Here is a 144179-nt window from a genome sequence, read left to right as displayed (position 1 = left end):
TTAACATTTATTCATTTTTGAGAGACAGAGTGCAAGTGGGGAAGGGGAAAAGAGAGAGAATGAGACAGAATCTGAAGCAGGCTCCAGGCTATGAGCTGTCAGCGGAGAGCCCGACGTGGGGCTTAAACTCACTGACCGTGAGATCATGACCTGAGCTGAAGTCGGCGCTTAATCGACTGAGCCACCCAGGTGCCCCCTGAGTAGACCTTTTGGAAGAGGACAAGACATGAACTTGTTAGGAGGCCCCAGGCTGAGTTTGCATCATTTGCCAATGACTGAATTTTCTTCTAACAGTTCAGTTAAGCCAATGACTTCAGTTTTTTAGTGGATATAAAATAAATTTTAAAAGATCAGTGTGTTCCCATAGATTGAGTCAAATATTGGTTCTAAAAGACACAGGCAATTGAAGAGCACTAGACATGGTAGAGTGATCTAAGCTAAGGTTGATCTTAGGACCAGAGGCAGCGATGGGTAAAAATAAGAACCTGCTGGGGTGCTTGGCTGGCTTAGTTGGTGGAGCATGTGACTCTTGATCTTGGGGTTAATGTTTTGAGCCCCACGTTTGGTGTAGAAATTACTTAAAAACGAAATCTTAAAAAAGAAGAACAAATGAAAAGAAGCCGTTTTTATGTGCACAACTGTGTGGGGCATAGGAAATCCCATCCATGGGCAGATCACAGAAGTTTAGATCCAGAGGGAACCTTGAAAATGATCTGGTCCAACCTCTTAATTTTCTTTCTTTTTTATTTTATTTTCTTAAGTTATCTCTACACCCAGTATGGGGCTTGAACTCACGACCCCCAAGATCAAGAGTTGCGTGCTATATCAATTGAGCCAGCCAGTTCATCTTAACTTTATAGGAATGAACCACACATGTGTGTGACAAAATTGGAGCTAGAAAACAAGTCTCCTGGTTCCCCATTCTGTATTATTTCCATTACAATATTGTCTTCCGATTTCCTTAACTTTTTATCTTTTTAAAATAACATTTAAGGGGCGCCTGAGTGGCTTAGTCGGTTAAGCGTCAGACTTTCGCTTAGGTCATGATCTCGCAGTTCGTGGGTTCGAGCCCCGCGTCGGGCTCTGTGCTGACTGCCAGCTCGGAGCCTGGAGCCTGTTTCAGAGTCTGTGACTCCCTCTCTCTCTGACCCTCCCCTGCTCACGCTGTCTCTCTCTCTCTCTCCTAGAAATAAAAAAAAAACATTTAAAAAAAAAATAACATTTAATTTTTTTAATGTTTATTTTTACTTTCGAGAGAGAGAGAAAGCAAGTAGGGGAAGGGCAGAGAGAGAGGGAGACAGAGGATCTGAAGCAGTCTCCAGCCTCTGTGCTGACAGCAGAGAGGCTGAAACTCATGAACTCCGAGATCATGACCTGAGCTGAAGTCGATCGCTTAATCGACTGAGCCACCCAGGCGCCCCAGAATAACATTTCATTTTTTCTTAAGGGGCACCTGGCTGGTTCAGTCAGTAGAACATACAACTCTTTTTTTTTTTTTTTAATGTTTTTATTTATTTTTGAGAGAGTCAGAGGCAGAGTGTGAGTGGGGGAGGGGGAGGGGTAGAGAGGACAGAAGAAACAGAATCCGAAGCAGGCTTCAGGCTCTGTACTGTCTTCACAGAGCCCAATGCAGGGCTCAAACCCATGAAACATGAGACATGACCTGAGCTGAAGTTGGATGCTCAATTGACTGAGCCACTCAGATGCCTCAAGATCAATTCTTGATCTCGGAGTTGGAGCCACATTTGGGCATAGAGATTATTTTTAAACTTAATTTTTCTTAGTGCATAGAATTTCCTATCCTGGTCCTCGAACTTCTTTGTCTTCTAAGATCTTGAACTGATGCTACCCAGTCAGTGCTCGTTGGAAATCAAGAGAAATTTCTCCTGCTTATAAGATGGAAGCTCTGAGCGTATCTCCTCCTTTTTGATCAAAAAGTACGACTCAGTGTAAATAGTGAGACAGACATAAGATAAAAAAAACATGAACAACAACAACAGCTTATACAGAGCACACATATCTTTTACGTACTGTATCCAGCCAGGCCAGCTCCATTTTACAAACTGGGACACCAGGGTGGAGAAGCAGCTGTAGTACTAAATATGACCGCAGGGTGTCGGGCTTTTCCAATCAGCTAATGGCTACACAGGGATTACTCCAGTCAACTCGGATGGAGTACAACGGTGAGGCACGGATTAGTACAGAGTAAAACATTTTTAAGTCCAGTTATATTGGTGGCCTCCATCTTCCCCTCATTTAATTTTCCACTTTCCTTAGCCAAACACATTGGAATCCTGAAGTCATGGAAACAGAAAGAAGTGGCTCAAAAAAGATAAGGAATTTGAAAGTGGAGCACTGTAGCTTTTCCAAACCATATGTAGGGAAGGAAAAATTCATCCTCTACCCTTCAAAGTCTTCCAGCTGGACTAAGAATTAATTTAACAGATTAAAAGAAGAAAGAACCAAAGTTTTACTATGTGTGCCCAGAAGCCCAGGAATGATATTGAGACCTAAAGAAATGACCAAAACAGGCAGTTTTTTATTTTATACTTTTTTGACAAAGAGACAATCTGTGAGGAATCAATTAACTTTGGGAGCTTCAGTTAGTAAGAAATTCTAAACAGAATTTGGGCTCGGGCAGTAAATTAGTAAAAAGAAACAATTAGGTTATTCAAACAGCCTTCTTGGATCTAAATTTCCCATTTCTGGGAATAAAGATGTCTCTTTATCTCCTGGGACAGGGAGGTACCTTACACATGGGAGGTTTAGTTCCTGCTGTCAGAGGGACAGAGGAGGGTCTGAGTATCCTTTTTGCAAGGGCTATCTCTTAAGTAACTTTTATTTAAAATAATCAGGATGCTAAAGTGGCACATTTTGGGGTGGGCTGTCCTTGGCTCCTACACATATGTCCACTGGGGAAGAGGTAGAGGGATTTTCAAATGCAAAACTGACCTATAAGAAGCCTTGTCTCTTCTTGGTTCCGAGTCTCTGGAATTTTGAAAGTTTTGAAAGTGAGTGGTGCTCTTGAGTTAAAAAAAAAAAAAAAAGCTGTACTTCAGTTTTTTCTTTATTTTTCTTTCTTACAACCACTGGTTGGTTGTAAGCAACAAAACCCTCAACCAGAAACAAAATCTATCAAATGCCATTAATTACACGAAAGCTGACTTCCAAGTTAGGATTGAAAAAGTTAATCCCCTTCAGTCTTCTTTCACTTTTTTTGAAGGAGAAAGAGACAAAGCATGAGCAGGGGAGGGGCAGAGAGACAGAGAAAGAGACTCAGAATCCAAAGTAGGCTCCAGGCTCTGAGCTGTCAGTACAGAGCCCCACACAGGGCTCAAACTCATGAACCATGAGAACATGACCTGAGCTGAAGTCAGACACTTAATTGAATGAGCCACCCAAGTGACCCCTACTTCAAACCATGAACCTACCTATTTGATTCTGCAAGGAAGAACAAAAAAAAAGATAATCTTTAACAAAGAGAATGTCAAACTTCAGCTCTTGCATAATAAGTTTATGTTTCATTCTCTGTACTTTTCACTACTTTCAGTAGCGCCATTTTTGACAAGGTAAAGGAAGTCTCTCAATTCAACTTTTAAGGAGATGAATTTAAATTTTTTTAATGTTTTATTTATTTCTGAGAGAGAGAGAGAGAGAGAGAGCATGAGCAGGGGAGGGTCAGAAAGAGAGGGAGACATAGAATCCGAAACAGGCTCTAGGCTCTGAGCTAGCTGTCAGCACAGAGGCCGACGTGGGGCTCGAACCCACGAACTGTGAGATCATGACCTGAGCCGAAGTCAGATGCTCAACCAACTGAGCTACCCAGGCGTCCCAGGAGATGAATTTATAAATCTAGTAAACTACCAATAATTTAAGCTTTTAATCCAAAGAAAACAAAAACACTAATTTGAAAAGATACATGCACCCCTGTGTTTATTGCAGCATTATTCAAAATAGCCAAGTTATGGAAGCAACCCAAGCATCCATTGATAGATGAATGGCTAAAAAAAATGGTAGGCGTGGTAGGCGTGGTGGGCGCATGTGCGCACACCCACACAAATATTACTCAGAATACTAAAAAGGAATGAGATCTTGTCATTTGCAATAACATGGATGGACCTTGAGGGTATATGCTAAGTGAAATAAGTCAGACAAAGAAAGATACCATATGATTTCACTTATATGTGGAACCTCAAAAAACAAAATGAACAAGCCACAGAAAAGTAGAAAGAGACCCACAAATAGAGAACAAATTAGGCGTTGTCAGAGGGATGGGGGTGGAGGGATAGGCAAAATGGGTGAAGGAGAGTGGGAGGTACAGGCTTCCATTTATGGAATGAATAAGTCATAGGGATGAGGGTACAGCATAGGAAATATAGTCCCAAGCAATGCAATCGCGATGTATGGTAGCTGGTTGCAGCCACTCTTGTGAGCACAGCATAACTTATCAAATCAGTAGGTTGTACGCCTGAAGCTAATGTAACATTAAATGTCAACTATCCTTCAAAAAAATTGAAAATGAAATATTTTTAAATAAATAAAATCATTTCAGTTTTAGTTTAAGTTCCCATCTTGAAACAGTGTGATTGCCAAAGTTTTCAAATAGCCATACTTACCAGTTTTTACCACATTTCAGTGACTGGAGTTCAAGGGTCATGGGAAAATGGCCTTATTCTGGGAACTGGAGCATGGGTCACAGAGACACTGTTCCTCACATTGTAAAATGGTCAGCTCTCCTGGTTTCATGCTTCTTTTTATAATTACCGCCATCCTACACACAAAATCTCTCTTTTGGTGTCTCGTCTATGCGAAGACTATAGAATTGTGCCAGGTCTACATCCTATCCGGACCCTTCTAAAGTTGGAAAAGGCTAGCAATGTAAATAATTATCATTTTACCATTGAAGCAAAGGCAATCTAGAGAGGTGATCTGATTGATCTGTACTTGAGCCAGGATGACTCAGGAACTCAAAATCTGAGCCCTGGACAGGACTTTAAAGACCCTTAAACACTGTCATGATTTATTTGTATGTGTAGAGATCTCCAGGGTAGAAGTTCCTGTCTCTACATTGTACACTTCCTGGTTCTTCCTTTTCTGCCTCATTTTGCAGCTTCAGTTTTCCACCTACTTTTATAGTATGTAAGTTATAGCCCAATTTTTTAAATTTTTTAATGTTTATTAATTTTTGAGAGAGAGCATGCATAAAGGGGGAGGAAGGGCAGAGAGAAGAAGACACAGAATCAAAAGCAGACTCTGCGCTGAGAGCAGAAAGTCCAATGTGGGCCTTGAACTCAAGAGCTCTAAGATCATGACCTGAGCCAGAGACAGATGTTTAACTGACTGAGCCACCCAGACACCCCTATACCACAATTTTTTAAAAGCTCACCTACTCTTCCATGGAGATAAGTTGTGAATCGAACTATTTTCTATTATACTCTTTCTCAGGCCTCAGACTGTTCATTTTCTTTCTTAGTTTTCCTGGGATGAGAATAGCATGTAACTTGCCACCAAGCCTTCAGTACTGTTGTGCACTAGTTATCTGTACATTTTGAAGAAGTGAAATTTCTCTATATTAATCCTCCTGGATGATAAGAAGACATGGGAATAATTTGTGCTGACAGAAAGAAAAAGACAACCTATAGAGATACCACTATTCTGGTAACATAAAGTACTGAGATCCATGAATTAGTTAATCATTGATAGTTTGTTATTTGGAATGTTGGGATAACTCATTTATCTTTCACAGATAACTAACTATAAAAGAACAGTTTGAAATATGGAATGGGAAAATGAAGTACATGTTCTCCTTATTCAGTTAACTATCAGGTATATCTCACCAGAATTAATGCTCGATGAAAAAAAACGTGCTATTATTTAACCCTTGCTGGCTTCTCTAAGAGTTGTTTGTTTACACTTTCTCCTTACCATGTTGCCAGTGCTGGCCATTTTTAGAGCATTTATCTTCCATCCACAAGCTTTTTCTTCTCCTGACTATCATCCGGGGTCAGGGATTAATTTTGGTGTAGGACGATTATAAAGGGCAAGTGGGCAATAGTTGCTGGAGACAAGGATTTGACACCTGTGTTCAATTCCAGAAGCCATGTTCTAGGCTGTGGATTATCCCACTACCAGACTTGTTCATCTCTTGACACAGCTCAGCCGCTCTCCTCACTGACCACTGCAGGTCTTCCTCTGAAATAAAGGACCCCATCTATTCTAATTTACCCCGTCCTGGGTTTTTTCTCACACCTCTTTCCCTGGACCTTCTTAGATCTTCACCCGGATTTAGTCCAAATTTCACATTTCCCTGAATTCCTTGTATGCGTTCTCATTCTGTCTCTAGCTACCTTGTTAGGGTGCTTTAAAACATTCTCTAACTTGATTTCATGAATGTATTCTTACTCACAGTCAAAGAGAGCCGGCAGGCAAATAACCATGGAGAGACTGGATGGATCTCATAGGCAGATGGAAAAAGGAAGGACGCCTGGTGTGGCATTGAATGCATTCATTTATTGAAGTAATTTGGGGGAAGTGCCTATCATCATTCCCAGGCAGAAAATTTGCCTCTTCAATACTACATGTATGAATGCTAAAGTTAGGTTTGAAATTACTTTTACTGTCAATAAAATATTTAGCGGCCAGCCCGCGACTCTTTGGCATGCTCCTAAAGAGACATTCCCAGTGTGTTTAGGGGAAAGTGTGTTTCATTTGCTCCTAGGTTGACCAACACTCAGTTATTCTCTCTTTATCAGCCCTGGTTACTACAGCCTGCCCTGCCCAGACCACAGGGTCCCCTCCTGCTCTCCATCACCACCTGGAGCTCCTGGGCACCGCCTCTGGTTAGATAGCTGCTTCTGCAAACAGCTGTCACTCAAGATGTGCATATAGGCATTTCCTGTCCTCCTCTGTCCCTTCTCTCCCAGCACCTTTGTAAGTATACTCAGTGTGTAAGCCGCTTCCTCAGCCTGAGTTATAGATGTGCTTTCCTTATAAACCCAGGTGCCCAGCAGGTGTATACACATTCACACACCCACACGTATGCTACAGACGAATGTTCTGTCGAAGACTCACAACCTAACCCCATAAGGAAACAAGGAAATAGACCCAATAATGAATGACAGATCTCTTCATCGCTGGGCCCTTAGCTACCCACACACCCTGCAAGGGTTTGTTTTTCTAGTGACGATAATTTAATACCTTTGGAGTCCACCAGTCCTGAATTTGGATCAGAGCTTTGCTCCATATTATCAGTGTGACTACTGGCCTCGTTTTCTTACCTACAAAATGGGAACAGGGACAACTACCTCTTAGAGTGGTTATGGCAATTGAAAGAGTTGATATATGTGATGCCATTTAGTTGAAACATTTAATTCTGTTTCAAAATAGAACTAAACCCCTTTAGAAATGAGAAAGAAGGTGGTGGTAGGAATAACTTACCTTTTCCTTCTGGCCATCCATTCATTTAGCCTGGGTCTTTTGAGCATGTAATAAGTTTTCAGTACAGACCTGACTGCTAAAATTGCTCTAGTGAACAAGACACATTTTTTATCTGAAAAAAAAAAAAGGCTTACAGTTAGCACAGTAATAAAATCTTTGATTCAGTAGTTAATGTGTTCCATTCACTGGAACTTAGGAAATCATATACATTATCTCATTTAATTTACATAGAAGCAATAAGAGGTAACTACTACTGTATTTCCCATTTTTATAGATGAAGAAACTGAGTCTAAAAGGGTAACTTACCCGGGGCTCAGATGGCTCTGTCAGTTAAGTATCCAGCTCTTGATTTGGGCTCAGGTCATGATCTCACAGTTCATGGGATGGAACCCCGTGTTGGGCTCTGTGCTCAGAGCATAGAGCTTACTTGGGGCTCTCTCTCCCTCTTTCTCTGTTCCTCCTCCCTCAAAATAAATAAATAAACACTAAAAAAAAGAGACACAAGCCAACTGACTCTGTCTCTCTCTCTCTCTTTTTAATATTTATTTGTTTTTGAGAGAGAGAGAGCAGCTCACAGAAGCAGGGGAGGAGCAGAGAAGAGAGGGGACAGAGGATCCAAAGTGGAATCTGCGCTGACATTGGAGAGCTGGATGTGAGACTCGAACTCACCAACTACAAGATCATGAGTCGGGCTAAAATTGGAAGCTTAACCGACTCAGCCACACAAGCATCCCACCCCCCGCCGCCCAGCTCTGTCTCTTTTTAATCAGGAAACGTATTTCCCAGAAGCTCCACTCCATACATCTCCACTTGGCTAAAGCCAGATCACGTAACCACCCTAAGCACAAGAGTCACATGGGCGAGTGTATCTAACCCTGAACTGCTCTGGGCTCTCTGAGCAAGAGAGGAGAGACCAGACCTTGGATAAGCAGCCTGCAGCATCTGCCTAGGCACTTGTGCAATACATATTCATTGTCCCAGTGCCTGCTATAGGAATGCAGTCCATCCTGCTAGAGGTATTTTTGATACACAAGTCAGAAGCTGAGGACATAACTCAGCTCTAGACCAAGTTAGACCATTAGCTCTCTAGGATCGCATCCTTGTTCTTGCCTGTATTTGCAGTTGTCTCAAGCCCATCAAACTTTTTTGAGAAATGCTGTATATTATAGTTCACCTCCTGGAAATGCCTAATGCACATTAGGCATATTAGTCATATTAAAGGCTCTGTGAAACTTTTAAGAAAAACTTGTTTGACTCTATTCAACCCAACATTTCTCCAACATTCTCCAGACCAGGCTTTGGAAATACTGATCTAGGCCAGTACCTTGAGGTCATCCAGTTTAGTTCCTCTTGGCCATGTGGTTCACTGAGAAGGAAGCTGTTGGCAGGGTATAAGTGTGGGATTTCCACCCCACAGGGTGGTAAGTCCCATGCGAGTTTCCTGAGCACACACCTGGGCAGCCTCGTGGGGTCTCAAGCCCCACGTTCGGGCTAACGCTCTGCCAACTGCCTTCTTGAACTTTATTTTTGAATGGGAGCTTCATGTTTTCATGTGGTACTGAGCCCGGGAAACTATGTAGGCAACTCAGGCAAATAGGATATAGAACAGGTATACATGGTTTGCATTTTTAGCATCTTCCTATTTCAGAAGAAGCAGTTGCCTGCTAGTTTAAATACGTTTGCCCTTCTCACTGACATACATAAGCATATACAAAAATGCTAAAACATTAGAAGTGTTCTCTCATCCCTGTTAATAGCCTCCTCTGACTCATATCAAGGGGCATATGTCATGTTTGTATCAAACGTAGTGAGAAAACAAATTAGACTCATTCTGTTATCATAAATGGATATGAAGAGAAATTTAAAGCAAACTCTTTTTAAAAAATGTTTATTTTGAGAGAGAGAAAATGAGTAGGCGGGGCAGAGAGATAGGGAGAGAGAGAAATGGCCCTACATAGGGCTCGATCTCACAACCACAATATCATGACTCTAGCCAAAATCAAGAGGCAGACACTCAACCCACTGAGCCATCTAGGCACCCCTAAAGCAAACTCATCTTAATAGTAAGACAGCTGGGGTGCCTGACTGGCACAGTCAGTAGAGCATGTGACTCTTTATCTCAAGGTCATGAGTTTAAGCCCCACATTGGGCACAGAACTTACTTTAAAAATAATAAAAATAACAAAAAATAAACCCAGGGAAAAAAAGTAAGACAATTAAAGTGCCTTTAATTCCCCTTTAAGTGCCTTGGGGAAGGGAATCGTGTTTTATTAATTTATGTATGTTCAACATATAACACATTACATGGACTATACTAGATGCCCAGGTGGCCGATGGGCTAAAATAGCGATTGATGAGTGAAACAACTCGACAAGGTCCCACCAGAGATTAGAGAAACTCTCTAGACAGCCAGAGTTGAGACCCAGGCTTCCGGTGCAGACTCTGGTGAAGCCCAAAATCTAATTTTTTTCCTGCCAATCAACCCTTTTGTCAAGTTAATTTGAGTTCTAGAACTTAAATTTTATGCCAAAGTAGGAACCACCCATGTGACCCCAAAGGAGACCCCTCCACCAACACACATGCATATCAAAAGCAACCACCAATCTAACTGATCCTTCACATTGAAGGAAATACCTAAAAACAGGAACAACACTCCAATAATCAGAGCTAGGCTGGAGACCTTCGCCATTAGAAATTTCTCTTGGGGAGCGCTTGTCTGGGTCAGTCGGGAGAGCATGCGACCCTTGATCTCAGGGTCCTTACGTCGTGAAAAAAAAATTTTCTTTTGTGTTATGCCCAGATCGCGATCTCCCCAAAATCCCAAGACCACCAAGGAGTCCGAGTCACGTATGCAAAGGCAAAGGGCTTTATTACGGGCTTAGGCTCGGGCATCCAGACCTTACCACGGCAATGGATCCATGCTGAGAGCCCCGAACAAGGGCAGAGTAGGGTTTTTATGGGGTTTGAGATGGGGGAGTCACAGAAGTTGTGACATGGGAACAGTGATCCAATCATAATTATACAACATCATTGACAGCGGGTTTGACCATACACATTGTCTAGAGTATTCGTTACTTTTGGCGGGATCCAATTACAACATTTAGAGTACCTTTAAATTTGACCAATCACAGAGCGAGCCTAGGGTCTTATTCGGCGACTAACGGGTTAACTTTAACATTAGGTAACAGGGTCCTATCTATAGTTTCTATCTCCAGGCGTCTCCCTTAACAATGCGGAGGGTGGTCGATGGCCTTTCTTGATTGGGTGTTGCAAGGGTGATTACTCCTGCCTTGGGCAATGTGTAACTACCTGGTAGTTTCTCGGGAAAGCGGAAACTCAGGCCTTCTAGTTTAGAGGGGAAATTTAAAGCCTGTCACGGAGTCAGTTTGGTTTAGACGTTTAGACTTGTGGCCTTACATTTTGAAATGATGTGATGATATAAACAAACTTACCTGCAAGGCTAGACAGGAAACAAAAATAATAAAGAAGCTGATTTCTTTAGCCTTAGCTCCAGGCAAATCTGCAGAGTTTTTCATTTCTTTTTGTCCTGTTCTTCCACTTCCGGCCCCAAATGTCCTCATACCAACAATCCCTATTTCCACAACCCCCATGAATGAAATGAGACAAACAGGAAATGCATTATAAGGAGGGAAAATGGTATCTTCCACAAAGGAGAGTTTATGAGTCAGTCTGCCTCTCTGTATAGGTTAACTAACATCTATATTTAACTTTGAGAAGCCTAAACAGAGTCTAGGGAACGGTGTTGAAGAAATAAAATTGCCCGTAGGAAGCAAAAGCCACACTTTCATTTCTTTGAAACACGAAACTTAAGCCCGAAGGAAAAACCAAAAAAGCAACAAGGCTTATCTATTAGCAGAAAGAGGAAAGGAGATTCTTTGTCATTATTTGTCATGTAAAATAGCAAGATAATGACCCAACAGGGATTGACCTTTTCACTAGAAGGAAGGGGGTGGCATTTAGATTTCTTCTGAGTCAGAAACTGGGTCTTATATCTTTTTACTCCTCCCTGCAGCAATCACCACAGCGAATCGTCTTTGGTAGCGGGTATTCATAATACCTGTTGGCTATTTCACGGGTGAGCGGGTGGGGGAGCGCATGAGTTGGTTGATGGATTTTAATTCAGCAAATTCCTCTCTTTTCTTCTCCACTGCCATAGCAGTTTCTTTCTCGTGGTCTCTGTCCCCTGATGCTTTGTCACAGCCCTGTCCTCAATACTGCTTGAACCAGTATGCACACACTCGTACCAGGGCCAGTCTCCTCCAGAAAGTGAACTGGAGTCTAAACTTCTCATGTTGTCACTGGACCATGGGCTCCCATGTCCTATTTATCTCAGCGCTGGTCCCCCAAGACTGGCTGACCTGCCTGCTCCTCAGCCTGCCCCTCTCTGGTCACATGCAGTAGCTATTTATGTTGTTGGATCAGTGAATGTAAACAAATTAACCATTTCAATTCTGCTTTTGCAAACAAACTCTTCTTTAAGTCACTGGGTTTTTTTTTTTTTAAGTTTATTTATTTATTTTGAGAGAGACAGAGAGAATGCAAGCAGGAGTAGGGAGTGGGTGGGGGTAGAGGGGCAGAGAGAGAGGGAGACTCTTAAGCAGACTCTGCTGAGGTCAGCGCAGGAGTCCAATGTGGGATTCTAACTCACCAACCATGAGATCGATCGTGACCAGAGCCGAAATCAAGAGTTGGACGCTTAACCGACTGAAGCACCCAGGCACCTCTTGTCATTTTTTTAAAGGAAGATCAATGTTTGCCAAAAATAATAAATGTCTTAAGATACTTGTATTTACCTAACCATTTAAGGAGTATTTTTTTTGTTCTTAAAAATTTTTTTTAATCAATGTTTATTTATTTTTGAGAGAGAGGAGAGCGCGCGCGCGCGCAGGCACTCAAGTGGGGAAGGGGAAGAGAGAGAGGGAGATACAGAATCTGAAGTGGGCTCCAGGCTCCGAGCTGTCAGTACAGAGCCCGACATGGGGCTTGAACTCACAAACCCTGAGATCATGACCTGAGTCAAAATCGGATGCTTAACCAGCTGAGCCACCTAGGCGCCCCTTGGAATCTTTTTTGTTCTTAAAGTTGAAGCATGGTGTGCATTTGGTTTCAGTCCAATGAAATAGTCTGTCATACCTCTAAAGGAGTATAGGACACCCGATGTTTTAAGTGTTTTGTTTTGTTTTGTTTTTTGAGTAATCTCTACACATGGGGCTCGAACTCATGACCCTGAGATCAAGAGTTGCATGCAGTACCGACTGAACCACCCAAGGGCCCCAGAGTTCCCAATTTCCCTAGCTTTTTCCTTTATCTTTATCTTTTCTCATTGAAAATGCTAAAAAACATAAATATAAACCTGCAACTTAATGAATATATAATTATTTATTAAGTAAATAATGTGATTTACTTTTTATGGTTTGAAACATTTGCCTCTATTAGGTTTCCCTCTTCCCCTCTGTGAACACCCAGATGCACTGTGCCAGATTTGTCAGTAGCCATTGGAAGCATCTTGATCTCACAAAGGGCATTTCAGAGAAACATCTTTTCTAGTTCCTCCTTTCAAAAGTTTTAAGAGAGCGGAAGTCTAAAAATAAAAAAAAAAATACACAGTATAGCATTCTGAGATTTGGAGAAGACAGACAAAGGTTAACAAAAATAGAAAGAAAGAAATTTAACTCACTCCATTTTATTGAAAGCAATTTCCAAGTAGCTTATCTGTTATGAAGATAACTTCATCCAAGCGTTTATTTAATAGTTAATTAGCAGCATCTCTTAAAAGATCTCTGCAGCCTAGAAAACACAAGGCCATAATCCCAGCTAATAATATCAAAGTGATGAGCAAAGACATAGCACCTACGTTTTCAGCTGATGATGTGGCAAAGATCATGAAATTCTGCAAAACTCAATCTAAAGTGAGTTATAAATCGCACAAATACCAGCTAATGGATAATGAGATCCTATTCTAATGTTGATAATGTGCAATGTAAGTGTTTCCTGTTTCTTAAATAGGGTATCTTTGACCATTTAAACAAGTCTTTAACACCAAGCATCCACAGGCATGAGTATATTAGAAAAGCCATTTTGTGTATGCCGCTTGGAGGTAATGAGAAAGTGCTTCTCGATGGGACACGCATAAGAGGAGACATCAATGTCTTATTAATAGGTAAGAGCACGCTGAGTTAATAGTGCATTGATAACTTATTTTTATTGTCCCCTCCTCACCACGCTTGTGTGACTCGGTGATGTAATATTAGCAGGAAAACAAAAAGCCAAACTAACACAACTATGGTGTCATCATTTTCTTGTATAAAAATGTGCTTGCCTTTTACTAGAAACATTTTTTATCCTTGAGAGTATCATTTGACCTTTGTAACAAATACCTTGTGTCCCATACATCAATCACCTTCCCCCAATTCCCCGCTTCTCACCTTACCCCTCCCCATTTTATCCAGCCCTCCATTGATCTAGTCAAAAATCCAACCAACACCCTTGAAGAGTGGACTATTGTTTCAATCTCTTCCTCGCCCCAGCGTTTGCCCATCTTTCCATTTTCCCTTTGAGCAAAGACACAAAGGCCAAGTGGGGCTTAAGAAAGGACTTTGAGTGCTTTCATCTATGAATCCGCCATTGGTAGATACTGACCTACCACTAGCAACATGGCCTCTGGATACTGGGCACTCATAGGGGTACAAAAATACATGTGATTCAAGGTCTGCCTTTCTGTGGATGCTGTGGAGATGAGACAAATATATTCACTGCATATGACTTAACTACTTACCCCATGCCAGGAGTTGCCAGCCACAGATAAAAAGTGGAAGACACAAAGATTGTCCTCAGGCTTACAGGGAAAGCAAGAGGATACACATATGCAAATCAGTGATTCAAAGGTCTCTAGGCTTTGTGACAGATGTCTAAGCAGAATGTTGAGAGGGCAGCCCAGAAAGTACCAGGCAGGAGATTCAGAGAAGATATCACACAGGTGAGAACAATGGCCAGGTTTTCAAGAGCAGGACTTCAGATTTCAACCCTTCCCTAAAATGGTCATTTCAAGGATTCTTTCAAAAATATTCCTAAAGAATACCTGCTTCTAAGTATTCCTTAGTATCTCCTACATTCGGTCTTCTGACATGTTCAGATTTCCACTTACTTGTCACCTTCAGGAGACTTGACTAGACATCCTAAATAGAGTAGCCACCTGGTCAGTCACTCTCTTTTATATCAACTTTGCTAACATTTGTCAAAACCTACTGTTTTTCTTGTGGTTTTAAGTATTGCCTGTAAGCTCAAAGAAAGCCAGGACTTTGTTTTGTTGCTTGCTGTATCCCCAGTGCCTAAAATAGTATGCTTTAAAAGATGGGAGGTGCCGGGGCCCCTGGGTGACTCAGTCGGTTAAGCATCCAACTTCGGCTCAGGTCATGATCTCGCGGTTCGTGGGTTCAAGCCCCACATCGGGTTCTGTGCTGGCAGCTCAGAACCTGGAGCCTGTTTCGGATTCTGTCTCCCTCTCTCTCTGCCCCCTCCCCAGCTCATGTTCTGTCTCTCTCTGTCTCAAAAATAAACTATAAAAATTTAAAAAAAAAAAAAAAAAGAGAGGTGCCTAGACAGCTCACTTGGTTGAGCATCCAACTCTTGATTGCAGCTCGGGTCATGATCTCATGGTTCGTGAGATCGAGTCTTGTGTGGGGCCCTGTGCCATGTGCTGGTGGCGTGGAACCTGCTTAGGATTCTCTCTCTCTCTCTCTCTCTCTCTCTCTCTCTGTCCTTCTCCCGCTTCTGCACATGCAGGCTCTCTCTCTCCCTCTCTCCTTCTCTCTCTCTCTCAAAATAAATAGATAAACATTAAAAGAAAAAGTGTGCTTAAAAATAGTTTTGAATAGGGGTGCTGGGTGGCTCAGTCAGTTGAGCAACTGACTCTTGATTTCAACTCAGGTCATGATCCCACAATGTGGAATGGAGCCCCCAGTCAAGCTCTGGGCTCAGCATGGAGCCTGCTTAAGATTCTCTCTCTCTCCCTCTGTCCTCTCTCCTGCTCATACTCTCTCTTCTCACTAAACAAACAAACTATATATATATATGTATATATATATATATACACACACACATATATACATATATACATATATGTATACATATAGATACATGTAGATACTATCTATCTCTATATAGGTATGTATATATAGTATTTATACATATATATAGATACAATGTATATACACACACATGTATAGATACTACCTATATTTAGAGACACAGATTTAGATGTAGATGTAGGTCATACAGATGATATAGATATATATAACAGAATTTTCTCAAATCAGCCCTTAGGCCAGTCCCCTTTGGCTTTCTTGAAACTTCATATCCCACCCACTTTTCCTCCACCCATAGTAGCCCTCGATCAATATCCAGTATTGTTCCACAAGGAAATAAATTTTACAGAATGCTCATTGGACCCCTGCTAACACCCTCCCAGCATGCCGATGCCCGATGAGGGTCATTGCCAGAACCAAGGCCTATGGCAGCCATGACATTCGAGCCAAATCTGCACAAATACCAAACCCGAAGAATGTAATTGTTAAACAATAAATAGTATAAACAATATAAGCAAATAAAATGCATTCTGGATTATAGACAATTGTTGTCTTTTCACTATAAGGTTATGGTTTTTTTAGTTCAAACGTCATGAAAAATTAAATTTTGGGATAGCGTTTTGCTTATCCCCTAACACTTTTTGTCAAACAGAAGGACTGCTGTCCTGAGAAGAGGGAAAATGGCACCGTTATATTCCATAGGCAAGTGGAAACAATACCCTAAATATTATTTAGGCCTAACAATGGTCCAAATGAGCTCTGTACTTGAAAGCTTCTTTCTAGAAAATAATCCTTTGAAATGTGTTGATATCTTTTACCTTGCTAATCTATTCAATTGTGATAATCTATTCAACTCAATTCCACAAATATTTACTGAGTGGTTCCAAGCACCTGGAATGGGGTGGGGGAAGGGGAGATGACGGAGGCTAGGAATCCATGTGCAGGTGAGCAGGAACCTCAAGCATCCTAAAGCCCAGTACACTACCATGTGTTCCAGGGCATTTTTGTGCAAACATCCCATATTTTAAAAGACCATGCATCTCTGGGCTTGTGTTTTCAGCACTCAGAATCAAAATGAGGTCAGAGAGAGCTTCCCTGCTGTCACAGAAGCACGCTCTCCGGGAGCAGGCTCACCCAGCCCCCCAAAACCGCCATGCTTCTAGTTTTGCTGGGTGCTGGGAAAATCAACAGAGCATCTGTTGCTCTGAGCTTCAAAACAAAAACGTCCTCCGCTGTGCTAGGAGATAACATCCGCAGAAGGCTGAAAATGAAAATAAAATAGAGGGCTGCCAATTGTTCAAATTAGCCTACATTAAAGCCAGAGGAACAGCCTGTCATCTCGCTGTTAACTAAGACTGTGGCTGCTGCTGATTTGAAGGGACAGATGACTGACTGACAAGTGTGAATAAACCCTGGAAAAGGTGCAAAGTGGGCTATAGGGAAGCAAGGAATGCAGAGCAGATGGACAATCGGATTTGAACAGAAGGAGAAAAATAGAATTTTTAGGGTGAGTTTTTTCAAAAGATACCAATAACCCATATTTCTATAGATGTATGCCTTTTCTCTCTCGTTTCTAAATCCCTCTCAGTTTGCCGTCAAAACAAGACAGATGGGGCAGCTGGTAAAAATGATACAGATTAGAATTCCATGGGTAAGAATACTGGATGGTTTCCATAAATCTCAGTAAGCATTGTGTCACTTCATATGTTGAGTTACATAGGCATTTTGTAAGACTCTAAACTCAGAGGTACCTGGGTGGCTCAGTGGGTTGAGCATCCAACTCTTGATTTTGGCTCAAGCCATGTCCTCGAGGTTTGTGAGTTCTAGCCCTGTGTCAGGCTCTGTGCTGATAGTGCAGAGCTTGCTTAAGATTCTCTCTCTCTCCCTCTCTCCTCCCTTCCCCTATGCTCTCTCTCTTTCTCTCTCTCAAAAATAAGTAAAATTAAAAAAGACTCTAAATTCAAATACAAGCCAATGAAATTAATTAACACAGCCTATTTCTGGTATGCTGAGGTCCCAAAGTACTTACTGTACACACATTCGCTGCCAATTGAAAATGAACTATCTAGGTGACAAAGCTTGCCATTTTAAGAGCCAAAACCTTTCAATTTGAAAGTATTTGCTGAATGAATGGATGGATGATGGATGAATTAGGTTGTGCAGTTAATTGCATTCAGTAGTAGATATTGAAAACAGGTTCTTGGTGAACTCACAGACTTAAGTTACACTGTAGTACCATCACACAAGGACACACTTGGGAGCTGAAATGTGAGGTGGGACCACGGCTTCACTGAGACAGTCCTCACTGGGAGAATCAGATATGATACAGCAAGTGTGGAGGGCAGGTGGGATGGGCCAACCAAGAGACTGTCACTGATGGACATCAAGGCGTCTGCTGAGAGAGCACCCTGAGGGGTCAGCGACCAGGCTCCATGACTGGTTTAAAAAGAAACAGTACCAGGATTCTTAGAGGCAAAGCAGGATTTTGAGTTCTGCACATGATGAGTAAGTCCAATATTTTTTTCCCCCTGGGACGCTCGGATGGATTCATATCAAGGCCTTAGGAAAAACAAAACAATGATCCTTAGGGGCACCTGGGTGGCTCAGTCTGTTAAGCATCCGACTTCGTCTCAGGTCATGATCTTGTGGTTTGTGAGTTCAAGCCTCGCATCAGGCTCCTGTGCTGACAGCTCAGAGCCTGGAGCCTGCTTCAGATTCTGTGCCTCCCTCTCTCTCTGCCCCTCCCTTGCTCATGTTCTGTCTCTCTCTCTCTCTCTCTCAAAAATAAATTAACATTAAAATTTTTTTTTAAAAAGCCAATGATCCTTATATATGATCCCTACACAAGGCTGGTAACACTGCCACATCATTTAGCATCGTCTCTGAGAACACGGGGCAGCTCTAGCATAGCAGCAGTGACAGCAAGCCTGCAATAAAGGACAGCCTCACTACAGCCATGTCCCAGCTCCGCACAGCGTCACAGCTTGGCCACCATGACACAGCTGCCCCGCCCCACCAGAGTCTGTGGGCAGGAGCAGCACTAGCAGGGATTTAGGCTTTCACTCAATATTAAGAGTGACTTTGCACAGATCCTGGTAACACAATGACAAACAAGGCACATTGGGTGTCTGCCTTCATAGTGCTTACATTCCAGAAAAGACTTGTCAAGTGTATTTGTTTCCTAGAACTGACGTAATAAGGCACCTCAAACGGGGTGGCTTAAATAACAGAAACATAGCGTCTCACAGGTCCGGAGGCTAGAATTCTGGACCACAGTGCAGGCAGTGTTGCTTCCTTCGGAGGGTCACGAGAGAGAATCTGTTCTATGCCTCTCCCTCCCTAGGTGGTTTCCTGTGGTCTTTGGTGTTCCTTGGCGTGTAGAACCATCACTATCATCTGTGGCTTCATCTTTATATGATATTCTCCCTGTGTGCATGTCTGTGTCCAAATTTCCTCTTTTTAAATATTTTTTAAATCTATTTATTTACTTTGAGAAAGAGAGAGAATGAGCAGGAAAGGGAAAGAGGGAGAGAGAGAGAGAGAGAGAGAGAGAATCCCAAGCAGGATCCGCAGTTCAGCACAGAACCTGACTTGGGGCTCAAGCTCATAAACCATGAGATCATGACCTAAGCCAAAATCAAGAGTCAGATGTTTAACCAACTGAACCATGCAGGCATCCCTAAATTTCCTCTTTTTTTAAAAAATATTTATTTTTGAGAGAGAGAGAGAGAGAATGAATGAGCAGGGGAGACACAGAGAGAGAGGGAGACACAGAATCTGAAGCAGGCTACAGGGTCTGAGCTGTCCATACAGAGCCTGATGTGGGGCTTGTACTCACAAACTGTGAGATCCTGACCTGAGCTGAAGTCAGTCACTTAACCAACTGAGCCACCCAGGCACCCCCCTAAATTTCCTCTTTTTATAAGGACACCAGTCATACTGGATTAGGGAGTAGGACCTCATCCTAACTAGATGTAACTAATTATTTCTACAAACACTCTGTTTCCAAATAAGGTCACATTCTGGGGTCTGGATGGTAGGACATCAACATATGAATGCTGAGAGCCATCATGCAATCTGTAATAGCAGCGGCAGCAGTGGTGGGTCTGGAGCAGGAATGATGGGTGCCATATGGAATTGCGCTCTTGTGAGAAAACCCCTGGAAATTCTCAAAATTATTGTGGATGCTGAGAGGTCTCACAGAAGCAGATGGAGGCAAAGGACTGAAAAATACAATTTATTGCTTTTATCCTTTTGCTTTCCTTCCAGTTTTATTGAGATAAAATGGACAGATCACATTGTGTAAGTTTAAGGTATACACCGGGATGATTTGATGCATGTATATGTTGCAAAATGTTTACCACAAGAAAGGTAGTTAACCCCTTCACATTATTACCATTTTTCAGTGTATGATGAGAAAACTTAAGATCTACTCTCTTAGCACCCTTAAAGTATTATAATACAATATTGTCGACCATGTCACCATGTTGTACATTATATTCCCAGGACTTGCTCATCTTATAAGTAGAGGTTTGCATCCTTTGACTGACATCTCCCGTTTTCCCCCGACCTCCCCGTCTCTGTTAACACTATTCTACTCCTTGTTTCTATGAGTTCAGCCTTCTTATTTTTATTTAAAGATTTTATTTTTGAGTAATCTCTACACCCAATGTGGGGCTCGAACTCACAACCCTGAGATCAAGAGTCACATGCTCTACTAAGTGAGCCAGCCAGACCCCCTAAGTTTGCAATTTTTAAATTCCATACATAAGTGAAATCATATAGTGCTTGTCTTTCTCTTAGCATTATGTCCTCAAGATTCATCCATGATGTTGCAAATGGCAGGATGTCTTTCTTTCTTGTTACTAAATAATCCATTGTACATCTATACTGTATCTTCTTTATCCATTCATTTCCATATGTTGGTTGTTTCCATATGTGGATTATTGAGAATAATATGGCAATAAACATGGAAGTGCAGATATATTTTTGAGATCCTTATTTCATCTCCTTTGGATATATATCCAGAAGTAGGATTGTTGGACCACACGGTAGTTCTATTTTTTATTTTTTGAGGAACCTCCTTAGTGTTTTCTATAGTGCCTGCCCCGATTTACATTCCTACCAACAGTGCACAAATGTTCCTTTGTCTCCACATCTTTGCCAACGCTTGTTATTGCTTTTCTTTTTAATAACAACCACTGCAACAGGTCTGAGGTGATATCTCATTATGCTTTTGGTTTGCAGCTCCCTAATGATTACCGATGCTGAACATCTTTCGTCTACCTGTTAGCCGTGTGTATGTCTTCTTTAGAGAAATGTCTGTTTAGATCCTCCGCCCATTTTTTAATCTAATTTTTTTTTACTGTTGGGTTATATGAGTTCCTTATATATTTTGGCTGTTAACCCTTTATCAGATAGATAGTTTGCAAATATTTTCTCCTATTTCATAGGTTGCATTTTCATTGCATTGATAGTTTCATTTACTGTGCAGAAGCTTTTTATTTTTGCCTTTGTTGACTGTGTTTTTGGTGTCATATCCAAAAACTTGTTGCAATCAATGTCAAGAACACTTTTCCCTATGTTTTCTACTAGGAGTTTTACAGTTTTCAGTTTTATGTTTAAGTCTTTAATCCGTTTTGAGTTAATATTTGTGAGTGGTGTAAAATAGGGATTTAATTTCATCATTTTTGCATATGATTACCCAGTTTGCCCAGCACCATTTATTGATAAGACTATTCTTTCCCCACTGACTATTCTTGACTACCATGTCAAATATTAGCTGACCATATATGCCAGGATGCATCTTTGGACTCTCTATCCCATTTGTCTATGTAAGTGTTTATTTGTTTGTTTAAGTTTGCTTATTTATTTTAAGAGAGACAGAGAGAGTGCGAGTAGGGTAGGGTCAGAGAGAGAGAAAGAGAGAGAGAATCCCCAGCAGACTCTGAGCTGTCAGCGCAGAGCCCGACTTGGGGCTTGAACTCAAGAAACTGTGAGATCATGAGCTGATCTGAGATCAAGATTTGGATGCTTAACTGATGGTGCCACCCAGGTGCCATACTGTTTTGATTACTATAACCTTATCCTGTAATTTGAAACAGGAAGCATGATGCTTCCAGCTCTGTTCTTTCTCATGATTGCTTTGGCTATATTTCAGTCTTTTGTGATTCTATGTGAATTTTAGGCTTGTTTTTCTATCTGTACAGTATGCACCTGGAATTTTTACAGGGATTACACTGGACCTATGGATGGCTTTGGATAGTATGTACATCTTAGCAATTTTAGTTCTTCTGATCTGTGAATATTAAATATCTTTCCATTTATCTGTCTTCTTCAGATTTTTAAAATTGTTTTCAGGGTACAAATCTTTTACCTCCTTGATTAAAATTTATTCCCAAGTACTTTATTGTTTTTGATTATATATCAAAATATATTATATATCAAATATATTGTTATTATAAAGAGGATTCTTATTCTTTTGTTTTCATGTTTTCAGATATTTCATTGTTAGAGTATAGAAACTCAACTGATTTCTGTCGAGAAATGTATGGTAGTTCTGTATCGTGCAACTCTACCAAATTCATTCATTAGTTCTAACAGGTTTTTTTGGTGGAGTCTAAGATTTTCTATAAATAGGGCCACATCATCTGCAAACGGAGTCAGTTTTACTTCTTCCTCTCTGATGCGAATGCCTTTTAGTTTTTCCTCTTGCCTGACCGCTCAGGCGAGGACCCCAGCACTACGCTGGCCAGGAGCGGCGAGAACAGGCATCTTCCAGGAAACCCTTTCAGTCTTTCACCAGTGAGTATGATGTTAGCTGTGGGCGTGTCATATATGACCCTTGTTGTGCTGAGGTTACTTGTAATGAGACCTCATTTTTACTGCCCAGGCTAAGGCATCGCACCTGTTTCAATGCTATTCTGTTTTCATGTATTTTTTTTTTTTTTAATATTTGGGCCTCTGAACGGTTTCAAATTCACTGCAGCATAAAGAATAAATAGAAATCTAAATAAATTTTTCTGTATCCTGATATCTAGTCACCACCATAATCTTTATTTTAGCAATGATTTGGGAAGATTTGCAGTTAGTTTATACTGTATCATAAAATAAATAATGCAGATATATACAGAATATATAGAATATACTGTATTGTATTCTCTAACTATAAGAATAGTCAGAGACTATATTCTTAGAGTCAGAGGAACAGGAATTCTCAATCCACCTCTATCAGCCATAACCATCCAAACCTTCCCTTCTACCTCAGGCTCCCAAGGAACTTGTACTTCCTACAAGAACGTAGGAGCTTAGGGACCTGCTACAAGAAACTGCTGGTAAGAAAGTCCTGCTTTGGAGCACCTGAGTGCGTTGGTCAGTCGAGCATCCAACTTTGGTTCAGGTCATGATCTCAGTTCGAGAGTTCGAGCCCCACACCAGGCTTTGCACTGACAGAGCGGAACACCTTTTGGATTCTCTATCTCCCTCTCTTTGCCCTACCCCACTCACACTCTCTCTCAAAAATAAACATTAAAAAAACATTTTTTAAAAGAAAGAAAGTCCTGGGGCACCTGGGTGGCTCAGTCATTCGGGCCTCTAACTTTGGCTCAGGTCATGATCTCATGGTTCAGGAGTTCGAGTCCCTCATCAGGCTCCGTGCTGACAGCTCAGGGCCTGGAGCCTGCTTCAGATTCTGTGTCTCCCTCTCTCTCTGCTCCTCCTCTGCTTGCGTGTGCGCTCTCTCTCTCTCTCTCTCTCAAAAATAAATAAACATTTTTAAATTTTTTAAAGAGAGTCCTGCTTTGATAGAACCGAGTTGGTGTCTGATACTCCCACTGTCTCTATGTGATGAAGCTGGGCTAGAACGAGCAGTTTGGATCTCCCAACTACGGCAGGCAACCCCAGCCCAAGAGAATACCACTTTCTGGTTGGATACCAGATATGGCACCACAGTGATGGTCTGAGTAGAGAAGAGACCCGGCAAGGCCCTGAGACCACTGAGCCAAGTGAACGGCAGGAGCTCAGGGAGGCAGAGAGGCAAGCTGGGAACAGAATTACCAACCACTGCCCCCCTCCCCCCACCCCTTTCTCCAGCTGTCATATTGCTTCTGTTTCATCAGACATTAATTTTGTAACATATGAACAGTGGAATAGAATCCCCTGGGCAATTTATCTTCTTTTAACCCAGTACTCTAATGTTTTGGTTTTTATTACTTTCTAAAATGTTTCAAATATGACACAACAGTTTTATGTAAATATATACATATTTAGAAATTCATTTTGAGTTCTTTGATCCTCCTGGTGACTATCAAATCGTCAAGTTCTATTTTCTATTCCTTTATAACTTCCACTGATAATGCATCAGTGATGCATAAACCTATATATTACATCCAGTTAGAAATTATTGTCTTCTGTAATTTAAAATTCTGATCTGGGGCACCTGGGTGGCTCAGCTGGTTAAGTGTCCAACTCTTGATTTTGGCTCAGGCCATGATCTGATTCATGAGTTCTACAATGACAGTGAGGAGCCTGCTTGGAATTCTCTCTCTCTTCCTCTCTCTCTGGCCCTTCCCACCCTTCAAAATGCATAAATAAACTTAAAAAAAATTTCTCAACTTGGAATCTTATGTATCTGTCCGTTTATTCTTATCCTCATTTATTCATGTTACAATTTTATGATTTTCTCCTTTTTAAAAAATGTTTATTTTTGAGAGAGAGAGAGAGGGAAAGAGTGAGAAGGGGAGGTGCAGAGAGACAGGGGGACAGAGGATCCAAAAGGGGCTCCATGCTGACAGCAATGATCCCAATGTGGGACTCGAACTCACGAACCATGAGATCATGATCTGAGCCAAAGTTAGATGCTCAACTTACTGAGCCACCCAGGTGCCCCACAATTTTATGATTTCCTCAAATGTTGTGTGTCTTGAGTTAATCCTCAATAATTCAATATTTGCACAAACAAAAAAAGAAATCAACGATATTATGATTCATAAGAAATCATCTGAATGACCAAAATTTATTTCTTATTATATTTGGTCTTTGTCTATGGCTCCTGACTCAGAGCACCCAAAACCCTTGGAATTTCTTGAGCCGGTAAGAGCAACAGGAGTGTTTTCTGTCATAGTATTGGTTCTCTTGTCCTCAGTTCTTGAAATTGCTTTAGAGCCATTGCAGTTAAATGCATGTTTTGTTCTATTTATAAGAAGTCCCTTCCCAGCACAACTGAGTTTTGGAAAAACGTAAGGGTGGGGGTTTGTTGCCAGGGAAGCCAACCTTCTGATTAGAGGGTTGGAAACTTCAGTCCCACCTGACCCCTCACTTTCAAGGAAGGGAGAGGGACTGGAATTTGAGTTCAATCATCATTGGCCAGTGATTTAATCAATCATGACTAAATCATGGAGCCTCCATACAAACCCAAAATGGCACGGTGTGGAGAGCTCTGGATTGGTGAACCTGGCACAGAGAGAGTGGTGTGCCCAGAGAGGGCGTGGAAACTCCACACGCCTTCCCACACACCTGGCCCTTTGCATTTCCTTTTTTTTTTTTTTTTTTTTAATTTTTAATGTTTATTTCTTGAGAGACAGAGAGACGGAGGGCGGGGGGGGGGGGCAGAAAGAGACGGAGACACAGAATCCAAAGCAGGCTCCGGGCTCTGAGCTGTCAGCACAGAGCCCAATGAGGGGCTCAAACTTACCTACTGCAAGATCTTGACCTGAGCCAAAGTTGGATGCTTAACCGACTGAGCCACCCAGGCTCTCCCACTTTGCATTTCTTCCATCTGGCTGTTCCTGAGTTATATTCTTTTATAATAAACCAGTAACTTAGGAAGTAAAATATTTCTTTGAGTTCTGTGAACCACTCTAGCAAGTTAATCAAACCCAAGCCAGGATGGGGTATGGTAACATGCAATTTATAGCTCCTTGTGGGAAGCACAAGAATCAACCTGGGCTTTCCACGGGCATCTGAAGTGGAGGGTGAGGAGCAGTGTTACAGTGCTGAGCCCTTCACTTGTGGAATCTGATACTGTCTCTGGGTAGATAGTGTGGAAACTGTGTTGATTCTAGGACACTAGCTCATGTTTTGAAAATTGCTTGTTTGGTGGGGAAATTCCCCCTCTCTATACAGACACACACATACACATGAATCAAAATTGGGTACAGAACCCATTTAGCATTATGGCATTCAAATGTACAATGATCTTGCACACTTCTTTTACATATACAATTTAAAGAACTTATTACCTCTAATAATTTTAATAGGTTCCTTTTCTCTTTTTAAAGATTTTTTAGAAGTAATCTCTATACCCAATGTGGGGCTTGAACTCATAACCCTGAGATCAAGAGATGTGTGCTTTGCCGACTGAGCCAGCCAGGCATCTTTTTTTATTTTTCTTTTTTCTTTTTTTAAGGCATGTCTTCTGGGTTTTTTGAAGTTTAGTATTTCAATAATCTCTACACCCAATGTGGAGCTCAAATTCATGACCCCAAGATCAAGAGATGCATGCTCTTCTGACTAAGCCAGCCAAGTGCCCCTAGCTTTCTGTTTGTTTGTTTTTTTTTTTTAAATCATCCTTTTTATAGTGTTTATTTACTTATTTTGAGAGAGAGAGAGTGCAAGCAGGGGGGTGCAGAGAGAGAGGAAAGGAAGAATTCCAACCAGGCTCCTCACTGCCAGTGCAGAGCCCAATGCATGGCTTGAACTCACTAACTGTGAGATCATGACCTGAGCAGAAATTGAGTAGGACACTTAGGTCATGGAATCAAGCCTGGTGTCTTGCTCTGCGCTGAGCGTGGAGCCTACTTGAGATTCTCTCTCACCCTCCTTCTGCCTCTCTCCCCTGCTCTCTCTCTCTCACAAATTAAAAAATAATAATGAAGTGAAATGAAACGAAATGAAATGAAAAAGTGGGCATCCAATACAAGGTGATTTCCCAGCAGCTATATTTCCACCCCATCCTTGGCCACAGGAGTGTGCACTTGAGCCAAAATGAACCAATCACAACACTCTACCCATGGCTACAAGAAACTGACACCTAACCTCAACCATGGAAAGGAAAATTCTTCCCAGGAATGCTTCAGAATGCAGCCGGAGGGGGAAAGCACCATGCCCTGTTTGTGGCGGAGTTGTTAGGACCTGAGGCTGGCACCGCCAGCATTACATCTCCCGCTATGGAGAGGAAGCTGGTTTGATGGAACAAAGCCAACACACAGAGACAGAGATGAGAGAGCCCAGGAGTAGAGGTAGCCCTGGTAGCCTGCATGTTTCTGATTCCTGTCATTCCTGGGGCCACTTGAGCCCCACCCTTCCCAAGGTCAGGATGTCAAGCCAATCAACTCCCCATCTCTTTAGGCAAACTTGTAACTTCTTTACACATAACCCGGGGAGTCCTGAATTATACAGCCAAAGGTCGTTTCAACTTCACTGTTTCTGGAATGTTCTGTTTCTCACTTCTTGGGAATTCCACTGGAATGTTCATAAGTAATCAGCAGTGATCATACTGTCTTTAAAGACAACTACGATTTCTTTCTCACGTCTCATAGACTCTGCAAGTCACGGTGGTTAAATGGATGGGCTCTTGGTTCAGAATGTATTGATCAAATCTCAGCTGGGGTGTTTTACTAGCTGGAAGATCAAAGCCCAGTAGTGACATCTGGAGACAGTGGCCTGTTTAACTGGGTTCTCTTTAATGGAGGGTCCTTTTTGTAGGCTGACATATCACATGGGTTGAGTCAGTGGGCTCTCCTAGCGTTATCTCCAGAAAATACTCCCATTCTGTCACTCAGAGCCAGCATTCTTTAGCTTTTCTTTTCCCTGTTCCTTCATTGTAAATGCTCTACGAAGCTATACCGAGAGAAAAACAGACACAGAGGCAGCAGCAGTCAAAAGAAGACACAGATTGGAGACAAGATTAAGAATAGAAAATAAAGAAGTTTCTTGGGACTGTCAGAGCATTTAAGGAGAGAACTGTATTCAGCCCTTTTCTGATATTAACTTTATTTTTTATAGAACCTTAAAATAGGCTTGGGAGTTTTCAGAGGAGACTGAAAATTAATTCATGAAACCCTGCCAAACTACGGAAGCCAAGAACTTCCTTGTGAGCGGAGTGTATCTGTGGCTACGCCTGATGGATAAGAAGCGTTCAGTGTACATCGCTGACAGCGCAGGCTGCCTTATGAGCTGATGCCTTATCAGTGCCATCCTGACAATTCCAGCCTTTGTGTTCCTTACGTGAGATAACTTTCCAGGGCTCCATCTAAAAAGAAATGTTTCCTAATCCTAGCTGCTTTGGGGTGTACCAAGTCACTGCATTTAAGGTTTATGGCAACTGAGTCATTTCCCACAGAGGGGACATCTTTGATCTAAAGGTATTTATCCAGAATAGGTAGTTCTTGAGGACGTGGGGATGATTTTTGTTTTAGTGGTTATACAGTTATCAGAAGATACTGACAAAAAATTAAATCTCTCTCTCGTGATCATTAGAGTAAGAATGCAATTAAACCCCAAAAGATCATGTAATATTGAAAATACTTCAGGGCGCCTGGATGGCTCAGTCGGTTAAGCATCCAACTTCAGCTCAAGTCATGATCTCTGAGTTCCTGAGCTCGAGCCCTGCATCAACAGCTCAGAGCCTGGAACCTGCTTTGGATTCTGCATCTCCCTCTCTCTCTGCCTCTCCCCTGCTTGCACTCTGTCTCTCTCTCCATCTCAAAAATAAATAAACATTAAAACAATTTTTTAAAGGAAATACTTAGAAAAGGAAAATGTTAAAAACCCAGATAGCTAACTCAACACTCAACTATACACACTTGAGGTAGTTTTATGAAAGATGCCCAAGATTCCTTTGTAAAATTTCTCCTTACAGTTTAGCTGGATGTCCTAATGTAGTTACCGGAACACGTGTGAAGAATCTAATCACTTAAGAAATTAAAAAGGCGGGGCACCTGGCTGGCCCAGTCAGTAAAACATGCGACTCTGATCTCAGGGTCATGAGCTCAAGCCCCACACTGGGCGTAAAGCTTACTTAAAGAAGAAGTTAGAAAGGAAATATTGCCCCTTCTCCCTGTTTCTCCCACTCCTGCGCATGCATGCCTCTCCCAAGCCTCCGGGAGACCTGTGTGTGCTGTGTCCGCGGGTGCAGCTGCACAGAGAGCAGGGCGAAGATCTCAAGGTGGTCTTTCAGAAACTGCTGCGGCCATCAGCTCTGGGACAAAAGAGCTTACTGAATTTCAGAACCTGGAACCCAAGCCTTAAGTCTTGGGGAGGTCAACAGCAGTTAGAAGCAGCAGCGAGGAGAAAAGGCCTTAGGCCCAAGGCCTTGTCCTTGGATTGGCAGATCAAATCCATTCCTTGGTAAAGCCGACTGCTCAGTCTGAGGAACTCCTTTGTAGTCTCAGTCAAATTTCAAGTCAGATTTTTACCACATTTTCCAAACTAATGATTCTGCTCCCACTTCTGCTATGTAGGGGGTGAGGAGGGTGTCCCCACACCACCAACCAATTATCTGACAGTAGCTGGGTAGTGTCAGAATTGAGTTGAATTGAATTGAATCATACAGTTTAACTCAATTCTGACACTATCTACCTGGAGATAGGAGTGTCCACAGGGACAGGACCCACAGGCAGAAAGAGCTGGGCTGGGGTTGTGCAGAGAGTGACTGGTAATATACTCTGGAGCTGGGGGAGGTAAAGTCAAAGGGGAGGCCTCCAGAAGGACTTTGATACGCTAAAGAGGACTGGTAAGATACCAGAGGCCTGGCAATTGTCAAGCTAAGGTTGTTTTCCCTCTAGTAAGGCATTAATTAGCATGTTGACGGTTGGGAGTTCTGGGGGAAGTGCTCTACTCTATTTGCCTCAAGTATTGCCCAAGGGCTGCAGGTTATGAGGAAGTTTAATTTTACCTGCCTGTTTCCTTCTTGCCTTTGTTTCCCACATCACTTTGGAGGGGAAGGTGATGTCGGGGCTCCAGGAAACTGAGTCCATAGGTTTCTGGAGATGAGGCTACTGATAAGATTGCCTTTTTCTTGTAATTTACTAAGACATTTGTAAACTGATGGAGACTCGTGTCCAGTATGACTGTGATCTCTATCAGTTAACCATTTCTTTTCTTTCCTTTGCTTTGTTCTTGGGCAGCTGGGAGTGTCTGAGNGGGGGGGGGGGGGGGGGGGGGGGGGGGGGGGGGGGGGGGGGGGGGGGGGGGGGGCGGAGTGTGATTGTGCTAGCTTGTGCTTTGCCCTCAGCTTGCCTTATGGGCCCTAATCAATATGACCTATCACAAAGGATTCTTTTGAGAATTAAATATATGAAACACCTTACACAGAGCCTTGAGTAAGGCCCCTCACAAAATGTTAGTTTCCTTCCTCTGACCAAGAGGAAGTTTACTTCTTCTGATCCTGCTGATCTCCAAGGTCTCAAAAGTTTATGCGCTATCCATCTTCAGGAGTCCTGGGTTGGTCTGAAATGAGCATTTAGTAACCAATGATTGATTATATGTAATATATGATATATATATTAATTACATATATATATGTGTGTGAGAAATAAGGGAGATGATTCATTTTCAGAAATACCAAATAAAAGCTGTGCTGTCTAGTTAACAATAGGTTTACAACCTATTGGAAATATGTATGAACCCCACACCCGCTCCCCCCCACACAATGGAATCCCAAACCTTTAGACACTTCACTTCTTGGTCCTTCTCCTCCTCTCCTTTTCGCAGGCTTATTTTCATGGGCTTTGCAATGAGTATGAACCAGAGAACAAAGGGAAGAGGGACTGACAGTCTCTGTGTCACTTCAGGAAATGTACATTTGTTCCAGTCTGACTACTTTTTGCCTTATGTGGGCATAAGCAGCATCCAGGTAGGGCTGTAACCTCTGCAGTACTCCACCAATAGGGACCAGGGGAGGGACTTGCTCGCTGGGAGATCAATTGTCTGCTGTGACTGCCCCGAGTGTGCCTGTCCAGCAGACACCACCTCTTGAAAGAACGTTGATTAAAGTGTCGCTTCATTGTGCTCCGAGTCTCCTTGTCCCTCCTTTGATTGGGTTGATAGGCTTATTTCTAACATATATACATAAGTAAAATTTGGACCCAATATGGCTACACAGTACTGTTGGGGAGGAAGACCTTCCTCTGCCCTATTGACATGCATTGTTGGGGTTTGAGAGTGAACAGTCAAGAAATAAATCTTGAGATGTCTTTGGTGCAAAGTGGTTTTATTAAAGCACAGGGCCAGGGCCCATGGCAGAAAGAGCTGCTGGGGTTTTGAGGAGTAGCTGATGATATACTTTTGTGGTAGAGCCCCTCCCTAAGGACTGTGGTGAAAACCTCAAGACAAGGGAAGGCAACCTGGGTATGTGCACAGGCGCCACCTTCCTCATGACTTTATAACATAGATGCCCATTCAGTCTGTATGTTACCATATATGGGAAGACACAGGAATAAAAATTGTATAAAAGGCAACCCCCTGCTATGCTCGGGGCTCAGCCTTTTGGCATCTTAGCCTACTGAGCCTGTGCTGGCACAAACAAAGCTGCTTCCTGGAAAGAAAAGCCTTTGTATCCCTATTCTCTATGTGTGACTGGCCACTACATTTTCAAGTTGGGAAGGGTTAGGGGCAGCATAAGTCTCTAAGGAATTTGGCAGTAAGGTTTCCAAGACCTTGAGGGGCTAGCTGCTGTTAGGATAAGGTCATTTACTACTGACTGTAAAAGCTTAATCATGATCAGGGTGGATGTTTGGAGGATGATTGTTAACATATATCTTGGGGGGTTAGAGACAAAGGAAGTTTCCAAACGATTTTCATAGGTTAAAGTAGACTTCCAGGATCCTGGAGGTGGGGCTAATGTCAAGCTAAAGTTACCTTTTGTCTCTAGCAGAGTATTAATATTGAGGCAGCTAAGCTCCTTGAGGAAGGTCACTCTGCCTGTCTCACGTACTTGTCAGTGGGCTGTAAGTCATAAGGAAGTTTAATTTTTTTTTGCCTTTGCTCTCCCCATCACTATGGGCCTTCTAGCTAGACTTAATCAAATTGACACGAGATAGATTAACAGGAGAAAATCACATTTAAAAGGTGTATGTATGAGGAATCCATGTACGCATTAAATTCCAAAGACAAGGAGGCAATGAGAAGCTAGTCTGTGTATGTGCCAGTGCTCCTGTGCTGTAAAGAAAACCAGAATATTTATTTGCTGAGCAAATAGTATAGTTTATTTTTTTTTCTTAAATAGTTTATTGTCAAGTTGGTTTTCATACAACACCCAGTGCTCATCCCCACAAGTGCCCTCCTCCATGCCCATCACCCCCTTCCCCTCTCCCCCACCCCCATCAGCCCTCAGTTTGTTCTCAGCATTCAGGTCTCTCATGGTTTGCCTCCCTCCCTCTCCCCAACTATTTTTCCTCTTCTTCTCCCCCATGGTCCTCCAGTAAGTTCCTCCTAATCCACCTATATGTACAAACATATGGTATCTGTCCTGCTCTGCCTGACTTATTTCGCTCAGCATAACACCCTCAAGGTCCATCCATGTTGCTACAAATGGCCAGATTTCATTCTTTCTCATTGCCATGTAGTATTCCAGTGTATAGATAAACCACATCTTCTTGAGCCATTCATCAGTTGATGGACACTTAGGCTCTTTCCATGTTTTGGCTATTGTTGAGAGTGCTGCTATGAACATTGGGGTACATGTGCCCCTATGCATCAGCACTCCTGTATCCCTTCGGTAAATTCCTAGCAGTGCTATTGCTGAGTTATAGGGGAGTTCTACTGTTAATTTTTTGAGGAACCTCCACACTGTTTTCCAGAGGGGCTGTACCAGTTTACATTCCCACCAACCGTGTAGGAGGGTGCCTGTTTCTCCACATCCTCGCCAGCATCTAGAGTCTCCCGATTTGTTCATTTTAGCCACTCTGACCGGCATGAGGTGGTATCTCTGTGTGGTTTTGATTTGTATTTCCCTGATGAGGAGGGCCACTGAACATCGTTTCATGTGTCTGTTGACCATAACGATGAATTTTCTTAACCAGGATTTTTATTGTAAACTGCCACGAACATGTCCTTCGAGGAAAGGCACTTTGGCAACTACTTTTGCTAATTAGACCCTAACAAAAAACTACTTTTAAAAACTCCTCCAGTTTGTTATCACCCTTAACTGACAACATGTGAGCAACCCTGTCTCTTCTGTTGCTAAACTGACTTCCTACTGATGAGGGAGCCAAAGGCAAGCTGAGGGCAAAGTACAAGCTAGCAGCCTCCCCCCAGATGGGATGTGTGTGACATTCCTCAGGCACTCCTGGCCACCCAAGAACAAAGGAAAGGGGGGTAAAATGGTTAACTGATAGAGATCAGTCGTGCAGGACATGAGTCTCCATCAGTTTGCCACTGTCTTAATGACTTACAAGAAAAAGGCAATCTTATCAGTAGCTTATAGACTTCGTTTCCTGGATCCCTAACATCGCCTCCCCTCCATAGTGATGTGGGGAACAAAGACAAGAAGAAAATGTAGGTAAGATTAAATTTCCTTATGGCCTGCAGCCCACTGACGAATACTTGAGACAGGCAGAGTATAACATTTCTAGAAATTCCCTCCTGTCTTAATGTTAATACCTTACTAGAGGGAAAAACCACCTTAGCTTGACAATAGCTAGGCCTCTAGTATCTTACAGAGTCCTTTTTAGCATATGAAAGTCTTTCTAGAAAACTCCTTTTTGCCTTTTCCTCCCCCAACTCCATAGTCTATAATCAGTCATTCTTCACAACCCCAATACAGCTCTTTCTGCCCACGGGTCCTGTCCCAGACCTTAGTAAAATCACACTTTTGCATCAGAGACTTCTTGAGAATTCTTTCTTAGCCATCAGCTCCCTACCACCACCCCCCACCCCACTCCAAAACCACATCATTACAACTTCTTTTTAGTCCCAGCCTGTCTGAGGCAGGGAAAGCCTGCTGTCCATAGCCATTTTTGACAGCTTTCTTCACCTTCAAAATTGTCCCTGCTTACACAACAAATTTTATCACATTAATTAATGTGATTAATTAATACCACCTATTTTTCATGGCTACCATTTGTTGGGTGCCCATTATGCACCAAACAACTTACTCTTATTATCTCATTAAAAAACATAAAAATCCCTCTATGTAGTGATTGTCCCCATTCGATGGCTAAGGAAACTGAGGCTCAGAAATATCAGGAAGCTTTCCTAAAATTACATAACTAGTATTTATGGAGCCAGGATTCAAACTCAGGTCTATCTGATGCAAAAACTCCTATCTTTAAACACCTTCAGCCTTTGTGAAAGGCAAGCAGCCAAGAAAAATAATCTAAAATGTCAGTAACTATGTAAAGAAAAGTCCACCACCACTACCTGCATGTTACTAGTACAGTTATTCTCAAAGGGGTGGCCCATAGACCCTTAACAGCTTCTCAAATCTTTTCACGGGGTCATGGAGATAAAACATATTGTCATATTAATACTAAAATATTATTTGTCCCTTCTATGTTGACATTTGAACTTCTGGTGCAAAAGTATTTGTGAGTCTGTGATGAGACTCTACCTTACACCCACTAGGTGTAATTTTTAAATTTTTAAAAATGAAAAATAGGGGCACTTGGCTGGGTTAGTAGAGCATGCAATTTGATCTCAGGGTCATGAGTTTGAGCCCCACATTAGATGTAGACATTACATTTATTTATTTATTTATTATTTAATACAGTCTATTGTCAAGTTGGCTAACATACAGTCTATACAGTGTGCTCTTGGTCTGGGGGGTAGATTCCTGTGATTCATCGCTTACATACAACACCCAGTGCTCGTCCCAACAAGTGCCTTCCTCAGTGCCCATCACCCACTTTCCCCTCTCTCCCACCTCCCCTCCCCAACAACCCTCAGTTTGTTCACTGTATTTAAGAGTCTTTTAAATAACAAAATGGAAAATAACAAGTCTGGTGAGGATGTGAAGAAACTGGACCCCTCAACACATTACTGGTGAGAAGGTAAAATGCTGTAGCTGCTATGGAAAGCAGTATGAAAGTTCCTCAAAAAGTTAAACCTAGAATTGCCATATGCCTCACCATCACTGCTCCTCAATATATCTCCAAAAGAGCTGACCATACACGTTCGAACAAAAACTTGTACACAAATGTTCGTGGCAGCGTTATTCACAGTCGCTGAAAGTTGTAAACAACCCAGATGTCCATCAACTGATGATTGGATCAAAAGTGTGGTATATTCATACAATAGAATATTATTCGGCCATAAAAAGGATAGTGGTGCCTCGGTGTCTCAGTTGGTTAAGTGTCTGACTCTGGCTCATGTCATGATCTCACAGTTTGTGAATTCAGGCCCCGCATAGGACTTTGTGCTGGCAGCTCAGAGCCTGGAGCCTGCTTCGGATTTTGTGTCTCCCTCTCTCTCTGCCCCTCCCCAGCCTGTGGTCTCTCTCCTCAAAAATAAATAAATAAACATTAAAAAAAAAAAAGGAATGATATACTAATACATGCTAAATAACATAGATAAACCTTGAAAATCTTATGTTAAGTGAAAGAAGCCAGACACAAAAGGACACATATTATATGATTCCATTTATATAAAATGTCCAGTCTAGGCAAATCCATAAAGACAGAAACCAGATTAGTGGTTGTCAGGGGCTGGGTGGAAAGAGGAAGGAGAATAACTGTTTAATGCATATAGGACTTTCTTTGGAGGTAATGAGAATGTTCTGGAACTAAAGAGTGGTGGTGATTGTATAACATTGTGAGAGTACTAACTCTACTTTAAAATGGCTAAATGGTGAAGTGTATAGTTTTTAAAAATTAATTAGTTAATTAATTTTGAAAGTAAACTCTACTCCAACCTGGGCTGGAACTGACAACCCTGAAATCAGTCGTCACACATTCTACCCGGTGAGCCAGCCAGGTGTCCCAGGAATTTTATAGTTTAAAATTTTTACCACAATAAAACAAATGGGGGCAAAAAATGATCCTAGGTAAAACTGCTGGTGTCTTAGCACATATCAAGGCAGGGGTATCTAACTATCGTTGTCATTTTTACAGTTGCACACTCACAGTAAATAAATAAATGATTTTAAAGCCACTTTTACTTAAAAATGTCCTTAATGAAGCAGTAACCATTACTATCTTTATGAAATCTTACCCACTGAGTATACATCTTTTTGATATATAAATATAAATTAAAAATATATAAATTTTTATATAACTTTTACATATATACTTATACATACCTTAAATATAATATATAATATAATTTATATATTATATTTCTGTATAGATATCTATAAATATACATGTTAACCTATAAATAAGTATATATTACATATAACATAAATTATATGCTTATGTTTAATATATAAATATAAGCACATATTTTCTATACTTCTATGTAAATTATTGTATACGAATATTGTAAAACCTAGAGCAACCACTGTAAAAGCTATACAAAGAGATACACTCAAAAACACTATAGATAAATGGATAGATCGATAAATGTTCAATGTCATTAGTCATTAGGCAACTGCAAATTAAAACCACAGTGAGTGACCACTGCACACTTATCAGAGTGGCTAAAGTAAAAAATAGTGACAAGTGAAAGAAATCACTCTGAAAAGGCTGCATCTGGGAAAGACAAAGCTACGGAGACCGTATAAAGGTTAATGGTTGTAAAGGGTTGAGTGGAGGGAGGATGAACAGGCAGAGCACAGACGGGGTTTTTCAGGTGGTAAAACTACCCTGCAGGACATTATGACGAATGGAAACATGTCATTTGGATACGTTTGTCCAAACTCATAGACTCTACGCCACCAACAGTGAACCCTAATGCAAAGCATGGACTTGGGTCCATACTTGGGTCAATGTAGGTTCACTGATCACAATAAACATACCACCATAGTGATGACTGTGGGAAATGCTGGCGGGAGGGGGGTAGGGGGGTGGTATGGGAATTCTGTACTTTTTGCTCAGTTTTGCTCCAAATCTAAAAGTACTTTAAAAGAGTAGTCTATGTAAAAAAAAAAAAAAAAATAGATAGTGACAGCACCAAAAGCTCATGAAGATGCAGAGACGCTGGATTCCTCATAGCCCATTGTTGGGAGTGGAAAATGGCACAGCCGCTCGGCAAATCAGTTTGGCAGTGTCTGAAACAACTAAATGCTCAGCTAGCACAATACCCAACAATTGCTATTGTGGGCATGTATCCCAAAGAAGTGAAGACTTATGTCTATACAGAACCTGTATGGGGCACCTAGATGGTTCAGTCTATGAAGCATGGGATGCTTTTTTTTTTTTTTAATGTTTATTATTATTGAGACAGAGAGAAACACAGCATGGGGGGGAGGGGCAGAAAGAAAGGGGGACATAGAATCCAAAACAGGCTCCAGGCTCTGAGCTGTCAGCACAGAACCCGACGCAGGGCTCGAACCCAGTAACCTGAGATCATGATCTGAGCCAAAGTCGGATGCTCCACCGACTGAGCCACCCAGGTGCCCCCTTTTTTTGTTTTTTAATGTTTATTTATTTTGAGAGAGAGAGAGTGCAAGCCAGGGAGGGGCAGAGAGAGAAGAAGACAGAGGATCTGAAGCAGGCCCTGCGCTGACAGCATAGATGAAAGATCCATTTAATATGTAAGACAGACTGATGGATAATTCTGAACCGAGTACAAAAGTTCATTCATACCATTTCAAGTTCCAGTCACAACTAATCTTTAAGAAATTACCATTGTCAAGTTTTAATAAAATATTCAAAATGAATATCCACAATTACCTGAAAATATAAATATACCTCCCTTTTCCAACTACATATCTGTGTGAGGTTAGATTTACTTTACATACTTCAATGAAAATAATATATCACAATAAACTAAGGCAGACACATATGTAAGAATTCAGCAGTTTTCTATTAATCCAGACATTACAGATTTGCAAAAAAGTGTAAAACACTATCCCTTCCTTTGTAAATTTTCTTGTTTTGAAAAACAGAGTTATTTTTTATAAAAATATTATATGCTAACAGGTAAACATTGGGCTTATTACTTCCTAATGATTAATAAATACCTAGCTGTAAGTTTTCCTGTTTTGAATTTCTCATAGAGTAAGTTCTAATAAATGTGAGGCTCACAAACAGAAGCTCTTTGGGGCTCTCAATAACTTTTAAGAATGTAAAGGCTCCTGGGGCGCCTGGGCGGCTCAGTCCGTTAAGGATCCAACTCTTGATTTTGGCTCTGGTCATGTTTTCGTGGTTCATGACTTGGAGCCCTACATCCGGCTCTGTGCTGACAGCTCAGAGCCTGCTTGGATTCTCTCTCTCCTTCTCTCTCTGCCTTCCCTGCCCCCCACCAAAATAAATAAATAAACATTTAAAAAAGAAGAAGAGGGCACCTGGGTGGCTCAGTCAGCTAAGCATCCAACTCTTGATTTCAGCTCAGGTCATGATCTTGTGATTCGTGAGTTTGAACCCCTAGTCGGGCTCTGTGCTGACAGCTCAGAGGCTGGAGCCTGCTTTGGATTCTGTGTCTCCCTCTCTGCCTCGTCCCCACTTGCACTCTATCTCTTTCTCTCTCAAAAATAAATAAAAACTATTTTTAAATTTTTTTTTAAAAAGAAGAAGAAGAATATAGAAGCCCTTGAGATCCAGAACTTGGAGAGCCACTGTTCTAGGGATTAAAAGTTTCCTTGTTGATCACAGTTGCATATTCAAACAAATTCTAAACCCGGCTCACATACTGAAGGGCCTATGTAAGAAAACAAGAGAGAGGCAAGCTTTGGCGAGAGGGACACGTGTTCTTGGAGACCAAGGGAGCTGGCCTACTGCCCCTATATGGGGACAGGATGACCCAGAAATGGCCAAATCATTCCCATTGGGTGTTTCCAGTGGGTTCCTAGGCAATCACTCTTAAGGCCACTCCACTTGGCCCCCAGAGGGAAGGATCAGGAATTTGGAAAGGTATGTCTGGTTGTTACACTCCTTTTTGTGGACGATATACTTCCAGAGGAACCCGAATTACTTCCCCTCTTTTAAAAACAAAACCACAAATATTTCCCCAGTTAGGCTTTTAACAAAATAATGATTTATAGTATATCCAGCTATTTACAGAGAAGATCCATTTATAGAAGAACAAGGCAGTTGTAATATATTTTAGGTGAAATCCATGATGAAGAATCCTTTGTAATTTCATTTGCTAGCTGTATTGTTGAGTTAATCTTCAAAATGCATGCTGCTAAAAAGGAAAAGAACAATTGACGATTTAATTTTTAAATTTCAAGACTGCCATTTAAGTGAATCACAAGTCTAATTTTTAAATGAAGTGCCATCAACAGGCTCCTGGCATCCCTCCCAGCTGGTGGGCTGCCCTAGCCCAGTCTCCAGGCAGACTCACTGGCCTGGCAGGCTCATGTAATTCAGATGCTCGTATAATTCACAGCGCCGCCTCAGATAGAAGGGCAATCTGTTTGAAGACCTAAACTAGATCTGTAGGTTCTGTTATCAGTGAACTAATGGTAGAAATGCCTAGACTGAGGAAAATATAAGTTGATTTCTTGCTCTCTGGAATACAGTGGTTAGGTGCGTGCGTGCGTGTGTGCGTGTGTGTGTGTGTGTTTACCTAAAGACCTTACCATGTCCCCGGTACTTTGATAATTCTCCCCTTTCTTGATTCTCTCTCTCTCTTCTTTTTATCATTTTCTTTAACTCCTTCTAATGTTTGCTTCATAAATCAGCCCTTATAAGAGCACTAATTTCCAGTTTCTGGAAGAATAACCTGGCAGTCCTATCCACCAGCTAGTACGTCCTCTCTTCTCTAACCATGGCTCCAACCTTCAAGTGTATCCCTACTGGCCCAGGGTACCATGTCTGCAGGTGCAGCGTCCATCACATTGGCCTACCTGGTCATTAGCTGATCTGTCCCTTTTATTTTGAGTCATAAAATAAGCTGTAAATACATGTTTAAAAAGCAAACACAACAAAACACCTGTATACATTTTAAGTACTTTTCTAATAAGCTTGTGAAAAATAATCGGGCCACTGCTTTACGATTAGCTGCAAACAGTTTCTGATGTTGGGGAAATGAGACAGCAGTGTATGAGAATAAAATTATTTGCTTTCTGTTCATTATCACTGTCCATCTTTTGACTAACTTTGCAAACAAATTTAGTGTCTCAAGACCAATTTGTCCACTTCAGAAAGTCATAATCTTAAAACAATATGTTTTGAATAACGATTTTTCTTAAAAAAATATGTACATACATACTCTTGATTTAGCCAATTGCAGAATCTCTACTTTCAGAGATATCCTGTTTGGGCCTGGTTTTTCTCTTTCCTAGTAATTTTCAGAGACTCTACTCTGAATGAAATAGAACTGGAAGAATTTTACAGCTTCACTTTTAAACAATGTGCAGATGTTATGCCATTTTCCGTGTATTCTTTTGTGTGAGAATATGAATCTGGATATGAAACTCTGTGTGTTCTGCTAGTGTATGTGTAGTGGGTGCTGGGGCTCGATCTTGTCCTTCAAAATGAGGGCCTTCATGCAGGACATGCCCTTGCCACGAAGGGCTCTGCCTTTTCCATTCCCAGGGGGTAACCCCCATCCAACAGCTGTTGATGTGGAGGAATACAGTGGCCTGGCACCCTTGCCTAAATCAGGACACTATCCCAGCTCCAGAGCTCCTTTTGTGGGGCTGAGGCTCAACTACAAGGGCACCACAGTGGAATCTCGCCCTCTGCCCTGCCCAGCTTCCCTCACTCCTTTACTCCCTTTCTCTGTGTTGCCGGGAGCACTCTCTCGTGGGGAATCCAATCTGAGACCTTCAAGAGTCTATTGCCATTTTAGAGACCGTCTGAGGCAAGACTTTAAACCCTCTACTTGAAAATCTGGCCTCATGGTTAGTTACTGCCCATGAAGCCAGAATGAATTGGAACCTTTTTTAATGGGAAAGCCTCACACATGCCAGCACTCCCTTCCAACAAACCTGAGCTCAATTACCCCTAAAAGACCCTTAGAACAAAAACACTTATGACCTGTCCTCTCTACCAGGAAGGTTGGATGTTTTGGCTAAATCAGTTTTGCCTTTCAGAAGAGTCACAGACCCTCAGCCCAGAAAAATATACAACCACACACAATTTTACATACAAGTCCAAGAGCATAGAAACTCCTTCCCAAAAGCCTTCAAGGATTCCAACTCCAGAACCATATAGCGAAGGTAACAGAAATGCATAGTTTCAAAGCTGTTATGCAACATAAGGAATAAAGAGAATTTTTTAAAAGTATATAAGTCTTAATTCTACTTCAATGATTTCATCAGTAGGTTTTGAATAAGCAAATATCAGATTCAACTTACATTTTCCAGAGTCATGTCTGGCGTATTTGAACTTGTCCTCCCACGATATCTCTTCCTGGTACAATAGACACTGACGAGGGTGACTATCAGCATCACGGCAAACACGGTAACGGTAGAAGATACAGCAATAACAATGGTGTCCTGGGTGGAGCCTCTCCTCTCACACCTTTCGCCCATGAACCACCAATCTTCCCCTGACAGACACCTGCATGTTGGAACGTGACCCAGAGTTACAAGTTGATATTTCAGTCTGAAAATCTTCACCATTAAAGGTGTGGGTCAACATTCGGGTCATTGGCATGTGGAACTCAACTGGAGGGGAATGGACAGACTAGCTCCAGGACGCCAGGCAAGGCCAGTGGTAAAGACATGGCTCATCTGGTACTTAAAGTAGTGGCACAGAGGTGGGAAAGGAAAGTGGTGTAGGTAACGGAGAAAATTTAGTTCTCACTGTCTCAGTCCCTTACCCCCACCCCCTACCCCTTGGCCAAACTCATCCCAGAACTTCTCAAAACTATCTCCATCTAGAAAATAAGAATAGTCACACTTTACCACACCAGACTGTTGTGAGGACTTAATAAGGTATATAATTCATGAGGACTTTTCCAGGCAGTTACAATATAATGTACTATTTCTTCATAAATAATTTTATTGTTCTTGCGGCTATCGAAAGTCCCAAATGGAAACCAAAAAATAAATATCCCATGAATGGCTTTGAGATGAGAATCAACTGATTTCTCTCACAGGAAATATCAGTATTTATTCCTGCCTTGTGGAAATGAAAACATTTCTAACAAGAGAATGGGAAGATCTTGTCCAAGTGACCCCTTACCTGCACTCAGCCTTGCCATTCTGGACAATGCAGATGCCTTCATTCTCACATTTGAAGTTTGTGCAGAGGTCATTGATGTTAGAGGTTGGGATTGGTGGAATTTGTGTAGAATTAAGGTGTGATATGTCTAAGGAGGGCAGAGGGAGAGCATGGATGGAAATCAGTTTGACTTTAACAAGCATTTGATCTTTAAGTTTCAAAATAGATGCTTAGGTTTCCCAGCCGTTGAAATAATGAATAGTTCTAAATCTAGATGCAGATGGGAACTGAACCAGCCTTTGGGGTCATCTACTGAGCCACATGCTTGCCTGGGCTTGGGCTTGCCTGAGCTAGAAAGAGCCTAAGCCCTTATACCACCCTTAAGGGACAGACATGAAGACCAAAGCACAGAAGTACAAAGTGACTGATGGGCTTGCCCAAGGTCTCAGGATTCTGGCTCAGGGGAGCAAGTTGGTGGCTATCTGACACGAGCTACCAGGTGCCCCTAACAACTGGGGCTCTGGTCCTTGTAGTGTTTTCTGTTGCTTCTCATCCAAACAGTGTTGAACTGAATTGATGAATATGTGACTTTTTTCTCTGCTACATAAAATGGTTTATCCCTCAACAAAGTTATTCCTTTTTTTTCATTTTTAAAGATCTTTTCTTTTAATGTTAATTTATTTTTGAGAAAGACAGCTTGAATAGGGGAGGGGCGGAAAGAGAGGGGGACAGAGGATCTGAAACGGGCTCTGTGCTGACAGCAGTAAGCCCGATGCAGGGCTCAACCTTGTGAGCTGTGAGATCATGACTTGAGCCAAAATCAAGAGTCAGACGCTCAACTGACAGAACCAACAATCAGGGGCCTCTACCATCCAACTCTTGATATCAGATTCAGGTCATGATCTCGCAGTCATGAGATCAAGCCCCACATTGGGCTTCATGCTAAGTGTGGAGCCTGCTTGGAATTCTCTCTTTCTGTGTCTCTCTGACCCTCTCCTTGCTCATGCCCTCTTTCTCTCTCAAATCAATAAATAAACTAAAAAAATAATTCATGGATTTTAACTGCACCACCTTTCATCAGAAATGAGATTCTGATTTACAAACATGTATATTTGTGTGCTCATATATATGTATATATGTGTGGATATATATTTGAAAGACACAATAGAGACAGTTCATTTCCAGTTTCATTTCATGTGATTGTGTGATATTTCTCTTTCTGGAACCCTAGGGTATAATTCTAAGGTATAGTAGTTATACTTTAATTTATTCCTAAACAAGATTTCTGGCCTAGCTTTTCCATTGCTCCATGTAGAGGTAATTAAATTTTTTGTCCTGGAATGGTCACTGTTTTTATTTAAATGGCTTTTCTATTGTTAATGATTCATACCAGAAAGAAAAAAATCCCGCTCATGCCCATTTCCTCCTATACATGAAAATGGAACCCAGAAGAATGCAGTCAATAATCAGTGGCCACGACAACAACAATGAAAATAGCTTACATAAAACTATTTTTACTGACATACCTTCCACTGTCAGTAGGATATAAACATCATCTCCTTTTATAAAATCTCTGCTTTTCAGCCTCTTGTAGGTTATAAAGGCAGTGGTTCCAAAGCCCATACCTCTTCTAAACTCAGTTCCATTAGGGAAATAAGCCACTAATCCCACTTTGGATGGCCTGTCCCAAAAATAGTTTCCATTATCTGAAAAAGCAATTTATAGTAATGGATTGTGTTTAGTATCATCATAGCTTTTGGTGGTAGGAAAGAACGGGCAATGTGAAACATAATTAGGATAGAGCTCCAAATAATTAAATGATGCTATTGACCTGTGATATATTCTCTGGCAAGTCACTGAAGCTTGCTCATATGTACTGTTCTAAAGAAAATGAGATTGCCTGGCAAGGAGGACCACATTCTGGAATCTGAGTGGAGAAATACCAGAAGTTTCCTAGGCACGATATCACCCCATACTTACCAGCAAAGAAACTCCCTCTTCGTTACAATAATTTCTCAGTTGCTTTGAGTCATAGATAGTCCTTTTAACTAAGTTAAATTTAAACCATCAATACATTTCTGAGAGAGATTTTTTTAATTGTATTTTTTAAGTAATCTCAACAATGTGGGGCTCAAACTCATGAGTCCGAGATTAAGAGTCACATGCTCTACCGATTGAGCCAGCCAGGTGTCCTGAGAGAGTTTTTAATATTAACATAGAACAATTCATCTCATTCACTGAATTATTCACCTAACAGAGCAAAGTCCTTCTAGAAGACAGTGAGAAGCACTGCTTCTGGGGAAAGGTGATGACCCACCCAACTCTGAGCCATTTTCAATGTCATTCAGGCAAAAATATTTAGGAAATAAAATATGAAGAAATTCTGAACATCAAGTCCCTACAATCCTCTTTGTGAATATTTTTTTTCCCTAACAGATTAATGACTTTTCTTTTTCCTATGTCACTTAGGTCTATTTTTTTTTTCATATATAGAATTCAGATTTGGCAATAATATTCACCTTGCCATAATTTCATTTTTTATTAGGCTCCCAGAAGGCAAGGGATTATTAAAATTAGAAATGTGATCATTGCCTTCTGGGAGCTGTTCCTTTTTGAAACTGAAAAGATGGGGAATGATGTCACCATTGGCGAGCCCTGTAGAACTCTTTAAGAAGTTAGAATCCATTCTCACAGCCTCCCAACACTCCAGAGCTCTTCCTTCTCATCAGAAACCATCCCCTTCTACAAGAGCTGAATTGTGCCTGACAGCCCCACTGTACTGCTCCAGTTTTACTGCTGAGGAAACTAGGGCTCCAAAAGACTATTTGCTCAATATCACATAGCTAATAAGAAGAACCTTGGATTTGAACAGAGGCATGCCATTCAGCCAAAGCAACACTCCTTGAACAACTGGTAATTCAGGTATGGGCAACTGCCAGGAATAAAGTCAGTATCTTCTGTATTTTTCAGAGACAGTGCCTATTGACATTCCTCACAGTGGCCTGAGTGGAAGACCCTGTCCACAACGGCCAAAGCCATTCCCCTCAATATCTTGTGCTCCTAAAACTTGAGGCTCAAAAACTCCCTAGGTACCTGCCTGTGCAGTCCCTCATTCCCAAATCATCCATCCCTCCTAAAGCAATGATTGTGTATTAGCAATAAAGGAAATAAGTCACGAACCGGTGGTCATAAATGGGTCTGTAGTTATACTCCGCTGGTTGGACATACGCTGTCGAATGTCAGGATTTTGATCCAAGAGTGTCATCGTGGCTTGTTGCCAAGGACATGGCCATTGTAATTGATCATCATTGGCTCCAGAGATCAAGTGGAAATATATTCCTGCATTAGTCGAATGACTCAGATTCAACTGAATCTGGAAGGCATAACCTTTAGAAGAATAAAATGGAGGGCTATATATAGTTTCTCTTGAGCTGCCAATAAACTGTGTGAAATTCTTTATATGCCAGATATGATGAGGGCACTGTGTTTCTGAAAGATTGATGTCATCAATAGACAGGCCACCCACTGATGCACCAGCGCCTCTGACCCCTCCAAACACCACTCTAAATTTGTTGGTCACTTTCAGTGTTACATGGTAAAGTTGCCAGCTTCCGGTGGGTATATCTGCAAAAGAGACATTATTATTTCAAAGAAAACAAAGGACTACAAATCATGTGCAAATCAACACGTAGATTATCACCATAGAGCTATTGATTCCTACAGGTCTGCAATGTGTTTCTCTCACTTCTCCAGCCCGGGTCCACTCACTTCAAGGTATTTCTGTGGTGTCAAACTGCTCCCTGGGATATTTGAATATTTATCTACTTGTTACTCAGATAGGTCACCTGTTCCCAGTGAAGGGTGAGCAAACAGCATCTAACTTATGAGTATTCCATGCCCTAAATATGAGTTGCCTTCCATTCTATGTTAATTAAACCCAATATCTACACTTGTGCCCAGGATTCCTGTGATATAGCGAAAGCCTTATTTAATGTATTTGTAGTTTGATTGAAATAATCCCTTCACATGCAAAATTTTTGGTAGTATTACACAGAAATCCACCAAGCCCTGGAAAGCCCATATCCACAATTTAGTCCTTAGATCATTTACCAGTGACTCAACATTATAAATATTTATCTTATATTTGATACCATCATCTTTCTTCCCAATGCATACTTCCCCTTTCACCATCATCCCCACCCCTTAGCTAGCAGCATAGGCTACGCTATCTTGTCTTATTTTCTTATATCACATACCCAAATAAGAAGTGATTCATTTTAAAAATTTCAGAAGCCCCCACGTAGAGAAAACAGCTCAGGAATTCATGTCGAACTAGTAGTTAACACAATGACTTAAAACTTAAATGTATTGGCACTTAATGTGAAACACAATTATGCGAAAATAAGATAGAAGTATCCAAATTACAGAAAATACTATTATCCATGGATAGACTCTAGATTGAACAAAGATCTTTCATGAGAGCTTCCACTTCATTATTATCAGTACTATTCATTTAAATTCTGTTAAATTCTTACTCCTAAGCAATTTTCTTAAGTACCTTTTGTGCTATGGTTTGTTAGTGATAGCATCCACCCACAGACAGTTAATGGAAAGGATTAAATATATACTATATATATATATGTATATATATATAAAATCTTGCATGTGGAATTGTACAGTACATGTAATTATATGTTATATATGTACAGCATGTGATATACATGTATATGTATATATAAAATGATATTAAAATCTCGTAGGTGTTCATGAAAGAAAATGTCATCTGTGTTGCATATTGTTTCCCTGTTCATACTGTTAAATGGGAGGAAAATGGTATGACATATAGCATAATGTAGATCGATTTTATAATAGTTTTACTCAATTCCTTCAAACCAAGTGGTCAATATGTGGGGCAGAGAGTAATAGAGTTGGCAGCCCACAGCCCCTCCCTTCCTGAAATTTCTTAACCATCTGCTTTTACAGCTGGTCAACATGACCCCTCTTTCTGCCACATGATTGGAACAGAGTGTTACCTTCTCTCCATTCAGGGACTGCTCCAGAAGTTGCACTTAACCCAAATCATAACAATTCGAATTCTTCACTGGGCTTTTTTTTTTTTTTTCAAGCTAGAAATTAGAGGAAGTGTCCCTTTTCCAGGCTAATGGCACATCTGATAAACTGTAAGCTGGGAAATAAATTATCCAAGGCACCAGTTTCGTGGCCCAGGCCCACCTGAGATAACATGAGAGGTCCCCAGCCATGTTCAGGGATGGATCCAGTCCTGCCCGAAGCCAGTTCCTTCCTTGTCCATCCCACTATTTCTTTACATTCAGTAACTCTTCTCATGTTGCCTAGTTTCCATTGTATTTTTAGTACTAGCCAAGAACTGAGCTCCTCAGTGCCAGAGACTTAAAGAACTAAGATGCCTCATCTGGACCCAGACAATAAGAATGTCGATATTGTACCTTTTATTTCTTCCACAAGTGTTAAAGTACCATTCACGTTGTCTGCAGAATACTCCCTGATGTAGATGTTCAGTTGGTCATTTTCACTTCCACTGTTATATAAATAAAACTGCAAGCACTGAAACCCTCTTTTAGGGTATAATGTTCTACTTTCCAGCATGGCCGTGGCCCCCACACTTACAGAGCTACTGTTGAAATGCATGAAGAAACCAGAACCTGTTAAGAAAACAAAGGCAGAATTGAGAGAAAACAGATACTAGTCATAGGAATGCACGTATTGTGGGCACAATAGTTCCCCCTAGTCCCTGCTGTGGGTAGAACACTATATTGGGCATGTAAACACAGTTCCAGGACCAGGCAGTTTATAAAATAGACATTAGGCCACCTTTTCCAAACTGTAGCTTTCAAAATTGGATAAAGGTGTCACCTACCTGGTCTAGTCTCTTTCTTTTTCTCTTTCTCTCTCTCTCTCTTTCTCCCTCCCTCCTTTCCTTTCTCCTTCCTTCTGGCCTATGGAAGACCACTACTTACTATCCAAATCTGCATTTTACTTTTTTTAATGTTTATTTATTTTGAGAGAGAGACAGTGAGAGTGTGAACATGAGTGCTGGAGGGGCAAAGAGAGGAGAGAGAATCCCAAGCAGGCTCTTTGCTGGCAGAGCAGAACCCGACACAGGGCTTAATCCCACAAATCTCGAGATCACAACGTGAGCCTAAATCAAGAGTCAGATGTTTAACCGACTGAGCCACCCAGGTGCCCCCCAATCTTCATTTTAAAAGAAAATTGTATTTTTATTGACATACATTTAACATGAAGCATTGTGTAAATTTAAGGTGTATGACATGTTAATTTGACACATTTGTATATTGTAGTATGACTGCTACTGTAGCAATAATTAGCAACCTCTAACATGTCACATATTTATTATCCCTTTTTGTTGTAGGAATAATTAAGTTCTAGTTGTTAATCAGTTTGATGATTAGCATATAATATTCCTGTCTACAGTTACTACGCTGTGCATTAGATTTCCAGGGCTTATTACTACTGATTGCAAGTTTGTACCCTTAACATCTGTCTTCTCCTCCCTCCTCCCACGCCCTCCCACCACCCTCCAAGAAAGAAAAGGAAAAAGAAAAGCACTTTTGCTGTTAGGGACCTCAACCACTGCCTACTGAGAGCTGAGCTCTCAGGCAATGACCCTGAGTTCTGAAGTCTAGTTTTACATCTTTGTGTCCAGAAGTGAGCAAGTAAGTAAAAATTGAGCACTTGTAGCCAAATAAATGACTATTTAATTTAAAACAAAATTATGATGGAAAAGGATACTCATCTGAATAAAATTAAATCAATTGTACTTTGACTATTCATTTTAAGGATTCTTGTAACAGGAGCATGTAATCATAACCAGCTGGAATTCTGAAACTGATTAATTCACAGCCTTGTTCCATTTACTGGAAAGTCTCTTGTATCTTTCAAGCTTTGAGAAAACCACCCCACTACCCTGTAGATAAGAGTCTTTCCAGAAGGTACAGTCCCCTCCTGCTGTGGGCACATACAGGTAGAGAGGCTTCACAGAGCCCAGTTCTGACTCACAGAAGGACAAGTCAAGTCAGAGAGTAAAAGCAAAGAAATGAACCACATCCTTATAAGGCACAGAACTGTTTCCTTAGTAGCAGCCAAATGGGTTATCATTAATAATTCAGATAGAAATTAGAGACAAAATCCCAGTCTTTCGTAGCAAGGAAAAATGCTGGAGCCACCAAGTGTAAAATCTAGACATATCTCACTCCTGTTACCTTTGCACCGGCCCATGTTGGAGTGATCGTTCTCCGGCCCCCTGGGAACCTGGGAAACCCGCTGCCAGTCAGCATTATCACCTGAACTTTGAATCATACCGCACACATTTTCCAGTTCAAAATTGCACGAGTCCATAAAGCTCAAGGAAGTGGCTACCAAAGCAAAAAAAAAGGAACAAACCCGATAATTATTGACATACCTACAAGATAATCTAAGTAATAAAAACTGTTATGGAAGTACTAGAATGCCAGGATAGCATTATAGGGGACACCTCGCTGATTCAGGGGGATAGTGGCTTGAAGACCTCTTGATATCTGCAAACCCAAGAGCTTGATCAGCCCTGTGTATCTGAATAAGCTGCCTGCCCCATGTTGTTTTTCTTTAATTATCTACCTTGTGGAACCTGAGTCCACACTTTTCTAGTTATCCAGATTATTAAGCTGCAACCCAGATTATAAGATCCCAATTACATAATGGCTCCTCATTTAAAAATCTACATAGGACCCAATTTGTTTGTAGATCTGAAGGCCAGGACTTCTAAGGAGAAAAAAAGTGCTTCCCAGGTGTGGATTGGGATTTGGGTGGGTTTATGTTTGTTATTTTTTTATATCAAACTTTATAAAGCTATACTTATCAAACAACGATGAAACCATAATTCCAGAAGAGCCAGCAATACTCAGCAAAATCACACAGCACATCATTTTCCCCTCCAAGGCAGAGAGACACAGAAAGCATTTCAAAGAACCTGCCACTTACAGCAGTTATACAGCCGATTCAGCTTTAAGAGATCATAGTCGCTGAAATCCATTCTCTGGCCGATCACATCCATGAAGTCTGAGATTCGTGTTATAATTGTTGGTTCCGTTCCATTTTGGAAAGCCGTCTTACTGTAGTGCATTACTGACGTGTAATCATAAGGAACATTCAAGGAGTCGGATACTTGGTCATCGTAGGTGTTAAAATTGTGCTCTCTGCCTAAATGATAAATTTAAAAAGATCTTTAATTACTCGATGTTCACAAAATTTAGCTTCTCTTGCTCTAGGCTTACATTACTGCCCAAGATTGGACACTAGCATTTAGTGTAAGACTCTAAATAGAAAGGTAAATTCTGAAAGGTGTTGTTGACACAGTCAGGGTCACTGGCAGGTGCTGATGGGAGGGTGGGGGCTCCCGAAGCAGATGGCGGTGGAGATCAGAGGACATGGGGAAGTGTGGTGGGAAGGGACTTAGGAATGACAACATAGACAGGAGTCTTTAGAAAGAACTGACATAGTCAAGGATTTCTCAGTCACTGCAACATGTGTGCAAGTATTTAAAATGAATAAATGTAGAGAAGATACCTAGTTGTTTAGCCTCACACTCATGGGCAACTGGGTGCTACTTGAAATGGGATGATTTGGGGGGAAACAGTGAGGTAGATCTGATCTCCAAAGCTTCTAGGTGTGTTATCAAATCTAGGCAGAAGTTTCTATCAGAATAAGACCCAGGGAATCTTAAAGAATGAGATGATGGATTAAAGCTAAACACTTCTCTTGATTCAGAAATCTTGTAGTCCACTGCTGGGCCTCACCCCAGCTGAGATCACCAGACAATCAATATCACTGAGCTATGATGTGCAGGGGTCTCAGTACACAGCAGCCCCCACAATGCCTCAGATGACGCCAATCCCACTCCCTCCGCCATATCCTCTGCAGGCAGGACAGATGGGGAAACTAAGGGTCCCTGTGGAAAAATGAGCTTTAGTTGTCCAATGTGATTAAGACATTTCTGACTTGGAGTAGAAAGTCCCAAAAAGTTCTGGCTGTTCAACTGCTGCAGTGTCTCCCAGGATGAGCTCCACAGAACAACAAAAACCACAAATACTCCAAAAAAAAAAAAAAAAAAAAAAAAGAACGATGATCAAGTCACTTCAGGAAATGCTTCTTATTTGGAGATTTACAGTATGTGTTAATCTAACGGAGACTCTGAACAGTAAAGCAGTATCCATAACTCCAGTTTAATTCATTTTAACCTAGGATTTCCCAAACTAGTTGGACTACAGGTCTCTTCCACACAACATCCGGGAGCATTTGTGGGACAGCAGGACAGCACTCCATAAAATGTGCTTTGGGAAACACCAGTTGCTTAGATCCTATCCAGCTCCAAAGCGCCGGGGGGTCTGGGGTATTAGCACCCTAACAACCTTTGGGAACTTGAAATCATGTACGTGAAGTAAAGCATCACATCAGTTTTCCAATTATTAACAGTTGGCAGGAGATGGCTCATGCTTAGAAATTCAGTTTTTAACCAAAAATGTAAGAAAACAAAGGAAATGTACCTGACAGAATTCTGTTCCACATTATCATGACGTAGTCATCCCGATCGGAACGAGACTGCTCGTGCCAGAACCCCAGTGCGTGGAGGAACTCATGTTGAACTGTCGCTATTCTGTCACAGTTCGCCCCGATGGAGAGTTCTTGCTTCCCAACATGCCTGTTTCCCACTGAAGACCAGCAGCTTACAGGAGAGTTCACAGGACAGGGGGAGAGGGTGTTCTCATGGTGCAGGCTGAGGCCTCCGGGCTCAATCCCCGGTGCCCAGGCCCCTCATGTAACCCACCTACGTGCCTCACCCTTTTATCAGGACACTGCGTCCCTCTCATAACCCCAGTGAGGTCTGAACAACCTGACAGGCCAGGGGACTTTTGGTCCCGGCACCAAATATTACATGGGAGCAAGGCAACCCCCCATCAACCGAGTCCTGATTTTTTTCTAGAAATTTCTAAGTTGTTCACATGGTCCTTGGTATGTTGATGACCACTCATAAAGTTTTATAGGTATAGCAACCACATGGAATTGCTGAGCTCCAAGCAAATAACTCTTGTCAGTGTAACTCAAGCAATAAGTGCAGTTAGGTTACAATAAATTGAAATACGGGAATCTGCCCCGAAACCAAGAGCAAGCACACTATATACAATGTATGTTAGCTAACTCGATAATAAATTATATTAAAAAAATAAAAAGTTCACAGACTCAGGACTTAGCCATTCCTCCAGCTGAACCCGTTTCTTCATCTGTATAATGGGAGATAAAACCAGTACCTATCTTGCAGGTTAGCGCTGAAGATTAAATTAATACTTATAAAGCTCTTAAAATAATGCCTGGAGCAATTGGGTGCTACATGTTTTGAATTACACAGTGAAATAAAAAATATCCAAAGCCTTAAAAAAATAAAATAAATATGTGTGCACACACATATATGTGTGTACATGTGTTTTACTGAAAGAGGGAAATAAAAAGTATGTAAACAACAAATGGTTGAAGTTCACTAAGTTGTGGGATGGAAGGCATGCAATCCTACCCTCCTTGTCTTAAAATGGGTAGTCTGATTGTATGCATGAAAATATTTTTATGGCTAGAGAAACTAGAAGTAATTCGTCTTTTACTGTCCAGCAAACAGCTAAGGAAGCCCCCACCCACCCTCAAGGTCAGGGCTAGGGCAATTGTTGTGACAGGCCATCGCTGCAATGCATTTGAACCCTTAGAAGACAAACTCTCCACCTTACCCACTGCCCTTGAACACTGATATATAGTTAGCTTCTCCAGTCCAAGGCTTGAAGTCAATGCATGTTTTTAGGCGATAGCGTTCAAATGCATTAAGGATAACTCCCTTAGCATTCATTTCTGAAGGAAGAAAACCAACAAAAAATACACTTATTAAAATGATCACCATTGAGCAATTCACCATGGAAATAGGCTATGTAATATATTGTTTATCATGAGTTAGACCCTTCATGAATGTTTAGTGTTTTATTTGTACCAAATTTAGTATTCAGTCCCAATCAAGTATGTATTGTATACAAGTATTTGATTCTTCTTCAGATCCTTGATTTTGCCCCATATTTATTTCTTTGGAACCATTAGAGGTGCATTACTGAACAAAAAAAAAAGACATTTCCTTTACCTCAGAGAACACATACCTTGGGTCACAGGCACCCAGAATGAACCATCACTGTCACATGCTTCATCTGAGAAGTTACAGTATTTATTTAAAGCCTCATAGCAGAGCTTTTAATTTGAGAACCTTGAGATAGGAGTCCATGAATATGCTGGGATGGTAGTTGTAGCATCTATATCTGTATTTATATCATCTGTATCTATTCTGTATCTCTATCATCCATATGTATATCATCTATCTATTTATATCTGATCTGTATCTGTCTATACCTCTATCCGCAAAGTGCATTTCCTGGGGAGACTGTTCATAAGATTCTCAAGTGAGTTCAGGACCCAAATTAGAGTTAAGAACCACTGATTCAGAATTAAGAGTGATGCTAATGGGTTGGATGGATAGAGATCAAAAAAGGTAGAGGCATGAAAGCAACAAAGACATTCAGGAAAAGAAGCTTGGAGGCCAACCTGGAGGAAGAAGCTGTATCAGATGCACGTGTGGGGTTGGGCACTGGCGAAGTGAAGGATGGTGGTTCCTGGGAAGTGGGAGACAGTGTGGCCAAGTGGAAAGCACTTGGACTTCTGAGTCAGAGACACCTAAGTTCTTCCCTATCCTCATCACCTGTGATGTGTAACCTTTGCCAATTCAATTTACCTTTGGAGCTTTGTATAATTATCAGGTATGTAGGGAAATAAAATCACATTTGCAGGGACAAAGTTAAGCATTGGACTCAGTCAGTTAAGCATTGGACTCTTGGTTTTGGCTCAGGTCATGATCTTGAGATTCGTGAGTTCAAGCACTGCATCAGGCTCTGCGCTGACAGGTCTACATGTTTTATAACTATGTGTTTCACTAAATAATATATCATTAAAAGCTGTATCAAGTGTTCTTTTTATCATTTTAATGGCTTTATTATATGGCTGTAACATATATAAGTAACTTCCTATTGTCAGATATTTAAATTCTTCCTGGTTTTTCTGTACTATAAATAGCACATTTGCATTACTATCTAAAATCTAACATTTCCTTAAATTAAGGCACGATGATACCACCACATGCCTGTTTTAAGGACAGAATGTAAAAGAAGCATGCCGGTCTGGGCCTTTTATCAAAGCTTAATGAGGATAGTTAAAAAAAATTTTTTTTAATCTTTGAGAGAGAGACAGAGTGGAGTGGGGGAGGGGCAGAGAGAGGGGGAGACACAGAATCCTAAGCAGGCTCCAGGTTCTGAGCTGTCAGCACAGAGCCCAATGCAGGGCTTGAACTCACAAACCGCAAGATCATGACCTGAGCCAAAGTCAGACTCCTAACCAACTGAGCCATTTGGGTGCCCCACGAAGATAGATTTTACCCTTCATTGAATTGTTTTGAGAGTCAAATAAGGAAACATATGTGAACATTTTGTGAAAGGGATATAGCCCTCTACCAAGATAAGCTCTTTATTTACTATGTGCCTTCATTACCAAAGGCTAATTATCTTTGAATCATGGGTGCAAAGAAGCTCCCCCTGGGACTATGTTATCTAAAGCCCTAGGCTCCGAAGGCTAAGGCGGGTCCTGGACAAGCCTGGGATTTAAGCAAGCAGCTGTTCAGGATTATTTTTCTCTTGTTAGCCCTTTCAGGTTTCCAGCATCGTGAACTTCATTTCCATCCTCCCTTCTTTTGCCCCCCTCTGCTCTCTACTTCCCCTCCACACCTCACGTCTGACACCCAGGCAAAGAATGATCATTTATTCACAGGAAGCTAGCCATGGCTGCCTCACGTGTCACCCCTTCCAGAAAAGCTTCATCTAACAGCCAGGTAATTCCCAGAGTGTAAGCAAAAAGACTGAAGCAGAATTGAGTATGTTGGTAAGAGTGATTTCTGGAGAGCCTGAAGTCCCTTCCAGTAAATCCTTGATAGGTATTTACCAACCCTTCATAGGTATTTACTTTTGCTAACTGTCAGGGTGGCCCTGTTTAGCAATTTCCTTAGTCAGAGTCATTTCAAGATGGTATAAATTTCAGAAATATGAGGAAATCCTCTTCTCACTTTGAGCATAAGAGAATAAGTTCAATGCTACACTATAAACAGGGGTGGGTGCCTGCATGGTTCAGTCGGTTGAGTATCCCAACTTTGGCTTAGGTCATAATCTCACTGCTTATGAGCTCCAGCCCCAAGTCAGGGCTCTGTGCTGACAGCTCAGAGCCTGGAGGGTGCTTCAGATTCTGTGTGTGTCTCTCTCTCTTTGTCCCTCCCCTGCTCACATTCAGTCTCTCTCAAAAATAAAAAGTAAAAAAAAACATTAAACAGGGGTAAAAATGAGAAAGAATCAAAATCATGGAATTAAAAAAATAACAGAAAAATTTGAGGTTGAATCATATTATAAAACTAGCACAAAATAATGTTGTAATATTAATTGAAAAAAGCAGATCAAAAAATTTAAAACAAGGGCTTCTACCTGGCTCAGTTGGTGGAGCATGTGACTTGATCTCTGGGTCATGAGGTCAAGCCCCAAATTGGGCATAGAGTTTACTCATAAATAAATAAATAAATAAATAAAACCAAACAACTTAAAAAAATTTTTAAGTTTATTTATTTTGAGGACAAAAGTGGAGGAGGGAAAGAAAGAGAAAGAGAGAGAATCCCATTTCTGCACTGCGGAACCTGATGCGGAGCTCAAACCCACAAACCATGAGATCATCATGGCCTGAGTCAAAGTCAGATGCTTAACTGACTGAGCTACCCAGGTGCCTCTAAAAAAATTTTAAAACATTATAGTTATACCCATGTAAAAATGTACACAGTTTGGATGGTAAGATCTGGAATGAATCTTTTACCTAACATGTTTGATTCATATATGTTTATCAGTTTATATATATATATATGTGTGTGTGTGTATGTGTGTATGTGTGTGTGTGTGTGTGTGTGTGTGTGTGTATATATATTTAGTAAACTCTATGCCCAAAATGGGGCTCAAACTCACATCCCTGAGATCAAGAGTCACATGCTCAGGGAGCCTGGGTGGCTCAATTAGTTAAGCGACCTACTTTGGGCTAGATCATGATCTCACCATTCCTGAGTTTGAGCCCTGCATCAGGCTCTGTGCTGACAGCTTAGAGCCCGGAGCTGGTTTCAGATTCTGTGTCTCCTTCTCTCTCTGCCCCTCCCTCTCAAAAATGAATAAACGTTAAAAAAATTTTTTTTAAAAGGTAAAAAAAAAAATAAAACAGGTACATAAAGCTCATAATATTAGAATAGCTTTGGTTTAAAATTCAGGGCAAAAATAGCCAAGAGATACAGTGATATTAAAGCTCACTGGTATTTCATAGAACACCTTAGGAGAACAATTTTTTACATTTTTATAAATTGAAAATAAAAGAATTTTTATATTTTTAATCATAATATTAAGACCAAAATATATTGTAAATATTTAAAATCATTCAGGTCCCCCCCAATTCCTAAAGTCAGTGACTATCTTTCCCTTCTCACATTGTAGTTTCTAATCTTACCCTTGGCCTTGGTTTTTTCTACCTCCTTTTGGTTTTTCATCTATGTTTCTGGCCAGTCCTCCCTTCTCAATAACTGCTAACAGATCCTCCATCTATATCAATTCCAGAAAGCTGTTCTCCCAATTGAATTCCAATCTCGGCCATCTTCTTGCTCAATACAACCTTCTTGGGCCACTCAATGCGATCCATCTGTCTACTGAGTGCCTATTATATGCAGGGCACTGTGTGAGGTGCTCATCATACCAGTGACTTCCACCATCTCCACAGCTTAAGAACACCCAAATATCTCTCTATCTTGAATGATCAGGCTAACCACCAACACTTCATAGGATCTCTCTACCACAGTGGGCCTGATGCCTTTCAGACTCGGCATGCCAAAAGCTAATTTCCACCACACTCCTCTATCCTACCCTCTTTAAGACATATTCCCTGTTACAGGCACCACCAGGCACTCAGTTGCCTAAGACTGAATCCATCTGCCTAGAGCACCAGCATCTCTTAACCTCGATCCCTTGTCTTACAGTCAATCACTAAATCTAACAATTGCCTCCTAGAATTGTCCATTCTAGTCTGTCCTCCCTGAGAGAGACTTGATTCAGAAACTCCCAACCCTTCCCTGAATTTCTTCTATAGTCTCCTAATTGATCTCCTTACCCTTTTTTTTTTTTTTTGCCCCAACTAATGACACATCTTCTCTCTAGTCACTAGCATGATCATGATCACAATCTCACATCCACATTAAAACTTTTGGAGGCTCCACATCACCAGCAGTTTGCACACCAAGTTCTTTAATGTAGGAAACACTAGAGCCTTCCCAAACTAGATTCTGCCTACCTGTTCGACTTCATTAACTCCCCACTTCCAATCAAAATTCCGGTGAAGGGTTCACTCCCTTCTCCATACCCTTGCACACAGTGGTCCATCTGCCTAGAGCGCCTTTCTCCTGCCATCAGAAGCCAGGCTGGCCTGCACCATGCATCTCTGTGAATTACAAAGGAGCACCTCATCTGGGCAGATTCTGCAAGTGGTGACATGGCAGGTAGTAAATAGCACTTCATGCAAAGAAACAAATGCCTCTTGATGAACGAAATGCAAACCTGATTTCAGTCCCACTTCCCCCCTCCCAGGCACCTATGTATCATGTCCAACTTGCATAAATGTCATGGTAGCCCTGCTACATAGTGTCACCTGCTTTCTGATGCATATCACTTTTATATCTAGGCTGAGTTAAATGCGCCTCCAATGTGCTCCCACTGCTTTTGAATGTATCATTAAGCAAAATGTTCATCCCATTCTATTATAATGAACTTTTGACCAATCTGAATCTCCACTGAAATATATGAACTTTAAGAAGAAAACTTCCCAGGGGCACCTTGATAGTTCAGCTGGTTGAGCAGCCTGCTCTTGACTTTGGCTCAGGTCATGATCTCACAGTTGTGAGATCAAGCCCCATATTGGGCTCTGAACTGACAGCTGGGAGTCTGTTTGGGATCCTCTCTCTCTCTGTCCCTCCCCTGCTTGTGCCCCCTCCCCAACATAAGTAAATAAACTTTGAATAAAAAAGCGTTTCCCAAACAACAGTTCCTAAAATGATTCTGGCAACTGACACAATAAATAAAATGAGGATCATGTTTAGGGTTTTCTACTGCACTTAAATGTCTTCTACAGAGAAGCTGCCTTTTGTTTTGGATTGGGTTCTTCTGACTTTTTAGTGTTAAAATATTTTTTATGTTATGAAAAGATGATAGTGGGTTCTTATTGTTGGGTAAGTTCCTCACTTGGCAAGATAAAATGTTGGTAAAATAATGCCAGTTCAGTTGTTTTATGTTTTTTTTTTTTTTTAATGTTTGTTCATTTTTGAAAGAGAGAGCGAGAGAGTGGAGGGTGGGTGTAGGGCAGGGGATCCGAAGCGGGCTCTACACTGACAGCAGCAAGCCCGACATGGGGCTGTAACTTAAAAACCAGATCATGACGTGAGCTGAAGTCTTGGACAGTCAGCTGGCAGAGCCCCCGGGGGAGCCCTGGTCATTCTGTTTTTAACTCATATGTAAAATCTGACCATATGGGAAACCGCTGCTTTCAAATAAAGACTAGCTCCCTGATCTTTGCATCCCCAGCACAGAGTAGGCTCTCCATAACGTCCATAATGTTGGTGGCATTAATCCCTTTCTTGGTCAGAATTCAGCAAATATTTCAGACCAAATCACTGTGGTTCTCTTCGTTGTCCATTTTGCTTATTTTTATAAGTGTACATAGCCACATAAAGCAACAAACAAACAAACCCTGAAACAACATAAGAGCCTATTCTTGAAACTACTGTGATTATATTCTGTCAGGAATATACATCAGTTATGGATTCTCCAAGGTGTATACTAACCCAAGCTATCTTCTAGAACATACGGAATGGTGTGAGGCCATCTGTATTGTTCTCCAATGATGGAATTTCTATCTTGTGCCTGTCAAAGATAAATGTGAAGGGTTAATTAAATGAATCAGGCAAAAACTTAGGAAACAAGGAATAGTTTATCTAGAAATAAATGAAATTTAAAATGTAAGAAAATAAGTAGGTTTAATCAGGATAAAGTTAAAGGTAGTGGAGGAAGGCTGCTCTGGTTCTGAGGTGCAAACACACTTGGTATGTAATGAGTCTGTTTTGAGGCCAGTAGCCTAAAGAGTTAGGAGAGAAAAGAGATGCAGTAAGAGAGAAAGAGAGGAGATGGGAGGACAGATGGGCAGGAGTTAAATTATGCAAGGTCTTGAATGCTGGAAGTTGGGTAAATCTGGATATTTTCTACATGTAGCAGGAAGCTGTGGAAGAGTTGTAAGCCCGGAAGTGAAATTATATCATTGCCCGTTTAAAAGACCACTTTGTGGAGTGCCTGGGTAGCTCAGTTTGTTAAGTATCCGACTCTTGGTTTCTGTCCAGGTCATGAGCTCATGGTTCATGAGATCAAGACCCATGTCGGGCTCTGTGCTGACAGTGCCGAGCCTGCTTGGGATCCTCTCTCTTCCTCTCTCTCTGACCCTCTCCTGCTCATGTTCTCTCTCTCCCTCTCAAAACACACAAACTTAAAAAAATAAAAGACTACTTTGCTAAGGGGGGGTGGGGAGAGGAACAGGGAGAAAAATATTATAGGGCAGCAATATTTGAAATAGAAAGACAAATTAAAGTAGGTTATTTGGGGGCACATGTTGCAGATGGAGATGACAGAACTTACTGATGGATTGGATAGAGGGGTGAGAGAAAGAGCAGAAGCAAAGGTGACTCCTGGATTTTTTACTTATTCGGGGGAGTAGGGTGATGACTGCCAACGGGGAAGATCAAGGAGAAGCAGTTTGCATGAACCTGGTGACTAGTTTAGGACACCTTACATGTGAGGCACCTCATAGATGGGGAAATGGAACTGACCAATGGGCACCTGGATAGACAAGCATGGAGTGAAGGGGAAGGAATGGATAAGAGTCACACCTTTGGAGTCATCAGCATAGAGGTGACATTTATAGCCCTTACGCAAGCTGAGATCCAGAAGGAGAGCGTATAGATAGAAGAACAAGCCCATGACTAAATCTGAGACACCACAGCTCTACTCTTTGAGTTGAAGTTCCCAATGGAAGTTTCACTTAAACTACCTGTAAGTTATCTATGCTCATCCACATGCCATGTACTCTTCATGCATAGATTTAGGAAGATCGTTACTTGGCAACACTATCTTTAGCTGTCAGGATAGAAGTCACAAAATCTATCTTTTATGGTAAAAAGTCTGATGCGTTGACATGTTTACAAGCTCAGTTTAATTTGGCTTCAACTAGATTAAATCAGCGAGGTTCTATTTAAAAATGAAAACATCAGGGCACCTGGGTCGCTCAGTTGGTTAACCACCTGACTCTCGGTTTTGGCTCAAGTCATGACTTCACAGTTCATGAGTTCGAGCCCTGTGTCGGGCTCTGCACTGACAATGCAGAGCCTGCTTGTGATTCTCTCTCTTTCTCTCCCTCTGCCCCTCCTCTGTTCCCTTGTGCTCTCTCTCTTCAAAACAAATAAATAAACCTAAACAAATGAAAATAAAAATGAAAACATCATATCGTCCCAATAATGAAAATTCATCAGATCAATAAGACCAAAGCATACATTGTGAGCGATGGTGGCATTAACCACACAGAAGTCTGAGTAATGGATAGTGAAGGCATTATTATTCAAGTTCCTCTGAGTATAATGTATTTATTGAATAAATCTGTCACTATGGTTTTGTATCCCCAGAGACAGTTGGGCTTAAAGCCCACGTTGTCCAATCATTTTCATATACTCTTTAGTTTGCAGTAATTAGTAGAAGATTTTCCTTGCTTTGTTTCAACTCACCCCATCAAGTCTGATGTCTCCCTCAAATAGATCCAGCCCCAAATCTAATAGGGAAGATAAAAATTCATGTTAGCAAATTGGATTCAAACTCTCCACTTACCAAAAAATGCAAAAAAGAAAATCTACAAACCTTCATTAATATCAAATATATCTTGATCAATTCCACCATCTACATCTTGAAAAGGAAAGAGAAAAACACACTGAACATTATGTTTTGAAAGAGGACAATCTTTATCAGTTACCAAATTAAAAGTAAGGAAATTTCTTTGTATCCGGTAAGTGACTACTAGGTTCCGATTCAATATACATTGATTGATTGATTGATTGATTGACTGATTGAGAACCTCCCATGAGCCAAGCTTGGGGCTTGGGGGCTTTTGCATATATGTTTTTGTCCTATCCATGTCCGTTGAATGCCAAATGACTTCAGGAATAAGAAATTGGTCACTCTGTATAATATTAAACTTAATTTGGAGGACTATACTTAATTTGGAAGATTAAATGGGAAGCAAATGTTTAAATTTGGTCAAACTAGCCCAATCTACCCATATATATATATATATATATATATATATATATATATATCCCTTTGCTAGTAACGTATCTTGGAACTCTCAAGCAAAAGTCCTAATTTAAATTTGAATTACTCTTGTAAGTTGCAAAGGAGTAGATAATATGGTCAAATGTCTAAGGGTACTAGGATGGACATTGGGCCCATAAGATTTGATACAAAATAGCAAAAGTAATACTAGCAAGCATTTATGGGATGGCTTGTGTGAGTCACTGTGTTTGGATTTTCCTATATCACCATCTGTTTTCTGCTGGGTGTGTGGAACTCTGGAACAGGAACAATAAAACAGTCCTCAATAAATCAAAAGAAGCCAGTGTTTGACTAAAGTTCAATGCAATTATACAATTATGCATATGTAATCATGCATTGTGCCTAGCATTAAATGTGTCCTAAGTTATTCTGTCCTATTGTTCTATTATCCACACGACTTTCTTTTACTGTAACTTAGAGCAAAACTCAAAATAGACTCACCAAAGTTTTCTGGAGTTGGCTGAGAAACAAACACATAAAAAAAAAAAGGTATTATTGTGATGCCCGTGACATAAAAGATCTTCTTGGTTCCAATTTATATCTAGCAATTTGTGGGGGAAAGGGAGTCATTAATATTATGGATTGCTTTCTGGCTCATATCCAAGACAGCTAATTTGGATTCTAAAATAATTTTTTGATGAAAGGGTCTTGTTTTTTCATGTAAAAAAAATGAAACTGGCTGTTGCATAGATTTGAAGGTGAAAGAAACAAGAAACCAACTTCACAGATTGAAAAGAAGTCAGAACATAAGACTTCAGCCCTCAGATAAATGTTTACTTTAAACGTGATTTTCTAAAGGATTGATGGAGCAATGTTTGAAAAACCTAGTAATTTATCCCATTGTTGAAATATTATTGTAATTTATAACAACCCCTTATAAAGAAATTTTATGGAAGACTTCATTACTCATGGTTTACTTTCACATTTTCCTCAAGTCTTTGTTTGAGAAATGTTTAAGAAAAAAAGCAATTGTTATACTTTCCAGTTTAAAAAAAAAAAACCTTAAGGGACCTTCGGCTCAGGTTATGATCTCAGTTTGTGAGTTCGAGCCCCATGTTAGGCTCTGCACTGACAGGGTGGAGCCTGCTTGGGGCTCTCTGTCTCCCAGTCTCTCTGCCCCTTCCCCACTCATGTGCGTGCGCTCTCTCTCTCTCAAAAATAAATAAAATAAACCTTAGAAAAAACACACTTAAAAAAAAAACACTTCTGAAAATAGGTTCTCTACAAGTGACCAAATGAAAAACCTAGACTACATGCCCAATGGAAAAAATGAAGTAAACCTGACAAATTTCTTTTTCTTTTATTTTTTAATGTTTATTTCTGAGAGAGATTGAGGGCGCGCACAAGGAGGGGAGGGGCAGAGAGAGGGAGACACAGAATCCAAAGCATGGCCCCAGGCTCTGAGCTGTCAGCACGCTGGGCTCAAACCCACAAGCTGTGAGATCAAGACCTGAGCCAAAGTCGGATATTTAACTGACTGAGCCACCCAGGCACCCCTTAAACCTGAGAAATTGCTTAGGGAAGTCAAGTCTAGTGAAAAAGCTCATGGGACTGGCCGACAGTAGGTCTGGGTTTTATGCCTCATTCCACCAATTCACAGCAAGTCAGTTCAGCTTCCTGAAATTCAGACTATCTGTAAAATAGGTTAATACAGTGTACATATCCAATACCAGAATGATACGGACTATTTGGCAAGCAGTAGGAATTGAACTGGCTGGATAGTTCCCCTTCTGCTTGATATTAAGAAGTGCCTGTTTTTCTCACACGCAGCCACACAGAGGCGCACTCACAGAGGAATGCTAATACATCTAATGATAAAGGTTACCATGGGGCACCTGGGTGGCTCAGGTGGTTAAGCGTCCGACTTCAGCTCAGGTCATGATCTTGTGATTTGTGAGTTTGAGCCCTATGTCAGGCGCTATGCTGACACCTCTGAGCCTGAAGACTGTTTCAGATTCCGTGTCTCTCTCACCCTGTGCCTCTCATACTCTGTTTCCCCTCTCTCCATCCCCGCTCTCTCTAAAGAGTTATTCTAAAGAATAAACATTTAAAAATTTTTTAAATTATCAAGTATTTGTTCGCAACTCCAGTTATAATGTCTTAAATGGTATCTCTTGTTCTCAATGTTGTAGATCTTGTTCAAAGACTATCAGCTCTATATAATAAACTTATTATCACAACTAAATCACAACTAACTAACTAAATCACAACTAAAGCTTTCTCTCCTAGGCATTTGAAACTTCATTTAAAACCTTGGGTTGGTCTGCGGCACAAACTACCTCTCACTGTAGAAAGATTGGTCTAAGCTGGCAAAGACGCAGTTGAGAAATCCCAGACTACAAAACCGTAAGCGTCTGCTTTGCTTGTGACATCCACCATTCATGTCTCATGGCACTGCCACAGCAATATGCATTTCACTCAGCAGTAAAACATGGAATGCTTTTCAAATTGCACATTTCCCATCTTATCAAAAGAAAACTTGTTACACAAACATGAAACTGAAAGAAATATATAACTTTTATGTCAATGTCCCTGACTGTGTTGGACGGGGCTCCTTCTCACCCCTTACTACCCTGCCTGCCCTCGCGCCTCGCTCATTTCATTAACATCTCGAAATTCCTCAAAAGCAAAAAGTGAACAAACAGGCATTAGGCCCCCGGTTTTTCTCATCATTTCCCCAACACTGTTTCCTTACCAAGCCAGGAACCAGGAGGAGAATGGCCAAGAACAGAAAGCAAGGCAGATACCATGAATCCATGTTGTGGCTTCCAGTTGAAATTTGCAAACTAAGAAAGCCAGAGTAGCGTTTACTTCGTAAAAGGCCAACATCATAATTTATAGCCTTTGATCTCAAAGATCCATCTTGCGGGTCAGCTCGCTGTAGTAGTATTATCTGCAATCAGAGTTAAAGTCCAGTATCCTGAACACAGCTCAGCAACGTTGTTGGTTGGCTTTTTTTTTTTCCCCTGTGTCAACATTTAGTAGTCAAGTGCCTGGCTGACACCTGTTAATGAAATAAGTTCTCTAATTTATACATATTTGTCCTTAGAATTATTTTATTTTTTATTTTTATTATTTTTAAAAATATTTATTTATCTTTGAGACAGAGAGAGAGAGAGACAGAGCATGATCGGGGGAGGGTCAGAGACTGGGAGATACAGAGTCTGAAGCAGGCTCCAGGCTCCGAGCTATCAGCACAGAGCCCGATGTGGGGCTCAAACTCACAAACTGTGAGATCATAACATGATCCGAAGTCGGTCGCTTAACCGACTGAGCCACCCAGGCGCCCCTGTCTTCAGAATCATTGACGGCCACTCGGGCAAAAAAAAAAATCACATTACTTTTTAAACTTTTTTTATTCTTACTTTTATGATTTTCCTTTCGTGAATTCTGGAAATTAATTTTTAATCTTACTCTTTCAAATAGTAATGTTTGTGAAGCTCCTTCTGCTCATTTAACCCTGTGCTGCTTTAATATATCTTGTTATGTCCATGGCTTTTTTTTTTTATCATTCATTCATTTGTTAGAAAATGTATTGAGTTACAAAATCCATTTATGTGTTACAAATCTGGCATATTTTGATCATTAGATATAAAGTAGCAAAATAGCAACATATCTCACTCCAGAAAATTCCCATCAAACAAACCTGAGGGAGAGGGTAAAAGGTTAGGAATGGTCACTGGTTTTCTGATAAACTAGTGTTCCAATCCATCTCACAACTCTTTTTTTCCCTTGTTTTCTTGGGATAACTTCTCTTTAGAGACAACCTACTCTCTGTGTTCCCACAATTCTGCTCTTAACTGTGCTGCGGGGTCATATTTTTGCAACACCACTTTTTCCTTCAGCACTTCCTCCCCACTCAGGATTGGGTTTTGCCCCTCTCTGTCCTAATAGGAAGGATATAGAAAGACGGCGCGGTAGTAGAGCCAAAGGACTTGGGAGGATGCTCTTTGTGAGTTCCAGCAAGTCATTCCCACCCTCCGAGGGGAGGGGAAGTGTTCAAAGGGAAAGTTACAAACCCAATTCCTCACTTGTTCCCAGGGACCCTGCAGATGGTTTGTGGGATCCCAAATCAAACGGGCCTGCTCCCTGGCTAGGGCTGTAAGGAGCCAAAAACACTCTAGAAGAGAAAGCAGGTGGTGGGAGGAAGGGCGTAACTCTTACGAGACCAGAGGGCCACGCGAGCATCAGGGAAAGCCACCGCACCCGAGGGGCCGCGTGGATAGGAATCCGAGCGGCTCCATAGCGGGCTGCGTAGGACACCCAAGGTCAAGGCAGACGGACGGAGGTTTCAGAGCCCGCCTGTGAGGGCGGAAGCCACGGGGATCAGGTGGGGGCTTGGGCCGTCACGCTGCGGCGCAAGCCTCAGGGTAAACGATGGGAATCCTTAATCGGCAGCAATTAAATTTCTCCCGTTACTGGGATGGGGACCCAACAGAATAATTACAGTTGCGGAAAAATAAAGGTATGTGTTCTGCGCACCTGCTCTTGAGAGCTGCGTGCAACCGAGACCCCTGACTGCAGGCCAGGCCTTAGGGCAGGCGGCTCCCACTCCAAGCTAAGACCCTGCAATCAGGGAGGTTGAGGCAACAGTTGCGAGGACCGTCGTAGAGGGCCTGAGCCTGCCTGCCACAGCGTAGGGACAGCCTCCCTAGGGACCTCACGGACAGCCGTGGGGGCATGGCTGAAATCCAGCTCCAGGAATGTGTCTGACCGCAATGAATGGGTAGATTTTACGTTTCCTGCTTCCCGGGACGGTCAGTGAAGCTCTAAGGCAGAAGCTACCCTTGGCCGGTCTAACCTGGCTCCCGCCCCGCCCGCTTGCCTCCCGGAAAGCTCTTCATTTCTCCTGGGGACTAACTATCGCCACCCAAGCTCGAGATTCCAGCCACACGGATTGTTCTGGGAGCTCCTGGAACTATCAGGAAAGCACATTGCTTGCAGGAATGTGATTCTCAAAATCCGCCCTGGAATACGAGAACCGTCTAGACCGGAGGACGGCAGATCCCAAGTATGAAAAGCTTTCTAATAGGAAATAGTACGGGGGCACCTGGGTGGCTCAGTCGGTTGAGCGTCCGACTTCAGCTCAGGTCACGATCTCACGGTTCATGGGTTCGAGCCCCGCATCGGGCTGTGTGCTGACAGCTCAGGGCCTGGAGCCTGCTTCGGATTCCGTGTTTCCCTCTCTCTCTGACCCTCCCCTGCTCACACTCTCTCTCTCTCTCTCTCTCTCTCTCTCTCTCTCTCAGAAATAAATAAAACATTAAGAAAAAAAAAGGAAATAGTACAGAGGTTGCAACACAAGATCCACTTCATATCTTTCCCCTTAGAACGCCCACTTCCTTCACCCAGTTCTTCTTCCAAAAATTCCTTCACCCAGTTCTTCTTCCAAAAACAACAGCAAAAAGTTTTTGTAAGTTATGTTATGTGTTCTCCAGTGGTGGCCCTTTATGAAATCTTATCAACACTTCTATAACATATTAGGGAGGTGCATATATTTGAATTTAAATTAAATTTAATGGATCTAGGAAAAAGGAAGAAAATGGAGGTTGTGGCGGCTAACGAAGTCCCCAGGCAGCCAGGAGAACACAAATCTATTAGGCACCCAGCCAGTTAAAGGGCAGAAGAGCTCATAAGACATCTGCACTCCCAGGGATTGAGCAGAATAAACCACATTGTTCTAGGTCCCTCCCCAAACTACCTTCTCTTACTCCATTTTTCAAAATTGTGGATGTTACTGTATTAGTCAAGGTTCTCCAGAGAAGCGGAACCAATAGAATCCGTACATAGATAGAGACATTTATTTAAGGAATTGGCTCACATCACCGTGGAAGCTGGCAAATCCAAAATCAGCAGGGTGGGCAGGTAGCCTGGAGACCCAGAGAAAAGGCAATGTTGCAGCTTGAGTCCAAAAGCGGTCTGCTTGCAGAATTCTCTCTTCTGGCAATCTTGGCCTTTTGTCTCTTAAGTCCTTCGACTGATTAGATGAGGCCCACCCACATAAAGAAAGGAAATCGGCTTTACTCAAAGTCTACTGATTTAAATGTTAGTATCATCTAGAAAATATCTTCGCAGTGACATATAAACTAGTATTCAACCAGATATCTGGATGCTATGGCCTAGCCAGGTTGATACATAACATGAACCATCAGTTACCTTTTTCATTCTCTTCTTTTATTTGCCAGACTCTTTGCAGTCACCTGTTTATGGGATAGCTATTGGTTACACTAAAGGCGGCTATTATTGCCAGCTCAGTACAATTGGCTGGCCTCCCAGCCACACCCCTGGCTGAAGACAAAGATGCCATCTATCATATTTCATGGTGAGTATGAATGACAACATAGTCACATCTGTAATACCGGGAAAATATCAAAGGACCGAGAGTTACCCTTCAGATTTCACAAAGCCAGTTGGCTGAGGCAGTGAGGAGCAATTCTCTTCTTACACAGCATGATCTTACTTCAAATTCCTGTACTGTTTTGTGTTTTGTTTTGTTTTGTTTTTTCAGTAATTGTTATACTGAACATGGGGCTTGAACTCATAGCACTGAGATCAAGAGTTACATGCTCTACTGACTGAGTCAACCAGGCACCCCTCTGGACTGGCTTTATAGGGGGAGCTTTTACGCTGGGAGCTGGCCCACGAAGAAACAGTGGGGGGATAATTGTATCAGGGCGATGAGATAGCAGCTCCCTCCCTCGGTCACAAGAAGATCACCAGGTGGCCCGAAAAGTTTGGCAACCCTACGGTAGCTCAGCAAGCATGGGGCCGTTAAAATCTCACCCCTGGCCAGAACAGGTCTAAAATGGGTGTCCACTGGGGTGTCTGAGTGGTTCAATTGGTTGAGCATCTGACTTCGGCTCAGGACATGATCTCATGGTTTGTGAGTTTGAGCCCCGCATCAGGCTCTGTGCTGACAGCTCAGAGCCTGGAGCATGCTTGGGATTGTGTGTCTCCCTCTCTCTTTGTCCCTCACCTGTTCGTGCTCTGTCTGTCTCTCAAAAAAAAAAAAAAAAAGAAACATTAAAAAAATTTTAATGGGTGTTAAGCATTTGCTGCATGTGGTGGGAGCAGATTTGCTGGACAGAAGCAAAAAAAAAACAAAAACTTGAAAGATAATCTTCTTCCTTCTTTCTGTTTTTCTTGGGCTCCAGCTTTTAACCGCAGTAACATTCAGCCTAGGCAGCTTTAACCAGAAAAATTGCTGAGAAAGGAAAGATTGAATGTATGATTGATTTCATCGCAGTCTCCCTTGAATGGGAAAGGTGTGAGGCATTCTGCTGGAGGTGTTAGGCTCCTGTCCCCTCCTGTCACATGTGCTTTCCTCCATAGCAGTCTTCAACCATTTGCCTTGATTAGGAAAAGTGACTGAGAACCCACAAAGAAATTTTATTATTTTATCTATCGATATTGACCTTATTAGAAATTAACACTGAAAAATTTTGAAATATTTATTAATTCATTAAAAGTAATAATTTTAAACCTTTCATATGTTAGTGTAAATAATATATTTTAAGGGTGTCTGGGTGGCTCTGTCCGTTGAGCATCCGACCCGATTTCAGCTCAGGTCACGATCTCACAGTTTGTGAGTTCGAGCTCCACGTCTGTCAGTGCAGAGCCTGCTTCGGATTCTCTCTCTCCCTCTCTCTTTCTGCCCCTTCCCAGCTCCCACCGTTTCTCTCTCTCTCCTTCTCTCTCTCTCTCTCTGTCAAAAATAAATAAACTTTAAAAAATATATTTTAATTTTTTAAATTAAGCACATATTCAAAAAATAATGGGAAGAGTGGCACTGCTCTACATTTTGGCACATCTCTTAGTGTCTGACTTTACTAGAAGACAGTTGAACTCTCAGATTGGCTGCATTCAGCATGTTGCCATATGTTGTCACAATTCAAGCATATGAAGAAAATTCAGGCTCAGACAGAAATGTAGTTAAAAAGAGGAACAGGGGCATCTGGGTGGCCCAGTGGTGTGGGCTTGGGTGGCCCTGAGTGTTGGACTTTGGCTCAGGTCCTGATCTCACAGTCTGTGAGTTCGAGCCCTGTGTTGGACTCTGTGCTGACATCTCAGAGCCTGGAGCCTGCTTTGGATTCTGTATCTCCCTCTCTCTGCCCCCATTGGTACCCTGTGTGTGTGTGTGTGTGTGTGTGTGTCTCTCAAAATAAATAAACGTTAAAAGACAAAAAACCCAAAAACATCCTCTCATGGCTACCAAAAAAACAAACAAACAAATAAAAAAAACAAAAACCCAAAGCAAAGAGGAGTTTTTTTAACAGCCTTTTTAGATAATTGTGGCTGTTCTTCGTAAATACTACACCCAAATTCCACATGCCGCAGTTTCTTATATCACATCGACGAACTTTTCATACTCTATTATATTAAAATCCATTGGTCTAATCTTGCATTTCAAATGGATCTTTTCCTTATGCATGATTTGTAACACCACCTGTCTTCAGAAAATCAAGATTTCCCCAGTGTTGATGCATTTCATATCCCTTATCAGATAAATCTCTTGGTCGAAGTCACCACCAATCTCATCAGAAAAGTTGATAAAGATTTGGGAAAGCATCAAATTCACAGTGGCAGACACAGGTGTTCCAAAATTCTTTCTCTTGAAAGCTCAATTTTTAGCATTGACAATAAATACCGTCAGTTGGTTTCCTTGATAGGTTAAGCCCACTCCATTCGTTTTTAAGAAAATTTCTGCGAAATACCTAATAACTACAGTTTGCCTATCGGTTATTTTGTAAGTAAATACGGCGTTCTGTGAACAAATTAGCTGGTGCAGCTCGCGTCTCAAGCAATCACACAAATGTTTTGCTCAAAACAAAGATCATATTTTGGAATGCAGCGCAAGTGCTCTGTGTGTACTTCCCATTTTATGACACAGAATATTAAAAAGATGTGCACTCAAGGGCCTAGATTTAATAAAATTAATTTTTATGACTTCATCAGGACACTTTCAAGTGAGACTGTGGTTGTTTTTACCACAAGGGCATGGTGCTAAAGAATACAACGGCCACTAGGGGCGCTGGGGGTTCAGTCACATAAGCATCTGACTCTTGGTCTCAGCTCAGGTATTGATCTCAGGGTGTTGAATTCAAGCCCCCTGTTGCACTCTGTGCTGGGCGTGGAGCCTGCTTAAAAGAAAAAAAACAACAAAAACAATGGCTGTGTTTGGGATTCTCTGTCTTATCCTCTCTGTCCCTCCCCTGCTTATGCTAGCACGTTCTCTCTCTCTCTCTCTCAAAAATAAATAAAGTTTTTAAAAAAGCCAAAATGCCAATATTATTATGAAGATAGTTTTGGCTTATGAAAACCTGCAAGGGCCTCTGGGACATTTCAGGAGTCTGCGGACTGCATTTGGAGAACTATTGCTTTATACTGAGGGGGAGATAGAACAAGACTCAGAGAGGCAGGGATTTGGGCCCTTAGGTGAAAAGTTCAGCAATTTAGGGGCAGCTGGCTGGCTCAGTCACAAGATCATGTGAGTCTAGATCTCGGGGTCGTGAGTTTGAGCCCCACGTTGGGTTTAGAGATCACAAATAAATAAATAAATAAATAGAAGAAGTTCAGCAATTTAATAGCTACCTGAGCATGGGAAAGTTAAACTTTCTGGGTCTCAACTTTTTTATGCATAACAGAATTTTTTTTTAACTTATTGATTTATTTCGAGAGAGAAGAGAGTATGAGCAGGGAGCGGGGCAGAGATAGAAGGAGATAGTGAATCCCAAGCAGGATCCACACAGTAAGTGCAGAGCCCAACTCGGGGTTTGAACTCACAAAACTGTGAGTTCATGACCTGAGCCGAAATCAAGAGCCGCCCAGATGCCCCAACAGAATTTTTTTTAAATGAGCATGTTATCAACAATAACCAAGGTATGGAGAATGTCCAAATGTTCATCAACTGATGATGAATGGATAAAGAATATGTTATGTGCATATATGTATATATATATATACATACATACATACATACATACACACAATGGAATATTACTCAGCCATCAAAAAGAATGAAATCTGGCCATTTGCCATGATGTGGATGGAGCTAAAATGTATTATGCTAAGCAAAATAAGTCAGTTGGAGAAAGGCAAATACCATATGATTTCATTCATATGTGGAATTTAAGAAACAAAACAGATGGACATGTGGGAAGTGGGGGCATGGGGGGTGGAGAGAAGAGAGAGAAACAAACTACAAGAGACTCTTAATGAAAGAGAACTATGGGTTGGTGGAGGGAGGGGGATGGAAGATGGGCTAAAAAGGTGATGGGCAGTAAGGAGGGCACTTGTGATGAGCACTGGATGTTACTGTATGTAAGTGATGAATCACTAAATTTTATTCCTGAAACCAATATTGCACTATATTTAACTGACCAAAATTTAAATTGAAAAAAAAATTAAAAAGAGTATATTCAGCATATTAAAAATTATGTATAAATTTAGTGCCTAGAATATAGAAAACACTAGAATATGGACCAGAGATGTGTATTTAAGGGGGTTCATGAACAAACAAAATTATTGGAGAAAACCAAACTATATTTTAATTAACATATTCATTCCAAAATATTTATAGAAAGCCACAACCAGGCACTGTACTATGTGGAGATACAGAAACAAATGGGTGTGACCCTTGCTCTTGAAAAGTTTCCAGGGGCATTTAAATCAACTCAGCATTTAAGTCAACTGTAAAGACTCAACCTGATCAGTGTTATAAAGAAAGATAGGTACCAAAGACCAAGGTCCAACAGTGAAGTACTTGCTCATAGTACCTAAATCCATATAGGAAGCCCATTGAAAAGGGAAGAAGGACTCTTGGGCCAGTCCAAGTGTAGAAAATGACAGACAGCCTGGTTTTTGGCAAGTTTACTGGTCACCAAGGTACCTGATAAGCTAATAGGGAGGTGGGGAGCCCCATCATTCTGAACCACAGTCTATGCCCTTGCATGGGGAAGCCAGTCATAGCACTGGATTTTCAGGTCCCTGCCATGATGGTGAGAAGCAGCAGCAGCTGATTTCTTACATGTTCATCATGGAATCTTTGAATATAGATAGATAATGCCCAGCTGCTCTGTGACCAGGGATTTATGCTTTGACAGGTGCTGCTGTGGATTAGGGGCCCTCCACCTGTTGACTTTGCTCTGTGTGGCCAGCAGAGCAAGGTGTGCATGGAGTAGGTGACATGTGATTCATTGCATTTGGGTAAGAATAAAAGGGAAAGAACAACATTGGCTTCAAGAGTCATCATTCAAGTGTCACAATTGAGGCCACTTGTCAATGTTTCCATGGCATTGGATCTCCAGATGAGGGTGCTGAAAGGTTGTGCCTCAGCCTAGAACACGAAAGAACAAAACCTCATAGACACAGCAGATTAAGTCATTGCTGTTTTCTGACGAAGCAGACAGGAAGTGCAGGATGCCGTTCCATCTTCATCTAAGAGAGGAGAGAGGAAAAAGAGAGATAAAGAGCAATCAAGGAAACGAGTGTCAGCTTATGTGTACATTGGGGGGGGTTTACTGTTAACCACTAGACATTTTAGGACTGAGGACCAAGAGCCAAGAGTAACATGCCTATTTCACAAATTGGCCCTAAAACTAGTCTTGCATAGTGAAGTGACTTGGTTTGCTTTGATAATCCTAGAGAATGGATCTATCCACAGATGATCCTTTGCACTAATGTAGATATTTCCTGGTATGAGGTTATGAACAAGGGAGGTAAGTTAGACATTCATATCTTTACATCATGATATCATTATTAAATGTATGGTTAAATGTTTGGGTGGATGCATGGATGGATGAATGGATGGATGGATGGATGGATGGATGGATGGATGGATGGGAAGGTAGGTTAGTGGTGGTTTGGTATGGAATATGAACTTTTGAGCCAACGGTGAAATAAATTTTAGGAAATTAAAAACTTCTAAGGTAGGATACCTAAGGAGAGCTATCTGGGGAACCATTTGCTCAAAGAATAGAGGACAATTCAGAGTCCTACCTCTAGCCTTGAACTAGAGATTGGAAATCACTTTGAACATCTCAAATATTGAAGGGTCTAACTAATACTACATCAGGAGAGTTGGGGACAGTGGTTCTGGGGGCTAAGAGAAGCAGAGACTCAGCTTCAGAATCTGTCAAGCTTGAGCGTCATTTGGTGTCTGTAATCCTCCCATATAATAATTCATGACAATGGAACATACCTCAGCCACCATTGATCTTAACCTGAGATCCATAGTCATCGACAGAATTCAGGAGTTCTGTGAATTTGATGGGGAAAATAGTTACATAAAATAATTACATCTCAATTTCATTAACTTTTAATTAAAATGTAGCATTTCCTTACATTGCAAAATAAGCATAAACACTAATTAGGTATCGGTACCTGTGACTGTCACTAATAAAAATAACAAGTATTTTCATATCAGAGCACAGTAAGTGTTAATATCTCAAAATGCTTTGAATTATGGCGGTCATTGAGCCTGGAGCTAGGTCTAGTCATTTACCACATTAACAAACACATGTATTACTGTATCACAAATATTTTTTTTGCTAACTAGATTTCAATATAATCATGGGTTTTTTTGTAATCTTATGTATTTTATTTTATGCATTTAAAACATTATTCTGGAGGCACCTAGGTGACTCAGTCATTGAGCATCTGATTCTTGATTTCGGCTCAGGTCATGATCTCATGGTTCATGAGATTGAGCCTTGAGTTGGGCTCCATACTCTGCAGAGCCCGCTTGGGATTCTCTCTCTCTCTTTTTTCTCTCTGCTGCTCCCCTGATCCTGTGTGCTCTTTCTCTCTGTCTCTCTGTCTGTCTCTCTCAAAATAAACACAAATAGATAGATAGATAGATAGATAGATAGATAGATAGATAGATAGATAAAGTAGATAAATAAATAAAATATTATTCTGAGAAGGGATCCATGAGCTTCACCAGCCTAAAAAAGGTGTCCATGGCCTAAAATGTTAGGGTGACAACAATGTAAATGAATCTAGAGAGTATTATGCTAAGTTAAATAAATCAGTTAGAGAAAGACAAATACTATATGATTTCACTCATATCTGGAAGTTAAGAAACAAAACAAATGAACAAAGGAGAAAAAAGACAGAGAGACAAACTAAGAAACAGTCTCTTAACTGGAGAGTACAAGCTGATGGTCAGCAGAGGGGAGGTGGGGGGGGGTGTAAAATCGGTGCTGGGGACTAAGGAGTGCATCTGTGATGAGCACTGGGTGATGTAGGGAATCTTGAATCACTATGTGGTATACCTGAAACGAATATAACACTGTATGTTACTTACATAGGAATTAAAATTTAAAACGTAATAAGAATGAAAACAAACATTCGGGTGAGACAGCTGCTTCCTCCCATGGTACCTCATCTTCCCTGGGTGGACGTCACACTGAATTCTCACGAAGGGATAGGCAGTTTTTTTCCTGACATTTCCAGGAAGCAGCTCAAACCATCAAGCCCAAGGACTGTAAGCAAGCTGTTTTATCCATTAGGCACCATAGAAACGGGGCCCAGGGCCAATGAGCTCGAACAATGCCGTCTACAGACACATTTAAGACAGAGCTAGGGGGAGAATTTTTGCTCTAAACTAAAAATAAAGCTACAGATGTGGAATTAATAAATGTCTAATTAAATGTACCACATTTCATATGTCAAATTCATCTGTCATTACATGTAATATTCACAAATATTTTTGTATTTGAAACATTTACAGATCGGATTTTCTCACTTTGCATGAAATCTCAAGTAAACATGATTATGAAGCAAAACAATAAATAATTAATGTTACAGCCAAATATTCTCAAAAGTAGAATTATATAAACACACCTATATTTTGTGGGGGAACAAACCTTGACTTATGCAATGTATAATGTCAGTACATTTAGTACATTTTACTATGTTTGAGAGGTGCCTGGATGGCTTAGTCGGTTGAGTGCCCAACTTCGGCTCAGGTCATGACCTCATGGCTTGTGAGTTCGAGCCCCACATGGGGCTTTGCTCTGACAGCACAGAGCCTGCTTCAGATTCTCTCTCTGCCCCTCTCCCACTTGGACTCTCCCTGTCTCTCTCTCTCTCTCTCTCTTCCTCCCTCTTTCTCAAAAATAAATAAACATTAAAGAAAAAAAAAGAAAGAAATGTTGGGAGTGGCGGAGCTCCAAAGAATCAAATGGACCCAGGCCTCCAAAGGTCTCAAAACCATGCTGGCCTGACATTGTAAACCTGTCCTCTTAGACCCTCAAGAGGAGCACAGCCTCAGAGTTTGGGCCCTTGGAAGACTCCTACCTTCCTCATCCCTTCCCCCAGACACCCTCCCAAAGCCCCCCAGTCCTACGCCACTCTTCCTTACCCCTCACTGTCCTCCTCACTCCCTGGCCCTGGGCATTCAGCTTCTCAGAAAGTAAGAGAATTCCGGCCATTTTTATTTGCTTTGGTGGAGACGCCAGGAATCGAACTCAGGGCCTCACTCCATTGGAATTTTACAAACAAGAGGAGGAGGTTAGCTGGGTTCTCCTCTGCCCAGCTCTCTGACCCTCTAACAGGCAAGGCCTGGCGCTCCACCAGTCGGAGTTCTCCCAGATCACGTCTCTTGGCTTTTCCTCTTTTCATCAGAAATGCTCTGTCTGGTTTCCTCAAAAAGCACTGGACAAGCCCACCTTTGTCACCCTGAGCAGTGACAAGTCACGTGGAGGAGAAATTGTCCTAGCTGTCCTTCTTCCATCTGGATGTCCCTGAGCGTTCACCTGCGGCGGGTGGTACCCGTAGCGGGGCATCTCCAGGGCTGAAAAGGAGCTTGTCTGTGCCCTGCGCATATGTAAGAGACACACCAGAAGCCGTCAATAAGGCTCAACCCTAAAGAAAGGAACCAAAACACAGGAGTGAAAAAAGGGCCTCTTTTGTTTAACGATGGACCTTGCAGTCAGCTGGACTAGGTATTTGCTTGAAGCCATAAAACAGAAGAAAACCAGTTGACAAATACTGAAAATTTGCTGTATTTATTTGAAAGCATGAGAGAAGTCCAGGAAAATTCAGAACTTTGGTGTACTTTCTTACGCTTAACTGTAAGGACAGTGTAACCAAAGAAAGGCCCCAAACCTGGACTTGGGAAGAACTCTCTCCTGGGAAGAAGTCAGCCCTCCTGATAAAATGCACAGGCCATTTGCTGCTGAAGGTCAGTGGGACTGAGATTTGTCCACGGAACCTAGTTCTCTGCTCACACACTGGAACGTCAGGTGCCTTTTACCAAACTTTGTTATTGATGAATTTGATCTTACAGTGATTATATAAAAGTGTTCTCTTTTCCTAGGGGTGTCAGGGTGGGGGCGGGGGTGGGGGGCTCAGTCGGTTAAGCTTTTGACTTCAGCTCAGGTCATGATCTTACATTTCGTGAGTTCAAGCCCTATGTCAGGCTGTCTGCTGTCAGCACAGAACCTGCTTCAGATCCTCTGTCTCCCTCTCTCTGCCCCTTCCCCACTCATGCTCTCTCTAAAAATAAATAAACAAACAAACATTTTTAAAATATCTTTTTAAAAATAAGATACCCCTACTGGGAGTAAATCTTTGGATTAGCCTCTGAAACGTCTCTTCCTTTGTATCTGTGATATCTGCTCACGGGTAAATTGTCTGAAAAGTTGTCTTTAACATGAGTATTGTTTTTATTTTGAGGTAAGGGGTTAGGCCTTATGATCTTTCCTGGGTTTAAGATATTTAAGATTGCTGGCTTCTGTATCATTGAATTGCTTTTAATCATATATGACATATATAGATTAATTCCTCTAAAGATGATAGGCAAAAGAATTCTGCTCTAATTACATTTCCCATAAAGGCTGTTATGGCACACTACTGCTTAAGTGTAATTTTCAAAAAAGTAAAATTATGCCTCTCATGCAAATATAAATGTACACATGTCCAAGATTGTATTCAGTTAAGTACTAGAGAATCAGTAAGATATCAGAACCAGTTTCAAGAAGAATTTGAAGAACAGTCATTTATAGAGGCAATCAAGAATGCTGAAATAAGTATGCTAATAATATTTGCAAACTGATGGATATTATATTGGAACATGATGTATAATATTGAAGTTATCTTTCTAAAGGGCAGAAGTCAATTGTATTTGACAATACATTTGCATTTGACAAGAGTATTTGCATTTCTATTGACAAGAATCATTTGCATGACTACCACTTTTCTACCACTTCCATTTTGCCTTAGTCAATAGAAGACAATCAAAGGTATGCACCCCTGCAAAATCAGATCCTGCTCTCTTGACAGTGCCCAACACTCTGTTAGAAGATAACTCCTTAATCTCTTTAGCCAGTTACCAAATTTTAGATCATTTTGTTTGACAAGAAACCATTTATCAACAATTGCAGGCGTGTCTGGGACTCTTGATTTTGGCTCAGGTCACGATTTCATGGTTCAATTCCTGAGATTGAGCTCCACGTTGGGCCCTACTCTGAGAGCTTGGAAACTGCTTGGGATTCTCTCTCTCACTCTATCTCTCTCTGCCCCTCTCTAGTTTGTGTGTGCATGCTCTTTCGCTCCCTAGAAAGCTAAATAAACATTAAGAAAAACAATCACACCCTATCAAAAAATATAGAACAAATTAACAATGGGTGGGGACTATGAGAATCATAGTGAACAATTGTTGGCCCCTTTGCTTTCCTCTTCCTGACTTTATAGTAACAACAGAATAATACTTTCCAGGGGCGCCTGGGTGGCTCAGTCAGTTAAGCACCCGACTTCAGCTCAGGTCATGATCTCACAGTTGGTGGGTTCGAGCCCCGCACCGGGTTCTGTGCTGGCAGCTCAGAGCCTGGAGCCTGTTTCAGATTCTGTGTCTCCCTCTCTCTCTGACCCTTTGGCTCACGTTGCCTCTCTCTCTCTCAGAAATAAATTTAAAAAAAATCTTTTTAATTGAAAACGAGATGGGAGAAGGGGATGGGTGTCAGGGGCTATGCAGGAAGAAAGTAGAGAAGCTTGCTTTCCCTGATGTTAGACATTAAAAGTCATTTTAAATTTATAATAATAAACACAGGAACAGATTAATAAAACAATATAAATCCCCAAACCATACCCAAGTTAAAGAATACACTAGATGTGACATTTAAAATCAGTGGACAAATGATTCGATAGATGATATTAAGACAACTTGATACATAGTTGCTCAAAATTTTTTTATTTTATTTTTTTAGAGATTTTATGTTTAACTAATCTCTACAACCGATGTGGGGCTCCAACCCACAACCCCAATACCAAGAGTTACATGCTCTACTGACTGAAAAAAACGTTTTCAAAAAAAATTATTAAAGCATTAGTTGGGGCACCGGAGTGGCTCAGCTGGTTAAGCCTCTGACTCTTGATTTCCGCTCAGGTCATGATCTCATGAGATTGAGCCCCACATTGGGCTCTGCACTGACAGTGTGGAGCCTGCTTGGGATTCTCTCCTCCCTCTCCTTCTGCCCCTGCCCACTCATGTTCTCTTTCTCTCTCTCTAAACTAAATAACATTTTTTTTAAAAGTATCATTTGGAGGGGCACCTGGGTGGCTCAGTCAGTTAAGCGTCCAATTTCAGCTCAGGTCATGATCTCATGGTTCATAGGTTCAAGTCCCACATTGGGCTCTGTGCTGACAGCTCAGAGCCTGGAGCCTGCTTCAGATTCTGTGTCTCCTTCTCTCTCTGCCCCTCCTCTGCTCATGCTCTCTTTCTCTCTCTCAAAAATAAATGAACATAAAAAAATTTTTTTTAAAGGCATCATTTGGAATTAGCTAGTTGGGGATGGGGAGGGAGCTCTGACATTTTAGACAGAAGGCAGTCAGAGCAAAGGAATTACAGTTCAAGCAAGGATAAAACCGTGGGTCCAGATGGAAACCTTAGTGCCTAACAGACAATGGTGAGCTGAGCAGAGGAAAGTGGTAGGAATCAACCACATCAGGGCTGGGTGGGGGGCTGGGGCATGAAAAACAGGCTTGAACTTGATCTTCAAATGAAGATGTAAGATATCTTACAAAAGCCCGGGAAGCTTTTAAGCAGAAAATTGTCATGATCAGGTTTTCATTTCAGATCGTTTACTCTGCTCTCTATTTAGAGGACAGATTCAAAAAGGTTAAGAAAAACCATTTTGGATATAGTTGCACAAGGAGAAGTTTCCAGAAATATTTGGGGATGGGAGACAGATTACAAAAGTTTAAAGGAGGAATACATGGAAAAAAGATGGAAGTCATCAGCACATTCTGCATGTTCAAGAATTTGGATGGCAAGAAAAAGGAGGAAGGTAGGGAGTGACTTAAGGGAGCAGCAGGTTCTAACAAAGGTTGTTAAGGAAAGAGAGACCCGAGCATGTTAGCAGCAAGGCTGGAGTAATGGGAAGGGGGGCAAGCCTGGAAAGAGTCAGAAGGAAAGGGTTAATGAAGGCGTGGGAGAGCCATCTGTCCATCTATGTAGAAAAAGGAGGCGGGCGCCTGGGTGGTTCATTCTGTTGGGTGTCGGACTTTGGCCTAGGTCATGATCTCGGTGTTCATAGGTTCGAGCCCCACATTGGGCTCTGTGTGGACAGCTCCGAAGCCTGCTTCGGAGCCTTTGTCTCTCTTTCTCTGCCCCTCTCCTGCTTGTGCTCTTTCTCTCTCTGTCAAAAATAAATGAATAAACTTAAAAAAAAAAAAAAAAGAGGCCACTATGCCATGCACCACTCAGACCAAGTAGCAGCTCTCCTGTTCTCACCTTTATCAGTTTCTGGAAATTCTTTCTAAAAAAAAAAAAAATGCCTACAAAAAGGACAAACCCACTTACTGCTCCAGAAAGCTCATAGCCATCGGTCCACAGGTTTCCTGCCCCTATGTTACACTATTGGTAGTGGCAGTGCTGGGGATAAAGCAGGGAGCGAAACTGATGAGGTCCTGCCCTCATGTCACTTCCCTTCTCACGGGAGACAAGACAGTTGTCAGACACGTTACCACGGAACCCCATGTGAGGAAGTGGCACAGGCCCTCAACAAGTGTATAACTGAAGGGAAGGAGGTCTAGAATGACTGAGGGGCACTATTCACATGAGGCGGTCAAAGGAGGGATCTCTGGCCAGACGACATTTTTTCTGAAGCCAGCAGGGCCCAATTCAATGAATGATAAATAGGAAGTCAAGGTTTCAAAAGTCGAGATCCTACAAAACAGCACCTTTCAGGAAAATCAATAAACAAAAGTAGCCTGGTCCAGTTATCAGTTATCCTGACAGTGGTATTTTCTGAATAAAAATCTGGGCTGCAGATCAACTTTCTATTAATCCCAAATGTGACTTGTGTCATTATCCAATACCACTCACTATGGATTTCTGATCCCCCAAACACGCCTACATTTTAGAGACCTGAAGGACAACATTAGTATTATAAGAGTCCGATTTCTGTTCAGATTCCACGGAAAACGCTAAGAGAAAACATCTCTGAGGAAAGCCTGAGATAAACAGTTGGGACGTCTACAATGTTTTAAATCTCCTTGTAATTTAATTTTTCATCAGATGCATGCTCTTCGCCTACAGGCGCTTAGTGCTCCCTAAGCATCATGGGTACAGATCTTGAACAACTCTTCGAAGAGTCCTTCTGCTAGAAGGTCTGGCTGGCTGAAAACACATGGATTATATCATGTGATGGCCACACAACATGGCCAATGAGCAGAACTTTGGGAATATATCCTCCAGAGCAAGGAGAAACTGGGAGTGGTGGAGCTTCTCAGGGAAAATCCCTTATAACTTCCCTAAACGCCCCATTCAGATACTTTGCAATCTCTTTTTTCCTGGTCCATTGTGCTGCCTTTGGCACTGTTGACTCTGCCCTCATTTTTACAACTCTCAGTGTCCCTGGTTACCCTGACACTGATTTGTCTCCCTTCCTTCCCAACCCCTCTACACTCCACCAGATTAACAGCCGTGCCTAATTTTTTAAATGTGCCCCAACAGCAAAATACACAGCAGATGGTAGGTATCCAAAAATATTTGTGGAACTGACTCAAACCAGGTGACACCTTGACAAAGTTCTTCCTCAGGTTCATCATCGGCCGCACATCCAGATGTATTATTGCCCCATTCCTCCCTCCCACACTACATTCCTTCATTCATTCCCTCATTCATTCCCTCACCCCTCTAATAAATGTGTACGGGACAGCTAGTGAGGACAGCACCTGTTCTGAGAGCCAGAGATACGGCAGTGAACAAAAACAATCAGAAACCCCTGTCTTGATAGAGTTTACATTCCAAAGTGGGAGACAGATCACTAAAACATGCAGCAGGTACAAGGTGAGGAGAGCTATAGAAAAACATGTCAGCAGGGGCGCCTGGGTGGCTTAGTCGGTTAAGCGTCCGACTTTCGCTCAGGTCATGATCTCGCGGTTCGTGGGTTCGAGCCCCGCGTCGGGCTCTGTGCTGACTGCCAGCTCAGAGCCTGGAGCCTGTTTCAGTCTGTGACTCCCTCTCTCTCTGACCCTCCCCTGCTCACGCTGTCTCTCTCTCTCTCTCTTAGAAATAAATAAAAATATTTAAAAAAAAAAAAAAGAAAAACATGTCAGCAGGTGTATGGGACGAGGCCCCGTCAGAGCAGCGAGCGGTGGACAGGAGCTGCTTAGGACGGGCCTGCGAGAGCCAATTGCTAGCGTCTCTTCCCCAGTCCCCATTTTGTGGTATTGGTATCGCATCAGTAGCTTAAAATGGTCACAGTGGGGGACGCCTGGGTGACTGTCAGTTGAGTATTCAACTCTTGATTTCGGCTCAGGCCATGATCCCGGTGTTGTGGGATGCGAGCGTGGAAATACGGTCAGAGTGAATATTTATACCAAGGAAACTGGCAAATGCTACTCAGAGGCTTTTTTTATGGAAAGCTAGATGTTTAACATTTCCCAGCATAAAGTACACACGCACACATGCGCACACGGATATATTCTAGGAATCTGACCGTGTGCACTTGTGGAAACTGGTCTATGTGGGGCTGTTGCTTCTGTGTCTGGTGCTGGCGCCTGAGGTCAGCACGGCAGGTAGCCAGCGACGAAAGACGGATGTGAAGTAAAGGAAGCAAGATGGAACCAGGGGGACGGACTAGAATGTTCATCTAGCCCTCTTCGTCTCCAAGCCTCCGTTTTCAGTGATGTGGCAAAGTCCTTCACGAGAAGCCAGCACCTTTCATCAGCAGCTACACACACCTTTGACCCAGGAGTCTGAGACACGAAAGGAGGCTCCAGTGAGAAAGAGCTGCAAGAGTTGTGGGCCCAGCCTGGTGCCAGCCAGGTGAGCCCGCAGGTGAGTGACACCAGAGCCGGCTGCACCAGCGCGTTGCACACTGTACCAGTCCTCTACGTGCAAAACCAGTGTAGCCGTCCACATCGCCTGCAGGCTGACAACCCTGTAGAGAAGACACTCTGGGAAACCATCAGGCCCAGCTGAATTGACAATGCAAACCCACCATGGTTAGGAAAGAGAATAAAGAGTGTTGGTGGCAATTTTCAATAGGATTTTCATGGAAAGGCTTACCGAGAAGCTGATATTTGCATGATAATCTGAAAGAAGTGAGGGAGCAAGCTTTGGGGATTGTTCTGGGAAGAGTTTCAAGCAGAAGGAATAGCAAATGGAGGACCCTGAGTTGAAGTCACGTGTGATATTTTCAAAGAACAGCAGGGATGACAGTGTGGCTGGAGTGAGTGAGGGAGAGAGTAGACAGAGGAAAGGTCAAGAAGGTAAGTGTGTGTGTGTGTGTGTGTGTGTGTGTGTGTGTGCGTGTGTGGCAAGGGGAGGCCTTGTAACACTTTGCCAAGACCTTGGCTTCTACTCTGTGTGGGATCAGCATCCACTGGATGATTCTGAGGAAGTGAACAGCAAGATCAAACCAGTCTTAGCAGGATCATTCTGGCTGCTACACTAGGAATAGCCTGAAAGGTCAGCAAATGAGGATTATTAAGAGATTATTGCAAAAATCAACAGGGAAGCAGATGACAGAGCAGGGGAGTAGCAATGAGGATGGAACAAAAAGGTGGGATTCTGGACCTCTTTTGAAGGTAGAGTCAACAGAATTTGGACTGGATATGGGGTATGGGAGAGCTGGAAGAATCAAGGATAAGTTCAGGTTCTTGGGCTGAGCTATATTAGAATATTAGACATTGCCATTAACTAAAATTGCAAAAACTGAAAGACAATCAAGCCTGGATGGGAAGGAGGAGATCAAGAGTTCAGTTTGGACAAGTTGAGTTTGAGTTTTCCTTGGGGCGCCTGGGTGGCTCAGTTGGTTAAGCGTCCCACTTTATGGCTCAGGTCATGATCTCATGACTCGTGGGTTCGAGCCCCGCATCGGGCTTTGTGCTGACAGCCAGCTCAGAGTCTGGAGACTGCTTCGGATTCTGTGTTTCCCTCTCTCTCTGCCCCTCCCTGCTTACGCTGTCTCTCTCTCTCTCTCTTTCAAAAATAAATAAAACATTAAAAAAAAGTTTTTTTTAATTTTCCTTTAGACATCAAATTGAAGATGACAATTGGATCTATGAATACAGAATTTAGGGAAAGCTATAGGCTAATGATACAAATCTGAGATTAACAACATACAGAGAGTATGACACCATGAGGCTGGATGAGACCACCAAGATGTAAATTGGAAGAGAGAAGAGCTGGAAGAACTGTGTGCTGAGACCCTGCCCACTAAATGCTCAGGGATATGAGGAGGAATAAGCAAAAGACGCTAACAAGGAGTGACCAGAGAGGTTAGAGATGACCCAAGAGAGTGTAGTAGCCTCATTTAGCATTATACTCTCTAGATCCATCCATGTTGTTGCAAATGGCAAGAGCTCATTCTTTTTTTATGGCTAAGTAGTACTTCATTGTATCTCTATGCCACATCTTCATTCATTTATCGATAGACACTTGGGTTGCTTCCATATCTTGGCTTCTGTAAATAATGCTGCAATAAACATAGGGATACATATATCCTTTCAAATTAATGTTTTTATATTCTTTGGGTAAACACCTAGTAGTGGAATTACTGGATCATGTGGTAATTCTATTTTTAATTTTTTGAGGAACCTCTATACTGTCTTCCACAGCGGCTGCACCAGTTTGCATTCCCACCTACAGTGCACAAGGGTTCCTTTGTCTTTACATCCTCACTAACACTTACTGTTTCTTGTAGTTTTTATTTTAGCCATTCTGATAGGTGTGAAGCTGTATCTCTTTGTGGTTTTGATTTGCATTTCCCCAATGATGAGTGACTTTGAGCACCTTTCCATGTGTCTGTTGCCTCTTTTGGTTACAGTCTTACTGAAATAAAATTCACATGCGATATAATTCACCCTTTTGAAGTGTACAATTCGGTGGCTTTTAGTCTATTCACAGAATTGTGTAACCGGCACCACAATCAATTTTACAACATTTTATCACCCCAAAAAGAAACCCTGTACCTTTTAGTTGTCACTCTCCGTTTCCGCACAATCTACTCAACTCCTGGCAATACTAATCTCCTTTCTGTCTCTGTGGATTTGCCTATTCTGGACATTTCATATCAATGGAATGTTAGAATATGTGATCTTTTGTGTCTGGTTTCTTTCAATTAACATAACATTTCAAGATCCATCCCTATTGTAGGATGTATCGGTATTTTAGTTTTTTATTGCCAAATATTTCATTTATATGAATATGCCACATTTTATTAGTTATCCATTCATCACTTGATAGACATTTGGGCTGTGTCCAGTCTTCATCTATTATGAATAATGTTGCTATGAACATTCTTGCACAAGTTTTTAATGTGGCTATATTCTTCATTTTGGGGACATATATTAGGAGTGGAATTGTTGTGTTCATAAGGTAACTCTATATTTAATCTTTTGATGAACTGCCAGACTATAGCAGGTATATTTTTCCATTACATAAGTGAAAATGTGGATACCATTTGTCCTTACAAAAGGTTTGTGCTACTGGGCGCCTGGGTGGCTCAGCCAGCTAAGTGTCAGACTTCGGCTCAGGTCATGACCTCGCTGTTCCCACGTTCAAGCCCCGGGTCGGGCTCTGTGCTGACAGCTCAGAGCCTGGAGCCTGTTTCAGATTCTGTGTCTCCCTCTCTCTCTGCCCCTCCCCCAATTGCGCTCTCTCTCTCTCTCTCTCTCTCTGTCTCTTCCTCCCTCCCTCTCAAAAATAAATAAACATTTAAAAACATGATTTGTGCTGCAGTTGGGTGGAGATCTTGAATAAGAGAACTTTTGATTCAGGTTAGCTGGCCCTTGGACACCCTCTAGTGTATAGCAAACCGCCGCCCTGCTGGCCACAGAAAGCCCCTTCCAAAACTAAGACTCTGTGCTCAGCCCCCCAGGTAGGGTTGGGATTGTGACTTCGAAATAAAGTCATAGACGTTGCTCCTCTTCATTCATCATCCACTCCCCAGTAACAGCTGAATTTGAAAATACTGTACTTGAAACAGCATGTGATTCTCATATTTATTTTGTGACTCAGTTATAATTGTGTAATAAATCCCCTGGATATAATACTTTTGAACATTTATATACACATGGCAGCTACAGGTTGTATTTTATGGTGTTTGGATAATTTTTTAAAAACAAAATAAAATACCGTCTAAGTCTCTCATCAAACCCAAACCAACGTGTGCTGCACAGTCTTTCAAAAGTTGAGCCTCCACCAGGTCACTGCCGCCTTCAAAGACTTCCAGTGCCTCTCAGGCTAAGAACAGACTTCCTGGGCTTGGTCCCAGGAGGCCTCAGCTCTGTGCCATCTGCATCTCTGTCTTATCTCCTGCCACACCCTCCACGAACTTGGGTTCCATCCACTCTGGTCTCCTCACCCTCTCCTGAGTACACTTTCCCAAGCCTGTTCCCTGGCCCTCTGCTCCAACAATGTTCCCACTCCTGGTATTATCTACGTCTGATTCATGTTCCAAAGTCCACATCAACGGCAGTCTTCTCTATGAATGCTTCAACATCAAAAAAAATGACCTCTCCCTCCTCATGTATTTTCGCCATACATCACTGAATGTATTTTTATGGACACGTCATCCTCTCCCACTATGTTCTAAGTTCCTTGAAGGCAGGATGATATGGTAACCTTTACCCTCCCTATAGGCATGCCTTTTAGCCTAGTGTGTGTCTGGGGAAAGGTGACTTTGCTCACATGTAATTGTGATTTGTTGGATACTTAACAAAAGCTATGTTTGAAGGAGTGTATAAATGGTTTACTATAAATAACATTTCCTTTTAATTACTCCAGTAGTTCCCTATATTCGTGTGGTTCAGTGCTTATCTCCTGAACTTCTTTTGGGGTGGGTTACAATCATTCTTTATTAAGTACTGACTCTGTGCACAGTGCTGGAAATAGGAGTTCACACCACATGCCTGCCCTCCAAACTTTGCTTACCAGTAATCAGTGTCACGGTATTCTTATTTTTACTAGAGTTTCATATTCATCTTAGAAGAACTGGTGTTCAAATCACTAGAAAGACATGTGGACAGGAGGGTGCCTCTGTTTGAATCCAAACAGAGGAAGAGACCCTGAGTCTCATGGCCTCCTGGATGTGGTGTTTTGCTCTGGGAAGAGGCAGAGGAGTAGGCATTCTCTTTTTCCCTTGTTGTGTTTTTACCCCTCTAAGCTATGTTGAGTAGTATGACCCTCTATACTATGGCCCCTACACTATGACCCTCTATGACCTCTACATTGTGTTGAATTTTTGCTTTGCTGCTAAGTCTGCATCTTCCTTTTCCTGGACACTTTACCTCTGTTTCCCTTCAGTTCAGTTCAGTTCAGTAAACATACATTGAGCACCTACTGCATGCAAGGAATGATGGAAAACACTGGTTCCCCGATTTATCAGAATATATTACATATTTTTATAACAAAGAAGATATATTTATGTATAATCTACATGCACATTTATGAAAGTATATTTTCATAAGCAGAGTAGAGTAACATATTATAAGAGGGTTAAGCTCAAACATTAAATTCATTAGGGGTGCCTGGGTGGCCCACTCAGTTGAGCTTCTGACTGGATTTCGGTTCAGGTCATGAGCCTAGTGTTGTGGGATCGAGCCCCTGCTTAAGATTCTCAATCTTTCCCTCTCCCACCCGCTCTCTCTGCTCCTCTTCCCCTCACATGCTCTCTCTCTCAAACTAAAAAAAGAAAAAAAACCTAAATGTTAGGTGAAAAATAAAAGCACAATTTCTCTCAGGAAGCCCTTAAACGGTCTATAAAAAGCATACCGTAAATGGTACGAAGGAAGTGACGTCCACCTGAGAAAACACGTGAGGAAACAGACAACTCCTGCATGAAACATCCCAAACTCACGTGGGGCTTCTGGAGATGAGGCGAGTTAAGCGTGCATTTGATGAGCCTTTGCCGTGTCTGGATGTCTAAGTGTGTGTGCCCGGCTGTTATCCTAGGGGACACAAAATTATAAAGATGTATGCTGTAAGTACTACAATCTCTTCCTTTCTTCTCCTTTTGAACTGCCCCAACGTACCTGCTCTCCATTCTCCGCTCTTCGAACCTCTCAGCCGGAATGTTCTAGTTCTAGGCTGCCACCTTGTGGCCGTTCAGTGTATGTGCTTTAGCCGGCCTGTTCGGTGTGCTGCTTGCCTTCTCTTAACGGGTCGCCATTCCTCCTACCTTCTGCATGTTCCTCACTGCCGCTAACTTCACCTGGCATTTAGGAACAAGATGTTACTTAGGTGACAGATGAAAAGTAGAAAAGGGTGCTTCATTTTCCAGAGCTGCCAGTTTTCCTGTCGTAGAATCATGAAAATGTATTTAGTACAATACTTCATATCCTTCAGGATAACAACTGTCCCCAGTGCTTAAAATCATGGCACGGTTGCACATTCTTTTGGAGTCTACACATAATTATAGTTCTCCTCCATCCCCAATTGCCATGTAATCTTTATTTTATTTTAATGTTTATTTATTTTGAGAGAGAGTGCATGTGCACAAGTTGGGGACAGGCAGTTTCTTCAGGGTTTTTTTTTTATGTATATAATGGGTTTTAAAAAAATTTTTTTTAATTTTATTCTGAGCGAGAGCAAGTGAGCACGAGTGAGGTATGGGGCAGAGAGAGAGAAAAAGAGAATCCCAAGCAGGCCCCACATCCGTACAGAGCCCAATGCTGGGCTCGAACCCGCAAACTGTGAGATCATGACCTGAGCTGAAATTGAGTCAGACACTTAACCGACCAAACCACCCAGGTGTCTCTGGGATATCTTTTCTTTTGTGCCATTTCCTCTTCTGGTTTAGGAACAGTCTGCTTTTCTTCAGTAAGAATCATCTCACTGTGGCAGAGAGAGCTCATGTAGGGTTAATCCGACCATGAGCCTGGCAAGTTCTACGGCACATCTTTACTAAAGGCTTTGTCACCTGGATGTCTTCAATGACCAGAGAATCTACGTCTAAACCCTTAAGTTCAGCATTAATCTCTGCATTTTTAAGCCATGTGCAGTAAAAATTCAGCACTCCTTTTGGGCCACCCACCCTGCGCCCAGCCCCACTGCTTGGCCTGGGCACACGTACCACCTCCGCCATTGTAGCGCCAGAATGGCACACATTGCTTCTGCAAAGTGACATCCTTCAGATACTTGGTGACTTTTCAGATATGCATACCCTTGGTGGTCTGGGCAGGCTTCGTGTGTGTTCTTAAGGTGAACACAAAGACCTAAACCTCTTGATTTGAATCATTTTGCAGGGTTTCTCAGGTGAAATGAATAGCAAACTATTTTCAGAGATCACTTCAGACCACTTACAGGAAGAGCTGGATATTACCCATTAATTTTTATTGACTATGCATCATAATAATTAGCTAAAATGAATCCAGTTCTTTCAAGTCCCCGTAGAGACTGTCTATCCCCACGTTTAGTCCCTCAGTGAGGGGAGGCCTGCACCATTTCTCCTTACTGCCACAGAACAGTTCAACAAGCAGGTATTGGTTGCCTGCCACGTGTTATGTTGGGCAACACCAAGTGAGCAGCATTATCATACCCTCAAAAATTTCAATCTATTCTGATGCGGTGGGTGGTTCACCCTGGCTGTATATTAGAATCATGTGGGCCTCCCGCACAAAGTAAATGAATGTCCTCTGGACATGGAATCAGAGTATGATTGTTTTTCCAAAGGTCCCAGGTGATCCTAGCAAGCAGGCAGTGTTGAAAACAACTGGTCTAGTTGGGAAAGAGACTTAATACAAGTTGATTGTAATGTTCTATTGGAGGGATAAATAAATTGTTATTGAAGTGATAAATTCTGCCTAAGGATCAAGCAGAATATAAGCTTAATAAAGGCAGAGATTCTTGTTTTTTTCATTGATGCATCTTAACCACTAGAACATATCTAGATTCGCTGTTTAATTTCTTTTGTTGAGCTTGGGGCGCCTGGGTGTCTCAGTCAGTTGAGCGTCTGACTTCGGCTCTGGTCATGATCTTGTGGTTTGTGAGATCGAGCCCCCGCATCCAGCCCTGTTTTGACAGAGCCTGGAGCCTGCTTCAGATTCTGTGTCTCCCTCTCTCTCTGCCCCTCCCCTGCTTATGCTCTGTCTGTCTCTCTCTCAAAAATCAATAAAAAAAACATTTAATTTATATTGTTGAGCTTGAATGAATCAAATTTCAAGATGAGTATGGGAAAGGCATTTAAAGGAGAGGTACTATAGGGGCGCCTGGGTGGGTCAGTCGGTGGAGCGTCCCACTTTGGCTCAGATCATGATCTCAAGGTTTGTGGGTTTGAGCCCTGCGTCAGGCTCTGTGCTGACAGCTTGCTCAGAGCCTGGAGCCTGCTTCAGATTCTGTGTCTCCTTCTTTCTCTGCACCCCCCCCCCACTCACACTCTGTCTCTGTCTCTCAAAAATAAATGTAAAAAAAAAATATTTAAAGGAGAGGTACTATAAAGAAAAAAGACAGGAGACTAAGTGAAGAGTATTTGGGAAGAATTTCAAACAGTTAACTTAAACCAGATTGTAGATTGTGTGATAAAGACTAGTGGAAAATTGCACTGATTTCTATGCTAAGGAATTTGTTCTCTTTATAGTGTGCAAAAATTGGCAAATGCCAAAGAACAAAACAGTACACAATTTATGGTTTTCAAAAATAACACTCAAGTTCTAAGGTTATTAAATATTTCTCCTTACGTCCCTGCGTTCCCATGGACAAGAAAACTGCCACCATTTTTATAGAAGAAAATTGATGAAATTAATCTTCCTGTATTTAAAACTCCACTAATATTTGGACCCAAGAAGCTAAACTGGTAGGTGTCTAACTTCATTACAGAAGCACAGGATTCAATATTGGAAGACAGTGAAAATATATAACATTGTTGGGAATAAATATCTCCTAAAATAAAGCAGATTGTCAAATTATCAAGGTACAATGGAAAAGAACATTGAATGAAATGTCTTAATAGATTGGGGAAAAAATCTTTAAAGGAAAATTTCTCTGGAGAAAGACTCACAAATTAGTGGGGGAAAAAATCAGATTTCAAGAGTTCAGACAAAGGTAGCATGATCCCTAGGCCAAAGACATTAAAAAGAAAAAAAGGTATTAGAAAGGAAAGTTTAATAATATTCTCATAAACTGATCTCAGTGAGAAAGGAAAGGGGGAATAAAGAAATCAAAGTAACTGTATATCCGCATGACATCAATTTTTTTAATGCGATCAATCTTGTCCATAGGATGTATGTAGAAGAATAAATAGCAGTGATGATCTAAAACTCTTAAGAATCACTTCAAGCAGGTTAGTGTGGAAAAGAGCTAAGATTCTTTTTAAAATTCTGAATATTTTATTTTTTAACTTTTTAAGTTTATTTATTTTGAGAGAGACAGAGAGAGTGCTCATAGAGGAGGGACAGAGAGAGAGGGAGGGAGGGAGAGAGAATCTCAAGCAGACTCAGCAGAGTCAGTGCGGAGCCCAACGCCATCCTGGAACTCTCAAAACCATGAGATCACGACCTGAGCTAAAATCAGGAGTCAGATGCTTACCTGGCTGAGCCACCCAGGCACCCCATCTTTTTTTTTTTTTTTTTTTTTTTTTACTTTTTAGAAATATATTTGGAACAAGGGGGAAAAAAAGACAGGTTTTCTGTTTGGGACAGAAAGGATAACTTATTCCAGTGGTTCTACATTCGCGTGCATGGGAATCACCTCAAGGCCTTGTTGAAATACAGATTGCTACTCCCAGCTTCAGAGTACTGTATCAGAGGTCTGGATTAAGAATTTGCTTTTCTACGTAGCCTGGGTGGCTCAATTGGTTAAGCGTCTGATGCTTGGTTTCAGCTTGGGTCATGATCTCATGGTTTGGAGGTTCAAGCCCAGTGTTGGGTTCTGTACTGATAGTGCCGAGCTTGCTTGGGATTGTCTCTCTCTGTCCCTCCCCCACTCATGCCTTCTCACTTTCTCAACATAATAAAATAAACTTGAGAAAAGAATTTGCTTTTCTAACAGATTTCTGAATAATGTTGATGCTGCTGGCCCAGGTACCACACTCTGAGACACACTGTGAGATTTATTGCATATCCTGGTTTGAGGTTCCTAAGAAGTAGATGCTGATACAAGGATTCAAGTGTAACGACTTCGTTTACGTGGGAGGCACAGAGAACAACTGCTGGGGAGGTAGGATGTGAGTGCTCTGGCAGCATAGGGACATCAGGACGCCTGTGAGCAAATAAGGCGAGAAGTGAGCTTTCAGATGCCAAGATCAATGTAACTAGATGGGGAAGGGCGTGAGGGGGGAGGTGTCCTATGTTCAGGAAACAGCACGTGTGAAGACTGTGTTGGGAACGCGTCTTGGGAATGTGTGTGGCAGCTTCGGGGGATGGGAATCTGTGGCTATCCCACCCTGGTCTCTAGTAAGGAGGGTGCTGTCAGATAAAGCTGGAAGGTTAAAGAAGCAGCAAACCAGGGAAATCTGTAGCCATGTTCAGAACTTTTGTTTTGTTGGGGCACCTGGGTGGCTCAGTCGGTTAAGCGTCCGACTTTGGCTCAGTCATGATCTCGTGGTCCATGGGTTCGAGCCCCACATCGGGCTCTGTGCTGACAGCTTAGAGTCTGGAGCCTAGTCCGGGGTGCCTAGGTGGCTCAGTCAGATCTCACAGTTTGTGAGTTTGAGCCCCACGTTGGGGTCTGTGCTGACAGTTCAGAGCCTGGAGCTTGCTTCAGATTGTGTCTCCCTCTCTCTCTGCCCCTCCCCCACTCGTGCTCTTCTCTCTCTGTCTCAAAAATTTAAAAAAAAAATAAAAATAAAAGAAATTTTGTTTTGTTTCTTTTTCTGGCGAGAACGTTGGATGATTTTAACCAGAAAATGGTGAGAGCATCGAGGACATGTGTACTAAGGGGAGCCAAAGCAGATTCAGGAAGGCTGATTGATCGTGGTCCACAAGTAGGGATGAGGTCTTTGGGTAGCAGAACGAGAGTAAACAGGAAGAAAAGCAAAGAAATTTAAGAGATATTTAGAAGATAAAATAAGCAGTGCTTGATAATGAATTGGATATGAGAGGTAAGGAAAAGGCAAGTTCCAAGGATGACTCCCAGGCTTGGGCAAGTGCTGGAAGGTACTAGGATTCTGGGTTCTGGAACACGGAAACCTCGGTGTGAGAAGATAGCTATCGCAAGCTTAAGGTGCCTGCGAGGTAGTCAGAAATGTTGAGCGAGTAGACATACAAGGCTGGTGCTCAGAGGAGAGGCACAGGTGAAAGTTTGAGATTGGTTAACAAAAAGATGGTACCTGAAACCTGTACAAACATGGTCATTGATGTGCAGAGATGAGATCTCTGATTAGGGACAAAGTTTGCAGCAAAAAACGAGGAGGGGAAAAGGACGGAGCCTTCAACAACTCTAACACTTAAGAACTTACCAAAGACAGTGAACCAGCGGAGGAGTAAGAGGCGAGTCTAAGGAAAACCAAGGAGAGTTGGGTGTCAGAGATGCCAAGAGAAAGCAGTATTTCAACACAGTAAAATAAAACAAGTACTAACTAGCTCTGAGACACCCATCTAGGAAATAAGAGACTTTTCAAAATTAAGGTTCTCTGAATATAAACCCTGACTTCCATCTTTTCTACTAAGGAAAATAATATTTAATATAAACTTAGTTAAATAAGAGAAATTGAGGGGCGCCTGGGTGGCTTAGTCGGTTAAACGTCCGACTTTTCGCTTAGGTCATGATCTTGCGGTTCGTGGGTTCGAGCCCCGCGTCGGGCTCTGTGCTGACTGCCAGCTCAGAGCCTGGAGCCTGTTTCAGTCTGTGACTCCCTCTCTCTCTGACCCTCCCCTGCTCACGCTGTCTCTCTCTCTCCTAGAAATAAATAAAAAACATTAAAAGAAAATTTTTTTAAAAGAAATTGAAGCTCAAGATACACGAATACAAGTAAATAGCTATTTCATGTGAATTCATATCTCTAGTTCCAGATAAGCCACATCTCAGTGTAAGAGGAACAACCCCATGACAATGGTGACAAGGACAGCTCTTTGCTGAGAGCCTCCTACACGAAAGTTTCATATCCAATCATCAGGTAGCATGAAAACAACACAAGGGATGCTTGTGCTCTGAGATCCACTTTTGCTAAGGTTCACCTGAGCCAAACCCACACCACCACATGCTCATACCTCTCTTTCTTTTCTTCCTCTGGGTCTGCTTCTGTGACGAACATCTCCATCCCCAAACCAGTGCACCATAGTTTATCTCTTCCCTCTTGGCTCAACGCTTTTGAACTGGTCATACATTAACTGACCTCTGGCTTCACATCAAGATTTTTATCTTCATCTGGGTCCACAGATAACTCAAGATATACAGTGCAGGGGGCCCAACTCTGTCATATTCCCAAGGAGGGCTGAATTTCAATCTACGATGATTATGACAATAATCACTTTTAAATTTGCAATGTTACCAAGGAACTACCACAAATAATCCTTGAGCAATGATAAAGCCAAGACAAGAGAAAAACCTGTAAGTCCCAGGTAGATTTTATTTTTTTAAGTAATCTCTATGCCCAATGTGGGGTTTAAATTTATTTATTTTAATGTTTTTATGTTTTTTGAGAGAGAGAGAGCGTGAGTTGGGGAGGAGCAGAGAGAGAGAGAGGGAGGCAGAGGATGCAAAGTGAGCTCTGAGCTGAGCAGAGAACCTGTGGGGCTTGAACTCACGAACTGTGAGATCATGATCAGTCAGACACCTGACTGACTGAGCCACCCAGGCACCCCCATGCCCAACGTGGGATTTGAACTCACGACCCTGAGGTCAAGGGTCGTATAATCCAACAACTGAGCCAGCCAAGTGCCCACAGTGAGTCCCAGGTTTAGAATAACAAAGGCGCCCGCCTTGACTGCATGTGCACATTTCCATCCCTGGATTAAATAATGTGATGTCTTAAACCCCACTCAAACTGTTACAAAATAAATATAACCTTTCCTGTATTACAGCTTTCATTAACCTCAGATCAACTTGCCTCCTTAACATCATATTTCGCCACCTCACAGAATAAGCCGCAGGGTCATTTATCAGAAATATGAAAGGAATAAGCCTGAGGTTGAATCTTTACTTCTGTTTAGACATGCTTGCACTGGAAAGTGTTGTGCTCATGATATCAGAAGCCCTCAATAAGCACCAACCACTCAATACCTAAGACACCCTATCTGGATCAAACTGCTGAACTTTGTGCATGAAATACTTCTTCAGAACCAGAATGTCCTCCCTAATATTTGAGAATATAACAGAAGAAACAAAAACTTCCAGCTCTATTGAAGTCATACAGCCATCACTAATGAAGAGCATACAGCATCCCACATGTAGTCACCTTTAAGTATTCTTAATAGAACTAATTTTCCAGAGACAGACTTCTCTGGAAATGACCAGAGAGAATTATGTTGCTTGACAAAATTCTAGAGTAGCTGGCTTGTAAACAATTAGAAATAGCAAATAAAGGACCCACTGTATAGTCACTAAGTCAAACTGAACTAAATACATTTCCTATTTTAACACATTTACTGGACCAGTAGATTGAGAACTGTTACTCTTGTGAACAATATGCAAGAGCTGGAGACTAGATGATGTAAGTTTATTCATAAGCAGTTTGATAACCATACTCAATTATTAATGGATGAAACCTGACTAAAACAGTCTTTAATGGTTTGCCCCTGGGCTGGTTTCATCATATGTGATGAGGTCAAGGCCTAGTTTATCCAATTTGCAAATGCATCTTCGAGTGAAAGGTAATATGTTGAATGCCAAAATTAAAATTCAAAACATGTATGTAGCAACAATGAGCCAAAACTGAAAAAGGAAATTCACCAGTCATAAATGGGAGGTCCTAAATTATGAAAAACATTTTAGAGGTTATAACTGATATAAATTGCTATCAATGCTCATATACTCGAGCAGTTTTGTTTTCTTTAATTTATTCTTAAGTTAGCTAATCTACAGTGTAGTCTTGTCTTTAGAAGTAGATTCTAGTGATTCATCATTTACATGTAACACCCAGTGCTCATCCCAACAATTGCCCTCCTTAATGCCCATCACCCATTTTCCGCACTCCCATCAACCCTGTTTGTTCTCTGTATTTAAGAGTCTCTTATGGTTTACCATGCTTTCTGGGGTTTTTCGGATGTTTGTTTATTTTTGAGACAGAAAGAGAGAACAGGGGAGGGGCAGAGAGAGGGGGAGACAGAATCCCAGGCAGACTCCAGTCTCTAAGCTGTCAGCACAGAGCTGGACTCAGGGCCCCAACTCATGGACTGAGAGATCATGACCTGAGCTGAAGTCGGACACTTAACCGACTGAGCTACTCAGGCGCCCCTCCCCATTCTATTGTTATTTTTCCTACCCTTCTTCTATGATCGTCTGTTAAGTTTCTCAAATTCCGCATATGAGTGAAATCATATGATATATCTTTCTCTGACTGACTTATTTTACTTAGCATAATACCCTCCGGTTCCATCCATGCCATTGCAAATGGCAAGATTTCATTCTTTTTCATTGCCAAGTAGTATTCCATTATATATACATATGTGTGTGTGTGTGTGTGTGTGTATACAACTATATATATATACAAATATATACCACATCTTCTTAATCCATTCATCAGTTGATGGACATTTGAGTTCTTCCATAATTTGGCTATTGTTGATAGAGTTAAGCAATTTTGATTACAATATGGTTTCTAATACAATCATACAACAGTACCAAATCATTCTGCATTGATCAAAAAAAAAAAAAAAATTAAGGAACACCTGGGTGGCTCAGTCAGTTGGGCAGCCAAATCTTGGATTCTGCTCAGGTCATGTTCCCAAAGTCATGATCCTTGCTGAGTGTGGAGCATGCTTGGGATTCTCTCTCTCCCTCTCTCTGTTCCTTTCCCTAGCTCATGCTCTCCCTCTCTCTCTCTAATTAAATACACTTAAAAAGAAAAGAAAAAAATTAAAGCACTGTATCACAGTCAAGGAGCCAACGATTCAGGGCATTAAAAAAACCGAACTGGGATCAGCTAATGAAGACCAGAAAGGTAAGTGACACTAAAACCAGGTTGTGAGGAATGACTGAAGAAAATGATGTTTAACCTGAAACGAAGTAAAAAATTTCCTGATATTGCAAGTTTCTTATTTTATGCATGCAAAAGCAGAGGCACCTACATATTCAGTGCAATCCTCACTGAAATCCCAATGGCATTTTCCACAGAAATACAAACAATTCTAAAATCTACATGGAACCCACAAAGGAACCTGAACAGCCAAAATAATCTTGAGAAAGAACAAAGCTGGAGGCATCACACTCCAATTTCAAACTATATTACAGAGCAATAGTAATCAAATAATATAGTATTGACATGCCAAGAGAGACCTAGAACGATGGAACAGAATGGAAAACCCAGAAATAAACCCACACATACATGTGTGTAATTAACTTACAACAAAGGTACAGTAGGGAAGGACAGGATCTTCAATAAATGGTGGTGGGGTGGGGCGCCTGGGTGGCTCAGTTGGTGAAGTGTCTGACTTCAGATCAGGTCTCATGTTCACGAGTTCGAGCCCCACTTCAGGATCTGTGCTGAGAGCTCAGAGTCTGGAGCCTGCTTCGAATTCTGTGTGCCCTTCTCTCTCTGCCTCTCCCCCACTCACATTCTGTCTCTCTTTCTCTTTCTCTCTCTGTCAAACAGTAAATAAACATTAAACAATTTTTAAAAATAAACACATAAATGGTGTTAGGGAAACTGGACCATTATCTTATACCATACACAAAATATTAACTCAAAATTTAAAACCTGAAACCATAAATCTCCTGACAGAAAACATAAATGGAAAGCTCCTGATATCTGTCTTGTTGATAGTTTTTTTTTTACTTGATGCCAAAAGCAAAAAATAAGTGGGATTACAACAAACAAAAGCTCTCATACAGCAAAGGAAACAATAAAATGCAAAGGAAATCTACTGGGAGAAAATATTTACAAATCATGTATCTGATAAGAGTTTAACATCCAAAATATATGAAGACCTTGTACAAATCAATAGAAAAAAGATCCAATTAAAAATAGGCAGAAGATCTGAATAGATGTTTTTCTAAGGACAAAAAAATAGCCAATGGGTAGGTGAAAAGATGCTCTCTAATCATCAAGAAAATGCAAATCAAAGCCACAATGAGGTGTCACCTCCTATCTGTTAGAATGACTACTATATATATATTTAAAAAAACAGCAACAAGTATATGGTGACTTATCATAAGTATTTCATAATGTATGTAATTATCAACTGCTTATGTTGTACACCTGAAACTAATATTGTATGTCAAATACACTTCAGTTTAAAAAAAATAAAGAAAGGGTGCCTGAGTAGCTCAGTCAGTTAAGTATCCAACTCTTGATCTTGGCTCAGGCTATGATCTCAGTTTGTGAGTTTGAGCCCTGCATTGGGCTCTGTGCTGACAGTGTGAAGCCTGCTTAGAATTCTCTCTCTCTCTCTCTCAAAATAAATAAACATAAACAAACCAACCAAAAACCAAACTCATAAATTGAGAAGAGACTGGTGTTGGCCAGATGGGAGGGCCGGGCGGGGAGGCGGGGGGGTGGGGGGTGGGAAAGGAGGGTAGGGAATGGGCAAAACAGGTGAAAGGGTGAAGGTGGTCAAACAGTACAAACTTTCAGTTATAAAATGAGTAAGTCGGGGTGTCTGGGTGGCTCACCTGGTTAAACGTCTGACTCCTGATTTCAGCTCAGGTCAAAATCTCACAGTTCGTGGGTTTGAGCCCCACCCATGTTGGATGGGGTTGCTTGGGGTTCTCTCTGTCAGTCTGTCTCCCTCTTTCCCTCCCCAACCCTCTCTCAATATAAATAAACGTTAAAAAAATAAAATGCATGTCATGGAGATATAATGTACAATATGGTGACTATAGCTAATACTCTATTGTATATTTGAAAGTTGTTAAAAAAATAAATCTTAAAAGTCCTCATCACAAGAAAAAAATGGCAACAGTGTGTGGTAATAGATGTTAACTAGACTTATTGTGGTGACATCATTTCACAATATGTACAAATATTTTCATCATGACACCTGAAGTTCATGTAATGTGAATTCTATCTCAAAAGCACAAATTCAGGGGTGGTGATCCTGTTATTTTTGACCCAATTAAAATAGAGAATTATGAAGTTGTTTTGTGGAGATTGCTTAGATGTGATGTCATCATGGCATAGCCCAAAAACATTCTGGAAAGTCTCAATAGCACAGAAAAGTGCTCCTCCACTCAGCTCTACAGCACTGCCTTCACAGACTTAATTCCTATTTTCTTTTTGCTGAACCATTATCTCTGCTCAGCTTAATCTTCCCCATAAACTGCTGGAGTTCTGCAGGTTGCCAATTGAAGACATAGCTTAAATTCCAAAAGGCAGGACACAAAAAGGAAAGAAAAAAGTTCTTGGGAATTTAAATCTCCCTAATCTGGTATACAATACTTGTTTTTCTGCAGAATCCCTAAAGCACCTTCTTGAGGTATCTAAACTTCAAAAAGCTCCAGCTAGGACACAGAAATGATGTCTACAAACAGGGAGAAAGTAGAGGGATGTGTGGATTGATAATCAGGACTTTTACTTGAAGTATGAAGTTTTTAAAAGAAACTGGGTATCAAGTTGCTTAAGGATGTTACTTTGTAGGATGTTAGTTTTTTATTTTAAAGGAATAAATTAATAAATACATAAATTTGTGTTAGGAAACCTCTTGCTTAGATTCTAGGTGGAGGAATAGACAACAGGCAGGCGAAGTGTGTCATTTCTCCAGGAGCATTTTCTATGAATATTTTTCTATGAATATTGTGTGCTAAGTTCTATTTTTATGTCCTATGAATATTTACTATGTAAATGTTTAGAAAATTGCTGTTTTCTTATCTTTAGGATCATAATCTATGGCAGAGTTTTTTTTACACCAATAATTTGAGTGTAATGGGGTCCTGAGACCAAAAAGGGTGAGAATTCTTGTTCTAATGAACCTAAAATCACTTTATAAACATTAAAAAAAAATGTGTCTAAAGTATACTATATCAATTCTATCTAGAAACTGAAAAACAAAGTTAGATGAATATTCTCGATACAACCGAGTGAGTAATCCAAACTTAAGCTATTCAAGTGATTTGTTAATATTTCAAAATAAGTTTTCTCCTAGACAGTGGTTTCTTCAAGTTAATTATTGGCTAAGAAACAAGCATGTTAAAAATAAAATGGATGATAATGCACAACATAATGATGATAGTTGACACTGCAGTGGTATCTTTGAAAGTGGAGAGAGTAAATCACAGCGTTCTCATCACAAGGGGAAAAAGCCTCCTTTTTGTATCTATAGGAGATGATGGATGTTAACTAACCTTACTGTGGTAATCATTTCACAATATAGGTCAGTCATTTTGCTATACACCTTAAACTTATACAGTGCTGTACATCAATTATATCTCAATAATATTAACTGGGGAGAGGTGTAGGGGGTTAAATAAATTTCCCATCAATAAATCAATCTTGGGCATGATTTTGATTACTTAGTGTGATTATCAGCTGATTATTCTAAAAGATATATAGATTTCAAGTTTTATTTATTTGTGAGAGAGACAGAATGAGCAGGCGAGGGGTGAAGAAAGAGGAAGAGAGAGAATCCCAAGCAGGCTCTGAACTGTCGGGTCGGCCAAGAGCCTGAAGGGCGGCTCAAACACACGAAAGCAGGAGATCATGGCTTGAGCCAAAACCGAGTTGGACGCTTCACTTACTGAGCCACCCACGTGCTCCCCCCACCCCACCCTTTTAAGAAGGCTTTGCGCCCAGCGTGAAGCCCAACACAGGACCTGAGCTGAGATCAAGAGTCAGGTGCCCAACCAACTGAGCCACCCAGGTGTCCCAGAAATATATTATTTTTACTTAGAAGTCCTCATTACCTGGAGTATTCGTACTTCTTGGAGACAAACACAATGTCTCAGAGGTTCTTGCAAAAGTTGCAGATAACAAAGACTAATAACCTTTTAGAACCTATATTCTAAAAGGAAAGAAAAAACATTATCCCAGACTTTCCTAAGAGGATTTGAGAGAACCTGACAGATATAAACATAGTTGGTAGACATGCACTAAATATCCAGTAACACTGAAGATAACAAGCTGTGTTCCAAGAACACTGTGTATAAACTCACTCAGTCCTCAGACCCAGAGGTGAGAGGTTAAGTAATTTGTCCAAAACCATGTAAGTATCAACCTGCAGGATTACCAAAAGTAGGCTAACCCGAGAAACTAGTCTTGGTTGTTTTAAACACTTCCAGTATCTCTTCTTGTGTATCCACCGTAACTCCCCTTTTAGTTTCTGTTGGTCGCACTGGGCTCAATTCCCAGGAATTACATACTTACTAAAATCCACTGCCTACAAAACGCCTTGGAAAGAGAACATCCTACACATAGCTTATGAGAAAGGTCAGGCAAACGCTGTGGAAGGCCACTGGTTACACTGTCCACCTGTCTTTCTGTAGTTATCATGAGGGGAAGGCCAGGCATTCAGTTGTTACCTAGCTCGGGCACTTACAAGTGCCAGCATACGTGAAACAACCACTTACAATGCATCTAACAGTCACAAATATTAGAAAGGAGCATTTTTGTTCTGGACAAAAGATAAGTTACTGCAGGCTGCTTTTGACTAAATTAAAATCTATATAAAAATCTCAAAACAATGTTGAGCAAAAGTAGTCAAATATAAGTTTTACTGTGTGCTTCCTTTTCTATAAAGCATTAAAGCAGGCAAAATCTGGTATTAGAAGTTAGTGGTGCTGGCGAGTTGTGACTGCAAATAGAAACAGGGACTTCTGGGATTCTAGTACTGGTTTTTCTTGATCTCAGCTCTGATGACACAGGCAATTGTTCACTTTGAGTACATTATCATGAGTTGTTTTGCCACTTGACAGGAAATTTCCTCATCCCTGTTTCATGTGTTACTTCTTCCCCTGCAGAGAATGGCTGTAATTCATCTGATTAGGTCTCCTCCACATTCACCCCCCTGCCCTGCTCATGTTGAATTCTGTAATGGTAGACCCCTCAGCATTATACTCTCAAGAGTTCCTGTTAATATAGGAAACTATATAGTTTGATGTAAGTTTGTCAGTTAAAGTACATAATGCAATACCCACCCTGCCCCCCCCCGACCCCCCCATTTCAGGGAAGTGAGTGTGGTGACTGTCCGCTCTCAGTCCCAGGATTGGATAACTGATGTTGGATTAAGGGGAATGCATTTTCTTGAAGCTCCTGTATTCTCTTCTAATTGCTTAACTCCCTTTCCATTCCACACTTTTCAAAATTTTATTGCATAATCAGAAAATTGTACTGACACTAAGTAGTATCATGGAATGAGTACTTTATTCATATTTCTATTATGAGTTTTATACTGCATGTATTTACATGTTTTCTGGGTCACACCTTCTACAAAGGCTAAAATGCCATAACCTCCTCAAAGGGTTTATTCGTTGAGTGGCAGCCCTAATGGATTTCTATAAAAGTTATGATTCAATGACGATAATGGATACTTGTTAAGCAGCCCAAGAGAATGTGACGTTGTGCTTGGCAGTATGTTCTTACAACCCTGATATCTTACTTAAGGGTAACTTCTCCATATAAAAATATTTATTAGCCAGTTAACTAGCTTTCTGCCTGGCTGCTAACAGGGCTTGAAAATCTTGCTGCATAAACACTTGACAAAAGAGCCTTCTAAATTTATTAACATTTGAAATAAAGATAAAATAGGTTTATCAAGTTAAATCTAACATGCAGCATCAGCATGTGGTAGCCTTCTCCTCTCTACTTTTTTAAGTGCAAAATGATGGGTTATCTCCTACATGTCTTCTAGGGTGAGTTATGAGAATTAAATGTTATCATCTTTCCCTCTAGACAAAATTTTAATTAGACACACAAGTAGGAGAAAACCACTTTTAATTGAAAAATAAAGTAATACATCTCAAATAAGACTCTGTTTAACAACATGAACTGTAATTTGCTGAGGGAAATAGCTTTCCTGTAAAGCTATTTGTGAAATTTAGGTATCAGAGTATCAACACAGTTTCCCTCCTTTATTTTGACTCAGCTAACAAACATATTAAAAATAAGGACTTTCTCATGAATTTAAGCTGTAAATCTGTAAAGCTTGTTCTTATTTCTAATCCACTGACAAAAGGTGAGATTTTAAACAAACATTTCCATACTGAAGAGTTCCCAGATAATAGCAGTCAATATTTTCCTTCTGAAAATGCTTATAGGAAAGACACACAAGACTGTTATTGATATTTTAACTAATCCACAAACTTCAAAACACAACTTCATCAAGATGATTTCTACTACAATTTTCCTTTAAAGAAGTTGTCAAATCTCAGAATGGGTTAACTTGATATACTGGAAGTATTAACTTTGAAAGTTCTAAAGTTATTGCTTTAAACTGGAAAAAACCTATGGTCAAAAATCTTTTTATAAGAGTTCATTAAACAGCTATTCTTACAATTACACTCTTGTAACTGCAGAGAAAATGTTCAAGCACAGAGTAAACATCACTCTTTCGAATGACAGAACAAAGGCATATGTTATTAAGACGTATGGCTTTTTTGGTGATTATTACTACCTATAGTCATAGACTGAAAAAGGTTTTTATAAAACTCCACTTCCAAAATTAACATTTTTATTAAATCAAGTTAAAAAAAATGTTCACTGTAGAAAAGTCAACAAGGGTTTTAACAAAACCAAAATATACCCTTTCATACAATATATGTATATATTAGCAGCAAACTACTTCTGAGATTTTCTTTTATGTTCTTTTAGTTATTTTAAAGAAAGCATAAACAATACATATTAGTATGGAATGTCAGCTAATAACACTCTTTATCTTTCATTCTGTGATTTAGGCCTTCTAGTACAAGTTATTTTATAATTCTTATTAATAAATACGAAGAACAAACCCAGTTTTGACTAAAAAGTAGTGAAACAGAATGGCTGGTAACATCCATCTCATTACTTCATAGTCATGCATTATCTTTGAGAATAACAAATGAGCACCATATAAACAAGGTAATTATGTGCGTGTGTAAATTCAGTTTTAAGGTGTAATAGTAGCCAACTAGACCACTTAGCATTTGACTGTTAACCTTTTAAAAGTTTGGGGATATACAAAATGTTACTCAAATCAGATAAACATGTCAATCCCATATTGCTTGTATATTTAAAAAACCTTAATAGAAATTCTGTATATAACCTGACAAATTGCATGCATATGTGTGTATATATACACATACAAAAGTGTATGCATATATCCATATACATCTTTAGCTTTGAATCAATTTCTAAACTGAGATGAAGCCAAATCTCTCATTTAAATATAGATGCAGAATATGATACCACCAACTGAAAGTTTCTAATGAAAGTTTCATCTTAGCTAAAGAGAAATACTGGCTATTGAAAACTCTGAGGCCAAAGAGCTGTTCTTCAGCTTTACATTTACAAATTAGTCAGCCAAACAAACAGGATGTGAAATTACCAACTGCCCACCAAAGAAATTTTTCTCATAATATTTCCTTCTAAAGCAAAAAGGAAATCTCTTTACAATGAACTTTCACTTTTTAAGGAGTTATTAAAGAAATCTCACTAAGTCTTCAAAAATACTAAACATTACATAAATACAATCTTCTTATAGTTGAATTCTTCAGCTAGAATCTGTATTAAAAAAGTTTCCTTTGGATTGTTTCATTTAGCACTTCAAGTCTCCATTCTGCAACTCTGATAACTGGCTCAGATTGGGTAGGTTTAATCAATCACATCTTTCAGGAGGTGCTATTGTGTTACCGGTGTACAAGAATGTCAATGGCAGAACTGCACCAAATTCCAAAAGCAACGTAAGGAAAAATTCAAGAATGTATAATATAAAAAGAGAGAAGTACAACAGGGAATCCCTTTTTTTCAATACATTAATGAAATATAATCCTTTCAATATTTTTTAAAGAATATGTCCTTCCGTGTTTTAGATGGCCCACCTTTTTAAATTAAAATACTAAATCAAAAAAAAGAATTACTTTTATTAATACACACATCAAATTACTGAAACGGTGACTTCATGTAATTTTCCCCTTAAAGATGGCACTTGCAGGTACAAAGATGCAGAGTTGTCTACAGCCTTCAGATGTTTACTTGAAAAGATTCTTCAACAGCAGTTTGATATTGGGTTTCCTCATCTAGCTGAAGATTCTAAAAACAATGACATTAACATGTCAAAATATATATAATATATTCCACTACTCAATACTCTGCCCAATACATTACACATACTTGAAATGGTTTACGTTTATAATATATACTGTCCTTTAAAATTTAAGATCTAATGGGGCGCCTGGGTGGCTTAGTCGGTTAAGCGTCCGACTTTCGCTTAGGTCATGATCTCGCGGTTCGTGGGTTCGTGCCCCTCGTCGGGCTCTGTGCTGACTGCCAGCTCTGAGCCTGGAGCCTTTTTCAGTCTGTGACTCCCTCTCTCTCTGACCCTCCCCTGCTCACGCTGTCTCTCTCTCTCTCCTAGAAATAAATAAAACATTAAAAAAAATAAATAAATAAAATAAAATAAAATAAAATTTAAGATCTAAATACCTAAACTTTAATAAGAAATTAACTTCAGTTGTAATTATTTAAGAATAACTGATACACAATACATTGTGTATTTTGGAGAATGAAATTCGGAGTTATAATGCCTTATGATAAGGTTGTAATTAAAAGTACAGTGAAAGGTAACCCACAATCATAAGTGATACATTGTCATCTCTAGAAAATAATGCCAAATGTCTAAAAATAAATTCATTTTAAAGAAACTAAGCATTTGTTGAATTAAGAAAACTGAATGGCAGCTTTTTTTAAAGTTTATTTATTTTGAGAGAGAGAGAAACTATGAGTCTGGGAAAGGCAGAGAGATAGAGTGCGAGAGTAAGAGTGAGAGAGAATCCCAAGCAGGCTCCACACTGTCAGCTCAGACCCCAACGTAGGGCACGAACCCACAAACTGTGAGATCATGGCCTGAGTTGAAGTCAGGTGCTTAACCAACTGAGCCACCCAGGCACCCCAATTATTAAGCAGCTTCTTAATATTAACATGAAGCTAAAAACTATAGCTCACTTAATCTTAGTTACATCACTACCTTTCACTTAAACAATTCTATTTGCTATCAGTTATGTCCTATCAGTTTGCTTTAATAGGCTGCCTCTGACAGTTAATAATTAGTATTAATAATTAAAATTATATACTCTTCTGTGGCAAAAAAAAAAAAAAAAAAACCCAACCTGATAATTAGATCAAAAGTGGTTCACAAAATAGATTTTTGTTTTTTCAAATCATAGTTCTCCACAGTAAACTTTCTTAAAATGAGAATTTAAGAGTCTACATTTCATAAAAATGCTAAAATTATAAGGGTGCATCTCAATTTATCATAAGTGATAAATTTGAGTTGTTAGTTTAAAACAGTATGATTAAATATGCAAATTCCACAAAATAAAAAAATATTTATCAAGAATGATATAACCTTGGAGAGTAAAGTATTAAATTCTATTCATTCCATTGTCAGAATTGCACATGCCTGTGCTTATTACCTAAACTAGAAAACAAGTATCTGTCATTCTTTGTCATGATTAATACTGAATTAGATAAGGTTTTAATTCACTGAAGTTGAATTAAATGTACTTTCACAATAAAACAAATCATCTAATTTTTTAAAAAAATGATCCTGACACATTTAGGAGGTAGAAAGTAGCCATGTTTTGATTTAGGAATCCATTTCTACACTGTGTAACTTCCCTTGCGCAACCTGTTAAAAGCCATCACCTAAGACCAGAATCTACTCAACCTGGCTCTACTTAATAATTACACTCCCTCATTTTTAAAAAAGACTGTACCTCATATGAATACAAGAAATTTATTATAATAAGCAACTTGGTATAACTTGAGAAATACATTCCCCTTCATCTGTTAAACCATTTTTACTTCCCTAAGCAGCTATAGTTATCCCTTAAATCTAGACAGTCTTCATACATATGAATCACCATTTGGAAAATCTGGGGGTTTGCTCTTCTTATATTAATTATCTCTCTAGCATAGGACGTGAATAGTAAATTCACCTTTTACTACTCCCACAAACCAAAGTTAGTTCACCTCTATTATAAAAACAACAGAACTTGCTCTATAACCATCCAGTATGATACGACAGCTTGTCTCAAAACTCAAGTCTAGATTGAAAAAATTAATTTAACTTAATATTTAAGCAGTATTTTCTTAAGCTTAATTAAAAAAATTTTTTTTTATAGTTTATTTTTGAGATAGAGAGAGACAGAGCATGAGTGGGGGAGGGGCAGAGAGAGAGAGGGAGACAGAATCTGAAGCAGGCTCCAGGCTCTGAGCTGTCTGCACAGAGCCTGACGTGGGGCTCGAACCCACAAACTGTGAGATCTGACCTGAGCCGAAGTCAGACGATTAACTGACTGAGCCACTTGGGCGCCCCAGTATTTTCTTAAGCTTAAAGAATTTTACTTACCACAAATTCTCCATAATCAAACTGATGTCTTTGATTTAGATGACTAACGAAATTTCTAGTAATCTGGCTAGGATCTCCCCAAGGAAGAGACACACAAATAGGACACGTCTATGAGAAACAGAATGTTTTAAATAAAAAAATCATAAAAATAACCAAACATACTAATTATTGAAAGTATTAAAATAACACAGGCTTCTGTTACCGAAAACATCTACATGAAAACCATTTCTAAGATCCAAATTTTAAGACAAGATCATTTCTGGATCAAATTACCCCAGATAAATTATAGTAATATAATACACCAAGAAGAGAGATCTTATACATTCTATTATTTTAATCTCTGACTACCCGTTTGAATAGAAACATCACACCCAACCTTTAGTAATACCATTCATAGTGGCTATCATTAACCAGTATGTAATCTCATTTGAGCCACAAAGGACTATAATCATTATGACTTTTTTATAAGTAAAATGAAAGTGAAGTAAACTTTGAATTATATGCTTAAGGTTTTAATGAAGGCCATGCTAAAAAGTCAAGGGATGATACACTGAAATAAGAAGAAACTTTTGGTAACTGGTCTCTAGCCAAAGTTTGTTCTCTGTTAAATATAAATGCAGAAACAAAAATTTGCTAGTGTAATATAAAACAAATGAAATCTCTTAAATGTGAGATGTTTTCTTGAGATATCTTTGGCAATTGTATCTAACAGTAATGAGAGCAAAGTAGGTGGTATATCCCTTAGTGCTATGTGAGAGTAAGGGCAGCCTCAATAGTTACTGAGGCGTATTCTTTCACACTTTTCTCTAGTACATCCACTAAAACTGTTTAGAAATATCTATAATCCTTAATTTGTAAAATTTTCCTATTTTCTTATTTCTGAAGAAAATATTTATGTATCAAAATGTACACCTGAAAAGGAAGCATCTCTTCCAGTTCAGTTTCTCCTGTCCCATCCACAGCTGAAATCACTTACCTATGTAACTCATGTTCCAAAAGAGGACTTGTAGGACCATTAACACAATGTTGGAATCCCGCACTCCACTCTGTCTCCCTCATTCATCAAAAAGGTCTCTCACCCCTTTCTTACACAGCCTCAAAATGGCATCAAAAAGACACATATCCATCAAAAAGAAAGTACAATTCTTTTTCTTCCTTACTTTATGCATTCATACAATAGACTCCGCAAGGATACAATTAAAAATACCTACTGACTGTATACTTATTTTTAAGTGTTTTCATCTGCAGCAGATCCACCAGACCAGACCCAGTTGTCTGCATTCTCTAGACTAAGAAACTGAGAGGTCCCAATAAAGTTTGGTTCTGCCACTCCTCAAATGAATTCCCAGCTTACCTTTCATTATTTCACTCTCCTCCAGGCTATTCTCCTACATTACCCTTCCAAAGCGAGTTACTGGAATTTTAAGTATCTCATTTTGCTTCACAGACATCAATTTTTTGTTGACAAAAACCTACCTTAATGATAATGCCCTATCCAAATTTAAATCAACTCCTTTCCCTGTACACATGAAATGAAATGAAACAAATGGAACAGTGTATTTAAGCAGAAGAACATCTTCAACATATGTACTTACCACAGGAACTATCTGAAATAAGTGATTACTGTTACAGTGATCCAGTAAACGCTGCCGTGTAAAATTTGATTCTTGACACAAGGGACACTTAAAGGTAGGATGCCCAGAAGAACTAAAAAACAGTTTTAAATGAATTGTACTTAATTTGAAATCATAACATAAAAATGATGCTTTCATATTCGGACCAATTACTGTAAGTTTCTTTTTTAAAAAGTTACACTTATTCGACTATTTAAAATTTTGAAAAAACTATTTTCAATAAATCATCTACAACAGATGTTCCCAAACAATCTCAGTGTTACAGTACCTTAAAATGTCTCAGTACATTTTTTTTCATGGTACCTCTAGGCCTAAAACAAAAGCAAATCTAGCTGTCCCACTTATTAAGCAGTTAGGTCCAAACACCTTAAATTTAATCATTTGTGTAAGGCCAACAGATGTCACTACAACTCCCTTGGAAGTTATAAATATGCTGTGGTGTCCCAGTTTGGACACCCCGATATCTAGGAACTCAAAATATTTAGACTCCCATCAAGATCACATCTTTAGCTTACTCTAGTCTCTAGAAATCTAACATACAAAATTCATAGAAAAAGTGAAAAACAAAAGCATCAATCATCAGAATGATCAACGTTTCAAAACACTTTGAGGATCATGCATCACTGATGTTTAAGACCTCAGAATTTCAGCAAGAGGCAGTTCAATATGGACAACTCTACCTAAATTATGCATGGAAGAAACCTGACCACAGTGAAAAAGGAGAGCTAAACTATTCTAATTTAATATGATCTGTAAAAGCATCTGCAGCATTTATTTCTAAATTCCCAACTTCTACCATTGTCTGATGAATTCGCTGAGTAAGAAAATTAATTAAGAAATCTATTTTTATAAAGTGATAATTTATTAAAGCAGAATTTTTGAAAGCTTACCTTGTATTCTCTTGATAAGGTTCTGTGTTATCAGATGTAGATGTTTCACTCCTATTACTTAAGAAACATAGAGGGGAATAGTTAATACCTCAAATAATAAAGCACATTACAGATTCATGAACTTGAATTGCTAATGAAAATGACTAGTCTGAATTTGTTTTAAAAGCCTGAACTTCAAATAGTTTTGAACTGTGAAATAATTATGGCATCAGTTACTTTTTAAATAAATTTGGGTAAGATGACTGCTTATTAAGTCCTTATTCATGTCCTTTAAAATTAATTTAAGCAATTACAAATAAATAATAAGAATTTTGCAGAATTATCTTAAGTCCAAAGCATGATAACATTTCCCCAGGTACTTCAGACTTTCACAGTAAGAGACTCTTCTACCTAGACTACTAAGTTTTTGAATGCTGGGGTTGAGGCAAGAATCTGTGAACTTTCTAACTTGTAACTAGGATATGGTTTAAAGTTGTGGCCTATAGGGGCACCTGGGTGGCTCAGTTGGTTAAGCGTCTGACTTCGGCTTAGGTCATGATTCATGGTTCATGAGTTCGAGTCTCGCGTTGGACTCTGTGCTGACAGCTCACAGCCTGGAGCCTGCTTCAGACTCTGTGTCTCCCTCTCTTTCTGCCCCTCCCCTGTTCATGCTCTGTCTCTCTCTCTCAAAAATAAACATTAAAAAATATTTCCAAAGTGGAGTAGGTTTAAGAAAATATTTAAATGTTCATATTTTCCAAAAAGGAACTAGGCTTTCCAGCATTTAATATACAGAACCATTTGACATCCTCAGTTGGACACTGTGCCAGAGCCAAATGTCATATGCAGCATTAAAGAAATCCAGAGCAGAGTCAGTATATTCTAAGTGGTGACTGTCACTTATGTATTACAGAACTTCATCAATGTGGTCAATTTTATAGAAACAAGGCATTTCAATAGCAGAGACATTAAAACAGAAATAAAACAAGTGGGCAGAAAAACTGTACCATGCAGAGATTTTTTCTTATGTCTCAATACCAGAGTTAAAAGTTGTTAAACTCAGAAAACTGGTTATTCATTTTTCTTTAAAAAAAAAACAAACGAAAAACAACAACAAAACCAAGCAGTAGTACTACCTAATAGATGTTATTTTCTTTTTGATTTTTTAAACTTTGTCTTTTATAATAAAGCTGTGTACACCAAAGTTGTATTTGCTGTAGACACCCTTCCAATGCCAGCCCTTCTATGATGATAACCATCTTACCTCTCCAGACAGATCTGTCTTAGGCTGAGTGAGCAAGCAAGCTTCCCAGTTTCCACACTCAAAGAGACTATTAAACCACTATTTTTGCACCTTTCCAGCAGATACTAATCTGTCTCTTTAGGTAAAAGTGGTATTTTAACAATGTGAAGACTATAAAGTCAAACTATGGAGACTGAATTTATCACAAATATATGATGATTTTGTCACCAGAAACAGTATGTATCACCGATTTAAAAAAAATCTCAAATCTATATTTTTAAACATGGTAACAGATTTTTCTAATTACTTTTAAAATCTTCCAAATAAGGGAACTTGGCTGGCTCAGTCAGTACAGCATGCGACTCTTGATCTCAGGGTCATGAGTTCAAGCCCCATGGTGGGCACAGAGTTTATTTTTTTAAAACTTTAAAAAATAAAATAAAATCTTCCAAATAAAGGGTCTCCTGGTGGCTGAGTCAACTGAGCATCTGACTTCAGCTTACATCATAATTGCACGGTTTGTGAGTTCGAACTGCACATGGGGGCTTGCTGCTGTCAGCCTGGCGGTGCAGAGCCCACTTCAGACCCTCTGTCTCTACACCCCCACCCACTCCTCCCCAACTTGTGCTCTATCTCTCATACAATTAAAAATAAAATAAAAGGGGCGCCTGGGTGGCTTAGTCGGTTAAGCGTCCGACTTTCGCTTAGGTCATGATCTCGCAGTTCGTGGGTTCGAGCCCCGCATCGGGCTCTGTGCTGACTGCCAGCTCAGAGGCGCCTGTTTCTGAGTCTGTGACTCCCTCTCTCTCTGACCCTCCCTTGCTCACACTGTCTCTCTCTCTCTCTTAGAAATAAATAAAAACATTAAAAAAAATAAAAAAAAATAAATAAATAAAAAACATTAAAAATATCTTCCAAATAAACATAATTACTGGGTTCTGAATGTGCCCTTTGAAAACATTTTAACAGTGGTGCCTTGGGTGGCTCAGTCAGTTAAGTGTCTGACTCTTGGTTCCAGCTCAGGTCATGATCTCACAGTTTTGTGAGTTCAAGCCCTGCCTAGGGCTCTGTGCTGCCTGCTTGGGATCTTCCTTCTCTCTCTTCCCCTCCCCCCACTTGTGCTGTTTCATTTCTCTCAAAATAAATAAACTTAAAAAAAAAAAACCTTGTAACAACTTCTGATTGGTTTTTAAGAACAACTGCAACATCATTAAGGAAGATGAAAATTTCAACAAAAGCCCTTTTGACATTTAGTGAGTGAAACTGAACATTTTAGTAATTTCAACCTATGACATACTTCTTCCATTTAGATCTGTATCTTTTGTAAGGTGGGTATATTTTTCAGCCATGACAGTCATCAAAATCAAGTATCCCCGTAAAGTGAACTTAGTTCCAAATCTCTGACTATGTAACAGTGTTAAACTAAGATTAAAAAAAAATTTTAGGAAGTAAAGTCAACAACACTGGCTTTTATTAAAAGTATTAATTAAACTTTGAAGAATAAAATATTTTATAACATTAAATAAAGCAAAACTTATTTTTAAAGTAATGATTTCATCTTTATCTCACTTAAATTTTGCATGCTTTATAACAAAGTATCAGAACTGTAAAAATACATGCCTAGTTTTTAAACACACACACACACACACACACACACACACACAAGGAATGCATGCTTGGTTTTTTTCATTATGAGGTATGCCGTCACAAAAGTGATTTAAAACATTTTAACATCAAATTCAATGCCCTTTTAAAATGTTTTCTCTCAGTTCCATCACCCATATAGTTCTCTATTTTCCACTATAACTGTCATTATCATCCTTCCAGCCCTTTCTAATCATCTTGTACCATGTCTACTGCCGGCACCCTACTCATTTACTCCAGGAATGCATCAATGGGTTCAACAACAGAAAATCTATTACTGACAGCACCTTAACAATTAAAATTTAAAAAGATGATTTCAACTGATGCAGAAAAACCATCCAATAAAATTCAATCTCCATAATGTAAACAAAAACAAAAACAAAAAAAACTCTGATTATTCACAAAGCTTTTAAAAGTACAAATGCCTAGGGCGCCTGGGTGGCTCAGTCAGATAAGCACCCAACTCCTGATTTCAGCTCAGGTCATGATTTCATGGTTTGTGGGTTGGAGCCCCACACAGGGCTCTGCACTGGCAGCCTGGAGCCTACTTGGGATTTCTCTCTCTCCCTTACTTTCCCCTCATACTCTCTCTGTCCCTTCCCCCACTCGCATGCGCTCTCTCAAAATAAATAAACATTAAAAAATAAAAAATAAATACAAATGCCAAGACTCTAGATATCACAATATCTGGGAATGTAGCCAAATGTATATATTTTTTAAATTCCATTAAAGATTCAATTTGAATAGAAACATTTAAGGAGGAAATCTTAAGTTCAGAGTGACAGCATCGTGACACAGATAATAACTATGTTATGTTAGGAAAAAATCCATAGTAATCATAATAGAAAATTATAGATGCATTCTCACTTAAAATGAAGAACAAGAAAAAGGTGTCTTCTATTTAATATCAGATAGAGATCTTAGTTAATGCAACAAATTATGACATGAAGCAATAAGAGATAAAATTGTATTAAAAAATAAAATAATTTCCATTTAATAAATCTAAAAAATTTCTACCATTATTTGGAACTCTTAGAACTAATAAATCAACAGCTGCAAAATAAAACCCTAATGTATAAATGTGTACTATTCATACTCACTAGTAATAACCACTCAGATTATGAAACAGGAAATAAAAACCATTTGTATATAAACAAAAACTCTTATAAAGTTTGGAAAAGATATAATAAAACATACTTACACATACGATAAACAGATCTCTTTTAGAATACTTTTTTAAATGTTTATTTATTTTTGAGAGAGACAGAGTGGAAATAGGGGAGGGCCAGAGAGAGGAGATGCAGAATCTGAAGTGGGCTCCACGCTTGGAGCTGTGGGTGCAAAACCCAACCAGGGACTCGAACCCAAGAACTATGAGATCATGACCTGATCCAAAGTTGGATGCTCAAACATCTGAGACACCAAGGTACCCCTCTTTTAGCATATTTTTTAAAAATGAGAGAGAGGGGAGGGAAAAATCAGTCCTATATGATGTCAATTCTCTCCAAATTAATGTGTGATTTCAATAAATTCAACCTCTAGTAACGCTCCTGACCAAAATCTCTACAGAGATTTTCAGGAGATTCAAAGGTCTGATCCTAAAATTCATATGGAATAGCAAAGGATCAAGAACAGCAGACACTATTTTGTACGTAAAACAAGGTGGGAAACTTTCCTTACCCAACATTAAGACTCACTGTTAAAGCCACAGTAATTAAGCCTGATACTAGAAAATAAACAAATAGACCAATAGAACAGAATACAGAGATGTGTAGGACTGAAATGGCTTTGTAAATCAGTGAGGAAAAATGGACCCAATGAATGGTACTGGGACAAATGGCTAACTGCATGAAGAAAAGTTTTCCTATGTCACGTTATACACCCAAAACAAATGTGAAAAACATAGCTTTAAAGTTTGAAGAAAAAAATATCTTACAACTTTGATGTAGGAAAAGATTTCTCAAGCATGACACAAAAAGCAAAAGTCATAGAAATATATAGCAAGACTGGCCAAAAACTGAACAAACACATTTGCAATCAGGAAACAAAAGCAAAAACAGACAAGTAGGACTACCTCAAATTAACAAGCTTCTGCACAGAAAAGGAAGAAACAAGTGAAAACATGACCTACAGAATGGGAGAAAATATTTGTAAACCGTGTATTTGATAAAGAGTGAATTTACAAAATACATTAGAACCCCCTACAATTCAATTGCAAAGATACTACCAACCCAATTACAAAATGGACTAAAAACTTAAATAAATAATTCTCCAAAGATGATCTACAAATGGCCAACAGGTATATGGAAAGATGTCCAAGGTCACTAATCATCAGGGAAATTAAAATCAAAACCACAATGAGCTATCACTTCATACCTGTTATGATAGCTATTATCAAAAGAACAAAAGACAAGTGTTAGTGAGAGTGTGGAGAAACTGGAACCCTTGTATATTGTAGGTGGGAACGCAAAAATGGCGCAGCCACTATGGACAGCAGTAGGGAAGGTCCCCCACAAAAAACAAACAAGCAAAACTACAATATGATCCAGCAATCTCACTTGTATTTACCAAAACAACAGAAATAAGGATAGTAAAAACATATTAGCATTCTCATGTTCACTGTAGTGCTATTCATAATAGCCAAAAAGCAGGAAACAATCTTGTGAATGCATAAAGAAACAAAGATGTGAATGGATAGAGAAAATGTGGTATATACATACAATAGATTATTCAACCTTAAAAGGAAATTCTGTAAATGAATGAATCCTGCAATGACATGAATGAACCTCATGATATGCTAAGTTAAATAAGCCCGTCACAGTACAAACACTGCATGATTTCACTTAAATGAATTAAGTAGAACAGTCAAACTCATAAAAGCAAAGAACAGAATAGTGGTTGCCAGAGGCTACAAGGGGATGAAATGGGGAGTTACTAGTCAGCGTGTATAAAACATCAGTTATGCAAGACAGGTTGCTGTACAATACTGTGCCTATAGATAACAATACTATTTGATACACTTAAAAATACATTAAGAGGATATCTAACTAGTTCATATTAAATATGTTTTCCAAAATTAAAAAAAAAGGAAGGAGGCGCCTGGCTGGCTCAGTCAGAAAAGCATGCAATTATTGATCTCAGGATTGTGAGTTTGAGTCCCATGTTGGGAGTAGAGATTATTTAATTAAAAATTTTTTTATAAACGAAAAAAGAATTAAAATTATGTATGACTATGCCATTTAATGCTAAATTAAACTGAGATAATCCGTAAAGCAAAGTTTTCAAAATACTACAGTATCTCATTTCTAGTCTTTTAAAAATACAAAGAAAAACCTCAAGTTCTATGTTTATGTGGTTTACAAAATGGCAAAAAATATTTAATTCTGAGTAAAAAATATATATGTATACTTATAATGCATATAAGAAAGAATTATCATCAATATTATATAAAGAAGGCTTATGAATAAGGAAAAGCCATTTTATCTAATACTTGTACAGATTCCTTAATAAAGATTTAGTCACTTAAAATGTTCAACGTCTTGGAGGGAAGATGACAACATAAGACTGCTTGCAACTTTAATTTTTTCCATCTTTGTGAAGAGCTATATCTGGACTAAACTGTATGAACCTACTAATATCTACTTATTAATGTTTACAAAGAGTCAAAATTAGTAGAAAAAACCTACAAACAGACCAATTTCCAAGGAAGATAAAATGTGTCTGGTATCTTACTGATTGGTTACATTCATCTTCCTTCCCACTCCTCTTCGTCCTCACTTATAGAGGCTTAAAGAAAACAGAACGCATACATTCTTATACATTAAAACCAGAATTTATTGTTATGAGCTAGAAACGGCCTTAAACAACTAGCAGTGCTATGTATTTATTACGACAAACTACCCCATACTAATACGATAATTTTGTTAAACATCCTTCGATATTTATTACTATATACTAAAAGTTCTATCCTGAATGATCTGACTGAAACTAGTGGGCTAGTTTATTTTGGATTACTCATACTGCCTACATATACATAAAAGGGGACTATGTTTTGCTCATCCATGTACATTCTATAACATGTAGAGTGTGCCCAGCAGTTCAGAATGTACAAAAATCTATGGATTTATTTTGAAATTTTGTTACTTCTGAGATAGGTACATGCAAACACCTCTTTAAGAATTTCCACAGCCATGGGGTTCAGAGTTTAAATCATCTATTTGTACTTATGAAGGAATACTGTCAACTGTATTCTGAGAAAACACATGTGTTCTACTTTTAGGGAGTCCCTTGACTGTGCCACGGAGAGGTTTTATTAATAAAGTAATGAATTTTCGGGGCACCTGGGTGGCTCAGTCAGTTAAGTGTCCAACTCTTTTTTTAAAATGTATACTTATTTATTCTGAGAGAGAGGGGAGAGAGTGCACGCACAAGTGGGGGAGGGGCAGAGAGAGAGAGGGAGAGAGAGAGATAAGAGCCAGATGCAGGGCTCAAACTCATGAAACATGATGAGATCACGGCCTGAGCCAAAATCAAGAGTCGGATGCTTAACCGGCTGAGTCACCCAGGTGCCCCGTGCATCTGACTCTTGATTTTGGCTCAGGCCATGATCTCATGGTTCATGAGCAGGGAGCCCTGCATTGAACTCTGCACTGTCAGCATGGAGCCTGCTTGGGATTCTCTCTCTCTTTTTGTGTCCCTCCCCTGCTCTCTCCAGCAGGTGCACTTCCTCTCTAATAAACTTAAAAAAAAAAAAATTAATTTTCATAAAATGCCACCAAATCGTCAGCTCTTAATTACATGGCTCTGTTCTTCATCAACAATATAAACTGTATCCGCTCTCCAGTTACTTGACAGACAGTAAGACCTTACATTCTCCAAACTGAGATGTTATCAAAAACTTAGCTGCTAGCAAATAATCTTCATGGAGAAGTACATGAATATATAGATCCAGTCTATTCTACCACCACACCTGGATGAAGTCAGAATTATCAGAGAAAAGTCCCTGGAAGAAAAGCTTTAATAAACTGCAATAAAGCATTATCATATGCTACATTGAAGGTCTTTAAATTAGAGTCCTCCATAACTTGTTTTGTATTTACCACAGAAAAGATATTTAATTGCGTGGTTTCTTTTTTTGAGGATGCTGTAGGCAAAATCATTTCAGCATCACTTTTTTGTTAGTATCAGAAATAGCTGTGTTTCTTATTAGAAACTACTTTGTTTACAATATCATAGACAATGTTAATAACTTAATGGATATTTATTTGTCCTAGCTACTTGGAGCTGTGAAATATAGTTTATAGGATATTACAATATATTTGGCTATCACTGCCGGGTATCTTTTGCCCCTCCAGATCTTCTCTCCATTTTGCACTATGCTTTGTGTCCTGAGAGACTAACCTGCATCAACAGGCTCTCCTCGGCTTCCCAGCTGGCTTCAGCCCAGTGGGCGATTGGGAGGGTAAAGCAAGAGGAGAGCTAGGATACTTATTTCCCAGACTCCTTCCCAGCAAAACTGCCTCAGCGGTCTGCATCCCTCTCCAACTGTCCTGTCCATACAGCTGTCTCCAAGTTCTGGTATCTACTTCCTCCCTCCCTGAACCAGAGTACATCACTCACCACTCCTTGTGATAGAGCTGCTCACACAGTGTACCAAACAACCTACTCTTTGAAAATAGTCCCTTTACTAAATTCTCCTCAAACTACCTAATTTGAGCATACTGTCTTTTTCCTCCCAAGACCTTGACTATACTCTGGCCTCATGTCTTCTATTTCCTACCATTAAAAACAAACAAACAAAAAAACACCTTCTTTTCCTTCCATCATCATTTTCCTTACTAATAATCCATACACAAACCCTATTTTTCCATTGCAATTAGAATTTTGCATAGCATATAAAAATTAGTAAGACCAAGAAGCCCATTCTAGATTATAAAAAGACAGAATAAACAAATAAATATAATAAAGTGTTAGAGGGTCTAGTTGGAGAACAAAGAAAGAAAAATTCTAGAGGTCAGAAAAGATTCCACAGATCTAACACTTGGTCTAAATCTTCAAAGAGAAGAAAAAGTCCACTGACTGGCAAAGTGTGGGTTGGGGTGTTGGCAAAAGGGACTATTACTGGTAAAAATATATAGGTGAGGGAATAATACGGGTGATAATTAAAAACTAACATTTACCAAACAAGGTACTACTATTCAATATACTTTGCCTTTATTAACCTATTTATTGGCTTTCAACCCAATGAGGTATCAATAGTATCATTACCATCCACTTTTTTAAAACAGATGAGAAAACCGAAGCATAGTTTCTTGCCAAAATCATACAATTAGTAAGTGACAGAGCCTGGGACCCAGGCAGTCTCTCCAAGGGTTCATTTTGTTTTTTTAAATTCTTTTTAATGTTTATTTTTAAAAGCAAGAGATAGAGCACACATGGGAGGGAGGGGAGGGAGAGAGGCACAGATTCCAAAGCAGACTCCAAGCTCTGAGTTGTCAGCACAGAGCCAGACATGGGGCTCGAACCCATGAACTATAAGATCATGACCTGAGCTGAAGTCGGACACTTAATCAACTGAGCCACCCAGGTGCCCCTCCAAGGTTCATTTTTTTTTTTTTTTAATCACTAACTTATACTGCTTCTCAAGGATGACAAGCATATGGTTGAAGAATTCAACATGGCTAAGGCATATGATGCAATGATGGAAGCCAAGAAAGAAAAAAGCCAAAAAAGGGCGAGGCAAGTGCCAGATCAAAAAGGGCTTCAGAATAAAGAATTTTGTCTTATAAACCAGTTGTTGGATTTTAGATCATGGAACTTCTTGAGAATCTCAATGTCCTTTCTCCAGAACAATGCATATACACAAAACATATGGCAGTTTAGGTAGTTCAGAGAATCCTTCGTGGCCCTTGGAACCCAGGATGAGAAACAATGCTATCGGGTCATGCATGGTTAAGTTACTGAGAAGGAACAAGGAGGAAGGTTTAAGGACAGGGAGAAAGAGATCAAAATTGTACTTCTGAAATAACAATTTGGCAATAGCACGTAAAACACATTAGAGGAGGACCATCTACAAAAAGACGGTTGCCAATAGTTGAGAGTGATGAGGGCTTGAGCTAGGGAAGCGACAATAGTTTTAGAAGAGGAGGAACGCTGGATCTAAGAAGTAAGGGAGAAGAAGGCACAAGACTCCTGAGAAGAAACTTTAGTCCTTTAACAAGCAGTTACTGCACAAATCATACATACTAGAAACTTTGCTAAGTACTGGAAACACAATGTTAAAGAAAACAAACCACCTCACACTTAAGAATAATCTATTGGGCTAATAACAAATTGTTGAGTAATTTCAATATAGCAGAAGTACAATAACAAAGAAAGCACAGGGTTGAAGGAAAGAACCCATTTCATCCGATGACACTAAGTAAAACGAGAATCTAAAAAGAATCTTACAGGCGCACCTGGCTGGTTCAGTCAGTAGAGCTTTAAGCATGTGACTCTTGATCTCAGGGTCGAGTTCAAGCCCCACATTGGGAATGGAGCCTACTTAAAAAAAAGTGGGGGGGGAGGTGACGCCTGGGTGGCTTAGTCGGTTAAGCATCTGACTCTTGATTTCGGCTCAGGTCATGATCTCACAGTTCATGGGATTTAGTCCCATGTGAGGCTCTGCACTGACAGTATGGAGCCTGCTTGGGATTCTCTCTCACCCTTTCTTTCTCTGCTCCTCCTCCACTTGCTCTCAAAATAAATAACAAAACTTAAAATAATTTTAGGGGCGCCTGGGTGGCTCAGTCAGTTAAGCATCGGACTTAGGCTCAGGTCATGATCTCATAGTCCGTGGGTTTGAGCCCTGTGTCAGGCTCTGTGCTGACAGCTCAGAGCCTGGAGCCTGCTTCAGATTTTGTGTCTCCCTCTCTCTCTCTGCCCATCACCCATTCGCTCTCTCTTTCCAAATAAAAGAAGGACATAAAAAAATAATAAATAATTTTTTAAAAAATTATAGAATAGGGCAATCAGAAAACTACTAAACACTAGAACAATTTCAAATAAGGAGCAGAGAAGTCTACAGTATGAGTGCTTAATAATGGTTAATTACTGAAAATTAGCAACATGTGAAATGAAATGTTACTCAAATAAAATCTCGAGACTGCTTAACACATTGTCTCCTGGAAGCCTTTCTAGAACACTGCCAATATTGCATTTCCTTACACAACTATGTGTGTGCTTGCTACTGAGTTTTTAAAAATTAAGCACTTCAGTATTAGGGATACATGCATAGGTGGTGATATTACAAAGAAAAGCAAGGGAGGGGCACCTGGGTGGCTCAGTCAGTTGGGCGTCAGACTTCAGCTCAGGTCATGATCCCACGGTTCGTGGGTTCGAGCCCTGCGTCGGGCTCTGTGCTGACAGCTAGCTCAGAGCCTGGAGCCTGTTTCAGATTCTGTATCTCCCTCTCTCTCTGACCCTCCCCTGCTCATGCTGTCTGTCTGTCTCTCTCTCTCTCTCATAAATAAAACATTAAAAAAAAAAAAAAAAAAAAAAAGAAAAGCAAGGGAATAAATAACCTAAAAACGAGGAGAGTGGTTACCTCTGGGGGGTATGCAGTTCAAAACGACATGGGGTCACAAGAAGATTCTAAGACCCTGAAGAATGTTCTATTTTTTAATTTGGGTTAGTGGGTATTTGTATTATCACTATTGTTAAAATCATACATGTGCATTTGCTCATTATTTTGTGTAAAATATATTTCATAAAAATGTTTAATACACATACATCAGACAATAAAATATAAATCAAACTAAAATCTAATTTAAAAAAAGAGAGGGACTAAATAGAGCTAAGAATTTAATAGTATCAAGTCTCACTTTTATATGACATTTTATTATGAAAATTAAAATTTGAAAAATCTCTATTTCTCAATAGCAAATAAAAAAGATTTTAGTTGAAAGGGATTTTTAGTTTTCAAGTAATTTCAATTGCAAAAGAAAACAGCCTTCAATTGTCATGTTTTTTATTCATAGAAATGTAGATTTTTTAAAAGAATTATTTCTGAATAACAAAAGCTTAAGTATACCAAGAAGTCTCTGTCCCAGATGCAATCTTATAGAAGTTAAACTAACTTGAAGACAAATATTATAGTTCTGTTACTTGGGAATTTAAACAAACACACCCCAAAACAAAAAACACCTTATCACATAGTTCCCCCAAACAATCCCATTTCAACTATAAAAATTCTTTTTAACAATAAATATTGCTTACCTGTTCCCTACTGAATCTTGAGAGATCTGAAAGTTTGGAATGATAGAGGAAACACCATATTCATCTTGATACTTCTTACAAGATTTGTAATGATGTCTCATGCGATAGAATTTAATCTGTAAATTATTGATCAAAATGTAATGTGACTTTTAATTTTAAATAGAAGTCATAAGATATGAGATATTGTCAACAGGTAAAAAACAAAATAAACATTACCAACTTAATATTCCATTTAAACAAGATTTTTTTAAGTAAATGGTTTAATTCTTAAGTAGAAACTGAAAATAAGTGATAAGTTTCTGTCTGTTAGATGCAGATGTGAACTCACTGCAAAAAATGTTATCAAATAAATTTACATTTGAAACTCTACTAGTAATAATAGACAAAAAAAAAATACATTAAAAGCAGTAATACACTGCCTCAAAGTACTGGCTATATCTTTATCCTTCAGTGCAACTTGGCAGAGTTAGAAAATGCTTTAAAAAAAATGAGGTTTCCAGGTTAACACTTGGAACATTTTTCAGTTTCTCACTGAGGAGTAGAGTCAGAATCTCTCAAGTGTTATTTTCCAGCTTCACTTCATTGCCCTGTCAGTTAACACCTCCCTGAAAGAGATGGACAAGCAGATCTGACTCGTGTGAATGCATGAAATAGCAACTGGTTTTGCTCACTGACTTTATTAGCTGTTTGAAAAAGTAGCTGCAATAAATCAATAGACACATGGATATACTCAAAGCCTAACCACCCCTCACTATTTCACTCCCTGTCCAAGTGACAGAATAAAATCCAGACTGGAGAATTAATGCCAGTTATTTGCCAAGACCTGATGTTCTCACCTGTTCCTTAACAATTAATTAGTCTTTCGCAAACTATTTGGTAATTTCTTAAAAACATAAATACATGAGTAAAGCAGGCAACTAGAGACTTCTTCTATTTGGCCCATTTCTATGTACAAAATTGCAATAACGATGCTAACATCATGATTTGTACCAGAATGGGGTTTAAATGAGTTAAACGCCAGTTTGCTCACTTAGTTTATTTAGTAGGTAGGTAATCAATAAGCAATTACTTTGAGAAAGATGCCATGCTAAAAATTATGACAAATTCACAGACTGTATCTTTTAGTCTCTGTTTTCAATATGTTTATAAATCTAGTAAAATCTATAATCAGGTGGGTTGTTGTTTTTTTTTGTTCTTGTTTTTTACCTCTCTACCTAATTTAAGTAACTTCTTTCTCCTCAAACCAGCCTGTACCAAGGAAACTCAAACAAGAATTTTATTTTCAAAGTAGAGTAGAACCTTCATTTGCAAAGAGCTAGGTCACAGTTACTCTACCTGTTTTGCACAGCATCTGCAGCTACCAGAAAACTTCCTCATGACATTTTCAAGGTCTAAGGCCCGTTCAGGACATGCTCTTTCTCTTCTAGTCACATTTCCACGACAGAGGGGACAATGTATTCCGCTTTCTCTCATTGCAGTCAGGAAACATTTTCTACAGAAACTAAACCAAACATTTGTGACATGTTAACTACAGAAAAAAGACTCTTTTCATTTCTATGATTAAACACAAACAAGTGGTTTTGGATATATATTCAATGCTAAATGAGTTAGGCTATTCATATGTCCATAAACTGCAGAATTTTAAAAACTGTACGTGTACTTCTCAGAGTATAAGGCTAACAAATGAACTAGATAGAAATATAAATGAAACTACACTCAATTATGCTTTAAAATTTTTATTTTTATTTTTTAAATATTTTTATTTATTTCTAGGATAGAGAGAGACAGCGTGAACAGGGGAGGGTCAGAGAGAGAGGGAGATACAGACTCTGAAACAGGCTCCAGGCTCTGAGCTGGCAGTCAGCACAGAGCCCGACGCGGGGCTCGAATCCACAAACCGTGAGATCATGACCTAAGCAAAAGTAGGATGCTTAACCGACTAAGCCACCCAGGCGGCCCTGCTTTAAAATTTTTAATACATGAAAAGTAAGTATTAACATTATATAACATTATCAGAAGAAGCATGGTACAAAAGAATGACTGGCTTATCCTAAACTGTGTCATTATCCTAACTGTGTCATTTAGTGGCTGTGTGATTTCAAGCAACATAGTCAGCCACAGTGGATCTCTCTCCTCCCCTTATAAAATCAAAAAGAGATCACATCAGCTTTTGTCTCAAATTAATGTATTTCAAGATATTTCATAAGACATGAACATGAATAGGCCTACCATAAAATAGTGCACAAATTGATTTGGAAAATTCTAGGATAAACAAAGTTAAAGCTTCTCTGGGAAACCTGGGAAAATATAAGTATTTCCCAAACTTATGCTGTCAGGAAATATGAAAATTTCCCACAACAGTAAGCAATGAAATAATAGTCTGAGAAATATTTATGGATCCTTCCAGCTCTAAATATCTCTAAACATTCTAATTAGAACCACACTCACTAAAATCTTTCTTCTCTCCTAACTTAAGCAAATACCCAACCTGATCATTTTGCTTTAAAAAAAAAAACTAGATAAATCATTGCCATTCATAAATGGGGTCCAAAGTCCATACACATTTAATCCAATCCTCTAAAAGTGCAAATATTCAATCTTTCTCATCTAACAAAAGTAGAGTGACTAGTATAATAATGGATCACAGGAAATAAGCTTCCTAACTATGCAGCATTGAACAAGTCACTTTTCTCCCCTACAATCCAATCCGTTCCCTCACCCACAAAATGAAAAAGTATCTATAGCTGATAGATACCTAGCTTAATCAGAGGATTAAAATAGATAATACAGTAAAATGTTTATCACAGTATTTTTGACAGTTATGAAAATACTCCATAAATAGTAGCCAATATCACTAACACAGGATTTGATATGATTACCAACTGAGACCATAAATTATTAAAAATATTCATTATAACCTGGAGTCAAAAAATGCAAAGTAAACATGACCGAGATACCACCTTTCAGCTGTCAAACTAAAAACTAGTTTAAAAAATAACCAGTGTTACGAGATAATTTCAGAAAGTATAAAAACTACAAAGTTACAAAACCATCATTTGTAAGTTCAATTGTTTAAAAACTAAATTTTAATGGTCTATATATTTTATAAATTTTGAAAAATAAATTTTTAACTTAAATTCTTTGTTTCAGTGTTTGCACTCTAATCAAAGGGATTGTAAAAGAGAAAAAAAAAAGAGGATGAATCAGAAACAAACCAAAAAAGCGAGATTAAAAAAACAAAAAACAAAACAAAACAAAAACACAAGACTAACTGGAGCCATAGTCTAGACCATGATAAAGTCTGCACTAAGGCAGGTGTAGGAGAAATGGGATTTCTATTTTAGACACACAGTTCTCAGGGAGCTTCCTATGTTAAAAAATAGAGTCAACAGAACTTTTTGAGAATAACTTGTGGGAGAATGAGAAAAATAAGCATTTCTAACCTAGAAGACTTGAGTAAAAAGTGACTATATTAACCAAGTAAGAAATATTGCCAAAGTTGTTTTGACAGAGGAAAGATAAGTCCAAGTTCAAAGTGCCTACAAAAATCTCAATGCATGATATCCAGTAAAGAACTGGAAATATGGATCTGGAAATTAGGGAGGAAAATATGGACAGCAGATAAAGTGCAAAAGAGCACTAAACAAGCAATCTAGAGAAATATAAACATTTAAAGGAGTGTTCAAAGAAAAAGAGAGAAAAAGGAGACAGGTAAGTAATATTAGAGAAGCCAAGTCCAATAAGCTACCAAAGAGAAATAATAAAAAGATGAAAGCAAAACTGTCACCAAACTATTAGGCTAAAATTTCCTCTCAAAGAATTGAAAACTGTCAACCAAGTTCATACTAGCAAAATTCATTACAAGAAATAATCATGTATCCTCATTGAATGATGATGCTTGAGTGAAAGAAATCAAGTAGAACAGTAACGATTAGAAAGTAAATTATTCAGTAAGCTAATTTAACAATTGTAAATAAAATATAAACACAAAACATTAGATCTTAACCAAGATGCACAAATGCTGTATTTAGAAGGAGGGGATAAAATAAAGCAAAACTTCAAAGCCCACTTACTGATTAAATAACTAAAATAATAAAAATGTGGTAACATTACATACGTAACAAAATAAAATGAAAAAGGTGGAAAGTCCCACGTGTTGGGGAAGATGTGAGCCAACCTACACTCTCACTGGAAGAGTGTAAACTGACAGAACCATTTGGAAAATTAATGCAACCATTTGGAACACTGACAGTGCCCACTAGTAATTCCATTCCAAAGTTCATTCCCAACAGAACTGCAAATATGATCTGAAGACATTTCCTAGAAAGTTCACAGCCACACTACTGGTAATAACCAAAAGCTGAAAATTACACAAATATCTATCAACAGAAGAATGAATAAACAAATTATAGCATATTCACAAAATGAAAACTATAGGATATTGTAATGAGAATGAATATGGATGAACATAATGTTCAGCTCAAGAAGCCAGATGCAAGAGACTACAACTGCATGATTCTATTTTTAAAAAGTACAAAACATGTTTCAATGTTGAATGAAGTTTTACTAAAAAGTAGAAACAAATACAGCAATTTCTATTTACTACTTTCAAAAATATTGGCAATGGCTAGAAAGACAAGACTCAAAGGCATAAAATAGAGAAAAGCAAGAAATAAAAATCACTTTGGATGACAAAACTGTTTTTTTAGAAAATCTTCAATTAATCTCCAAACTTACAACACATAACAACTATATATAAACTCTCCAAATAATAATAACATTACTAAAGATTACTGATAGTGTCAAAAGCAGTGAAAAATATTCATATAAAAAACTAAAAAAGTAATAAGGTTTAGAATTAACTTAGAACTTTGTTCAAAATAGAAACAAAGATTTTTAGTGGAAATACACATAATAAAGTAATAAAGGCAAAACAGGGCTTTATTAGAAGCTTCTTAAAGACTGGCAAGAATATATCTTAAAAAGCAAAAATGGCTGGGGTGCCTGGCTGGCTCAAGTCAGCAGAGCATGTGACTCTTGATCTCAGGATTGTGAGTACAAGGCCCGTGTGTTGTGGGTGGCACAGAGTTTACTTAAAATTTAAAAAAAAAAAAAAAAAAGAAGAAGCAAAAATGATTAACAAAGGTGCAACATGTGCTTTAAAATGGAGGAAAGATAGACTTCAATAAATGATATTAGAGTAACTGGACATCCACAGGCACAAAAATGAACCTCAATCTAAGTCTGTCACCTTACACAAAAATTAAAACAGATCCTAGACTGTAGTAAACTGGGAAATTGCCATATAAAGATATATTCACTTTATGGGCACCTGGGTGGCTCAGTCAGTTAAGCGTCCAACTTCAGCTCAGGTCATGATCTCACAGCTGGTGGCTTCAAGCCCCACATCGCTCCGTGCTAACAGCGCTGAGCCTGGAGCCTGCTTCAGATTCTGTGTCTACTTCTCTCTCTGTCCCTCCCCCACTCACAATCAATCAGTTTGTCTCTGTTTCTCTCTCTCAAAAAAAAAATAAAATAAATAAAACAAAACAGTATGGGAAAAGAACTTTTAAAGATATATTCACTTTCTAATGCCCAGAACAAGTGAATATTACCTTATATTGCAACAGACCTGATTAAAGTTAAGGATTTGGGGATGGGGAAATTAGCTGCGATTATCTAGGTGGGTCCTAAATGCCATCACAAGCAACTTTGTCACAGAGGCAAAGTGAGATTTCACAAACACACAGAGAAGGCCATGTTCAGATGGACAGAGACTGGAGCTGTGTCTCTGAAGGGCTTCAGAAGGCCTTAGCCAGCACCTTGATTTTGGCCCACGGAAATTGCTTTCAGACTTCTAGCATCTAAAACTAGGTGAAAATAAATATGTTATTATAAGCCACCGAGGTTGTAGAATGTGTTACACCAGCCCTAGGAAGCTAATATATAGAGTTAAATGTAAAATATTAAACTACAAAACTTTTAGGGAAAAAAATAAGAGAAAATATTCACAATATAGAGCTACACACGTTTGATGTTAATTGATGTTAAAAGCACATTTTCAATAGAAAAGACTGATAAAGTGGACTTCATAAAAATTACAAACATTTGCTATGCAAAAGACTATTAAAAAGATAAAAAGACAAATCAGAGATGGGAAAAATTACCATAAATTACCTATCAAACAGGGTCTAGTATCTAGACTACATAAAGAAGTCTCAAAACTCAACACTTAAAAAGCAAACAATCCAATTGAACTACAGGTAAAAGGCATGAAGAGACAAGATTTTACATTAAGACCCTATAGATGACAGTTTATATAACATTACAGCACATAACATTGTTTTTTTGAAAAGGTAACAGCTTTATTGAAATATAATTCACATACCATATAATTCGCCCATTTTAAGTGCACATTTTTTTAAGTTTATTTATTTATTTTGAAAAGACAAAAAGCAGTGCAAGTGGGGGTGGGGGGCAGAGAAACAGAGAGGGAGAGACAGAGAATCCAAAATAGGCTCCATACTATCAGGACAGAGCCCCTCTTGGGGCTTGATCCCACAAACTGCGAGATCATGACCGGTCTGATACCAAGAGTCAGACACTTAACCAACTGAGACACCCAGGCATCCCTACAATTAAATTGTTTTTACCATATTTACAGAGTTGTTCAATATACAAGATTCTCTGAATGGCAAAATTACAGAAATAGCATAAGAACATTAGGGCTTGCAAAGGTTGAGGGGTGGGGTGGGATAGAGAAAAGTGGGTGGGCTTTTATGAAGGATCTTTGTGGTGATGGAAAAGTTCTACATCTTTACTCCACTGATGTAGAAATCCTAGTTATATTTACAAGATGTTATCACTGGGAGAAACGGGGTCACAGTACACAAGATTTCTTTATTACTTATAACTATTTGTGAATCTACAATGATCTGAAATAAGTTTAACTTAAAAGTTCTATAAAAAAGAAGGGCGCTGGGGGTGCCTGGATGGCTCAGTCAGTTGGGTATCTGACTTTGGCTCAGTGGCTCAGGTCATAATTTCACTGTTTGTGAGTTTGAGCCCCACACAGGCTCTGTGCTGACAGCTAAGGTGCCTGGAGGCTGCTTCAGATTCTGTCTCTGTTTCTCTGCCCCTCCCCTGCTCATGCTCTGTCTCTCTCTCACTCAAATATAAAAAATAAAACTTAAAAAAGTTTTTAATTAAAAAAAAAAGAGGGGAAGCAGGGTGACTCAGTCAGTTAAGCAACCTTTTGTTTGCAGCTCATGTCATGCTCTCTCAGCCCCACGTCACACTCTGTATTAACAGCATGGAGCATGCCTGGGATACTCTCTTTCTCTCTGTCTCACTATCTGCCTCCCCAACCCCCCGCACTCTCTCTCTCCCCCCGAATAAACTTAAAAAAAAATAAGTTATATATTAAAAAGCAAAAATAATAAACCTACCCAGACTTGTAAAAATTATGTGCATATGGGCTGCCTGAGTGGTTCAGTAGGTTAAGCGTCCGACTTCAGCTCAGGTCCTTATCTCATGATTTTGTGAGGTCAGGCCCCCCATCTGGCTCTGTGCTGACAGGTCTGTGTTGACAGCTTGGAGCCTGATACCTGCTTCGTATTCTGTGTCTTCCTCTCTCTGCCCCTCCCACTCTCACACTGTCTTCTCTCAAAAATAAACATTAAAAAAAGTGTTTAATTATGTGCATATATTATAATGCATATTAACTTGATAAATATGTATTAAGTACTTACTAAACAACACTAGGTTCACAACAAGCACCACAAGTGACAAAATCCCTAACCTGATTGGACTTACAGCATTATGTGCATGCAGATACTTGTGGCAGGTTTGTGCGTATATACTATATCCCCCCAAAAATTTACCTACCCATCCACCCATCAACCACCCTAGATCTGATCTCCTTATACTCTCTCTGGGAACTTGTGAGTTTGTATTACACATTTATCTGAGTGTTTACTTGAATTAAAATATGTCTTACCAACATCAGCTTAAAGGGCAGGTATCATATTTGTTTACCCTGGTAGGCCCAGCATTATAACACAGAACTGAGCATCTGGGAGGCATTCATTAATATATGTTAAAGCAATGAATGGCAATTCACCTTAATCCCAAAACTGTTAAATCACTTAACCCAAAGACAGAATTCAGTTTTCAGATCAAAACCATAAGCATCATCCATGTACAAAACACTTCCTTATAGAAAGGCAATCATCCGTATGTGACAGAGCTGACACATTCCCTTGTATTTACACTTTGACCTAGCAATTTCATTTTTGAGAATTGACCTTATAGAAAAACTTTCATATGTGAAATGGCATTTATACAAGTTTAATCATGCAGCATTACTTATAACAGTAAAAGATTAGAAACCTAAATGTTCATCAATATGAAATTGTTAAATAATGATACATCAAACAATGGAATACTAGAACACTAAATATGTTCCATGAGGTCAGGGATTTTTACCTAGTTTGTTGAATATTACAGACCTAGTATCTGTAATCTACTAGCACATAATGGACACTCAGTATTGGCTGAATAAAGGAAGAAAATTTTACAAACATGATATGTATATAAGTACTGATATAAAATGATCTCCAGGGGTGACTGGTGGCTCAATCTGACTTAGGCACAGGTCACAATCTCATGGTTTGTGAGTTCAAGCCCCATATGGGGCTTGCTGCTGTGAGGGCAGAGTCCACTTTGGATCCTCTGTGTGCCTCCTCACTGCTCATGTTCACTTTCTCTTTCTCTCAAAAAAAAAAAAAAAAATTTTCCAAAATAGTAACATGAAAATAGAAAGACACAAAAGACTACATATAGAATGCTCTTTCTGTGAAAAACAAAAAAAATAGTATTTATAACCTCTTCTATATATATATATAACTCTGAAAGGATATATAAGGTAATAGTGACTTGCGAAAACATATTTCCTTTTGTACCTTTAAAACTGTGAATTAGGGGAGCCTAGGTGGCTCAGTCAGTTGGGCGTCCAACTTCGGCTCAGGTCTGATCCCACCATTCATGAGTTCGAGCCCCACATCAGGCTCTGTGCTGACAGCTCAGAGCCTGGAGCCCACTTTGGATTCTGCGTCCCTCTCTCTCTGACCCTCTCCCACTCATATTGTCTCTCTCTCTCAAAAATAAACAAACATTTTTAAAAAAGTAAAAAATAAAATAAAATATTATAATATTCTTCATTCACAATAATTCCTTTGATATTAAATACATGGGCCAAAAACCTTGAAATATAGTCTTTTCCATTTGTGATAACAATCTAGCTTTTTGTGTTAGATGCTATAGTTACCAAAATAATAATAATTTTACATTTGTAAAAAAAACAAATATTATACAAGATGATTATTACTCACAAACATTACCTAATTTGGTTCTTGCAACAATCCTGTAAAGTAGGATGTTTCTACCCATTTTATGGACAAGAAAACAGTTTGAAAAGAAGTTAAATGATTTGAGCAAGTAATACAACTAATAAGCTATGGCCTCCCCACAAAAACTCATTCGTTCCTTTACTCAATACCCAAGTGTATAGTAAGTAGGCTTCAGTAAGTAAAAGGAGACTTAGGTTGCTGCCTTTAAAACAGAGCTTACAGTGACAAGGACATTAGTCAAATCATCTGATTTCAAAAATGTTATGATTATAAACTGTGGCAAGTACACAGTTACTTAAGTCTTTTATATCCAATTCTACCGTTCCTTCTTCTGTACCACCAAGCACCAAGTTTCCTCACATATAAAACTTGCTTATTCTTGGGGTACCTGAGTGGCTCAGTCAGTTAAGCGTCTGACTTCAGCTCAGCTCAGGTCATGATCCTGCAGCTCCTGAGTTCTAGCCCCACATCCATCAGTGCTGACAGTGATGAGCCTGCTGGGGATTCTCTCTCTCTGCTCTTTCTTCTCTCTCTCGAAATAAAGAAGTAAATAGAACTTGCTTGCTTATTCCTCATCTCCCTTTGGCTGGACTATTTGAATTTGCTAAATAGAACTAATTTCAAAACAAAGTAGAAGGGACAGGGAAAAAGATGCAAATCTAAATTACTAAATAACTAAATCTCATTTAGTCAATCAAATATTAATAGATAGATGATAGAAAGATAAAGACATATAAATCAGTTAACCAGCCAACTTAGCCAGCCAACCTTTGGAAAGGATACAGCACACTGCTCACAACTACAATCTGGTACTGGGACTGTGAGTTTCACTTCATTCCTTGTATTATTTTTTGCACTCTGAATTATGTCACTTTTATAAATAAAAACCAAAACTATTTTAATTTTCAAAAGAAATAAAGCTGCAATTATCAAAGTAAGCTTTTGGTATTCTTGAGAATGGGATTTTTGTTTATTTTTACTACTGAAGTATAGTTGACACACAATGTTATATTAGTTTAAGGTGTACAACATCATTCATTACAAATGAAACCACCAAAAAAAAAAAAAAAACCTTACTAGTATGCCAGTCTGTGCCTTCTTCCGAAACCTTATTTTGAATACCTACTCAACCTTAATATTCTTAATTTATGTTTCCTTGCTTTTTACAAGGAAAAAATATTACATCTGACCACTCTAAGGCAACTAACACTGCTGACTACTGTCTCCTTATATTTCTTCTCAAGTTCCATGTCATTCTATCCTGGTTTTCTTCCTATCCTGTCTATTCCTTCTCAAGCTGCACTGTACTCCAGATTTAAATATGTATTCTCCAGCACTTTGCCGTATCTAGGCCCTCTACTATCTTCCAACTTACAGACCTCCCTCAGTGGCTACTTCCATACTCATAGCTTTAGTTCCATGTATTCCACATTCACATACATACACTGAACTACGGGACATTATCAAATCTTACATGGGTTTCCTTAAAATGTCAAGAATCTTTTCTTCCATTCCCGCTATCATTACCTTTGGTTCAGGTTCTAATGATTTTTTTTCTCTGACACATCAGTGAATGCCCTCTTCACAAGTCTCCCCACTACACCAAAGCTGGATCCTGCTACTAAAGTCAACTTTCTAAAACTGAAATGTGATCATGCTGTTCCCTCTGCCAAAAATTATTGAACAGGTCGCTATGGCTTTCAGGAAAAAGTTCAAATTGGCTTACACAGAAAGTTCCTGCCAAAGACCTCTAGGCTCTATCTCTACCACACTCATCCTTTGGTTCCAGTCAAAATTTGTAATCTGGAGACAGTCATTCTCTGTAACTCCTCCTTGCCTCTGCATATATGGTAAACCTAATCAGGGTATTCCCCAATACACGCTGAATAATCCGTTCTGACCTAAAATATTACTTCATCCAGGAAATCTCCCCTTTAGTCATAGCCTGATTTAGACACCTGCTCTTAATGCTCACATAAAATTTTCCTACTAAATTGCTTCCAGATCACATTCATGCTTAGGTCTTCTCCACTAGTCTGTTAACAGTCCCCAGGAAAGAGTACTTGGTATTCTTTGTACCTGACATACAGAAACCATTCAATATCTGCTGTTTGAAGGAATAAAAGAGGATTATAAAGGAATTTGTATTTTGGTGAAATTATTCTAATGATAATGAACCTACTCCTTTGATTAGAATAGGCTGTGGGCAAATCCTTTGATGACGTTGCATTTCAATTTTCAATGAAAATTTGTTTTCTAATAGATCCACAGTGACTCAAAATTCTTATCACCTCATCTCTTACTATCTATGAATCAAAAACTGATTTTGTAGCTAAATCTAAGCACTTTTAAAGGGATAGGTTTGTCCTTTGTGAAAAGGGAAGAGCAAATAACATGGTAAACTAGATTACTGAAAATAATTGTTATTTCCCTACCAAACTCCTTCTAGTCAATCAAGAGCCTGTTCCACCATTACTAGCCTTTCCAAATAAAGAACCCCTCTGCCTTCTTTAATTCATTGTTCAGGCAGAACCTTACAGCATGTGTGTCTGTGGGGGGAAGGAGAAGATGGGGTGCTAAAGCACTAAATGTTCATTCTTCTTATCAATAAAATCTATCCTACATTTCATTTTTATGTTTAGTCTAATCAAATCCAAGTTCAATGAGATGATTAGAAAAAGATTCTCAACTATCTCCACTCTCTTTTCCATACCCTTGATATCAGGCCAAATTAGTCTGATTTAAAATGTTCCACAACGGGCGCCTGGGTGGCTCAGTCTGTTAAGCATCTGACTTCAGCTCAGGTCATGATCTGAGGGTTCGTGGGTTCGAGCCCCACGTCAGGCTCTGTGCTGACAGCTAGCTCAGAGCCTGGAGCCTGCTTCAGATTCTGTGTCTCCTTCTCTCTCTGACCCTACAGTGCTCAGGCTGTGCTCAGGCTGTCCCACAGGGAAGTGAACTAGAACAAGCTGCATGGAATTTTGAGGAGAGCTGTAGATTACAATGAGTTCTATGAGGTCAATGACCCAAAGGGTAAGAGTTCTGTCTAGAAACACCTACGTCCTCTCACTTTGATCTCCCACCTTCCCTTCTGTCCACCTACTGCCAGCACAAGCACAGGAAAGGCATCAAATTATAACAATGAATACTGGCAGATTAAAGCAATACATTGTGCCCTGAACATCTCAAAGTATTTCTGCAATAATCTCCATCTGCTGCACCAAACAAAGCAATTTCAGGCTATCATTCATTTCCCACAACAAACCTTCACAGGCACAACTCCTATAAAGTCACATATTCCTGGCTCACACAATGACCGCAGGAGTAAGGTAGGCAGTACAGACAAGATTGAGGAGTAGAGTGAGAAAAACGGGCATCAAGTAACTAGTAAAATCTCTGATTAAGAACCCCAAATTCATTCCATTCTTTATGCAATTACAGAACCTAGCTCTCAAAAAAAGGGGGCAAAGGAGAAAGAAATAGGTTTATAAATAAACTTGTCCCATTCTTTTCAGCTATTTGCAAGCACACAGAACCTTCAAATCTGAGTGTATTTTTTTCAAATAAAGATTTCCAGGCTTCACCTGCCAGAAATTCTTTCGTAAATTTGGAATGGAGCCTGGGTATTGGTATGTTTACTTACAAAGTTCCCCAAGGACTCTGATCAACAGCCAGGGTTGTCAGATGTGCTATATATCTTTACAAGAAGGGCTTCTGCCAACCCGTACTGACACTCTACCAACATTAGCTGTAGGGTTACAGAAATTCTTTCCATAAATATGCCAAATCGAACAGCACCATACCACCTCATCCAATCCCTTTGTGTTCTCCCTCACTCCTGGAGTTACTGCCTTATCTTCCGCTCCTTCCAGAAACAGCAATCTTCCTTTGCTCTCTCCACCTTCATAGTAACCAAGTAATAAGCAGAAGGGTAAAACAAAGGGAAACTACCACTTCAATACCCGGAAATCCCGTCAGTTCTGACATAATGAGAGAAGATAACCCATTCTAGATCATTCTAACATGTACTGAATTTTAAAGGAAAGAACATTTCAAGGGTGGTCTGTGAAGTAGGGTTGAAAGGGAAGTTAGATAAGCGTTCTTGCATCTGGAAAGAACAGTCCAAGGTTCCAAAAGAAGGAAAAACTTTAAATCAAGGCAGGCCCCGGGGGGGGGGGGGGGAGGGGGGCAAGCGGGGCGAGCGGGCCTGTGGGGGCACCTTCGGCCGGTTTTGACACTCGACACCCCAGCCTTCACTCAGGTTGCTAGGAAACAAAAAGGCTCCACGTTCCCTGCAATTCCTCCTGGGCCTGGGGGGCGGGGGGGCTCCGGGGCCTGAAGACACGACGGAGACAAGCTTGGCCACTGCCCGGGGGGCGCGAAAGCAAGGGATGGAGACCCCGCGGCCGGGGGCTCGGGCACCGGGGCCGGCGCAGGAAGCCTGCCCTCAGCTCGGGAGGGAGGGCGGGCGGCAACGGGCCCTCCGCGCCAAGGGGCGCTCTGGCCGGCCGCAGTGGGCTCCGCTCCTGCCAGGCCGCAGCCAAGGGTCCGGGGCTCGATGCCGGGCCTAAACGACCACCCGGCTCCACGCGGGGGAGGAGGCGTCTACTCACACGTGCTGACAGGCCGCGGTCCTCACAGGCGTTTTGAGCACTTCCTGACAGACAGGGCAGTAGAAATCATCTTCGGTGTAGGACGTGGCCGCAGAAAGCTCCTCGGCCATGGCGGGGGATGAGGGATCAAGACGATGGCGGCAGCGGCGGCTACAGCGGCCAAGCTGGCTGTGGCGGCCCGGGGCTCGACTCCCTAAGCGAACCCGAAGGGGGAGGGGAATCGCGTCAGGAAGCGGCTCGCGCCAGGAAGGGGGCGGGGCAGAGCGGGACGGGGCGGGGCCGAACGCCGAGACGCTACGGCCGCACGCGCCCGGGGAGGGCCGGCCGCTAGGGCCGCTCCTCCCGGCGGAAGGGTGGAAGGTGGTGCTCGGTGGGAAGCCACTGTGGAGAAACCGGTCAATAGCTTCACTTTTGCTTCCACCCCGACTGGAAGTACGCGGAAAGCCGCCCCTCCGCGCGAGAACGAAGGCCGCCCCCAGGCAGCTGCCTCTCGCCCGAGGCCGCTCCCTTACCTGGCTCCACGAGGCGGTCGAGGCTCCGCCCCCGGCCCTCTTCTCCGCCTCCCGACTCCATTCCCCCCCCGCCCCACCCCGGCCCCGCCCGCACAGCTGCCCGCCGCTACCAAGCCAGGTCCGAGGCTGCCTGCCCCGCCCCCCGCCGCCCCCGCCCCGCCCCTCCGCTCGGCGTGCGTAGCCGCTCACTTAGGACCCAGCGAGCCGCGCCGCTGCTGTAGCTGCTTTCCCGGTGCCGGTTGGTGGAGAGGTGGCCCTGCGCGGTCCTCGGGCTTCTAATCTGGCCGCTGCTGCCTTGGCAGCCGAGGCCGGGAGGGGACTGGCGGACAGAGTCCTTAGCATTTATCGGCCCGAAAGAGGGCGGGGCCCGAGGCTCTTGGCGCACCGGGATCCCACTGCCCCCTCCAGTAGCCCTCCCGTGGCATCGCGCTGCCTGCTGCCGGCCCGGCGGGTCACCGAACACCAGAGGGCGGCGAACACCTGACCGAGAACTGGGGAGAGGGCGGGGTGGGTAGGGCGGCCTCCATAGCAACCGGCGCGTGGCGCCCGCAGCAGGTTGTGACATAAACAGATGGGTGCCCGCCTGTACCCGCCCCCCCGCAGTCTCCCTCTAGCGGGGACTCCACTTCTCACCGATTCTATCAAATACGTTGGATTTTCCAGGAATTTTTCCTCAAAAAAGTATTCCCTAATGTTAAAGGTATGATTCTTACTATTTGTTCCTGACAAAATGTTTTGATCATCTTGTGATGTGTTATGAAACAAGTATATGCCCTTTATGCAACTTCGATCCTTTGAGTAGGAAAATTAAATAATAAGATCCCTCGAGAGGGTTTGAACTTTTCCCCTTAACACAGTCTGACAAGTTACAGTCGCAGATGCATTCTTCCACCACCCAACACCTTTGTTTTCTGACAGCTTTCAATAAAAGTGAGGTATAAGCGTGGATCTAAGCATTTTACCAACGTTAATCACTGGTTTAAGTGCTTCTTTTTTTTTTTTAATGGGCCCCTAATTTCCAGGTATGTCTGGATGGGATCACAACCACATGAAAGGAGCTAAGGAAAATCTGGAACATTATAGAGCATCCTCAATTAGTTTCAGAAAAAGAAAAAATATATATATCGTTACCATGCTTTGTTAAGACTCTACACTATAAGTGAATCATAAACAGAAGCCATTGCATGGTTAATTCTGTCATTTATTGTGTGCATTGTCCTTGGACCTATTAGATGTTATGCTGGTGTCTTGAACTTTGCTCTTGACTAGTTTACACTCTTCGGTGTCTGATGAAATAAAAGGACAAAAATGGTATTTGCTGAAGTATTGTTCATAAGCAGTGACTATAATGAGGATAGGAAGTGGGATGACTGGATTTGTATGGACTTAGAGAAAACCTTATGGAGGAAATGGGTCTTATACACATCTTAAAATGGCAATTCATAGAATAATATTTACTGAATTGTCCAATGAACAGTAATTCCCTTTACCAAACTACCTTTTGTATTTCTGTTCCTTTTCCTCCCTAGCAAGAACAGTGGAGGCAGAGCAAGAAAGTCAATTTTAGCCTCCAATTTCCTGGAAGGAGAAACACCAATCGTGTTGAGAGGAGAGACACCAAATAGCATTAGTCTAGGTGCCTGTATTACAAATTTACTTATAAAATGGTTCTTGGATTTCAAACTTCACCTTTTTGATAATATATTTCCAATCATATTTTGTTCATTTTGACCACTTGAGGAAGTAAAGTGTATTTTTAAAAATTATTTTAATGTTTATTTATTTTTGAGAGAGAGACAGAGTGTGAGCTGAGAGGGACAGAAGAGAGAGGGAGACACAGAACCTGAAGCAGGCTCCAAGCTCTGAGCTGTCAGCACAGAGCTTGTTGTGGGACTTGAACCCACAAACTGCGAGATCATGACTTGAGCCACAGTCGGTCACTTAACCGACTGAGCCACCCAGACGCCCCAGTAAAGTGTATTTTCTGTTGAAAAGAATGTTTCCCTTTACTCACTGGGAATCCTTAACCAGAACATTAATTTTGTGACTTTATTTTTATTTGCTTCATTCTTCCTCTACGATATCAGCTTTACCCGTGCCTTAATTCAAACATGTTTGCAATACTTCTCATACATCCTAAGAAGTCATTTTTAGGGTATATGTAAGCATATAGTTGACAGTAGGTAGAAATCCATCAAAAATGCAGTTATAAGGAAAATATAGTTACCCTCTGAGTGTTAAGCTTAGGAAAATAAACCATATTGGCCAAAAGACACATCTTCTCTCTTGGCAGCATTTCACATGAAAAATTACACGATATTTTTATGGCAGTGTCACAGATTTGCTCAAAAAAGATTCAGCTGTGTAAATAAAATACAGCCTTTGGTCAGTAGGGGAAAAACCCTAAGTGTTTACACCAACTTGATAAATTTATTCTGTTGCCATAACTTAATCAGTCTCTTTACATTTAGGTTAAAACACTTAAGCTTTTAATATTCCATCTCTCTCAGTCTGCCTCCCTCAAAGTGGCATCTGGGAGGGTAAGAGGGAGGACAAGGGGTAGCTGACATGAACTTGAGACACTATTTGAGAACCTCAGTCCTGACATCTGCAAGGTCTCCTTTGAATTCTTGCTGGACTATTCTGCAGAGAGGCTAATTTTGGCTCCGCTCTGAGATGCCTTGTGTTCTGGACATTTCAGCTGCTGGTAGCCGCCAGCGAAGACTACTCTGGCCTGACTCAGCTAGGTCAAGGCGCTGTGGTGTACCCTGGTTGATTCAGCCTCACCAACACTGTAGAACCCTCTGAATCTCTGTCACAATCCTCTTCCAATTCCTTGACCTTCAACATGAAAGGCCTCTCATGTTCTGTTCTACTCTCAATAGAGCCACCATCCAAGGTATCCCTTGGGGCCCTCTTCTCTCTCAGTCTGGGAGGGAGAGTCATTCCATCTAAACATTCTGTGTCCCTGACTTGGCATGTAGTGCTGACCCCTACTTTGCTTCTGCACAACCTACAAGATAAGATGCTTTCAGCCCCCTAGTCGTCAGCACTCTCCTCAACCTACCCTTTTCCCGAATCATCCTTTCTTTTCCAACCACAATCCCTTGGACTGGATGTGGACCTTTCCCCCTTGCCACTTACTGCCTTTCGGGCCCTCCCATATGCAAAACTCTTCAGCCAACTCCACCAGGCCAGGTACTTAATGTACTAAAAGGCGGAGATAAGTGGATTCAGAAAATTAATTCTTTCTTCACAAAGCCTGGGTTTGTCTTACCACAGAGCCTCAAAAGTCTGTTTTGTTGGTAAAAGTTGTTGCTTTTGAGGAAGTGAAGTGGGAAGCTGGGGGATGGAATGGGAGAGTTCATGTTTCACCGTCTGCCCTTTGGTATCTTTTTTAATTTGTACCATGTGTGCTGTGGACATTCAGCTGGTTTGCACTAGCACAGCTCTGCCAGTCCTTCTCAGCTTGCCCATTCTGATTGGGCAATAGTCTGTCCTGAGTGGCCAGTGCCCATTTGGTTCCAGTGGTTAAATATTTTTAACATCAGTCCCGATCATGTACATAAATAACCTATTTGCTGAAGGCATATTATTTAATTATTAAGCCTGTTTTGGAAATGTTCTTTAAAAAAAATAATAAGAGCAACATTCTTTACATTCCTGATCAATTAATCCTAATTTCTTCTTTTCCTGACCTCACCCCAACCCACACTCAGGCTGAGTAAGAAGGTCAAGTGAATAAAAACGTGGAAGGGAAACCATACAGGGCATCATGTTCCCATCAGCAAACATTTATAAACTCTATTCCCATCCCCCACTCTAGCAAATCATGATTTTTGTTCAGGTATCTTCTTTTTCCCAACCAGGCCCTTCAGAAGGACATTTCCAGCTCAAAGGGAAGTACCATGACTGAGCCAGTCTGGATGGGTTTAAGCCTGGGCATGTGATTCAGTCATGACCAAGGAGGTGTGAGGGGGATTCTTCTGAGGGACTTCACCAAGTGCCTTTCTTGGCTAACTGAAAAACAAACAAATCGGAATAAACAATACCATGCTACGTCTGAATAGTTTCTTGTCCATCTGTGCTGCCTGGGACCCTGAAACCATCAAGAAACCGTGAAAAGAATAAGCCAAAGGCTAAGCCAGTATCCTGACCAATGGCATGGCTAAAAGATAGAAGGAATGTAGGTCCTTAGGTAGTTGAGCCCTTCTAATAATCTGATCAACCCTGAAATTGTCCTGCCTCCTGTTAAGTCCTAGTTTAAACCATTCTCAGTTGGCTCTTTGGTTACTTGTAGCTAGAAAGCACCTAAGCCAGACGTTTGCTTGTTGACTATCAGATCCACCTCCCTACCTGTCACCTGTTCCGGTTCTGGTGTATATTGCTGAGGCTGGCCCTTGCTGACTGTTTCTCATTTCCCCTATCAGCTGACTTCTGTCTATATTCAGCTCATGGGAGGCACTGATGAGAGACTGGAAGGAAGAAGCCAAGACATCTCTCTCTCTGTCTCTGTCTCTGTCTCTGTCTCTCTCTCTTTCTCTCTGCTTCTGGCTGTGGCTTTGTTTTGGTCATGGTTTTAACTTCTGGAAGACCACCCTTCACTCCAGGGTTCCAGAGCCTAGAGCCTGCTGGGCAGTCCCTGCCTTTTCTGAGTGGCTTCCGTGTTGACCTCACTGTCACACATGGTCGTTCAGCTCTCCTGACATCTTTGTAATTGTTTTCCATATTAAACATCTCTTTTGAACTGCTTATTGAGAGCTCTCTTTCCTGATTGGACCCCGATCCATTTTTCTAATTGAATTAACCCTTTAGGAGGAAATAGGAAGGCAGAGGAGAATGAAACACCGCAAAAGTGGTTCCTCTCCCCCAAAGAGAAGGAACTGAGTTACTTGCCGTTGTGAGTTTGAATTCTTTTCATAACTCTGCAAATTAGCACAAATGGAAACACAAAAGTGAGATTAAGTATAAAAAATAAAAAAAATTTACTCTTTTTTAGTCCATCCTAGTTTGGGACAGTTAAATTTCAACCCTCATAATTGTCACTATGAATATGCATCTTTCATGCTATTTAATAACATTTAATTTCCTATCAGAAGTATTTTATGCACTATTGTACAGCTATTATTCTTACTAATGTTCCTATTAGTGGCCCTAGTGGCCCTATTTATCCCACAGAATCCAACTTCCATGTTACCATTGATTAAAATAGAGGGGATATAATCCCAATTTGTGCCAGTTATACCTCTCTCAGGAAGCTAGAATTGAGATCACGAGAGGTCAGTCAGTTTCTATTAGGACCTAACTTGGAAGGTATGTTAACATGATCTAAGGGACAGCATCCCCTTCCTTTGCCCCAAAAGAGAAAGCCAATCAGTAGAGAGACCAAACCAAAAATGAAACAGACGTTTTGAATGCAGCTGAAATTGTTTCATGGAATCGAATATGCCATCCTAAGAAGCAGAACCATAAATTAGACCAGAAATGGCAGTAGTTCCAACAAATTAACTCCTATTTCAACTTTTCTTTGGTGTTTTTTTTTAATCTTTGAGAGAAATATGTAAATTTAAAACTAAAGCATCTAAACAACTTTCCTTTCTCTTCCTCACCATTTTTCTTTTTCTTTCCCTGCTCCCTTTTACTTCACACATTTATGGACATCCTCTGGGCACATGGCTTAGATAAAGACAACTGTAACAAGATTAGTTCCAGTATAACAATGGAGGCAAAAGCCTGACACCAGTTCTAAAAAGCAAACAAAGCACCTAAGTTTTGGAGAAGTAGAAGAATCTTCCAGCAGAAATACACACCCTTCCTTCTATACATACATTTCAGTTATTCCAGCCATTCCCTTTCAATACATATTGCATACACTGCTTCTAAAGGAGAAAATCCAAAGTACCTTCCAGCTCTGCTCCAAGAGGCAATGTCATGAAACTGCTTTTTTCCAGTCCAGTGTCTCCAAATACTTTATTCCTTTAGTAGACCCTTAATCTGATCTAGTTTAATATCGCATGCTCCTACAGCCTTAGACTAACTCAAAAATGTCGTCCCTATCAACCAACTTTTACATACCACAATGTAGAGCAAATATAACTACTATGAAAACTTACATTTAAAACGTGGAGAGAAGGGAAGAAATCACAGGATATGTACCATTTTCAGCTGGACAGATTTAATGAAGCAAAGCAGAGAAGCACTGAGTCTCATGGGCATCATTTGGTTGACTTGACAGTGGTGACAATTCTCTTGTCAACTAATGTGGCTCTCTAGTATCGCCTTCTGGAATCATTCCTATTGCCAAGGGAGCACCTAAAAGGACATTAGAGTAGATAACCTGTTTGGGGAGAGGGAAGGGGTATACTGCATTTGCAATTCACTTGTTAATGGTACCAGGTACAAGAATGGCCTGAGGCTGTCTAAAGAATTAAGACATTCTTTCCCATTGATTTCAGTGAATCACAGGCCTGTTATACAGACTGGGTTTTGTTGGTGCTACAGTTCTAATGAAACCACAGTCACCTGTCAGTTTCACGTTACGGTAATTTCCTAAAATTAAACACCAAAAACTTTATCAGGTCAGCCTGGCTGCTAAGTTGAAGAACCAAGTCTGGGCTATACTCATAGATTTTCTGTTTCTTAGCTGGAACTCTGGGGACAACATGTACCCAGTCTGACAAACTTTGTCTTAGGACAGGATGGGTGAAGAAACTGGGGTGGCAGAGAAGTCTTCTTTCTCTTCTAGACTAGTACCCTGCCCCCAGACTGAATTCCAGTCCTAAAATGTAGTTTGCAATGGTAGTGTCATCCTGTTTGTCAGGAGGGGAGCCAGTGTGAGGTGCTGTGGTGTGGCCCAGGGTGTCAGGGTAACCACATCCTCCATTAATTCCTCCCCGTTGTAGGTGACAAGATACCTATGTTCTCAATCATCATTTTAATCTTCTACAGAGAAAGTAGTGTGAGTCAGAGAACTTGACCTCTGTATTTCAGACTGTTTTGATTTGGACCTCAGCATTATTAGTTCCAAACTCCTCTTTTTTTCTGTTCACATTCAGGAAAATCTTGACAGGTGCATGCAAATTTGTTGTTACACCTTACTGAAGGTACTCAGGAAAAATCAATCTGATTTATCAGTTGAGGGGCAATCTGGGAAGGGAAATCACAGTAATTTGAACAGAGAAAGTTTAATATAAAATTTTTCTAACTAATAGGGGATTGGTATAAGAAGTACAGAGGACTCAAAAGAATATAGGCTTGAATGCTTGTTTTAGCAGCATATGTACTGAAATTGGAACCATACAGAGAGAAGAGTAGCATGGCCCCCGCACAAGGATGACATGCAAATTCATGAAGCGTTCCATCCTGCACAATAAAAAGTTGAAATGGAGTACCCAGAGAAGCGCCCGACCACCAAGGGATGGAAATCCAGACCTTGCTGGAGAGGACCCACCTGGGGTTCACCGGATGGCAGAGAAGTCTCTGTGGTATAATGCTGGTAGAAGCATGCAGGGTGCAAGGGAAAGCTGTTTACAGAGAAGGGTCCGTTGGAGGCATTCTGTTACAAAACCATCCAGGGGGACGTCGGAGGTGGATGCTGTCTGCCGGGTGCTGCTGGCCACTGTGCATTGCAGAAACCGA

General features: G+C 40.3%; 2 protein-coding genes, 2 long non-coding RNA genes and 1 other non-coding gene across 5 annotated transcripts; 2 read left to right on the top strand and 3 right to left on the bottom strand.

Annotated features, from left to right (window-relative positions):
• Positions 1 to 38729: 38729 nt before the first annotated feature.
• MEP1B (meprin A subunit beta) lies at positions 38730 to 64093 on the bottom strand. Its single transcript, XM_039254454.1, has 15 exons — positions 64031 to 64093; positions 61777 to 61795; positions 60865 to 60909; positions 60735 to 60778; positions 58755 to 58833; positions 52501 to 52618; positions 51274 to 51452; positions 49712 to 49930; positions 48955 to 49107; positions 47161 to 47376; positions 44876 to 45319; positions 43222 to 43401; positions 41717 to 41843; positions 40885 to 41089; positions 38730 to 38762 (listed from the first exon to the last, which is right to left on the bottom strand). The coding sequence occupies exons 1-15, from the start codon at positions 64091 to 64093 to the stop codon at positions 38751 to 38753; spliced, it is 2103 nt and encodes a 700-aa protein (XP_039110385.1). The 3' UTR covers positions 38730 to 38750.
• Positions 64094 to 72585: 8492 nt separating this feature from the next.
• Positions 72586 to 97302, bottom strand: LOC120246829. The gene is made up of 4 exons (XR_005532161.1): positions 97231 to 97302; positions 76095 to 76155; positions 73535 to 73591; positions 72586 to 72771 (listed from the first exon to the last, which is right to left on the bottom strand). It is a non-coding gene; the product is annotated as an uncharacterized LOC120246829 (long non-coding RNA).
• Positions 93231 to 97960, top strand: LOC120246830. The gene is made up of 3 exons (XR_005532162.1): positions 93231 to 93241; positions 95533 to 95538; positions 97908 to 97960. It is a non-coding gene; the product is annotated as an uncharacterized LOC120246830 (long non-coding RNA).
• A 4772-nt stretch (positions 97961 to 102732) lies between these two features.
• RNF138 (ring finger protein 138) lies at positions 102733 to 136872 on the bottom strand. Its single transcript, XM_039254445.1, has 8 exons — positions 136731 to 136872; positions 136030 to 136222; positions 123342 to 123507; positions 122007 to 122122; positions 109886 to 109942; positions 108957 to 109068; positions 107362 to 107469; positions 102733 to 105041 (listed from the first exon to the last, which is right to left on the bottom strand). The coding sequence occupies exons 2-8, from the start codon at positions 136137 to 136139 to the stop codon at positions 104973 to 104975; spliced, it is 738 nt and encodes a 245-aa protein (XP_039110376.1). The 5' UTR covers positions 136140 to 136222; positions 136731 to 136872; the 3' UTR covers positions 102733 to 104972.
• A 6927-nt stretch (positions 136873 to 143799) lies between these two features.
• LOC120246843 lies at positions 143800 to 143908 on the top strand. Its single transcript, XR_005532164.1, has one exon. It is a non-coding gene; the product is annotated as a U6 spliceosomal RNA (small nuclear RNA).
• The last annotated feature ends 271 nt before the right edge of the window (positions 143909 to 144179 follow it).

This window comes from Hyaena hyaena, unplaced genomic scaffold, assembly GCF_003009895.1.
Source record: "Hyaena hyaena isolate Hyena2069 unplaced genomic scaffold, ASM300989v1 scaffold_490, whole genome shotgun sequence".
Taxonomy (NCBI): domain Eukaryota; kingdom Metazoa; phylum Chordata; class Mammalia; order Carnivora; family Hyaenidae; genus Hyaena; species Hyaena hyaena.
This window is presented reverse-complemented; position numbering and strand designations above follow the sequence as displayed.

Bases quoted from the DNA above. Each gene is read 5' to 3' on its own strand.
- MEP1B (XM_039254454.1), bottom strand. From the start codon at position 64,093: ATGGATTCATGGTATCTGCCTTGCTTTCTGTTCTTGGCCATTCTCCTC. The intron at 60,779-60,864 runs GTTTGTAGATTT...CTTCCCTATTAG, and splicing joins TATATTTGATATTAATGAAG to ATTTGGGGCTGGATCTATTT. The intron at 41,090-41,716 runs GTAAGGGGTCAC...TCCAACATGCAG, and splicing joins AATGGCAAGGCTGAGTGCAG to GTGTCTGTCAGGGGAAGATT.
- RNF138 (XM_039254445.1), bottom strand. From the start codon at position 136,139: ATGGCCGAGGAGCTTTCTGCGGCCACGTCCTACACCGAAGATGATTTC. The intron at 122,123-123,341 runs GTAGAGTAACTG...AATAATTTACAG, and splicing joins GCAGATGCTGTGCAAAACAG to ATTAAATTCTATCGCATGAG. The intron at 107,470-108,956 runs GTAAGTACATAT...TGTTTCTCATAG, and splicing joins TATTTCAGATAGTTCCTGTG to ACGTGTCCTATTTGTGTGTC.